Raw genomic sequence first — 144,179 nt, forward strand, 5'->3', positions numbered from 1 at the left:
ACAATATGTTATACAATACTTAAGTATATAAATTCACCCTTATTGACTACTGTTAATGGATGGGATGCATTTCAATCGCAGGCTCTCTGAATGAGTCCTCTAATGTTTAACCCTATAGACTTCTTTCAGGGGTACTTCTGCTATAAAAATGCATAAACACTGGTGTCAATCCAAACATACCGCACATTAAAACCTTTATATACATTCAATTGTATTGGCATTATACAGTATATTGGGTTTGAGGTCAACATTCCACAATTTTAGAGAATGCAAACAATAAAATAATCATCAAATAGAAATAACATTTGACTGGAATTCAGCATACTGGATATAAGACCAGTGGAAATCAGCTTAGACCAAAACCGCAGTTGGTTGTCCACATACTGTATTTCATGATTTGCAGCCACCAGCACTGGTGTTGCCTATCACTTTGACCATATATAATATGTTTTGCAGTGGCGTAAGTTAATACGATGCGCCCGGAGGCGGTATTGATAGTGGTGCCCCCTTCCTACACACAAACACGCACCTCGCGCCGTGCGCATCCCCCCCACCCCCCCCACCCCAAAAGAAAAGAAAAAAAACACCATATGCCATACTCACGGCCACACTTTTTGAGACTCCCGGCAGATCTCTCCCCGAACGCAGTCCACTGCGTCAGGGAGCTGGGCAATGACGATAAGCCCACCCAAGCAGGGAGACATCAGCAGCAGTTGTAGCCTTGTAGGAGGACGAGGCAGCCCCGCGCAACGCGGCTGCTGCAGTGATTACTCGCTCAGCCTCTCACTGACCGGCATTCTTACCTGCCGACGTGTGCCCCGCGTGATGGCACTGCTCGGCCACCGGCAAAAACGCCCCTCCCCCTGACACTTATCGCGGAGACCCTAAGTCCCCCAGCGGAAGGGCTCCCAGGACTCTGCAATGGTGCCTGCTTTCTGTGCCCCAGTGGTGTAATTTGGGCTCCGCAGCCCCGGCGGTGGAACAGGCACCACCGGGGCGCAGGTTCAGTGTTCTAATGTAGCCCAAGAGAAGAGGGCATGGTGGAAGGGGAAGCGCTTTCTGGCTGTCTGTGTGAGGACGCAGTGACAGGGTCACTGAGCGTCATCACACAGACAGCCAGAGAGCGCTGCCCTTCTGGCTTTCACACTGCTGTGTATCTCCGGGCTCCCTGTAGCCAGGCGGAGAATGTACCCGGTGGATGGGGATGGCAGCTAGCAGTACAGCTGAGACAGTTTTCTGCCTGCCTCGCCGCTCCTGGCCACAGTGATCAGATAAGCTGTCTGATCACTGTGGCCAGGACCAGCGCGGCTGGTGGAAAACGGAGCTGTCAGGACGCGGTAAGCACTAAGCAGGGAGGGGGGGTGGAGGAGAGAGATCGCCAAGCCCCAGCGCTCACCTCCGCCGGCCATTATACCCCCGCCAGCTACCGTGTGTGTGTCACACGTGTCAGCATCCAGCCTACCCCGCTCGATCCCCGGTGCCTGCTGGCATTTAGGAGGGGAGGGGGCGCCAAAAAAATTTTGGGCAGGGGGGAGCAAAGTTGCTAGTTACACCACTCCTGTGCCCCTCCTGATGGCTAACGCCCAGCGGCAAATGTCTCCATTGCCTCCGGGAGTTACGCCACTGTGTTTTGGTGATGGACTACAAACATGAGGCATCCCTGTCTCAAGGCACGCCAGAGTGCCTAAGCACATAGTTTAGGAACCACTGCAATATACATATCAAAGCTTAACACTGAGGCATTGGTGCTTAGAGTGCAGTCACATGACTGACAGTGGCATCACAATGCCTAGAATGCCAACACCTGGTGGGTAGATATACTCTTTCTTAATCATACCTCAAACCTTCTCTTCCTGAACCTAATGCTAACCATTCCTTCTTGCAGCCTAGCTGTATACCCCAACACTGCCTAGCCCTAACCCTCCCTTCTTGAAGCTTAACCCTAATTCTCCAAGTGCCTAACCCTAGACCCTTAAAGCCTAATTCTAGTCCTCCTGGGAATACTTACATTTGGGATTTTGACTGTCGGGATTCTGTTGTTGTTATTCTGACGTGTGTTTGAATTCCTCTACATATCTTCTGACTGCTGGCATTCCATCCATTGGGATGCCTACTACATCCTCCAGCATTTATCTAATGACAGTAAGATCAAAAAAAAAACTGATAATAGTATTGGCAGCAGAGTAATAAAATGCTAAATATTGAACAGGAAACTAAATTGAAATGTCATAAATTAGTTTACGGAATCATACTGAGAAACTATGCAAACTATTATTTGTGGAGCTTTAAAATAATGACATTTGTAAAGACAAACACCATCTATCTTTTAAAGTCAAAGGGAAATGAATAAAAGATAAGCAGCCATATATATTACAGAAGAGTGAAAATAAAAAGATTGGGATGTCATGCAGTTAAGTTTTAGACACTAGATCAAGGGTGGGCAACTATTTTGGCTGGGGGGGGGCGCTTAACAAAACCAGTAAATATTTGAGGGCCGCATATTTAAAATCTTGTATATACAATACAAATTACGAAAAAAAAAAAAAATATATATATATATATATATATATATATATACACTGTGTGGGTGTCCTTGTTGGTGTTGTTTCTTGAGAGAGGGGGAAGCCAGGAGAGAGCTGTGTAGCAGCCGTTTTGCTGCCTCAAAGATGTGCCTGCCAAAACCCTACTGCGCCCGCTCTGCACATCATTATTGTGGTGTGGGGTGGGACGCGGTGACACTTTGTTACTGCTGCCACCGCCGCCGCCAATGCCCGACTGCGCCTGCCGCGCACAGCATTTCTGTGAGCGTGGGAGGAGACGCGGTGACACTTTGTCACTGTTGCCACCGCCGTTAATGCCCGTCTGTGCCTGCCGTGCACAGCATTTCTGGGAGCGTGGGAGGGATGCGGTGATGCAGCCGAGCCAACCAATGACTGGGAGGCTTTCATCGCGTCCCCTCCAACGCTCCCAGTAATGCTGTGCATGGCAGGCATAGACAGGCATTAACGGCGGTGGCAGCAGTAAAAAAGTAATGCAAACCTTATGTCATGTCAATGACCAGCGGCTATAGTTGGGCCGCTTGTCATTGTAATATATGTCAGTGCAGTGGGCCAGACCTGTTGCCCACCTCTGCACTAGATAGAAAAAAGGTACTCCCAAGCCCTCCCTTTTCAAACAATGAACCAAGCTGCTCCTTTCCCCTATTATATATCCCCTGCTTTCAAAGGGGGATACATAATGGGGCAGAAATATTAAGCCTGGTTAAGAGATAAAGTGGAGATAAAATGGAGATAAAGTAAAAGGTGATAATGCACCAGCCAATCAGCTTTGTTTGAATAATGACAGTTAGGAGTTTATTGGGTTTTGCATCACTGCCTTCCACTTTATCTTCACCAGGCTTAATACATCTGCCCCACAGATGGGCGATGTGTGGGATGCCTCAAGTCAGAGGACCAATAGTGGGATCCCAAGAGTTTCTCCTTGACGCCCCAAATCATCTGTCCCCAAAGCCTATCCCTCCCCATTAGGGCCTAACCATAACTCTCCCTCCTCACAACCTAAACTTAACCCTCACCCTCATAGCCTAACTCTATTCCTCTTTTTAGTGCTAAACCCGCCCCAGTATACCTATGCTCGGGATGCTGGAAGTCAGGATTCTTGTGTTATCATTGAGAGCATTGGCATTCCAATGCCGTCAGTTTTAATTGTATAATAATTTAAATAATTTAACATAATTGTATAATATGTCATTAAGATACACTAGATTTGTGTGTGGAAGTTCAGATATGGAAATCCAATCCATGAAACTCCCAGCAAACTGTAATTGAGTTGGTGTTGTTTTCATAGGTTGTTAGTGATTGATGTCACTGAGAACAGACACTTTTCCCAGCTCTTCTATAATTGTGTGGCCTTAGCTTCACAACAAAGCAGTTGCTGCTCCAAACATTGAATAACTACCTATAGGATGTGATAAACAAACTGGGCACAAATCTTCACAAAATTTTGGTCAAATGTATTTTACATTATAATTATAGACACGCATGCCACCATGCCCTCCCTTTCCCTGTGGCTTTGTTTCTACTTTAATTCTTGTGCTTTCCTTTGGCAAAATCACAGTCAATTAGATTTTTTCAGATTTTAATTTTGTTAAAAATGTATTAAAAATCAGTAAAAACAGCTAAAAACATGTAATTTTGTGGGTGTCAGGTGACCTCCTGACAGTAGACCAACATCAGAATATCAACTGATAAAAGCCCAACAGTCAGGGTGCCGACTTACAGGGGATATTCTCACTTGTAGAAGTCCACAACCCCCATAGAGGGAGAATAGAATCTGTGGTGAGCACAGATTTTTTGCATTCGCCCCGCTGCCAGAGTAATAGCAGTCGGGATTCAGATGTCGGTCTAATGGAGTCAGAATCCCAACTGTCTGACCCCCATACTGCACCCATTTTTGGAACCCAAAAACTTGAAAATCTGATTTCACACCTGAATTCAGAATAAATGGAAGATTTGATCCAGTACTCGATTTAGGTAGGATCTTCTCAGGGGATTTTGGTTGTGGTCGGATCCACAAAATTCTAGTGTGTTTAGATTTCTGGAGAACCGCACATCTCTTATAATAATTCAAATTGAATTGGTTATCAGTGCTAGTATGGTGTGCATTAGATAACAGAACAAATAAACACATGCATGCAAAATTAAGCATTGGTGTTTCCAGCAAAAACACCTCAAAGGGGTAATTTCCTTTCAGTGACAATTGGCCAGACACTGTATAACCACATATTGGGCACATTTACTAACATTGGGGTTTATTCTGATTCACTCGGAAAGGCACAATTACTCTCTAATAGACAAAACCATATGCATTGCAGGTGGGGCTGATGTAACATGTGCAGAGTTAGATTTGAGTGTTTTATTGTTTCTGTGCAGGGTGAATACTGGCTGCTTTATTATTACACTGCAATTTAGATATCAGTTTGAAGTACAGCCCCCACCCAAATCTAACTCTCTCTGCACGTTACATCTGCCCCACCTGCAGTGCATATGGATTTGTCCATTAGTGAGTGATTGTGCCTTTCCGAGTGAATCAGAATAACACCCATTATTTTTACTAAAATAATGTGAAATGGGTTTTTTCATATTATTTCATTGCCATAATCCAGTGAGTGCCCTTATTGGATTGAAATGATCCTACAAATTACTATTATTGGGAAATATTGTGTCACCTTAGAGGAGCATGAAATAAAGCAACAAAGGATGGTTGTGAGTGCAGATTCCCTACAAATATATTTACCCCCCACTTGGAGAAGGATTGGAGCCAGCACACAGCAATAAGTGAAAAAGGTTTAGTGCAAAAGCATAGTTGCAGACAGTAACAGCTGTATACCTCACAGCTGTTTTAACTGCTCCCAGGCAGTTTTCATCAGAGGAAAACTCTGATGACAACTGCTAACAGTTGAAACAGCTGTCAGGTATACAGCTGTTACTGTCTGCAACTATGCTTTTGCACTAAACCTTTTTCACTTTTTTCACTTATTGCTGTGTGCTGGCTCCAGTCCTTCTCCAAGTGGGGTGTAAGTGCTTTTTATTTCATTTATCATGTGCCAGGCACCGGCTTGCTGGAATAGCCCAGATATAAATGCTGTGTGCTGGCTCCAGTCCTTCTCCAAGTGGGGTGTAAGTGCTTTTTATTTCATTTATCATGTGCCAGGCACCGGCTTGCTGGAATAGCCCAGGTATAAATTGTGAACCAATTTATAATTTATAAGGTAATTCCTGGACAGGTACTACGGTCCCAAAGAATCAGGCGGCACTTGGTCGTTACATCTTCAAATCATCAACTTTTTAAGACAGTGTAGGTCTTTTCATCAGGATGCGTGAATTAAAGTGCATACTGTAAGTGCTAGAAAGAAAGAAAACAGAGCTGTGTGCTCCCTTACCTATTTGTACCAGCGTGTTCAGGTGTCTGGGGAAGCGGGCGTGTGTGAGGTCTGCTTCCGGGAACCCGACTCCGCCCTGTAAATCTTGCCCGTTGTCAAGGTAACCTTGGACGCTCCCTCCTCCCGGCCTCCCCACTGTAGACAGATTAAATAAGACAAACCTTCCAACTAGTTGGATAAAAAGTGAAAATATTTGAAAAATGTATAACAAAAAGGTGACTATAAGCTGCTACAAATTACTAAACCAATGTGGTGTATACAGAAGCCCCATCCTTGGCCGGGGCTCGCCAGACCCTCCCCGCTGGAGAGCTCTGGCGGCAGGGACTTCACTGAACTGGAACGCGTGTGCATTTCACACGCACGCACGTCCCAGTCTCTCAGCGGGGAATCTGCGTGTCCCTGCCCGTCTCCGCTTCAGGGAGATGGGCAGGGTTATGGGGCGCTCGGGGTGGCGAGGGCAACTATGGCGGAGGAGGCGGCGGGGACTGGAGGAAGGCTCTGTTGCCCAGGGGGGCGCGTGAGCATCTCGTACGCGCGCCCACCGGCGGGGCTGGCGTGATGGCGGGGCTGACGTTAGAAACGCCAGCCCTGCAAAGATGAAGCCAGCCCCATCTGTATATCTAAAAACGATGGACAATTAGACAGCATGGGCAATCAAAATATAGAGTATACATATTGGTATATAGGAAAACTATATGTGGATCAGTTCCTCCAACCCCTTGTCAAACAGGGCCCTAGCTATTTGAGGGACACTAGTGATTTTCTTGACAAGGTCATGGATAGTGGTGACCTTCCTGCTGATATTTGGTTGTGTACAATGCACGTTCAGTCCTTATACACTTTAATTCCACATCAGCAATGAATGGATAGACTACGTGCGAGTCTAATCATGGCAGGACATATAGATCCACCAGTGGAATTTATTGTGAACCTGGTGCATCTAATACTGACAAAAAATTTCTTTATGTATGGGGAGGAGTTCTATGAACAAAAAATAGGACCGCCATGGGTTCTAATACAGCGCCATCTTACGCCAACCTATACATGGCGGCGTTTGAACATACATATATTTATCCCAGATATGGCCAGTACCTGCTTCGCTACTATAGATATATTGATAATATCTTTATCCTGTGGTCCTGCACTGAGTCTATGTTTTCTCAAATGATTACACAACTTAATGACCTTAACGAGCCGGTGAAATTCACTCATAACATCAACAAAGATGCAATAGAGTTTTTGGATGTTAAGCTCTACAAGGATGGATACAAACTGGGCTTCACTCTTTTTAAGAACGAGACTGATCGCAATACTTTCTTACATGCGCACAGCCAACATCCAGCATCCCTTAAAGAAAATTTACCAATATCACAATTCTTGAGGGTGCTACAAATCAATTCGTCTAGTGAGAATGCGACAGCACAACTAGAAGAAATGCGCATACGATTCTTGGAAAGAGGACACTCGCCAAGTAATGTTGACCGCTGCCTTAGAAAAGCAATTAAAAAGTTTTAGGGCACCACACAGTCACAGTCAGTGAAGACAAAACAAAACAGAATGGTCCATGTTACCACATATGACCAAATGTCTGGATCAACCTCGGCCATATATAAAAAACTGTGGCCAATAATAGGCTCTGACCCAGCATTAGCATTGGACCCAAGGGTACCTCCAATTAATGCATATAAAAGAGGCCCTAACATCCGTCAGATGCTGATGAGGCCGTCTGTGAACTCGTCCCTGAAAACTAACACCTGGCTGACTAGTGGAAAAGTAGGCTGTTTCAGATGCCCAACGTGCACCACCTGAAGGTCAATGAACACTGGGAACACTTTTCCACATCTGCATGGTGGACAAAAAATGCGGATTAACAAGAAATTAATGTGCACCATGGATTTCATTATCTATATCCTAATTTGTCCATGCGAATACTGTAAGCCGTTGTTAGGTGCTGCAGAACCCTTGTGGCACCATATAAATAAACAATAATAATAATATCTCTGCCATAATGTGCTTTCCCCCTGGTTAGAGAGTCCCATGTGGTCAGTGGGTGGCCAGTGGCGTAGGGCTGTGTGGGCGCCGGCAGGCAGTGATTGCAGACAACCCCTCACCCAAACAATACTGCAGTGTGCTGAGCCGTGGGGCCGTGTGAGATGATCTGTCCCCTGGCCAGTATACTTTATAGCTATTAGTGTTGCGGTGCTGCCCAATGCTTTCTCTGGAATTTTGCCCAGACTAGCAGCGCAGCAGCAGCATCACTCCCTACGTCTGCCTTCCCAGATATGCGCTCCCTGGCTCCGCTCATCCTCCTTCCTTTACTTCCTGTAGCCCATGTGATCAGACTCTGCGGGTCACTTCCGCCGGCAGTTGTTCAAAGCTGGGCACTGGGCAGGAAACAGTTGAGTTGGACGCAGACATAGGCGCCCTTACCTTTGCCTGACCCGGGCCAGCTCCCACCTCATAATGCAAGCAGAGAGCGCAGCGTGCGGATAGCAGTACAGCTTGGAAGAACCTCCGCTTCCAAAATATGCAAAGTAAGTTTAGTTAGAGAATAGTACATGCCATTGTCATAAATGATTTAAGGTGGATGGGGGAAGGGGAATTTGTGTGTAAGGCAGAATGGAGAGGTGGAGGGATTGATACTATCTCAGCCTAACTTATTACACTGTTGTATGTACACACACACACACACACACTACCTGCCAGTCCAACAGGTGTGTGGTATATGTGCTGTACCTCTGCTGGGGGGGGGGGGCAGGCATGGACATCAAGGGTGACATTCTATGGAATGAGAGTTGTGTTTTTTGGCGATTTTTACTCCAAAAAACGGCTAATTCGCATTTTTCGGTGAATTCGCATATTTAATGTGATTCGAAAAGGTCCCTAAATCGCATATTTTTTGCGATAAGTCATGCGTACTGAAAGTGCGGTAAAAATTTGCACTTTTATCGCATCCAGATATTTTCCAATAGAAAAGTATACAATTTGCTTATTTAATGGAATGGAATTTCGCTAATCTTACTTTTAAGGTGTCTAATAATCGCCATTTTTTCAGACCAGGTTCTGTTGGGCGATTTGGCCCAGAACTCAATTTGGTCAAGTCCACACATGGTTAATGTCATCACAGGTGTCCTTAATTTTACTCACAAACACTCCTACATATACCCCCACATCATTAAGGACACCTGTGAGGGTTTGAGACATGGAGATTGTGCAGAGTGGATTTGAGTTGCTCATTTTGGATTTGGCCCATTTGGAGGAGCTGGGCAGGAGGGAGGAAGCTGCGCACCAGAATCAGGTACCACCACAAATAGTGCATACCCCACGTATGTATCATGCTAGGCTGTACCTGGACTCCCTCTCGGATCAACAGGTTGTGGGGATGTTTAGGCTAAACCGCAATAACTTGTTGAACTTATATGAGCAGGTGAGAGATGATTTGGACCCTTTTGAGGGTGGCAACTATGCAGTGTCTGGGCTGCAGAAATTAATGTGTACCCTCTATTATTTGGCCACTCACAGTCCGTGACCTCATGGTCCTTGGGGGTATCACAAGCCACTTTCTCAAAGCATTTTACTCAAGTGTTACTTGCTTTTAAGAAGTTGTGGCGGACATACATCAGATTCCCCAGTTCAGAGTCAGAGTGGCAGGACCACAAGGTTGCTTTTATAGACTCTCAGCATTCCCTCATGTGCTAGGAGCTATAGACTGCACACACATTGGGATTAGGGCACCGCACGTGCGGGGCCATGTCTATGTCAATAGGCGTGGGTGGCACTCCCTTAACGTGCAGGTTGTATGTGATGCTCATCTGAAAATCCTAAGTGTGGTTGCAGGCTTCCCTGGGAACTGCCATGACGCCTATATTCTGAGACATTCCGGCCTCTGGAACCGATTTACCCAACAACAAATGCCAGAGGGCTGGCTACTTGGTAAGTACATTTTCACATATTACCCTCTCTATTCGTGTTTGTACCTGTTGAAATGTGTGTGCTTCAATTTTCACCAGCCTACTACTCTTGTCCAAGTAAATACTATTTGCCCACTGCACATACCTTACCATATAAGGCAATAACTTCCTTTCTTTGGTTTAGGTGACTCAGGATATAGGTGTCTTTCCTGGCTCATGACACCTTTGCGCACCCCCGATGGCCCTGCACAGCACCGGTATAATGAAGCCCATATAGCAACCAGCAATGTGGTGGAGCGTACGTTTGGAGTGTTGAAAAGTAGATTCCGGTGTTTGGACCGGTCATCTGGTTTGCTGCTTTACCACCCTGCAAAAGTAGTGATGATCGTCCAGGCTTGCTGTATGTTACACAACATAGCCCTATACCAACCAGCCTATGTGGAGGAGGATCATACAGCAGTCGTGCAGGAAGCCCAACCTACCACACCTCGGGTAGTAAGGGGTAAGCAGAGGGGGAATCTGGTGCGTACAGACATCATCAGGCACTACTTTTCTGGTAAGCACATGTGCCCTCTATTCCTACATGTACCTTTGCTCGAAGTGAACTCACCCACATTACATTTTTCACTAACATCTTTTTGCCCCCACATTTAGCCCAATAGACACAGTCCAAGGGTACAGTTGGTGGTGCAGACCTATCTCTTGCTGTAAAAAACCCTGTAAGTATATTCACAACATGTATGTGATTTTTGTGAAATCAACTATTGCTCCCCTGTTGTTGTGGAACTACATGGCCCAGCATGCCCTGACACACTGTAAGCATGACAGCTCAAAACATGACTGCCACAGCTTGCTGAAATATGTAGTTCCACAACCTCGGACGGGCCAGATTTGAGACAACAGCATCTTCCACCAATACCTTGCCCATATATCATTACATTATGGAACAGATCACACAACAAATGTTTGAAGAATAGAACACAAAGACAAAATGGTATGCGTTGTGACATTTTTACTACAGTATATTATGTCATACATAACCTGCATTTGTCAGTCGCAAACAATAGAAATTTGTATTATGTATATGTCACAAAAATGCAAGCATAGTACATGCATTATCAATTTATTTTATGTAAAATAATTACTCTTTCCCTCCATCAGGCCGTGCACTACCACCTCTTGACCCTGCGCACACGCCACCCCGGGACCTAATACTCCGACGGGGTGGGGAAGTTGGTGAGCCACTTACTGGTGTGCTAGATACACTACTAATTGTAGATGTAGTTGCACCTATGACACCTGACACCTCCATTTGATGGATTTGTGCCTGCATAGCGATCAACGCATTGGTCTGCGCAGTACACGATTGACTAATTGAATGAATACTTTGTGTAAGGCTGCCAATATGGATATTCTGCTCCCTTACAACAGAACTAAGGCCTTTATTCTGCTTGGTGCGGCCAGATCCGAATATGCGGCCAGGGCCGTGCGTGCGAAACCCCGCCTTCCATACGGATCGCCCACTCCGTCCGTACGCGGTAAGAAGCTGGCCGAACGGACCGCACGTGTATTTTTCACGGAATACGCCTCCTCCATCTCAGGGAACCTCCCCCATCATTCGATGGTCGCAGACCATCGAATGCTGGACCGAGTGTTCCACCAGCTCCCGCAACCTCAGACCACACGGACATTTTTCCGTGCAAAAGCAGTGATCTGGGCGGGCAGCTGACATCCGGCGATGTCATATGTCCGCCCCCTACACGTGCGTCACGACTGCATTACCATACGTACGCCCAGCGTTTGAATGGGAACGCCCATGAAACGCGGGGTGAATGCATATGGTAATGGGCCCAAATAGCCGTTCACGCCCATCTCCACCCCCTGTTCGTAGTGTCCACATTTCATGCGGGATTTGGCCGTACGCCCCGCTCGCACATGTGCAGAGACGCCTCTGCACATGCGCAGACACAAAACATCGGCGGCATGAACGCACGCGGATATTACCGCACCAAGCAGAATAAGGGCCTAAGTTCAGCAAGACGGGTGTCTATGCTATTTGCCATACGCACCTGAGTGCCTACACCAACCCGTACACTCCTAGACAATTTTCTCAACTGTAGAAAGGTGTCACGCATGTACCCCTTAATGTTGCCCATTTCCAGACTTTGGGAGGCCATAAATTCTAGTTGTTTGTCCTTGAAATGTACCAAGGAGGTAGCTACTTGGGCAGCAGAAGCAGCTGTAGGGGGGAGTATTTCTGGGTGGGGGTGGGTTTGGAGTCACCCCACTTGGTGGAAGATCACTCTGTGATGATGTGTTTATTTCGTCCTCAGCCGCAAACGTGTCCACTGGTTCCAGAATTATCTCTGTCATCCACCGGCATATCAGAGGATTCTGTGGATTGTTGTCCTAGTTGTACAGTACCTGTGGATACAGAGGAAGAGGTAAGTACAGATGCATATATTGTCCTTTCTGTCATCAGTACTGTTTTGGAAAGGGTCTGAGATGGTAGACGCCCATACCTAGGGGTACTATGTACTTACAAATGGACCCCGATCCTGCATGAAACATTGACAATAATCTTCATTGACATGGCTAGGCCACATTACATTCATGTCCGTTGCAATGTAGCAGCTGGAGATGACTGTAATGTGATTTATTATTTGATGTGACATGGGTGTGTGTACTGTATGTGTAATGGCCTGTGGTTTGAACATTTACCTGCTTCCACAGATGCGGCACCATGGGAGCTTCTTCTCTTGGATGCTTGATCACTTCGGGACGGACAATCTGTGAAAGGAAAGATTGGCAGACTTTATGTACCGAGCAATGGAGATGATTTTGTGCAAAATCATCAAATAAATTACAATAATGGACAAATTTACCTTTGGTTTAGGGCTATATTATTTACTATTCATATTTTTACATTGATGTTTTGCACCTGTAGTCAGGCAAAAAAATTAAAACACTGCTTGACACATTACAACTGTTGGTAAATCTGTGGTATGTAGGCGTGACTGCTAAACCACCAGTACACCAATGTTTTTGGGCCACATACATATGAAGCTGGTAGAAAAAATGTTACAGTGTGGAACAATAGATGTGCAGTTGTGGAACTACAAGGCCCAGCATTCTGATCATTTTTAAAGTAGGTGTAAACTATTGCCATTGACAGACCTTGCTGGGCTATGTAGTTCCACAGCACCACATTAATTAGTATAACAATACAAAATAACATTGCAGTTTAAATACATTGGCATTTATGTTTCATATTGCATGTGGTGACACTTACCAGCTCGGGGTGGGCTTGCCGGCCTATCGGTATCCGCAATGTGCATCCCAGGCAGGACCTCAGGGGGGATAATTCTTTGGAGCTTCACCTCATATGATGTGTAGGTTATTGTGGTGGGGCTTCCTCCGCCAGTCTTGGTGGCCTCCTCCATCTCCATGGCCATTTTCTTTTTCAGCTGCCGCTTGATGTCGTTAAACCGCTTTTTAACGTTTTTGTTTAGCCTCTTGCGGTGACTGACAGCGTTGACCGCCTGGGTGATGTCCTTCCACATACCACATTTACGATGTGAGGTGGTCTTGTGCTGGTTTTTCCAGAGTAAGCGGTCATACAGGGGTATGATGGCCCGGACAAGCGCCACATTCTCCTCATAGCTGAATCGGACCTTTCTCCCACTTTTGGTGCGGCCAGCTTCACCCTCCTCCTCATCCTCTAAATCTTCCACATGCATGTCAAAATCCTCCTCCATGCCAGTGTCTTCCTCCTCCTCCTCCTCACCTCCATCTTCCTCCATCTCGGACATGTGGCCCTCCTGCAGCTGCTGTGGGGTATGGGCAAGGTCCTGGCTACAGGATGGGGATCCCAGCAGATCCTCCACCTCCTCCTGCTGGGCCTGGTCCGCCAGGGCCTTGTCTGTGGCTGACCTTGCAGTGGCCATGGTGGCTGCCACACTGCTGCCACTCCCTGTAATGGAGGTCGACCTCACCAGTCCTCTGCTGCCTCTCCCACTGGCTCCTCTTGCCTGGCTGCTGCCACTGCTCCCTCTGCCACTGGCCCCTCTTCCTCTGGTCACACTGCCACTGCTCCCTCTGCCACTGGCCCCTCTGCCACTTCTCACTCTGCCACCAACACCTCTTCCTCTTCTCACACTGCCACTGCTCCTCTCCATGCTCCTTACTTCCTATCAAAGAGTGAAATGGCACCAATGCCCCTTTATATAGGGGGTGTGATGCAGAATGGAGGGGACCTAGGTGGCCCAATAGGTTAGGGGGTTATTTGTCATGTGGAGACAGTCTTGTAAATCGCACTCCGGTTGGTCTAAAATGCGCACATGACCGGCGGAAGAAATCGCACTTTTCAGTGACATAATTTCGCATCAATTTGCCGCAAATCGCACCACATCGCACTTTTTATCCTCTAATGCGCATCCCATTAAATATGCGAATTATGACAAAAAAAATGCGATTTCTGAAAGTGCGAAGAGCGGCGATGTGGAGTGCGAAAAATATATGCGCTTTTCTCTCAGCCCATAGAATGTCACCCTAAGTATAGTGTGAGGAGCATTGCAGTGTGTGCGTATAGTGTAAGTGGCATCATGGTGTGGGACATATAGTGTAATGAGCATTACATTGTTTTGCATGAAGTGTAATGGGCATTACGATGTGTGGTGTATAGTGTGAGGGGCATTATGGTCTGACATAGTGTGAGGGGCATTATGGTCTGACATAGTGTGAGGGGCATTATGGTCTGACATAGTTTGAGGGGCATTATAGTCTGACATAGTGTGAGGGGCATTATGGTGTTTGGCATAATGTGTACTGGGCATTGCGGTGTGCTGTGTAAGTGGCATTACGGGATGTGGCATATAGTGTAAGTGGCATTACGGTGTGTGGCGCAATGTGTAAGGGGCATTATGGGGGGGGGGCGCCCAAAACCATTTTGTCTTGGGGTAGAACAATTTATAGTTACGCCACTGTGGGTGGCCCTCTGGGATAACTAGCGAGGGGGATGCTGGATTCCTGTGGTTCTGGCAAGGCTCAGCTCACTAGCCCATCAGACATGCCCCTACCTTGGTGATTTCTAGTTCCTGTACCCATGGTAGTTATGCCAATGGCTCAGTCCTGGGTAATCCCAAATTGTATTATTTTGTGTAAGTAATTTTTAAGCCTTTTTTATGATGCTTTGGGGTTTTGTATTTTTAGGATGTAGGTAGTCAAGATTTTATGGAAGATTTGTCTGCACTCTGCGTACTGCATTTCAGATCATCTCACTATACTTTGCAGTCTTGCAGGCATCCTGTAAGTTTAACTGTACGTCTTTGCAGGGGCTGGTGGTCGGATCGCCAACCGACAGCCCCCACCACCCACCAGAAGGGGACGCGTGCGTGTCTCCTTACTACGGAGCTCCCCACCGCTTTGCCTCCGGTCCCCACCTCCCTGCTCCCCCCCCCCCCTCAACCCTGCCCGTCTCCCTGAAGCAGAGATGGGCAGGGTTCGTGTACCCCGCCACCTGGAAACTGGGATGCGCTTGCATGTGGGATGCTCGCGCGTCCCAGTCAGAGGGAGCGCCATCTCGCCAGCAGGTGCAATCTGGCGAGACCTGGCACTGGCTGAGAGGCGCTCCATATGTATGTGTACGTTTACATTTATTAGGTTTTCCTAACAAGGTATCCAGTATTAGAAATAGGTGAAAGAAGCATTTTCATTAGGTTCTATCATTTTCTTTACTTTGTATTGTTAAACCGTAATGCAGGTGTCCAAAGGCAAGCTCAGGGAGGACAGGAGGTAAATAAAATTATTAAATTACAGTATGTAAAAATATTGTCTGAACAGTTGGTGATGATTGCAGGGTAATTTTAATGTATGGTCTCAATGGGCAGCTGCCCAAGGGCCGCCAAATTATGGGGGCCTTCGAGCTGGGACAGATTGAGTTGTAGAAATCTTCCTCCTGAGCTTTTCAGGAGGCAGTAGAGAATGCTGCCTGGTCACTCTGATTGTGAAGCATTCTGTTCCTGCTTACAACCAACATTTAGACAGCGAATGCGCTTGCAGTATTCTGATTGGTGGATGGCTGGAGCTATCCACCAATCAAAGTGCTGACAGCCATTCACTATATGGAAGCAAGTGGAGAGATGGCACATGAATGGGTGTGGAGAGTTCACAAAGGCATTGCTTTGCCTACAATGCTGTTAAGACAGTCCTGGATGATTATATACTGTAGTAGTGTATCAGAAGCCATAGTGCTATACTCTTCTATCACAGCCAGTAAGCATTACCTATTAAAAGGTGCAATGGAACATTCTACCAGGATATAAATAATGTTAATCCTATTCAGCATTTCAACAATATCCATCTTCTAATTTATTATCAGTTTTATTGTTTTGATTTCAATTTCTTAAATACACAGGTATTTTATCAGGTATGTTGCAAATACAAATGGCTTCAGACAATACCACATTTTTAGAATTCAAACCCTATATTGCAGACCACTGATTGTACATCAATGGTCTCCATAAACAGATCATTTGATTAAGGGGTAAGAATAGCATTATTTAGGTTTCTATCGCAGGGAGACTAAGGCCCTTATTCTGGTTTACATGCTCCCCACACTTTTGCACGGGGGAGCGATGTTGTAGGTCTGCGCAGTCTCATGTGCAGACACTTGGTGCTAGCAGGCACAGCAAACTGCTAGTGCGCTTTCCCATTCGCACCTAGCAGTGCGGGAGGGGGGCGTGGGTGGTGGCAAGGGGTGAAGCCCATAGGAATGCCCAGCATTTCAGGGGCATTCCCATGAAAATGCTGGGCTTTCCCATGGCAAATAAAAAACACAAAATAAACAGTGCTACTGGACTGTAACACACATGCAAATTCAATCAATTAAGATATTGAAATGTATTTATTATTTATTACGTTTCTTACATAGCGCAGCAGATTCCGTTGCGCTTTACAAAGGAGACAGTGATACAACAAACAGGGTATTTACAGACAGTCAAAAGGTAGGAGGGCAGGGTCGGCGCCACCACTAGGCAAATCTAGGCATTTGCCTAGGGCGCCGGCCACTGGAGGCCCCCCCCCCCCCGTGCCGCGGGGGTACCTGTCCTGCGGCTGTGTATATAAAGCTTGCGGCGGTGGCAGCGGGGGGTCCCTGCAGTCAAGAAATAACGAGCGCTATCCGCCTGGCTACGCGGAAGCGCTTCTGTTGTGGAAACACTGGCCGCGCGCTGATTGGCTGAGATTCAGCCAATCAGCGTGCGCCGTGCGGCCAGTGTTTTCACAACAGAAGCGCTTCCGCGTAGCCAGGCGGATAGCGCTCGTTATTTCTTGACTGCAGGGACCCCCCGCTGCCGCCACCGCAAGCTTTATATTCACAGCCGCAGGACAGGTACACCCCCCCCCCCCCCGGCACCGGGGCGTCCCCACCCCGACTCGCCTGGGGCGCTCCGGTGCCTTGCACCGGCCCTGTAGGAGGGCCCTGTTCGCAATAAATCAATTACGCATCCATCCAGGCAGAGTAGATCAGACTAACAAAATATATATGTTCACAATGGGAGTAAGTATAAAGTTTAAACAAGATCGGGCCCATACCCGGGATTATGGGGTCTTTCTGAATTAAAAGAGTCTGGAAAAGGGATGATATATTTAGGTAGGAGTTATGAGTCCTAAACAAGATTGTTTAGGTTAAGATGCGGGCGGGAACTTAAAAGCGTACTGTGTTTAATAGGATGAGTTTTCATTATATGCTAAGGTAGCTAATTTGAATTTTGGACTCATGTAAGTGAGTCGGGGAGTCTTTGTCTTGTAATGTATATTATACGTTTTATGTGTATATTTGTAAAAATCTGAAGAAAATTTGATTGATGTACTGTGAAATATTGTTATTAATATAAATAAAGACTTAATTAAAAAAAAAGATTACACAAACTAACACTGAATTGCTGCTATACTAAGCCTAAAAACTAACCTTCTCTGTATGGATGGATGCTTAATTGATTTCAGCTTTGGTGCGTACACACGGGGGCGATTATAGCAAATATCGCTGGAAGTATGGTCGCTGAGCGACCATATTGCTAGTGATTGGAGAGTGCACCAGCGATAAATTGCTGGGTGCGCGCTCCCGATTTCAGCCCCTGAATGGTCGCTGGTCGGAGGAGCATGCTCCTCTGGTCGCAGATGAAAACGGGACACTGAGCAATATGATTGCGATCAGGGCCGGCGCCACCACTAGGCAAATCTAGGCATTTGCCTAGGGCGCCGGCCACTGGAGGGCGGCATTATGTGCCGCCCGGGTACCTGTCCTACGGCGCTGTCTATTTAAATCTGGCGGCGGAGGCAGCGGGGGTCCCTGCAGTCCATTAAAAATCACGAGCGCTATCCGCCGGGCTATGCGGAAGCGCTTCTAGTGTGAGAACTCTGGCAGCACGGCGCACGCTGATCTCAGCCAATCAGCGTGCTGCCAGTGTTTTCACACTAGAAGTGCTTCCGCATAGCCCGGCGGATAGCGCTCGTGATTTTTAATGGACTGCAGGGACCCCCGCTGCCTCCGCCGCCAGATTGAAATAGACAGCGCCGAACGACAGGTACCACCACCACCCACCACCACCACCCCCCCCCCCCCCCCGGCACCGGGGCGCCCCCACCCCGACTCGCCTGGGGCGCTCCGGTGCCTTGCACCGGCCCTGATTGCGATCATATTGCCCCGCATGTACGCACCTTAACAGCACACTGCTTGAAAGTAGTACAGTGTATGTGCTAAATCTGTGACTTTGCAGTTATAAATTCAAGTCTGAGACTGTTCCAATCTGAATGAATGAGCATTAACTTGCTGCTATACTGAACTTACTAATCAATCCATCCTGCTTGAATGGATGCTTAACTCATTACAGTCTCTTAACAGCTTATTGCTTGAAAATGAATCAGTGTGTGAGTTTAAATATCTAAATGCTGCTATACACTAACAATTTATGCTCTATCAAATCCAGCACAGTTTAAAAGGACTTTTTGCTTTTCATTATTAAAGTCCCAGGAAAAGAGTAATCTAAGAGGCTTTGGAGAAAAGTCCTTTATGCTATAGGCTAAATCAGGGCTGGGCAACACCGGCCCTCCAGATGTTGATGAACTACACATCCCAGCATGCCTTGCATCAGTTTCAGCATGGCCACATAGCAAAACCAATGCAAAGCATCCTGGGATGTGTAGTTCATAAACATCTGGAGGGACGGTGTTGCCCAGCCCTGGGCTAAATAGATTTGATGCACATTCATGCTAAAATCTGATAATTGATTTTTTTGAGTCTATGTCGCACTAATATGTGATTTTATTGTATTATTTGTCTTACCGGCTGGTGTCTATTCTTATACATATATATATTTTATAAATAAATAATTCATTTCTTAAGTGATTGAATTTGCATGTGTGTTACAGTCCATTAGCGCTGTTTATTTTGTTTTTTATTTGTCTTTTCTTATTAAGGGTTGAGTATCCCTTATAAACAGCAGCTTGGACTTTAACCAGGTTTCTTGCGCTCAGTTTATATATTATCTTTCCCATGGTAATTACCGATGATGCGGGTGCGGGGGGCAGGCAGCTGATGTGAGCTGCCCGCCCGCTTCCCGCACAGGGCCCTCTTAGATGTATTGATGTACTGCAGTACATCAATAATTCTTATAACTGTATTTAGATGGACCACAAAGTGGTATATAATAGCAACTGATTTATGCTAGACCAACCTTTATCCAACCATCAACTAGTTTGTTGGACTGAAAATCTGGTACTGTATAGGAGAAAATGACAAATAGCAATTTGCTCACAAACCCAGGAAAATGGACAAAAATATTCAGTCAAATTGTCTAAATCAAACAGATGTAACTACAGTACCTTGTTTGAGCGACAGTTTTTGTTCATTTTGCAGATTTTGGGAGCAAAATACTGATGAACAAATTACATTCGTTCCCATTTAGTAACAGATTTTTATTCTATCCAGCCAATTAGTTGGATGAAAGTTGGCCTAGTAAAAATTGTATATTAATTTGTAATCTAGCTCTATATTTTCTTTTTAAATACATATATAAAGATGAGACCTTAGACAATTCCAAGTAATACAGTATATATTGTGTGAATAAATGTTTTAAGGTAAGTACAGATCCAAACCCTAAGGCATGAAAAGAAAAATTTCAATTTTTTTTTAATACATGTGTGTTAAGTGTTAAATGAGTGTTAAGATTTCGATCCACATGTCTTGATGATCCATCCAGCATGGGATTGGCATGCAGTGTTATTGGTTCTTCCTTCTTCTTCCATAGGGAAGTCAACTCAATGCATTTCAAATTTAGATTGAGACACATATCCATGTTAAACAGTTAAGTAGTTTCCCATTAGTTCAGTTTATTTCCAAACCATCAGCACTTTACTGAAAGGGACGGACACGCCAGAGCCTGGATCACTGAAACATTAAAAAAAAGAGGGACAAGTGATGAGAAGTTATCACTTAAAGGAAATACACTTATCTAATACATTGTATGTGTGTTTAGTTTGAAATCAATCATCTATTTTGCACACGCAAATGTTTGTTTTTTTATATGTTGTTCCATTTTTGTGGCACTTTGTAGCCATGCACTATACATTATGGTTTGTTTGAAAGACATAACTGCTTATACAGTTGAGTATTTCCATACCCATTATAAGCTATGCCTTCAAGAAGCACTGCCTGTACTCCAGCTGCTTGATAAACACACTGGGGCCTAAGGATTGTTGATTGATTTCTACTGTGGCTGTGTAGTCACTGTGTATGAAACACTCTTAAGAGGACCATGCTGAAATGCTTGGTGGCTGTTCACACAGGGCCAGATGTATTACGCTTCAAAAGTGATAAAATGGAGCGTGATATACAACCAGCCAATCAGCTCTTAACTGTCATATCACATGTTTGAAAAATGGCAGACAGGAGCTGATCAGAATCAGAATCAGCTTTATTGGCCAGGTATACTTGCGTATACTAGGAATTTGTTTTTGTTTTGCTGTGCAGCAGCCAGGTGAGTAACAAGTAAACAGCATACAGTATAAACAATAAACAATATAAACAGATAGGGGAACATGTACAGTCATATATAAAGTTCTTCCGAGGGGACACCATGTTAGATTATGTGGAAAGGGTTATGGCACGACTAGACAGTGAGGAGTTCATGAATTCATGTGTCAGCAGGTGAACCGCTTGAGGAAAGCAACTTTTAAGGCTTCTGGTGGACCTGGTGGGAATAGCCCTGTAGCATCTGCCTGATGGCAGCAGGTTAAACAAGCTATGGCCAGGATGTAGTTGGTCCTTGACTATCTTCATTGCTCGTTTTTTTGCTCTGGACAGGTACAGGTACAGGTCGTGGACAGAGGGAAGATCTGTCCCGATTATCTTCTCCACAGGTCTGACTACCTTTTGGAGTCTGCATTTGTCTCTCTCACTGGCGGAGCCGAACCAGACCGGTATTGAGGAGCACAGTACAGACTCCACAATTGCGGAGTAGAAGAGGAGCAGAAGCTTCTGTGGGATGTTGAACTTCTGCAGTTGCCTAAGGAAGAATAGCCTCTGCTGCGCTTTTCCAACAATAGTATCAGTGTTGGGCCCCCATTTAAGGTCCCGGGAGATTGTGGTTCCCAGGAACTTGAAGAAGTCCACTAGCGACACCATACTGTCAGCAATTGTTAGCGGAGGAACACCAACAACCTTCTTCCTAAAGTCCACTACCATCTCAACGGTTTTGAGTGGGTTGAGCTCTAGATGGTTGCTGCTGCACCACCGGGCCAATCGGTCCACTTCTTGTCTGTAGGCCGATTCGTCCCCGTCCTTGATAAGACCAATGATGGTAGTGTCATCGGCAAATTTTATTATCTTTACTGATTGCGCCTCTGAGGTGCAGTCGTTGGTGTACAGGGAGAAGAGCAGGGGTGAGAGTACACAACCCTGGGGGGCTCCTATGCTGATGGACCGCACTTGGGAGGTGAATTCCCCCACTTTCACAACTTGCTTTCTATCATTCAGAAAGTCCACAATCCAAGAACACGTAGCTTCAGGGACTCCTAGGCGGAGTAGTTTGGGGTGCAGGATGTTGGGGATGATTGTGTTGAAAGCCGAGCTGAAGTCGACAAACAGGACCCTTGCATAGGTACTAGGCATATCCAGTTGCTGCAGAATGTAGTGAAGGCCCAGGTTGACTGCGTCCTCAACGCATTGATTAGATCGGTAGGCAAACTGGAGGGTAGTCATTCAGATTTGCAATAGTTGATTTCTTGGGGACTGGAACAATAGTGGAGCTTTTGAGGCAGGAGGGAACCTTGTGTAGCTCCAGTGATTTGTTGAAGATCCTGGTGAATATGGGGGCAAGTTGACCCGCGCATACTCTAAGGGCAGATGGTGTCACCCTGTCAGGACCTGGCGCTTTCCTTGGTTTGGCCCTCTTGAACATCTCCTCCACCTCTACTTGGGTGACCTGGAGTGACTGAAGTTGGCTGTCGACATTTGGGGCAGCACAGAGGGTATGGATTGGTTCACAGTGGACTACTTTTTCAAACCTGCAATAGAAGTTGTTCAGATCATCAGTTAGGTCTTGGTACATGGCGGTGGCTTTGGGTGTTTTCTTGTAGCTATTATAGATTACATTCCTTTCCACACAGATACAGGGTCATTAGTGGACAGGTCATTTGTCAGCTTGTCAGAGAAACACTTTTTTGCTAGCCTGATTTCTTTTGGTAGGGAGTTCCTGGCTTGGTTGTATTGTGGTCTGCTACCATAGCTGTAGGCCTCCTCTTTGGCTCGGCGGATTTGTATGAGCTGGGCGTTGAACCAGGGCTTGTTGTTGTTGAAGATGCGGTAGGTCTTGGTGGGTATACACATGTCCTCACAGTAGCTTATGTAGGATGTGACGGTGTCAGTCAGGTCATTCAGGTCCGTTGCAGAGGCTTCAAAGACCCCCCAGTCCGTGCAGTCGAGGCAGGACTGGAGTTTCAGCTTAGCCTCGTTAGTCCATTTCTTAACTGTCTTTATGACAGGCTTAGCTGCTCTCAACTTTCTAGGTAGGGAGTAGGTGGATGAGGCAGTGGTCAAATAGTCCGAGTGCAGCACGTGCAAGGGTACCACCTTCACCGGTGAAGCACGTGACTTGTTGTTTGAACTTGGGTAGCTCCTGGCTTAGATTAGTTCTGTTGAAGTCTCCAAGCACTATGAACAGAGAGTCTGGTTGTTTTTGCTCTATGTCAGATATGCTGGTGGCCAGGTGGTGCAGGGGTTCCTTTGCGCAGGCAAGGGGGGATGTACACTCCCACTAGGACAATCGAGGCAAATTCCAGGGGGGAATAGAAGGGTTTGCAGTTGATACATAGCATCTCCAGGTGAGGGCTGCATGATTTGCCTAGGATTGTGACATTGGTGCACCATCTATCATTGCTGTAGAAGCAGATGCCGCCACCCTTTGTTTTCCCTGAGAGAACCCTGGAGCGATCAGCTCTGTAGAGACCAAATCCTGGCAGGGACACCGGGGGGGGTCAGCAATGTGGCCATCCAGCCATGTCTCTGTGAAGCATAGGACAGATGATCCTGCAATGCTCAACCTTGTGCTTCCCATGAGGAGGGAACGCTCATCAAACTTGTTTGCCAGGGAGCGCATATTTGAGAGCAGGATTGTGGGGAGTGCAGACCGTTACCGTTACGCCCGCCGTTTCCACCTCACTAAGGCACCGGCACGACAGCCTCTCCTCCATGACCAGGGCAGGTACACACTGCGGCTTAATCCAGGTTGGCCTCTGCTGGCAATGCTGGGGAGCTGATGGGCTGCGGCTCGGTCTGGGACCACAGCCACAGTGCCCTTGGTGTTTACTTTTCTGCTACCTCTGGTTTTCCATGGTTGCCACTCCACTCTCCAACATCTGCCATACAACTTTGCTGCATCCTTTTTGCACAGGGCAGCGTGGACTGTGAGGGCTGCCGATCTGCCCATGTCCCACTCCATCAGGCTCATATGGGTGGTCTGCTAGAGGGGTGAGCTCCATTTCAGAAGGGCTTCTCTGCTGTGCTTGGTTACCACACTTGGCAGGGTCATCACACTCGAGGGGGTGATGAACGAGGACAAGGACAGGGGGAGACAAGGGGAGACATGTAGTTTGGTTGAGCTGGTTGTTTATCACTCTTGAAGCTTAGTACATCTGGCCCATTATGAGTTAGGCTATCATTAGTTTACTATGTTTGTGTGTGTGTGTGTGTGTTCTATGTGTTCGTATACTGTAGTTGCAGTGCTTTGCACACTCACGTTATGCAGTAGTTCACACTGAATATGAATGCTTTAAAAATCCTAAAAATAAAAAACATACCTCCCAACTGTTATGCTTTTCGTGGTAAAATTCAGTTTTTTGGGTAGTGTCCTGCTGTCCACCACATGGGCAGCAGTGTCCTATGGTGGGGTGTGGCAGTTGGCAAACTATCTGTCACTCGTGCATGAACACAGTGGCCTTTATTTACTGTAATTTAGATTTCAGTTTTAACACACCCCACGCAAATGTAAAGGCCCCCATACATTAGTCCGACTTGTCCTAGGGACAAGTCGGACCTGATTTCCCCTGCAGCTCCCCGGGAGAGGGAAGCACGATTAGGCACTTGATGTGCCAAGGTTTGCATATGATAAATCGCATGGATTTATCATATGCAGTCCTCGGGAAGCTGCAGGAGGAGGGAGCCGTGCGGGGGACGGCAGCGGGATGCCGGCTAATTGAGAGCCGAGCAGGGAGAGGCTACATAGGGACCCGGGCAGGAGGAAGCTGTGTTGCGGTGGGGTGACAGCGGGATGCGAGCAGGGAGAACTTGATGACATGACGCTGGCTGCCGGGCCGGGAGCCGGGAGGAACAGATAACTTGGGGAAAAAAAACGCCCATAGAGATGACTAGCAAGCCATTGATTGGCTGAGCCCTCTTTCAGCCAATCGCTGATTGGCTGAGAGAGGTCTCAGCCAATCAATGGCTTGCTAGTCATCTCTAGGGGCGTTTTTTTTTTTTTAAAGCTATCTGTTTCTCCCGGCTCCCGCCGCTGCCCGGCAGCCAGCGTCATGGCATCAAGTTCTCCCTGCTCGCCTTCCGCTGTCACCCCATTGCAACACAGCTTCCTCCAGCCCGGCGCCATATGCAGCCTCCCCATACTTGGCTCTCTATAGCCGCATCCCCCGCCCGCTGCTGTCCCCGCAAGGCTCCGGGGCTGGGCTGCACATAAGATTTGGCAAATCTTATGTGCAGCCCGTCCGACCTCCCGACCCCGATCCGATGCGCACGGGACCGCGCATCGGATCGGAGGGGATGCGCGGGCCGATTTCACCCGATTCATCCGAATCGGTTGAAATCGTTCCCATATCGCACAGTGTATGGGGGCCTTTACTCTCTCTGCACATGTTACATCTGCCTCACCTGCAGTGCACATGGTTTTGCCCATTTTGAGAACAAATTTGTACTGCAATCAGATCTGAATAAGGGCCAGTGTCTAATCAGACAGTGGAGCTGGCGATGTGCCAGCGGCTCACAGAGCATTGGGCATACACCCCACAATGACAAAAACAGGAGTCTTGGCTCCAGTGGTGCAAGTCGAAAAAATATCTTAGTGGTATTGTGCCACAGCGAAAAAATGGGTGTGGTTAGGGGCATGGTCAGGGGGAGTGGCTACATGATAAAACTTTAAAACACATTTCTATTTGGGCTTGTGCACATATATGCCCCCACAGTGCCAGATATCATTTACCCCAACAGTGCCACACATATATGCTCCCACAGTGCTAAGTATGCCCCCAGTGCCAGATATGCCCCCACAGTGCCACACATATGCACCCAGTGCCAGATATGCCCCCACAGTGCCACACATATGCCCCCACAGTGCCAATTATGCCCCCACAGTGCCATATATGCCCCACAGTGCCACACATATGCACCCACAGTGCTAGGTATGCCCACAGTGCCCCCACAGTGCTAAGTATGCCCCCAGCGCCAGATATGTCCCCACAGTGCCACACATATGCCCCCACAGTGCTAAGTATGCCCCCAGTGCCAGATATGCCCCCACAGTGCCACACATATGCCCCCACAGTGTTAAGTATGCCCCCACAGTGCCACACATATGCCCCCACAGTGCCACACATATGCCCCCACAGTGCCACACATATGCCCCCACAGTGCTAGGTATGCCCACAGTTCCGCACATAAATGCCCCCACAGTGCCAGAATAAGCCAGCAGCAGCACAACTCACCCTACATGTCTGCAGTGCTGGCTGTCTTCCGGTGTTCAGGTGTCCTCCCCCCCTCCAGTTCCCCACTGCCGCCGCTTGCTTCTGTGCAGTGTGCTTCATTTGGCGGGGAGGAGAGCACCTCTCCTTCCCTGGCTTCCCGGCGTCCCTGCGTCCATCTCTGTGACTGTCTGTCAGCCAATCACATCTCGCGGGCTGGCTCCTGATTGGCTGCCGGCCCGTGAGCTCTGATTGGCTGACAGGCAGCCCAGTCACAGTGAGTGAATCAGCCAAAGGGAATCAGCTGTGGCGGGGCGAGGGAGGTCAAGCCCCCCGCCACTTACATATTCACGCATGCCCAGTAATCAATTCGGGGACATTTGTTATGGCGATACAGGGTACCCGCACAATATGTTTGGTTCAAGATCACAGCATTCCCAGAAAGCCACATCCCCCTTTTACTGAGGCCACTACACTTTTTTGGTTAGCCCTGACTTCTTGATTTACAATGTTGAGAAGTATGAGATAATGTTTAATGCCATATATTGGTTCTTTGATAACTGGTAAAATCGCAAAGACACATCGGGGGAAATTTACTAATATGAATTCGTAAAAAATAGGTGTATTCGTAGGCATAAATACACCTATTTTTTACATATTTGTATTTTCGGGATTTACTATCCCAAAAATACAGCAATTCATATTCCTAATGATGGGACATTCGTATTTGTATTTACAAATACGAATGTCTACACCATCGATAGAATATGACAGGAATCACCATTCAAAAGAATGGTGGTTCCTGATTTACTAAGCAGCCGTATTGATAATACGGTTGCTAATTGGTGTAAAACAGGCACGAAAATACGACAGGAAAATACACCTTGATTGTCCTGTCGTATTTGGCTTTAGCCTGCATGGATCAGTCAGATCCGTGCACGCTTTAGTGTTAAAAAAATAGAAAAAGAAATAAAAAATTTTTAAAAACAGCGTGGGGTCCCCCCCACAGCTGTAACCAGCACCAGGCTGAAAGAGCCGGGGCCGGTAATTAAAAATCAGGGAACCCGACAAATAGGGGTTCCCCGATTTTTAACAACCAGCCCCAGGCTCCAGGTCCGGGGCTGGTTCCCAAAATACGGGGGACAAAATGACTAGAGGTCCCCCGTATTTTAAGAACCAGCCCCAGGCCAAACCAGCCAGCAGGGTAATGCCACAGCCAGGGGGAGACTTTTATACAAGTCCCCCCGACCAAAGCATTAACCCTCTGACCAGTCAGCCTGGCCAGGGGCCCTGGGGGAGTGGGGACCCCCCCCCCCAATAAAGGGGTCCCCCCCTCCAAGACTTACAAGACCAGGCTGAAGCCTGGTGCTGTCCTCGATGCCCCTGGGTGGTGGGCATCGAGCTGATTAAGTGTAAAAAATAGATGACTAAACTATTGTTTTAAACTGTGGAACTATGAGTCCCAGCAAGCCTCCCCTGCAAGCTGGGACTTGGAGAACCACAAGTCCCAGCCTGCGGGGCATTAAAGGGCCCGCTGGGGCTTGTAGTTCCACAGTAAAAAAAAATAGTTAAATAAATACACATTGACACAATGAAAAATAAAAGTTTAATACATACATTACACACATACTGATACTTACCTACCGTAGGTAGGTCCCAGGGTCTTGATCCGGTGCCTTGTCCTGGTTCCGGATCCATGTCGTCATTCTTCAGCATGTCGATCTTCATGTCGGCGTCCGGGTCCGAAGAAATCCATGGTGGACCTGTGGAAGGAAATCCAACTCACCCAGGTCCTCCATGGAAGTTCTTCAGGCTTGATCCGTAGTAGTTCAGGGCTTCTTCCATCTTCTTCAAGCTTCCGGCGACTCCGGCATCTCCCCGCTGCAGACTGAGAGGATAGCACCAGGCTTCAGCCTGGTCAGGTAAGTCCTGGAGGGGAAGGGGACCCCTTTATTGGGGGGGTCCCCACTCCCCCAGGGCCCCTGGCCAGGCTGACTGGTCAGAGGGTTAATGCTTTGGCCGGGGGGACTTGTATAAAAAGTCTCCCCCCGGCTGTGGCATTACCCTGCTCTCTGGTTTGGCCTGGGGCTGGTTCTTAAAATACGGGGGACCCCTAGTCATTTTGTCCCCCGTATTTTGGGAACCAGCCACGGACCTGGAGCCTGGGGCTGGTTGTTAAAAATCAGGGAACCCCTATTTGTCAGGTTCCCTGATTTTTAATTACCGGCCCCAGCTCTGGTGCTGGTTACGACTGTGGGGGGGACCCCACGCCGGGTTTTTTATTTATTTATTTTTTTATTTTTTCTATGACTGATCCGTGCAGACTGCCTCCACTAATTTGTATTAGCGGCCGTATATATGGCCAGCTAATCCGAATTACTACGACATCGGAGGGTTACAAAGCAGTCAAATATGACTGCTTTGTAAATCCTCCTCCAGAACACGAATGTGCATACGACTGAAACAGTCCTATGCAGTCGTAGGGAAAATACTAATACGAAAAACTAGGTTTTTCATATTAGTAAATTTCCCCCATCATTACCAATATGCATCAGGCATTACTAATATTAAGGCTCTGCGTTGATTGGCCATATTCTTAACATGTAGGGTTCTATTTATGAAGCAGTGATATTGCCTTTCTCTGGATTTTTTTCTTAGAGAAAAGGGGTTACATTTAAACATAGAACTTGATGGCAGATAAAAACACTTGGTTAGTCTGTCCTAACTCAATTTATACCAAAATATTTACACATTCAATATATTTTGGGATTGTGGGAGGAAACTGGACTACCTGAACAAAAACCCACGCAAGAGCCAGAAGAATATACAAACTTAACATAGCGCACTGCAGGTGGGGCAAATGTAACATGTGCAGAGAGAGTTAGATTTGGGTGGGGTGTGGTCTAACTGAAATCTAAATTGCAGTATAAAAATAAAGCATCCAGTATTTACCCTGCACAGAAACAAAATAACTCACACAAATCTAATGGTGTGTACACACGGTGAGATTTCCTTGCTATTCCAGTGCTATACAATCTTTGCTATCTCTGTACTTTTTACATACAATTCATACAATCTGCACTATATAGTCATTGCTGCCCTGTCTATCTGGGTTTCGATTTGTGCTGTCACGGGAGCGCTCATGCTGGATTGTACCGTGTGTACACAGCATAACTCTCTCTGCACATTACATTTTCCCCACCCACAGTGCACATGGGTTTCCCCATTTGAGAAAAATGTTGCATTTGCAATCAACTCTGAATCAGGCCCATAGTATGAATCAAACCATAAGCTCATTGCTGTGAATCATCATGTCAACCATTACACTGTCCATGCTTCCTTATCACTGCTTCCTATTTTAGAGGAATATCACTGAACATGGTATAATTTTATAGCAGTGTTACACCCGTAAAGGCCCCATACAGTAGTCCAACTTGTCCTACGTCAGACCTGACTGTCCCAGCAGCTTCCTGGGAGGGGTCACACATGATTAGGCACTTGATGTGTCATGCAGGGCCGGCGCTACCCACTCAGCAGCTCTTGCGAAGCAGTGAGACGCCATGCTGAAAAGGCGCTGTCTCCCTCCCTGCTCTGCTAAAGCTGCTCTCTGCACCGCGCACACACTGTACTCCTCCTGCGACCTTTTATTTTGTTTTTACACAGTCCATGGGAGACACATAGCTTATCACACTGGCTGTGTCCCTACACTGCTTTCACTGTGTAGGGCAGTGCCTGGGTAGGAGATACACAGTGGCCCCTGTAAATTCACCATGTGAATTCATGAAGTTGGCAGGTTTTTTTCACAATTTTTTTTCCTATAAATTCGGGCAGATCGCATTGCCCATTATAAGTATAGAAAATGCAACCAGGTTACTAGAAAAAGAAAAAGCAAAACTGCTTCAAAAGCCCTTTAATGCATTTAGATGATACTAAATTAGTGCTTAAAGGGTGTGAAACCACTTTTCACATTATTAATAAATCGGCCTTTAAGCTTTAAACAGTCTAACAGTAGAGAAAACAGGGGTTTACCATACAGTTCTTTGAGGCTTTAAGCTTGATTAAATTTAAAGCCAACACCAACAACAGCTTACAGAAAGGGTTCCCAACTTTTTTGAATCATGGCGCCCTAGAGATTTAGAATTTTCTTCACGGTACCCCTAATCCTAAAGTTTATTTTGGAAAAATGTAGAAAAAAATAACAAAAGTAAGTAAATTGTGCTTATATGTAATCCTTAGAGTCTGTTATGTAGTGAGGGACAAGAATTGCTTCTGTTTGTGCACATATGTCATTAATGGAATCCACAAGCATTGGTTTTGCCTATTACATTGGCCATAAATAATTTTAATTGGTCCTGGACCACCAAACATAGGCCCCCCTGCAAGTGTACTGAGGTACCCCAGGGTGCCACGGCACACATTTTTGGAACCATTGGCTTACAGGCTTCAACCAAACCAAAAGTAGCATCCTATGTAATAAAAGTCTTACGCTGAACCTTAAAAGAAAGCGTAAGCATCGCTGGCTTGTTTCTCAAATTATTCAGAGAATGACGTACATATAAAAATATATATGGGCTGGACACATTGAGAATATAATTAACAGGTTGGGAATGATAGCCCTTTAGACACTTTTGGACTGCTATATCCAGGATGATATATGACTAGAGGGAAGGTCTCTAATATTGTAGCTTATTCGGTATACCTAGGAGAATTGTGTTGGTCACTGCAGGTCCAATCTTTGAGCTTGTAAAAGATGACATGATAGAGAGTACTAGTCCCAATTTCAGTGAGTGGTTGATGTAAATTTGTAATCCTCAGGAGTCTTGGCAGTGTCAGGGTGTTGGGGTTCTGAAAAGCTCTACGCATTTCTCTGGGAAAGGTCTCCCAGCTTCCTCAGGAGAACGCTGAACCTTACCTCCTTTGGGGAGCTGAAGTGTTTTGCGTTCTGAACAGTGGTGCAGGCAGTGCCCAAAAGTCCACTCTGACTGACCAAGTTTTTTTGTATGTGGACCGAAGCACACAGTCACGGCATCAGTGACTGCTGCATGCTGTTTCTTAAGGCCCTCATACACTAGTCCAAGCTATTTCCCCTGAGCTTCCCCAGCAACTCCCTGATGTGGGAGCTTATTGGCTGATCTGGCAGGGCCAGATGTATCAAGCTTTTAAGTGATAAAATGGAGTGATAAACAACCAGCCAATCAGCTCCTACCTGTTATTTCTAGTGGCTCTTGCATTTCTCTCCGCTGAGGAACTTCAGGAACCAGCCCAGTCTCCTGCCTGCACAAGGAGAAGTGTAAGACAGTGGCAGCAGCTGCCTTCAGCCCCCTGCAGCCCCACTGCTGAACTGGTTCTGTTAGGGAACTTGACCTTGCTGCGCAGGAGCCTCCCCCGCCTGTCATTAGCGCTGCTGCCCGCGCAGCCCTGCGGGAGGAGGGAGGTAACTCTCGCAGCCTAGGATACGAGGGACACCCCTCACCAATATTCTTCTTCACTCCCCTCTGTGTCTGTATCTGTTCCCTGTACCTCTTTCCTCGCCATTTGACAGTACAGTATGTCTGGGTCACATGTATATATATGTATGTATGTATATGCATTTAAGTAGTTATTTGTAGGTATATATTTGTATGTATGTATATATGTGTGTAGGTATATATGTAAGTGTATGTAGGTTATATATATATCTCAGTTTATATGTGTGTAGGTATATATGCATGCTTATGTGTGTGTGTGTGTGTGTGTGTGTGTGTGTGTGTGTGTGTGTGTGTGTGTGTGTGTGTGTGTGTGTGTGTGTGTGTGTGTAGGCACAGTATTATGGATTCACCTGGATGACTGGTGTTGGGGTGCCAGCAGTCAGAATACTGACACTAGCATCCCAAAGACAGGAATTCCCCCCCCCCCCCTCCTTAGATATCAGCGTATGGGGCCCCAAGATTCTTATTGCCAGCTCTGATAACATGGCAGGTAGGAGCTGATTGGCTGGCTGTTTATCACTCTCCATTTTATCACTTTTTGAAACTTGATACATCTGGCTCTTAGTGAGAAAGAAACACTGTTGACTTGTATAACTTCAATAAAGATATAGCACACTGGTGTTATTGGCATATAACATTATTTATGAGTACAAAGTCTTTGTTATCACTGAATGTACTCTAAACCTATTCATTTTCTACTACTAGAACTCTTAATGTTATGAATTGTAAACAGTACAAAGAGCATTTTTGATGGCTCTCTCCTTGGAAGCCCTCTATGAGAAATGTTCAGCTCTAATTTAAAGTACATCTATCAATGCAGATTCGAAAAATGTAAAGCCTGATTAACGCTTAATCAGTGATTCCCAAACTGTGTGCCGTGGCACCCTGGGGTGCCTCGGGACTCTTGCAGGGGTGCCCTAAGTTGGAAGCCCTGGATCAATGCAAATTATTTATGATCATTGTAATAGGCAGAACTAATGATAGTACCTTCCAATGATAAACTATGTGGACAAACAAAAGTGAATACTGTCACTGCCGACATAATTAAACCCAAGTATGATATATAAACACCATTTACTTAATTTAATTCTTTTTTCTGAATTTCTCAATAAGAAACTTTTATCCTAGGGGTGCCGTGAAAACAATTCTTAGATTGGTGCTGTGATTCAAAAAAGTTTGGGAACCAGTGGCTTAATGAAAGGTACATTTAGTAACACACCATTTTCAAGAACATTTACGACCAAGTCACCTTCTTTGTTTTGTGCTTCCTTTTATTTTACCTTAGAAACTGGGAAAAGAGCCACCTGGAGTATTCATGGGAGCTCTCCACTATCTCCTGACGGTGGTTCATTGGCAGAGCTGGTACAGGTCAGCTCTGCTTCTGCATATAAGTGTACCACCGATACACCCTATAAGACAGCCCTTATTGACCGTGCAACATAAATAGATTATGCATCCATGTCTGTCAAAACAAAGCTTACAATACCATAGTACATGCATTGGTTAATTGTCAATAGGAAAAGTAGTGGGGAAGTTTTCGAGTTGCTAAAAGACAATAATGAAGCCCTCACATCAGCCACACATGTTGCAGAAGCTCTGTTTCTGATATGGGGCCTGATTCAGACCTTATCGCTAATCAGCAAATAAGCAATTTGGATGATTATCAATGACTGTGTGTGGTCGTCAGCCGCATGTGCTGACACAAATAGCGACATAGAATTCCTTACTGCTGTGTAGTCACAGTTTGATCACAGTAGTCGCAGTTTGATTGACAGGAAGCCAGCTTTTGGGGTGGAATCCTGCTATTTTCTGGGTGTGTTTGAAATAACGCAGGCGTGCCCAGGCGTTTTTGACCACTTCCATCCTGTCTCAGTCGCAGATTAGTGGAAGCCTCAGTCCTCTTTGATGTTTTGCGAATTGTGATATGAAAATAGCAATCCATTTGCAATTCCCTCGTAATTTAGCAAGGGACAGTTGCTCTTTCTGAATGGGCAGCAGCTTTCATCTCGCAGTCCGCCTCAACTTCTCCGATTAACGATCAGGTCTGAATTAGTCCCAACTGCAATCTTGATTTGTATTTTTGTGTTCATCAGACAGACACTATGGGGGTTATTCTGGTTTGATTGCTCCACTATGTGTCCGCATGGGGGGAGTGATGTTTAGCGTCTGTGCATGTGCATTTATGCGCATGTGCAGATGCTTGGTGTGAGCTGGCAGGGGCAAACTGCTTGTTCGTCGCCCCGGTCACACCTAGAAGTGTGGGTGAGGAGACTTGGGGCGGCAGCGACGGGCTGCGCCTAGGGTGGCCAATCCCGGGATCGGGATCGGCGGGATCCCGGGATTTGGCCCCCAAAACGCCGGGATTTCAATCCCGGGATTGGAATTTCCAATCCCGGGATTTCGGGATTAAACTGCGCATGCGCAGTTTAATGCCGGGTAGCGTCTGAGCACTCAGACGCTGCCCGGCTTCTCCCATACCCCGCAGTGCGCAGCGTGACGAGGTCACGCTGAGAGGTCACGCTGCGCAGGGCACAGCCGCACATCCGCCTCGGCCACCCGCCCAGCGCTCTCGGCTGGCCGCCCGCCCGCCCACCCAGCGCTCACGGCCGGCCACCCGCCCACCCAGCGCTCACGGCCGGTCACCCGCCCGCCCACCCAGCGCTCACGGCCGGTCACCCGCCCGCCCACCCAGCGCTTACGGGCCCCATAGTATGGTAAATATACATTAAACTGTATAATACTCTGCTTTAATCCAGTGTATTTCAATCATCTGTGGTGCCACTACCAGTCTAGACTGCTGCCACACCATTTAAACAAATACATTTGTTACCTCTATTCTCCATCTGGGGTTTCCAACTTTAATGTAGCAAAATGGATCGTGACTAGGGAAGCCAATCCCGGGAATCCCGGGATTGAGCATTTTTCAATCCCGAATCCCGGGATTGAAAAAATGCCACGGGATTGGCATCCCTAGCTGCGCCCATGGCAATGCCCAGTGTTTCATGGGCATTCCCACGAAAAAGCTGGGAGTTCCCATGTAAATGGGCCAGTGACGCGGGTGTGGGGGGCAGGCAACTGACAACAGCAGATGTCAGCTGCCCGCCTGCTTCCCGCACAGGGCTGCTGGTATATGTGAAACACCAGAGAAGTGTCTTACACCTGCAAGCGCTGTAGAAGTCATTCGATGGTCGGCGACTATCGAATGATTTCCTCCCCTCACGCAAGCCCCTTCACATGCGTGCGGGAAATTCAGCTTACGAGAGGGGAGGCGGCCATGCTGGCGGTGGGTGGTGTTTGGTGGACTCGTAAAGCTGCAAATTTCAACCAGAATAAGAATATGCATCAGTTTAGAATGCAAGAGAAGTGAATAATATATGGTGATGCACAGAACACCAATGTTTGTAGAAACACACCCATGTGGCTTCTCTCTCTCTCTCCTGTTTGGAAACTGGATAGTCTGCAATCCTGGTTGCAGAATAAAATCAGTACGACTTTGTTCTAGCACCTGACCACAGCTGACGTAAGCAGTTTAGAGAAAAAGGAAGCAGACATAGGTACACTTGTAATCTGTTTACAAAATTTCCATAGCAACCATGTCAACACAAAATATAATGGAAAGTAAACCAGCTTTCTGATTACGTAGTAGTTTTTCTGGAATGTTGTTTCTTCCTTTTATGGATTGCTAAATGCAAAACCATTGTATGCAGTAACTAAATAAAATAGGAATCACATAGCATTATTTTTTAAAGGTCAATTTAATTCTGCTTTAGTTTTAATTTCATCTGCACTTCCTGCTTTCCTGTATTTGGAATCTAGATGCTTGGGTAAAACTATTTTGGCTAGTTTTACAATGTAAGAAACAAATGACACATTTCACATTACAGCTTTGTAAGTACTGTAGCACAGTCATACTTGCCTACTTTTGAAAACTAGTTTCAGGGAGATTATAGTTGGTTATAGACTTTTGCAAAGCGTCCCATTGAGGGGGCGTGTCATGCTCCACCCAAAGGGCGTGTCTAGTTCCATATATGGAGAGATTGTGAAAAAAGATTGGGAACAAGGCACCTAGAAGCGTGGGTGTGTAATTTAAAATGACTTACCGTATATACTTGAGTATAAGTCAACCCAAATATAAGCCGAGGCACCTAATTTTACAACAAAAAAACTGGAAAAACGTATTGACCGTCCCTCACTCGAGTATAAGCCGAGGGGGGCTTTTTCAGCATAAAAAATGTTCTGAAAAACTAGGCTTATACTCGAGTATATATGGTATATCCAAATGTAGATGAGCCCCAAAGCAGTTATTAAGAGTTATTATATTTGGTAAAGTGCTGGGAAATGGTGCTGATGATTCAATGTAAATGTATCTGTCTCTCATTACTTTTTTCCACAAAAATGCAACAGTGTAATGTCGGCTAGGTGAAATGAGGGAGATTGCTAGACTAATGAGGGAGAGAGGGAGATTGCTGTTATTTTAGGGAGTCTCCTGCAGAATGCAGGAGGGTAGGTAACTATGAGCACAGTATTTGTAAAAATAAACCCACTCCAGCATCAGGCCCGCCTCCAATTATAGCACAAACCACAATTTACAAATAAATATCTGTATGAATAGCCATCATAAAGAAGTTTTTTTTACAGGAACACAGCATTGGGAGAGCAAAGAAGCCAGAATTTGACTGACAGGAAGCTAGCGTTTGGTGGGTTTGTCGGGAAAAACACAGGCATGTGCAGGCATGCATACAGTACATATATATTGTCCCAAAAATATTTTGCGCAGACTATAATGGGGAGACTAAAGCACCCAGCGAGAGTTTGCTAGCTTACGCTGCAGATAGGTTTTACCCAGGGATAGCTGTACCATTGGGCACTATTAAGAAGCCTCCTAGGGCACCGGGATCTGTGGGGGCACCAACGAGTCTGTCGATCACAAAACTAAGGATGTCTATGAAGAAAGCATCCTTGTTGTACTTATTGTAGGTAATGGCTGTGAAACTTCTAAGATGTAACCTCTATACTTTTACGTGCATCCAAAAGGATACCACTGTAGCATTTGTCCTACCATCAGTTCAACAATTCATTCATAAGAAGGCAGATAACTTGAAGAACAAGCTGGTCAGAAGCACTCTAGAATCAATAACCCAAATCCCATCAGAACAAAGGGTTTTTACCGGTGTGGTGCGTGTAATATGTGCAGAACGGTAAAAACAACACCTTCCAAATATACCAGCTTCACTGTCAAAAATAGAGTATCATATTTTGACTTCATTACCTGCCACACCCCAAGAATAATACTGTATATCTAATCAAATGTGTATGTGGTCTATTCGACGTAGGCAGGACATCAAGAGCAATAAAAACAAGAATGGCAGAACATGTCCGCAATATAACTAATGGTCTTGAAATGCACTCTTTAACTAATCATTTTAAGGTGAACCACCAATGTACAGCAACAAAAATTCATAATTTTATTAGCATTGAATGCATTAAAAATAACTGGAAACATAGAGACAAAGGGCCTTATTCTACTTCACTCTTAGAGGCAAATTCCTTCTCAAATGGACAAAACCATGTGCACTGCAGGGGGGGTTAGATATAACATGTGAAGAGAGTTAGATTTGGGTGGGGTTTTTCTTCAAAGTGAGATCTATATTGCAGTGTAAAAATAAGGCAGTCTGTATTTTCCCTGCACAGAAACAAAATAACTCACCCAAATTTAATTCTATATGCACCTGTTACATCTGCCCCCCTGCAGTGCACATGGTTTTGTTCATCTGAGAAGGAATTTGCCTCTAAGAGTAAACTAGAATAAGGCCCAAAGAAACCAGGCTACCAAAGAAAGAACTTGATCTATAAACTGGACACCTTTACGCAAAAGAGTTAAATAAAGACTTTGAATTTACAGTATATTTGTCAGGGCTTGGGTCTCTGGTGTTCCCGGCTGTGGCAGCAGTAGCCCAGTGGTGGATGATGGCAACTGGAACACGGGAGGCTTTAGGTAAGGACAGTTCATAAGAGGATCACTGGCACTGTGGGCACAGCTAGATGGGGGGAGTTGATGAGACTCTGGTCAGAGGCGCGGAGTCTAACACCACCAACGGTTTTCACCAGGGAGCCCCGCAAGGAGGTTTGGACTCCACTGCGTTTGGTGGCGAGGTCGCGGCCCTCTGACCTGAGTTCCTCACAGCTAACTGGCCAGTCACGGGAGACGGGCAGTGACTAATGGCAGTGAGCTTGGAACTTGGAGCTTTGGTCTGCACTGGCCTTGGAGGCCGGAGAGATGACAGTAGCTTGGGAGCCGAGGAGTAGCTTGCTGATGACCTGGGAGCCGACAGGAGCTTGTTGATGACCTGGGAGTCGACAGGGGTGTTGATGTCCTGGGAGCCGTCACGGCTGTTGACGACCTGGGAGTCAACAGGAGCTTGTTGATGACCTGGGAGCCGACACGGCTGTTGATGACCTGGGAGTCGACACAGGAGATACAGAAATTGCAGAGTTGACACCTGTGACGACTTGGGAGTCGCAGATGGTATGGCCCTTTAAGGGCAGTAGCAAACTCTGCTGAGGGATGCTGTAATGCTCTATCCTCTTGCCCTGGGAGCTGGAGATGGTAGACAGCGAGGAAAGTAACCTGGCAGGTGAGGAGAGCTAGGGAGCTTGAATATCAGCAGCAGATGACAGCAGCAGATTGCACAGGGTAACCACAGGGACTCTGGACAGGATCCTGGAGCCTTGGAATGCTGAGGACTGGATGCACACAGGGATCAGACAAGTTGTTCAAGGCAGGGAAAATGCAAGCCGCAGCAGCAATTAAGTCCAGGAAGTACCTGTGCACACCTTTGGTCACATGGGTCAGTGCACAGGTCAGAGCACAGGGAAATTATTGGACAACAGAGTCATGTGATTGCAGGTGTCATGGTGGCGCCCATGTGGGGTGGGCCCAGCCCGGGACAGGCGTGGGACGCTGGCAAGAGTTTATCTGCCACTCAGATCCTGCCATGGAGAGTACCCGGGCATGGCACAGGACAGGGGCCTGCACTGCAAGATACACCAGTGAGGGGGTAAAGAACGCGGATGCGTGCGCAGATGCGAACCCGCACCGTGGTTTCTGGCAATATTGTTTCTATGAATCCACTCAATAGGAACAATTATGTTCTTTATAGTTTCCAGCAGCTGTATATATAATAATTTTAGCATCCCATAATCCCTTTATTCCATTTAGGTACCTACTATTTTATTATAATAATTTATTGGTAAAACTTTTTGGCCTGAGGCCATCTACACATGAACCTTGAAATTTCATCTTGATAATCGAAAGAGTACTTTTTTCACGTCAAGAATGTTCAGAAATCCTCAAAATCTTGGAACGAATGGAGGATTCCAAAATCCAGAAGTGATTCAAGACTGTGAGTGTCAAACATAGGGAGCATCCTTATTTTTATTACATCCCTCTGGACACTCATCACTTACTGAGGGTATAATCCTATTTGCATTTTATTGTCACCAAGTTTGTTATTTACAAATCTGGTGAAGCGCATTACATGTTTCAAATATTTTTATACATTTCTTTTTTGTTTTTTTTATTAACCTTGTGCCAAGGGTATTTCAGCAAATGTTTATATACTTCTATATACATAGCTTTTCTCTAGTTTCTTTTGTTTTCACTTTCATGTTAATGATTATTTTACATTTACTGGAACAAGCAGTGAATCAGCATAATATGTGTCCTACCTGCTTCTCCAATTATGCCGAACACCAGTGGCCAAAGCACTTGTGACTGGGTCAGAGATTTTGACTGGGATCCAGTAAGCAGCCAGATGAATCATGTATGACAGCTCCCTACATGCTCAAAGCCAAACACATCGCAGCTGTCACCACTGGCAAGGGAGACCACTGGCAATGGTACTGGCAGTGGTAGGTCCAGGTTGTTTGATGTTCACTCAGACGAGAGGGCCCTACATCTGCATATCTTTCAGCTCTAGACCCCTCTGCTGGGGTTAGATGTATATCCATACATACAGATAGATGTATATCCACATGATTTTGTCTCAGAACAACCAAAGCTGGTGAGGCACTGCTCATGCCTCAGGGATCCTGAAGTGGTGGTGGTGAATGCTCCAATGGTTCAGTAGACTTTGCCCCTCAATAATTGCACATGGTTCTCCAATACCTGAAGTTGGAGGGCGGCACAGTGATTATAGTGACTCCAGATTGACTAGGACGGGCTTAGTACGCGGATCTTCTAGGCCTCTCCATCTCCATTACTGCATATTCCTCTACAGTCAGATCTTCTATCTCAGGGCCTGTTCTTCTACTTGGATCTAGCCCATCTCACTTTGATGGGATGAATACTGAGACATCTATTCTGAGAGCTAATGGTTGTCATGGTAGGTCATTTGTACATGCCATTCTCCCAGGATATATAACTGGATTTGGAGGACCTACTTTAGCTGATGTCTGAATCAAAGCATCAAAGCCAGATTGTTTGGCACTTGTGAGTCCTGTCTATATCAGGCAGGTAGGTCTAGATTTGGGCCTTCACCTTTCTTCATTAAAAGTACAAGTTTTAGCACTTTATTCTCATATTAAACCAGCAGCTTGCAATGTTGCCTAATATACAGATGTTTTTGCAGCATCCTCTATGTAAATAATTGTTTCTGATGGCTCAGTGGAACTTGTCTTTGGTCTGTAGGCTTTCAAGCCTGTTGGGCACAGTAAAAATGTGTTTGCTTATGTAGAAAACAGTATTCCTCCTTGCCATCACATCAGCCCACAGAGTGTCTGACATCACCTTTTCTTATTTTTCATTCAAACAGGGCTGGTTCTTTTTTATTAGGCAACCTCCCTAAAGTAGTTTCCATATTTCATGTCAACCAGGTTATCATGGTTCCTTCTTTCCAAGTACCAGATTCTTCACTGGAGGAGGCCTCCTTAGATGTTTTCTGGACCCTCTCGGTTTATATGGATAGGACATGAGTTCTTCATAACTGAAATTCATAATGTCTTATTGGAAGAACTTTGATTCATGGAATGCAAGCTCCTCCTCGCCGGAGTCCCACCACTGCGTTGCCACCTGAAAAATGGTGTCGCCCACAGCTTCAGGATGGAGGTACCTGTAAGTATTTCCAGCATCCTTCACAGCCGGGCACCCACTCACAGTACCATTACTTTAACAACAGTTTTGAATGTGTTTTCTAGTGTTGAAACATTAAATTGATCACTAGTAAATTTTTGTAACAAAATTAGTTTCTGAATTGGGGTTTAGTCCCCAGAATCTGCTCTAGTGGCCAGAACTGACATGAGTAGCAGTCATGGATCTGTATCAAATCCAAAAATGACAGTTCTGTTGACTCTCTTCCCGAAGCCATTCAGAGTTGGACAGGTTGGCAAAAGAATCAGTTTACAACATGTCCAGTTGGATCTTATCTGCAATAATATTCTGGAATAAGGGAAAGTCTCATCCAAGCATAAGGGGTTATGATAACTTTGGGCCAGGGCTGCCTCTACCTTAACTACTTGACTTTTAAACATAAGCAGTAGGCAAACCCGCTCATCTTTCTTTGTAATTCCATGATTGCATAGAATAGAATAGAATAGAATAGAATCAACTTTATTGGCCATGTGTGCTTGCGCACACTAGGAATTTTTTGTGGATTACAGTGCAGCATCAAGCAGGGATGAAATGGGGGGGGGGGGGGGACACATTACATGCATTCTATTGAGACATTATACACATTCCATTGAGACATTATACGCATTACATTGAGAGCATTTAGACATCACTTGCGGGGATCACATGCCCGCCGAGCTGCACAGCGCCTAGGCAGCCATCAGCGGCGCCACTGGTCGTTGCAGCAGCCAGGTAGGTAGCAATATAAGCGGGGACAGTACATTTATCACATAAGGGACATGTACCCGCTGAGCTGTACAGCGCCTAGGCAGCCATCAGCGGCGCCACTGGTCATTGCGGCAGCCAGGTAGGTAGCAATATAAGCAGGGACAGTACATTTATCACACCGGAAACATATACCCGCCGAGCTGCACAGCGCCTAGGCAGCCATCAGCGGCACCACTGGTCATTGTAGCAGCCAGGTAGGTAGCAATATAAGCAGGGACAGTACAGTTATCACACAGGGAACATGTACCCGCCAAACTGCACAGCGCCTAGGCAGCCATCGTGGCGCTACTGGTCACTGCAGCAGCCAGGTAGGTAGCATTATAAGCAGGGACAGTACAGTTAACAGGGACAGTACAGTTAAGCAGGGACAGTACAGTTAACACATGATACATATGCACAGTTCCTAGGCAGCCATTTGCGGCGCCATCTTGAATCTTCCTGTGGGAGAGCCGTGGGTGGTGGTGGTGGTGGTGATGGGGGGGAAGGGGGTAAAGTCAGTGAGGCCGGGGGAGAGTCAGTGGAAGTGGAGGTGGGGAGGGTGCGGAGCTGCCACAGAGTTACCCGGGGCTGGTGCGGTGGTTCTGATAATAGTTAGTGTGTGCTGTGTTATGTAGTAGTGCTACCTGTATTGTGTAGTGTTAGTGGTGTGGTTATGGTTTTCATATGTACTGTTAATATGAAATAAAGGTGCGTTTTGTACCTTGCTATTGCGTGCTTTCTGTGTGATCCGAGAACCGTGCTGCCCCAGGACGCATACACCGCTGTAAACGCTGCCTTTCTCAAGGCTGAAATTACATGAGGCAAAAGTGAATTGCACATTATGAGCCCGGGGTCCTCACAATAGCACTTTCACCTTAGGCAAACTTGGCAACACTTCTATTGGAAAGACAGAACTGGAGAATAATGTTAGCTCACTCCCCCCAGGGATAACACAGACTGTTGGTTTACTAGAACAGTCAACCGAAAACAGCAATGCTGTATATAACAAATAGGGGCTTGTATAAAGTAGAACAGAATTAGTTAAAAGTGGTCCTGTTGAGGTGGTGGTACTCATTTCCATCTGCCACCTAATTTAACCCCCCCCCCCCTTCCCCCTACCAATAGGCAGAGTCAGGGCTAGTGGTAGGGACTCTGAACCCCCCTGCAAACTATAATGCTTTTCTGTTAGAATTATTGCACTGGGCCAAGGTGGAGGGCAAACTAGTTTCACCTCCCAATTACTGGTGGTGAAACTCCGTCCCATCCTGTCGTCCCGTCCCCCCCCCCCCCCCCCACTGCCCTCACTTTAACCTCTGCTGACAAACTTATGCCAAATACAGTAAGAGTGTGTTAAAATAAATGCACAATGACACAGAACTGTGCCTCTTAGGAGGCATTTAACCCTGTTAAAAAATCTTTCTGGTGATGCTTCTTATTGGCTGACTGCATCCTTGATTTCAGTTACTAAACTGATTTTTTTGCTTTCAGATGGCAATAATATTTATTACACTGCATGATTTTTGAGTAGTAATTTTTGGAGTATGCACCTGCATTTTCTTTTATTTGTGTAGGTAGCACTACAAGTATCAATATGGTAGCACCTCTCATTATGTTTAAAGTTGGGGTATGCAGATGATATCCCCCCTCTCTTAAGAATATTTATTGCCGTTTCACTTTTGTGTAGAAGGTAAAGCATATTTGTTTTTAATTGATTATAATTTGTATTTCCATCTGTAGTTACTATATTTTACATGATAAATGTAACTTTTCATATATTAATAATAGGACCAAAAAAATGTATTCAGGAGCAAAATAGCAAGTAGTCTGTCTGGAGTCCCAGCAGGAAGCTGGTACATACTTGCCAATTTCTATTTTCTCCATACCTAGAAAAGCCCATTGCTTCTTCAAGGGCTCCAATATTAATAATGGGGATTGGGCATATCCAAGAGCAAGGCCAGTGGCGTCACTGTGTCACTATCCACGCTCAACTGTTGCCTTTTGTAACCAGGTGGAGAGCAAAGCAGAGCATAGTGAGCCACCATGCTCAAAGCATGGTGAGTGATGCAAGCCCGTTAGTGTTCATTTGGGCTGCCTTCTTCAGACCTCGCTCCTCCCCCTGTTGCACTGTGTCACAGGGGGAGATTCTCTAAGAATCTCCGCTTCCCTTCGCCGCCCATCGCATATTTAATTATCGCATATGCTGTAACATATGCGATAATTAAGGCAAAGGACAGCTCTTGCGTTAAGAGCTGTCCTTTGCGGTGAGAGTCGCCAGGTCCCAGCAGGTCCCGGCGGCTCTCCCCTCCCTCCCACACCCGGTGCTGCTGCTGCTGCGCCGGGCTCTCCTCCTCCCTGCACCCGGAAGAGGATCAGTGCAGGGAGGAGGTCACAGGTCCGGGCAGCACTGCGCTGTGCTGCCCGGACACAAGTGAGGGGGGAGGGGGCGATGCGGGGCGGCGGGGGGTCGGCGCGGGGCGGCGGAGGGTTGCGATAGAAGCCCATTGGCTTCTATGGGGCATCGCCAGATTTTTCTGGCGATGCCCCCCCGCCGCGGTAACCCGGCGGGGGATGCTTACAGCATCCCAAAATGCGGTAAAAACCCCGATAACGGGGTTTTTACCGCATTTTTAGCTTAGAGAATCTCCCCCACAGTCCGTTATCTCACTGGGAAATAGACCTAACCAAACCAAAACATGTATATGTGGCACACCAGCCTGGGATACCCCAAGAGCAGGGACGGGGCTCACAGGGTTGTAAGCAACCTCAGCCCCAGTGAAGCCCCGGGTTCAGAACCTAAGGGGTTAATACTTGTGGACGATGGAGGGCGTGACAACCAGTCCCCAGGCTGATTGACAGCCAAAGGGGGACAAATCAGAAGGGAGAAGAGGAAGTACAAACAAAGAAAAAGGTAGCGCTAAAACCAATGAGGATTTTGGAAAAGAAAATTACATTTATTGGTACACATACATGTTAAATTTCATTAAAAATTAGGGAATAAAAACAAAGCTCACTGCCCGCCAGGCCACTTGTAGCAATACGTTTTTCAGGGGGGAAAACAAAGAAGGGGATCCGCTCCTATTGATGCCGCCAGATGGTAAAGCAAGGGACCAGTTGGTATAACAGGGGATAACAAACTTCCCTTATCCAAGGAGTATTTAGATGAGGTATAGTTACCGGTACAGTCCTTTTGGTAGGTTCCTTTGGGAGATCTTTACATCCTTTTTGGATAGCGTGTTCGCTGTATCATCCCTTATTGCTGGAACATGAGGAAAAGACCAATTGTGGCACTGTAGATGTATTATCCGGTCCACTGGTGGAGGCGGCTGGTTGGATCCCAAGAGATAAAGTGCAAATGTGTGGAGTGGCAGTTGGGGGCAAGAGGGTGTGGCAGCTCCTGACGCGTTTCGCTGTCACTCAGGGACAGCTTTTTCAAAGGTAGAAGAGGAAGTACCTGAGAGATCAGAGGTCCCGGAAGTGGAGACCGAGGGGGGGATGAGCAGACAGCACGAAGTGAAGAGGGAAGCGTGGCGCACCGAGTGAAGAGAGGAGCAGAGCGCGGCGGGAGAAGACAGCGGCGAATCCAGGACAGAGCCTGAAGACCTGCCGAGGAACAGCTGACGCCGCAGCAGCCAGAGGAAGTTGCCGGGGAGTTGGAGAGCGCGGCGGGGAGAGAGCCCAGTACGGAGCCCAGCAGAGCAGGAGAGTGGAGCTGAGTGCGGCAACGCTGCAGTAGCAGCGCCCACACTAGCGGGCCCTCCTGCAGAAGAAGTGACCAGCGCCAGCCATCCAGACGCCCGGGGACCTGATCGCGATGGGCAGGAGCCTGCACCTTGTTGCCGACGCCAGGTGCCCCACGTGCTGGTTGCCCCAGGCCTGTCTCCCAGTGCCCACTCCCTGCCACCAACGCAGTACACCCTACACGGCTAAAACCCCCAGAGCGCTCCTATTCTCCCCAACTGGCCAGTGGACTGCCTCATTACATGCCACCCCCAGCACCTCACAAGGAAGCACCAGTGGGTGTGTAGCTCAACGCAGCGGAGCCCGGAGTACCGGACACCAAGGAGGCACCTGTACAGTGTGAGGTTGGCCCTTTTGTCACCTGCAGCACACTGGGGGTTCACATTGGTCCCATTTGGGGCAGGGGACTCACCCTTTCACTTCAGAGGGTCTCAGTTATAAAAGTCCTACAAGTTGTAAAGTTCTGCTGTTACATCGGCCTAACCTAGGGAACACTGCCATCTTGTGGCCAAAGTTCAGGTTGCAAGGGGTTATTGCACAATTTATTTAAAATATCCAGCATCCACCTTTCTGCCCAGGGACAGCATTCTGGACCGCATATCTAGGTGGGATTTCTCGCAGGATGGTATTGATAAGATATATTTAACCGTCCTATTGTATGTTCCTCCTCACTGTGTTTTGTATGTATGATATCTGTGTTGGGTTGTTAGCATATGTGAATAGGTGGCTAGGCCCACATATAGTTGCCTGTATTGCCGAGTGAGAACATTATCCTCCCATAGCTAGTTGACGGTCTGCGAGAGGTGTGTTCCCACTCACCAGTGATGCGAAGGACCGCAGTGTACATTAGAGGTAAATTGTTGGTGTTCATGTAACGTAAGACCCTGCTAGGCGGATGTACGGTCAGTATTGTAGTGCTAGGCTGATTAGGCCGGTTACTGCCTTGGAATATTATGACAATTGTTTGTTCACCCTTTTTCACCAAATAAAACATAAGAGGTTGTACCTGCTGAACGCCTTGCTTGAGTTCCTAGGGAGGTGTGTTCTCAACAGCCGACGCGGTGAAGAATCGGTGCGGAACCAAGAGTATCCAGCGACTCAAGGTAATCATCTACTCCCCACCGGCGGCGTGTAACATATATACTTGTTTTTTTTTTTCTGCCTGTAAACTTGGTATATATTCAGTTGTTATCTCCTGATATAAACCTGGTTTATTTTATACTGTGGCAGAGCTGGATATATGTACATAAGCAAATCCTTAACAATAATCAAACAGCCAATAAAAAAATATTTCCAAAGGTTGCAAAACTTGATAAGGGGTATTTACCTTTCTTAGATTTAACTACTGATTAAAACAGTCAAATGGTTTTATAAGTAGGGGACTTTCTTAAGTATTATACAAGTACACAAAGCAAGCAGAATGGATTCTCAAAAAAGCACCTAAAAGCTAAACCTTGTAGCTAAAAGATATAGGAAAATGCAGAGGTAGGGTTGAACAGGGTCATAAAATCTTGCTACTACGGTAGCTCAGACAAAAACAGTTGTTGAATGTATGAAAATAGTATGATCTGTAGACATCTGAGTAGAACAAGCACAATTATAATGTGTCACAAAATGGCATAGTTCAGTACTCCCCAGACGTGGTATTTCTCATCTGCACAGCGTCCTGGGGTGCATCCTATCATCTGTCAAGACTCTGTGCAGCCAGACATCCCACTTTGTACTCCAGTTTGTACTCCATGCTTTTACTCTCTAGACAAGCGGCCATAGCCAAACTCTGCCGCATTCATCACATCAGCATTTCCTGCCTGTTCAGAACATGGGCGCCACCATGACAGTTCCGGTCAGCTGATCATCAGAGAACCTATCAAAATTTAATTTGACTCCATTTCAAATCAGCTGCTACCCAGGGGTATAAATTCCATGAATCAACACTGCTAATGGCCAGTGCTCTGTTGTCTGTTCCTGCTACAGTGAACCCTCATTTTCTCATTTGAGTGTGCTAAGTCAAAGTGCAGTTTCCATCCCAAGTACTCCCTGGCTTCTTGTCTTTCCCTGAAGGAACAGCATCCCTATAGTTTTTTCTGGTAATCAAACCTTAGTGATCTGGAAAACCTTAACTGCAGTATCTCCGCAGTCTCCATTGCTTCGCTGGTTAGCGAACCCCAGTGAACCTGAACACCTGCACTGCAAAGTCACTGCAGCCTCCATTGTTTTGCTGGTATGCAAACCCCAGTGATCCTGAAATCCTGCACTGCTGTGTCCCCACAGTCTCCATTGCTTCACTGGTAACCAAACCCCAGTGACTTTGAAAATCTGCACTGCAGTCTCCTTTGCTTCGCTGGTAATCAAACTCCAGAGATCCTGAACACCTTTACTACAGTGTCCTCGCAGCCTCCAATGTTTCGCTGGTAACTAAACCCTAGTGATCCTGAATACCTGCAGTGTCCCTGCAGCTTCATTGCCCCGCTGGTACAAACCCCAGTGTTCATGAATACCTTCAGCTCCTTTGCCTCTGCAGTATCCCTGCAGTCCCTCATGGTCCTGGTCAGAGACTCAGTACCTCTAGCTGCAGTATCCCTGCAGTCCCTCATGCTCCTGGTCAGAGACTCAGTACCTCTAGCTGCAGTACCCCTGCAGTCTTCTATCATGTTGCATTTGTGGATGAGTAGACCTCTTATCAAACCTGACAGATTCTGTCCTACAATAACCTGCTGTGACCCCGCAGTCTCACCTGGTATGGATTCACCGTATAACCAGATCATGACATAATGCTCATTAAGAGTACCATGGAGTAGAGGGGCAAAAGCATTATTTATTTATAATCCAAATATTTAATAAGTTGTTGGAAGCAGGGGCACCATGCATTTTAGAGAAGATTTCCTGAGGGGTGAGTGTGGTGACCCCCAATTTGTATCATAGCGGTTAGCCAAGTCCATGATCCTAGTACACTACTTGTGCTTGAATGCCATCAGAGTGTTTGGATAAGTTCAGTGCCAATGAATTCAAATAAAATGTAATTTAAATAGAATACAAAATGTATGCACACACATGCACACACTTACTTTTGCTCAGTTGGAAGATGCAGCAGCAGATCACCGATTGGGGTTGGGCTGGTAATTATTATTGGGCATTGCTCCTCATGGTCTAATGCCACAATCTGAGGGTCGATGGAAGGAAGGCGGGGGAAAAATGAGTCAATGATTATAATCTATCTCATACTGGAATTGCGCCATCCCTATAGACTTGTAAATCAGCATTACACTGAAAGGGGGCGTAGCACTGTAGAAAAAAAAAGTGCATTCGGAGGAGTTTCTCTGTACTTAAAAAACATACCCGGCATGCATCAATGTTTTATTACACAAAACAGTGGTGTAATATACGGTGACAGAGACAGCATCTCTCCACATTAGATTAATGAGGAGGATTCAGATCAGTTATTGGAGCAGTAGCAAGTTTGTAATCAGCAGGGCCGTCTTAACGCATGGGCTTGATGGGCACATTCCCAAGGGCCCCATAGTCCTTGGGGCCCAATGCCCAAGCTTCCGACCCCTGGCCATCCGCTCTATCAGCGTAACTGTCGGCTCGTGCCTATGCAATGTCATTGGAGGAAGCGCCACCTGGGTGACCAGTTCTTAATTAGTGCCGCAGCCACACTGGCAATGTCAGCAGATGGTGCCGTCCCATGTGAGATCCAGCGGTCCACATGATCCAGCCTCCCCCTCCCCGGACATCACTATCTAGTGACCAGACCAGCCCCGGCACGAATGCTGCTGCAATGTGTGGGAAACCCAGGCCCCAGCTGCAGACTGCAGCGGCTTATGGCCCCTATGTCACTACCAGTCACTGGCAGTGTCTGCAAATGGTGCCGTCCCATGCCCTCTCGCCCCACCAGCAGTCCACCTGATCCAGCCTCACCCCTGCCCTCTCTGATGCACCGGGGCTCGATGTCACTATCTACTGACCAGACCAGCCCTGGTGTGAATGCTACCAGCGATGCTCACTGCTCACCCTCTTCCCTTCCGTCTAATCCCCCCTCTCTCTCTCTCCTTTTTCTAGTTGCTAGTTACACCTCTGCAAGTCATGTAGTGGCGAGGCATTTTCAGGAAGCAAAACACAGCCTTACATCATTGAGATACCGCATAATCGACCATGTTAAAACGGGGGGGGGGGGGGGGACAGGTCATTACGCTCACTCCAATTGGAGAGTCGATTGATCTTACGATTGGGGACATTGGTCCTTATGGGACTTGCTGTAATGAGCATTCGGGATTGTCTTGATTCTTGTAATGCCTTGCGGTGGGCGTCGCATTCCATCCAACACCTTGCCAACCCAGAGAGGTGGGCAGGTCCTCTATGTCTCCCGGCTGAGCAGGACTCCAGTGACGTCATCGTTATATATATAAATATATATAATATATATATATATTAGGCAGGGGCCCCACCGCACTGCTTTGCCCGGGGGCCCGTAATGCTGTTAAGATGGCCCTGGTAATCAGCATCACCTGTGATTTTATGATATAAGTGTTTTCAGTGCGGAGGCATACTTTCCAACTTCTTGGGAACCGGAGGAGGGACGCCGGAAATTTTTTGGGGGCGTGGTCAAATTTGGGGGCGTGGCCTATACTCACCCGCGAGGCCCCCATTTTGCAGCTATGTGGGCATGACCCAGAGACTCTGTGCGCATGCTCCCAGCCCCCTGGCTGCGGTAATAGATGCTGTGCGCATGCGCACAGCGTTTATTCCCCCGCTGCTCACCAGCTGACAGTGGGGACTCCTAACCTCCCCCCCTAGCCGCGGGACACTGCCGGCCACGGGAGGGACGTGGGAATGTCCCCGAAAACCGGGACATTCCCACGGTTTTCGGGACTGTTGGGAGGTATGCAGAGGGTAAATGCTCTTGATGGCAGATTAGCTGCCTAAGCAATAGGCCGGGGTGTGGGGCTACACTAGGGACAACTGGAGCATTTTGATAGAGTCTGTATATTACAGTACCTGTATGCTGCTTGCTGTAACTACACTTGCCTGTGGAATTGATCTGGCATGCTGTGACCTGCTATACAAAATAAAGACCAAAGACTTCATTTGAATCTAGTGTATGTGACAATTGCCACCTGAACAGGGACACATATACACAGCAGAGAACTGTGGGTAAGCTACTTGTGTTTAAACAGGCAAGTGTTTTGTTTTTTTTTTCTTTCCTCTTCTCTGGTTATGCATTGTGCAGCTGGCCTGGAAGCCATGAAAAGGTTTTCACTTGTGGTGTGCTTAGTGAGTTGGTTAGCCTAATCAACCCAGCTGTACAGTACTTGCAGTAAAAAATAAAGGGCCACCGCATTATTGACAGATTGTTTGCAGTTTGTGTTTAGTGGCCAGTAAAGCAGGTGGATGCTGGCTTGGTCTGTTTTTGTCTGGCACAGTACATTAAACCTCCTAAGTTTACCCTTAAATGGGAATTACAGGGTAACATGGAGGAGCTACTAAAAATGTTTACTGAACTGGCAGCTGGGCAGCATCCTCACGTACAGATGATGTTTGAGGGGCAGCAGAAGATCTGACTGAGCAACAGCAAACCCAGATACAGGCCAAGAAGTCCAAATGCAGAGCCAGCAAACTCAGATTCAAATGTTGTATGAGAAGCTAAAAGAGATGATGACAGGTGAGCATGAGTGGGAAAGGCTACTAAAGCTCACTTCAGCGGATGACATTAAGGTGTTCCTTTGCATGTTTGAGCGCACAGCCACACGCTTGGGATGGCTGGTGAAGGAATGGTCTGGTAGGCTGGCTCCCTGTTTAACAGGTGAGGCACAGAGAGCCTACGTAGATATGTCTGTGGCTGAGGCCTGCTCCTACCCTGGCCTTAAATATACAATACTTAGCTGGATTGGAGTGACAGGGCCCAGGAATTTCATGACTGGTGGCTGGAGGGCTCTGAACCTCCCAGGATTCAGCTGGCCAAACTAGCCTGACTGGCAAGGGCCTGGTTGCAGCTGGATAAAAACTCTGCAGTGAGGATTGTGGAGATAGTCGCTCTGGACCAGGCTATGCGGGTGTTAGAATGCTCGGTGCAGCAATGGGCCCTTCAGACTGACCCCCAGACAAATATATAATCAAAATAGTCTCACTGCTTTTTAACACACTTTGTCCATTTGTTGACAAGCATACATATTCCCTCATTAAAAAATGTTTTAGGGTGAGCTGCGAACCATGAATGTATCGCTTTCTTCTCAAGATGTGAATCTTCGTCCTCTTAGGTCTTCTTTTAAGCAACCAAACAGGTGATAGCCTGAAGGGGCAAGATCAGGACTATAGGAAAGATGCTTTATCACATCAAAATGAATATTTTGGAGAGTGTCAACAGTATGAACTGAGTTGTGTGGATGTGCATGGTCATGCAATAACACAACACCATTGGATAGCAGTCTTCTGTGTTTTGTTTGAATTGTATGCTTCAACTCTTCAGTGAGAAGCTGACTGTAATGAGCACTGTTGCTAGTTGAACCTTTTTTTTTAGATAATGTTCAAATACTAAACCATGAGAATCCCAGAAAACTGTAAGCATCAATATTCTAGCTAATGGTTGACTTTTGAACTTTTTCTTGTTTGGTGACTGACAATGTTTACTCTCATAGTGATAAATGAATGTATTGTTACCAGTAATGATTCTTTTTGAGATACCTTAATCTCTCTTAGAGTAACGGTCCAAATTTTGTTTGTAAATGTTCAAATGTTTCAGCTTGTGCTCTTCCGTGATTCCTTTCGGTACCCATCTTGCACAAACTTTTCAAAACTCAAGTCTGTCATGGATTATTGCATAACCAGAGCCATGGCTGATTTGCAACATAATCTACTGTCAATTGTCTACACAACCAAATCAGGAGTGAATGTGGACAGGTGTCCGGCTCCTTCTTCATAGCCTACACTTATATGACCTTCTGTGAATTTCTTTATGCATTCTTACACACTTCTTTATGGAAAAACACTTTCTCCATACTGTGCACAAAGACTTCAATAAATATATGCACCATCCACACCCTTAGACCACAAGATAACAAGTGGGTCAGCCATTTTTTGTTTCTTGCACTGCAGTCACAAATGAACTAACGTAACATGTTCAAGCCTGCACAACAGCGACCAACAGAAATTTAAATATAAATGGAGTGCAAATAATGTTTGGCTCATCCAAGTATTGAAATTAATCAATACAATAAAAAAATCTGTCACGTGACAATGCTTCTCAACGTTACATAAACAATTAAGTTCAGCTTTTCTGTAGTGACCCGTAAAAAAAATTGGGTTAAAAACACAAAAAGATATCAACATATTTCATGACTTTAGCTTGGACTCCTCAGAAGATACATTAGTAAACAGCCCTTTACTAACAGCATGGACTGTAACAACAGTCCTTCAACCCACAAACTTGAGATAACTGTTACTATCACGATTCTTTATGCTTTTCACACTTATGGTTTTTATATTTTGCTTTAGTATTTTTCCTTATCCATACAGGTAGTGGTAGATGCTCAATTAGTTCAGTAGCATTTCCCAGGTGCATGAGGGAGGGGTTAAATACTGGGTAAGTAAAACAAGACATTTTTTCCCCCTATTTTTCCTTATCTTAAACTTCCATTTACACAAATTGGATCTTGATTTTGGATTCTGGATGCCCCGGGCATAACTGGATGCAATTTTTTACATTCTTCAACATGCCTCCTAGGTGGCTTTTCAATATTTGACCTCCTCTGCCATTGAACGCTGATAGGCCTGGATGTAATGGGAGCCAATTTTAGTGGCTAGGAAAAAGATACACAAAGTTATAATGTGTTTTTCCCAGGCTAATTAAATGGTATGCGTCTTTTACTATCCGAATGCAAATTGGATCAACTTCTCACGGTATTTAGATCAAGAAGCATCCAACTTTTCAGACTAACTGTAATATGTCTTTTAGTGTGAGAGAACGTCACCCACTGGCACACAAAACTAACCTGATTAAAGCATCACAAACCCTAAATAAACCCCAGCCTGCCATTTTGGCCTTTGAAAAGTAGAAGGCGCTTTTGTGAGGAGTCGCTGTTGGTTTGTTTGTAGAGGTGTACCATAGAGTTGGAGCAAGCATGGCATCCACGAGAGAGGACTGAGAGTGGAGGAGAAGAAGTCTGAAAGGTCCATTAACCTCGCAACCTGTCAACCTAACCCATGTCGACATAACACATTTGTCGACCTAAACCCATGTCGATTTTGTCCCATTTCGACCTAGACACCTGTCGAACTTTACCCATGTTGACCTAGAACCCTGGCGACCTAGTTCCCTGTCGACCCAACAGTGTCGACCTACTGACTGTCGACCTAAGTCGGGTTGACAACACGATCCACACCTGTGTTCAAGATAGGTCGCCATCCATTGGTGCGTTCCTGAAGAAATCCAATGAGGGGAACCTGTGGAGGGAAATTATACTTACAAGGCTCCTCCGGCATATATTGGTCCTCTGGGTTCCATGTAGCATCCACGGGTCTTTGCAAAACAAAAACAAAAAACGCTAAACCCAATACCCACAAACTACAGAAAAGCTGCAGTATGATTTTGTTTACATCGTGCGGCTCCTTCTCTCAAAAAGGCCGCTATTGGCCACCTAGCGGCTCCTGATTGGCCACTAGGTGCAGTATGGATGGTGTAATGGTAAGCATTACGGCCTCACAGCACTGAGGTCATGGGTTCAATTCCCACCTTGGCCCAAACTGTGCAGAGTTTTGTATATTCTCCCTGTACTTGCGTCGGTTTATTTAGGGTATTCTGGTTTCCTCCCACAATCCAAAAATATACTGGTAAGTTAATTGGCTCCCAACAAAATTAACCCTAGAATGTCTGTGTGTGTGCGTGTACATGTTATAGGTAATATAGATTGTAAGATCCACTGAGGCAGGGACTGATGTGAATGTTCAACTATACTCTGTAAAGCGCTGCGGGATATGTATGCGCTATATAAGAAACTGTTAATTATTAAATAATAGTTTTATATATACAAATTACAATGTATCTGGTAACCAGTCTAGGGGTTTTGTTTTTTTACTACAATAAACCTTCAAAAGAATACCAGTAACAATAGTGACACCTGCAGGTCATTTACAGAAAAAGAATAAGAAAAAACACTAAAGAACATCATAACAATGATCCCTTTTTACTAAAGGGATATTCTCAAATACATAGGCTACATATTGTTCTTCTTTAACCTATGGCAGTATGTGTTTTACATACTGTAACAAAAAATGTACTCTCTTCCACGATTCTCGCCAAATTATGTTACAATATTTAATGTTATTATAAACAATTATTTATTAAATTTTTATACGCGGCTCTGTTAAACATGCAGTAAATATCAAAATTAAATAATGCAAGGTAGTAAATGTAATAGCCTCCGAGATATGGAGGTGCAGGACCTCTGAGCAAGTCTGTCCGTGTTACCTAAAGCAGCAATCACATGACTTGGTTGCATTTAGCCCATTGAGTTGTAAGTTGAGCTCCATTTTATTGTTTTTCTAAAAAATTACATAACCCATGCAGTCCCGGGTGTGGATCATGAAGTCGACAGTGTTTAAGCTGACAGTCAATAGGTTGACCACTATTGGTCGACAGTCAAAAGGTCGACACCTCAAAATGGTCGACATGCAGCAGGTCGACGTGGTCAAAAGGATGTCACAAGCAATAGGTCAACAGAAAAGGTGGACATAATTCTTCATGTTTTTTGGTCTCTATGTCAGCACATGTCAACATGTACAATATACGAGTGTACAGCTGCGCTCGCCATGATTTGGGCATGATGCCTCCCTGCGCTCGGCACACTTTTTATTCTCCCTCTATGACAACTGGGATGGTAAAGTAAGAACAAGTCCGTTTTATCAAAACCTTTTTCCATGTCAAACACTTACACGTCAAACTTTTGCTTGTGATGACCTTTTTGACCATGTTGACCTAATGCATGTTGACCTTTTTTATGTGTCGACCTATTGCGTTTCAACTAAAAGCGGTCGACCTATTGACTGTTGACGAATGACCGCATGCCTGCAGACCCAATAGTGCACGTTTTCCAGCTTTCCATTCAGAGTTACAGATAAAAATTTGTAATATAAGCCTATATCTTCTCAAACTAACATACGTGTGCTCTTGATTGGAGATTGTTTACCTCTATATTACACACAGGACTCATATGTTATGTACCTGTTGCTTAACCCTTTGAGTGCCAACATTTCTGTGAGCGATGTGCAAAACATCAGCTAAAAATGCCAGCGTCGCTCACAGCGACTGTTCTTTTTTTTTTGAGCAACGTTTCACAAAACTTTAATGAATTGACTCATTTGCCGGCAATAACTAAAATAATTTGTATTCCTTGTCTTCGGCCCTAGCATTTTTTGCGGATATTTTGCACCTCTCTCACAGCAATGTTGGCACTCAAACTGTTAACAAACCCTTATGAGCTGAACTTATATTTTATAATAATGAATTTGTAGCTGTGTTACATTTGCTAAGAAAGTGTAATGATTTTCATCAGCACTTGAGCTGATATTTGGATAAATCAAATATATTCCACAGAATATGCTTAAAATCCAGACAAAAAAAAAATTGTGGACTTAAATGCTGATTAGAGCGTCAAGTCTCCCATGAGAGGCCACAGAATATTGCCATTATGGGGCATAATAATTGTGAGTCACACGGGCCCTTATTCTGGTCGGTGCGGCCGGATCCGATTATGCGGCCAGGACCGTGCGTGCGAAACCCCGCCTTCCATACGGATCGCCAACTCCGTCCGTACGCGGTAAGAAGCTGGCCGAACGGACCGCACGTGTATTTTTCATGGAATACGCCTCCTCCATCTCAGGGAACCTCCCCCATCATTCGATGGTCGCAGACCATCGAATGCAGGACCGAGTGCTCCACCAGCTCCCGCAACCTCAGACCACAAGGACATTTTTCCGTGCAAAAGCAGGGATCTGGGCGGGCAACTGACATCCGGCGATGTCATATGTCCGCCCCCTACACGTGCGTCACGGCCGCATTACCATACGTACGCTCAGCGTTTGCATGGGAACGCCCATGAAACGTGGGGCGTATGCATATGGTAATGAGCCCAAATAGCCCTTCACGCCCCTCTCCACCCCCTGTTTGGAGTGTACACATTTCATGCGGGATTTTGCCGTACGCCCCGCTCGCACATGCGCAGAGACCCCTTTGCACATGCGCAGACACAAAACATCGGCGGCCCGAACGCACGCGGATATATCCGCACCAACCAGAATAAGGGCCACAGTCCTGGAGTGACTTCAGCTGTTAGAATAAAAGATACAATTAATATTGTTCTTTAAAGTGGAAGTAAAGTTGCTCTCAGCCAATCCACGGACTGTTTTTATTGCAGCATCCGCTGAGAGCATTTGTCCTTTAGCTAACAAGCTTTGCCATTCTGTAGGGAACTAAGGGGGTCATTCTGATCCACTTGGTCCCCGTTGTATTCGCACCTGGGACTGATGTACATGCACATATTAACTAATGCACATGTACAGGGCTGCTCTGCGGTTGCCTTTGGTGACTTGCTCAGACGCTGAGGTGTTTGCACAGGTGGGAGTGATGGAGGCAAGCAGGGGATGTTCACATGGGGATGCCCAAAATTTCCTGGGCATAACCACAATAACGCTGGATGACCCCAGGAAAATGCTGGGTGTCCCCATGTTGTCTGGGCCTGACACCCAGACCCTTTTTAACTGCAGCTTTAGCAACACACCTCCTCCCTAGGCGCCCCCCTGGGACACCTAGTGCCCCAAAAACTCCCCTCTTCTGTCCCCATGCGAGTGCAGGCGGGCAGCTGCATGCCAAGGGTGGGTGGCCGACGTCACAGTACATCAGCCGCCCTCCCCATTCTCTGACCTGGACGGAGCAAATATAGGTCAGTCGACTGACTTGTGACCATCAAATGATTTTGCCGCTGTACACTCCCCAGCAAAACATCCATTGCAATGCGGCAGAGATGTTCAGACGGCTGAGAGGTGCCTGGCATTTGCTGCAATGGTAGACAGCGTTAAATGGCTCGCTAAGTAGTGATTTTTGATGTGTAATGAGTCAACCAGAATCAGGCCCTATGTGGTAAATATCAATTTGGGTAATACTCTGTACTTCCTGCACAGCATACCAGTAAGAATCAGATCAGTTTGGACTTTACCAAGACTCTGGACAAGGGGCCAAGAACAACCAAGGGGTAGGTAAGTATGAGGTGTGAATGTGTTTAGTAAAGGGGTAAAGCATTTCATGTGTCTACTGTAATTATATCCAGACATGCTGCCACTTGTGGTTCTCCAAGTGCTTGCATGCTGGGGCAGGTTTACTGGGACCTTTAGTTACACTTTTATATACAATATTTATTCTATCCTTTACAATATTAACCCCTTCCTGACGCAGCCAGTTTTTGCCTTCCTGACAGAGCCATTTTTTTCAAATCTGACATGTATCACTTAAGTGGGTATAACTTTTTTTTGCTTCTACTTATCCCAGTGATTTTGAGATTGTTTTCCCGTGACACATTGTACTTTAAATTAGTGGTGAAATTTGGTCGATACAGTTTTTTTTGGGGGGAAAAATACCAAAGTGTCATGAAAAAATGGAACATTTTGCTATTTGCAAAATGTTCCATTTTCTGCTTGTGAGACAAATAATCATATCACTCAAAATAGTTAATAACTAACAAAGACCATATCTATTCTTTATTTTTAAATCATTATTTAAACCGCCTTTATTTTTTTGGACGCTAGGGGGCAGCAGAGTCTAAATTTTACACTCAATGCATTTCAACGCTACTTTTGGCTATTCACTTTTTAACAGCCAATAGCAGCGATCGCCCAAGACGGGAGGCATCGCTGCCCCCCCTGGGCAATGAGGGAGGATGTCTGCTGTCAGGGACAGCAGACATTTTCCCTCTGCCACCTCGTCTCGAGACGGGGTGACAGTTTGAAGTCATGACGTATATATACGTCATGTGTCGGGAAGTACTTCCCGGCCATGACGTATATATACGTCAAATGTCGGGAAGGGGTTAACCTAAGGGTTCTCTTGGGATGAAGAACCCCTTAATGGCATAGTCCCCACTTCCTGAGGAATTTCAGGGATGGGCTAATCAGTTCGGGGTGGTTTATAAAATTGCATCTATTCCTTTATAGATGCAATTGATTTCTATCAATAGTTCACATATACAAAACATTTATATTTCTCTATGTATGCAATTGTTAATTACTTCCTTCATATGTTATTGATATATGTTTAATAGTAGGCGCATTGTGACTCCATCTTTGTAATAAAATTTAATTTCACCAATACATGCATCACTAGTTTAAATTTAGATGCACACAGTGCATCAGTGCACAAGACCCCCAACAATTTTTGATTTAACTCATATAGTGGGTACCGGGTAATACCCAGGGGCGGATCCAGGATAAAATGACAGGGGGGCACCATGATAAAAAAGGGTTTGGGTGGGGGAGGGGCGGTGTTAGTGGTGCCAGTGTACATGCTAAGAGAGCGGCAGGAGAGTGTGGGAATGGAATTAAAAATAGGCCCTGGCATTTAAAGTACGCAGCCCCACCATGGCGACAAAAGTGAAGGATGTAGTTGTGCGCGCGCCAAAGTAGCGCTCCGGAAAAGGGTGTGTGGCCACTCAACAGGGGGCGTGTCAACACCATATACAACTTCTACACATTATGCAACAAAATACTAGACCCCATTATACTTGCCCCTTACACATGGTGCCAAATGGAATGAACCAAAATTGACATAATGCCACATGGATTGAGCCAAAATTCAAATAATGCCACATGGATTGAGCCAAAATTTACATAATAACACACACGGATTGAGCCAAAATTCACATAATGCCAAATGGATTGTGTCAAAATTCACATAATGCCACACGGATTGAGCTAAATGCATAAAATGCCACACGGATTGAGCCACAATTCACATAATGCCACACGGATTGGGAAAAAATTCACATAATGCCACACGGATTGAGCCAAAATTCCCATAATGCCACGTGGATTGAGCCAAAATTCACATAATGCCACACGAATTGAGACAAAATTCACATAATGCCACATGGATTGAGCCAGAATTCACATAATGCCACACAGATTAAGCCAAAATTCACAATACACTTCATAAACAGGGACATTGTCCACCAAAGGCTTGCATTAAACATTTACACCATAATGTCCATTACACGTTAAATTACACGCCATTATGTCCATTATGTGTTATGCCAAACACCATAATGCCTATTAAAAATTATGCTACATAAGTGCTGCTTCTCTACATGCTCATTGCCAAGGGTTCCATGCTTGTTGCCATGTGGGATTACATGCTCATTGCCAAGGGGGAATACATGCTCGTGGTAAATGGAGGACAGCAGAAGTGATAGCCACTGACAGTGGCAGAGCCTGGCTGTATTCAGAGCACTGCAGGTCCCAGCTATTTGAAATAATACCCCTTTCACACCAGAAAATGCATTCCCAGGTTGGCCCCTTTTACACCAGCCTAGTCCCTGCATTTTCTGGTGTGAGGGGGAGAGAAAACCACCCCTCCCCCCTTTAACCAGTTATCTCATTTAACCAGCTATATCTTCGGAACCAACTGACCCATTTACATGAGACAAGTATTATATTGAAGAACTTTTGAGTGGGCTTTGAATGATTTTGGTCCAGTGAAACTGGAACGTTTGGTTCCAGAGTAATCTGCCCTCAAAGAAAAGGAACAGCCATGAAATTACATTTTAAAAATAAAAAAATCGGTTTATACGCAATATCTCTGGAACCGATTGACCGATTTGGATTAGCCTGGTATCATATTGAAGGCCCAGCGATTTGGAATTGAATGAAATCAACCACAAGCTTCTGTGATGCCAGGGTGGGAACTGGCAACCATCGGAACTGGGTGGGGGTTGGAATTGACGGGTCCCATATTATCCTATGGGGAAAAAACGTTACAGGTTTGCCAGGCGATATCTCCGGTTCCCGGGGGGCTAGAGACACGGGGCTGGGCTCGTTGGAAAGCCCTGGTCCTCAGCTACAAAATAAATGACAGGGGGGCACGTGCCCGGGTGCCCCCCCCCCCCCTGAATCCGCCACTGGTAATACCCACAGGTCTTGTTGCAGTTCGAACCATACAGCTTAACCCCTGAAGTGCAGTGCTAACTCTCCAAGCCAACTTACTGTATCTCTAATCAGTGGATTATATTGTAAGGTAGAATCAAACTGAAATCACATGAAATTACTCATGGCTGAAACCAATGAGTATCATCATCATTTCAAAATAGACACTAAAGAGCGCTCCTTACTAAATATGTGATTTTAAGTTTAAAATGTTCAGGTGTTGTCCATCAATTTCATTTAAAAGTCAAACACCATCCTTAGTAAATGTACCACTAGGAGTGCAAGTCAGCAGATGGCACCACAAGAGACTGAGATACTGTATGTGCTGTTTTCTTTAAAAGGCTATATAGTTTTATATAAATTCACAATGTATCTACTACATTATCAATGTGTTCATCCTGCATCTATACTGTACACTGTAAAGTCAGATTATTTTACAATATATAAAGGTATTCAACCTAGCCCATATTTTTCAGCTAGCCGAAAAATTCAGACATGTCTATTTATTGCGGCCATATTTGGACCACTTATAAAAACTCATCTTTGTTTTAACATCAGCAAAGTTTAAATACCCGTCAAAGTATTCTCTTTACATTTTGGTAAGATAACACAGGAGAATTTTAACATCTTAAAACTCTTACACAGTATCAAATTTTTAAAGCATTGATCATTTTCTGCAGTTGAAAAGTGTAACAGTAATAATAGGGAAGCATTTACCTGTAGAAGTTGTGTTGCCTTTTGAACACTCCACCTTGTTCACAGTAATTTGGAGGCTCCAATGCCAAACATACTTGAAATTCCACTTTTCCAGGCAATTGCCCTAATTTACATACTGCTCCAACCCCAATTTTACCAGAGGGTAAAATAACTTTTACTCTGTTACCAATTTTCAGATCGGATGGTGAGTGAGGAGCAAATACACGGAAACATTTCTGTGTTGTCCAGCCAGTGGTTCTGCAATACAAGTAACGTGTGATATGTCTGTATCTATACTGGCAGGAAATAGAGGCAATTTGTAGACCCTTGTAAACACTGGCTTTAAGGGCCTTATTCTACTTCACTCTTTCTGACAAAATCCTTCTTAGATGGACAAAACCATATGCACTGCAGGGGGGGCAGATGTAAAATGTGCAGAGAGAATTAGATTTGGGTGAGTTATTTTGTTTCTGTGCAGGGTAAATACTGGCTGCATTATGTTTACACTGCAATACACATCTCACTTTGAAGTAAAACCCCACCCAAATCTAATTCTCTCTGCACATGTTACATCTGGCCCACCTGCAGTGCACATGGTTTTGTCCATCTAAGAAGGATTTTGTCAGAAAGAGTGAACTAGAATAACCCCCTAAATTATCTAAGTTGTCCCCCCTCCAGTGTGTATTCCAAATGAGTTTTTAGTACAGCCGGGAACCTTGGGGTTTATTATAGTTCATTCTTTCTGACAATATCCTTCTTAGATGGACAAAACCATGTGCACTGCAGGGGGGCAGATGTAACATGTGCAGAGAGAATTAGATTTGGGTGAGTTAATTTGTTTCTGTGCAGGGAAAATACTGACTGCATGATTTTACACTTCAATATAAATCTCACTTTGAAGAAAAACCCCACCCAAATCTAATTCTCTCTGCACAAGTAACATCTGCTACACCCGCAGTGCACATGGTTTTGTCCATCTAAGAAGGATTTTGTCAAAAAGAATGGACTAGAATAACCCCCCTTGTCAGCGATCAGCGTAGGAGGTTTCTTCCACAAAATATTCGAGAAGATGATGTTCATTAAAATGAATTATAAATTCCTCCGGGAGGACCAGCAAGTGTCTCCAGAATGTACAGAGGGACTAGTGTGTGGCCTCCTCTGTACGTCCCCCTCACCCAGTCACCGCAGCACTGCACTAGTGCACAGTTCATTAAAGTCTAAGCAATAGAGGGCTTACACTCTACTGCGGATGCGCAGAACTACGAAAACTTGGTGCCTAAGCCATTTTTTGGAGCGATTCCGGCAGAGCTGCTGCCTTCATCACGGGACTCTGGAGGGGAAAGTATTAAAAAGTGGGTGCAGTGTGCGCCGTGTGGACCCCACTGGGATTCAGGGACCCTTGTGCACTGCGACTATTACATCCATTATAAATATGCCACTGCTTGGGAGTTAGGGGGCATACACACGGGGCGATTTTCTGAGCGATCTGTAATTATGCACGGATCACTCCATGTGTCTGGCCATAGGCATCGCCATCACCGCTCAGATCTTGAGCCCATGCAGTCAATATCTAGTTAGATCTCACTGCATGTGCATCAAGAAACTGGTTAGCACAGATCGGTCAGCACACATTGCTATTTTTTCTGTGCGATCTAGCAAGGGAAAGTTGTCCCATTTGTACAGAGCTTAGAGCTTTACATTCCTGCTTTTCATAGTTGAAAAATAATTAATTATAATCACACTTTCACATACTTGAAATTATGTTTTACATACCTGCCAGTATAGAAGACTGGAGAACTTGCAATAGCTAAATTGTGATTGAGAGGTCTTTCTAGACTGTTATATCCATCTTTTAATGTCAGGTTGCTGTAGTCACATGTAGAGGTTTTTACCTTTTCCCCTGAGTGAAATATAAAAGTAAAATATCACTTATACTGTACCTGTATGAGAGATTGAACACTAAGAGAAAAGGCCATAAAAGTACAGTGTTCAGAGACAAGGAATCCAGATAATGATTGAAGTTGATCAATCATTTATGGATTAATTAATTGTTGTGAATTTAATTTATTCTAAATTAATCAATCTCTTTTGCAGTCATTAAGAGAAAAGGCCAAAAAAGTAGAGCGTTAATATCCAAGGATTCCTGACAAGGGTTGAAAACAGACACATTTTATAATTAAAGTGTTTAATAACAACATCCGTGTTTTATTTTTCAAAACAATGCAGTAACAGTGACACACACTTATCATTGTTTTTTTGCCTGAACAACAACATATACAATTTATTTAATTTTTTTACACTTCAGTAAGTAATGGTGGCACCTATCGAAAGTATGTTTTATTTGATTTATTATTCCAGTTATGTATGTAGCGCACACCTATTGAACAGCGCTTCGCAGATAATATTTGACATTTACATCAGTCCCTGCCCTAGTGGAGCTTGCATTCTATATTACCTACCACATGCACTCTCACACACATTCATTCTAGGGTTCATTTTATTGGGAGCCAAATAACCAACCAGTATATTTTCGGATTGTGGGAGGAAACTGGGATACCTAGAGAAAACCCATGCAAGCACACAGAGAATATACAAACTCCACACAGTTAGGGCCATGGTGGGATTCTAACCCATGACCTAAGTGCTGTGAGGCTGTAATGCTAACATTTAAACACTGTCGGTGCTTAGAATGATGACTTTCTGAAACTGATACAGTCACAGTGCAACAGCTCTTCACTGATGCCACTAACACAGAAGCCCACTGCCCTTGTTACAGTTTTTACTGCATTTTCATATGCACTAAAGCCCCTCTGCCTATAGGCTTCTCTCCACAGCAATTTCAAAGGGATCTGTCATGGGTCCCTCCCAGCATGCTCCATGGCCAGCGCAGTCACTCCAGGGATGGCACTGCATCGCAAAGGACAGCTCTTATCGCAAGAGCTGTCCTTTGCATTACTAATTGCATATGTTAGTTCATATGCGTTTAGTATAGATGTGGTAGCCGGCGAAGTGTGGTGGTGAGAAGAAAATCCGATCCTTAGTGAGCACAGTGAAGTGGCTGCGATATACATACCTCTCAACTGTTCTGATTACTGCGGGACAGTCCTGCTAATTAGAGACTGCCCCGCTGTCCCTCCCACAAGTTTTAGTGTCCTGCAGGTGGGGTGGCAGTTGGGAGAGCCAGAGATCTCCACTGATTTGCTTCTGCAGAGCAGCTGGTGATCCCTAAAGAGAGGGAGCCGGGGGCTGCCCAGCTGTTCGGGGAGCGACCCCAAAGTGACAAAATGTGAGGTCAAGGCAAAAGGCCCCATCCCCTCTGACTCAGGCCCCACCCATTTACCAGGTAGCCCTGAACCTTTTCGGAACGGCTGCACCTTCGGTGTGGCAAGTCCCGCTTGTATGAAATTATATGAAATTTTATGTAACCCAGAATCAGGCCTTAGAGTATGTCACCAATTTTGGTTTCAGTTTTGCTTCCCTTTTTGCATAAAAATTTCTGCTGACATGAGACTTGGGGCTTTACATCAGATGGGTATGGGTCATAGGGTCGACGGTACTTACTGTACGTAGGTCGACAGTCATTAGGTTGACCACTATAGTGGACAGTCAATAGGTCGACACATGACTTACAGTGATCGACCCAATGACTGGCGATCTAATGCTTGTAGACCTAGTGACCGCATCCCAGCCATATGTGGGTGCAATGTAGCTGCTGAGTCTTTGTACACAACAGATCTGAGAAGATATGCAAATGTCTCAGATGCTTCTGTATACAGATAATGGCTTCTCAGATCTGCTGTTTGCAGACATAGATGCAGCATTGGATACACGTTGATCATAACATCTGACCACTGAGCAACCATAGGGCCGCTCAGAATGTCCTTCGCAACTACTCCAGGGACAGTGATATTGTGTCCAAAGACAGAGCATTGGCTACAATACACGCTCTAACAGTTGCAACACACCTGTATCGGCATTGGGTCCACTTCTCAATCAGGCCCTTAGTGGTCTATCAAACAAACAGTAACAGTGGCAAAAATGTATTAATGCTGTTATTTAACATTATTAAAGGTGATTTTTCATTAAAGGTGATATCCAATTACCCATGATTGGTGATCGCAAGCACTGTCTTTTTGGGAGTCTTGTTTCCCCCAAAGATGCCCCATTTTCAGCAAAAACAATGATACCTAGGAGGAAAACACACAGATTTCACTGAACCTGTGTATTTAGAGTTTTAGCTTCCGATTTATTTTCTGGGCTAATTGGATACCCCATAAAACTTTGCTCAGTTTCCTGGTAGGGATGGCCTTTTTTTTCAAGATTATAGCAGCTATAATATTCAACTTACCTAACCTTCTGTGCAACTTGTCTGTAACATCTATGTCTGGTTCCACAATGCCATGAGTAGCATCAACATATGGCCTTACCAGGTGCTCTGGTTTTTCACACGCTTCCAAGGTAAAACATTTTTCTTGCTGTGAAATCATACAAAGTATTTATTCTTCTACAGAAAACATAGGCATTTAAAAGTAGACGCGCGTGCGTGTTAGACACACGTGCATCAAAGTCAGATGGAGCGCCTCTGCGCCGGCGATCGCCAGCGGAGACATGCTGGTGATCCCCGGCCAAGGAAGAGAGGTGCTCCATCTGTATGTTGGGGATTTAGTGTATGTAGGGGATTTAGTGGGTATATGCATTTATTGTAATTATAACTTCATCTTAGATGTACTTTTTAATATGATAGGTATGCCTGCAATATAAAATTTAATGAATTTGAGATCTGTGCTCATGCATTCTAATGATAGACAACGCCTTGTACAGTATCATCCTAAAACAGCAGTTGAATGAAAATGCAGTAATTTGCTGATTTCCTAGGCCTTCATTGGCAGACAGATGAACAGCAGTTATTTTCATTTTTTTAACTGTATAAAATTGAATGTGAGCTGTCTTGTATTTTGTGTTTTCTCCCACTGTTTTACATGGATGTTGCAGAAAAATCGGACTGTTGCTACTCTCCTCATACTGGGCTGTATGATATATGGCATTATATGTAATGGGCATTAGGGTGTGTGGCATAATATATACTGTGCATTTTGGTATGTTGCATTATAGGTACAAGGCATTACAGTGTGTGGCGTAATATGTACTGGGCATTGCGGTACGTGGCATAATATGCATCAGCCATTAAGGTGTGTGGCATAATATGTACCAGGCATTAAGGTGTGTGGCATATGTACCAGGCATTATCGTGTGTGGCATAATGTGTACCATGCATTACGGTGTGTGGCATTATGTGTAACGGGATTTATGGTGTGTGGCATGTGTAAGAGGCATAAGGGTATTTGGCATGATGTGTAAAAGGCATTACGGTGTGGCATGATGTGAAATGGGCCACACCCCTTCTCCAAATGACAGGCCCCATTTCACAAGGCCACACCTCCTTAAATCTGCTCTGCTGTCAGGGATTAATTTTCTGTCCAGAGTGGAAGGAAAATTATGTTCTCTTCCTATTTAAGCAGAAGGTTAAGTGTTGTGTTCCTCAGAGGAAGAGCAAGTGGCTGGCCATTAAGATAAGTAAGGGTAGGAAAAGGGAGAGTAATGGTGTGTCATCCTAGGAACAGTCATGGGGAAGATGTAGTAAGCCTTAGGGCAGTGATAGGCAACCTGCGGACCTCCAGCTGTTGTGAAACTACATATCCCAGCATGCATTGCTACAGTTTTAGCATTCCTTAATAGCAATACTCTGGCAAGGAATGATGGGATGTGTAGTGTCACAACAGCTGGAGGTCTGCAGGTTGCCTATGCCTGCCTTAGGGTGTGATAAATTAGAGAGAGAGATAAAGTACAATGCAACCAGCTCCTATCTACCATGTTACAGGCTGTGTTTTAAAAAAAATGGTTATGTATAGAATATGTAGATATTGTTCTAAAATATTTCTGCCAGTAAGTATTATACTGTCAGGTGTATAATTCTAGATCGGTTAAAAATAGAATTAAAAACGAAACATATACAGTAATAGTACATTCTACTATCAAGCTTCCACGTGTAATCCTGTTGAAGTCACCTGCTCTTTCAGTGCTTGCTGATCCAGTAGGAGCTCTTGGTATCTTGTTCTCCACATTTCTTTCTCCCCAAAAAGGTCAGACTGAAGCATCTCTACTTTCTCCTCATACCTGTATTGCCTGCTAAGGGAGAAAGTGCTGATATCCTTTATCCGTTTCAATTCTTCCCTCAGCTCTTCTCCATCTAATAGTGTAAATGGTAAAAATGAAACACATATTTAGAGAATAATTTTTTTTAATAACCCTACTCCTCACCTCTATGTGGGAATTCTAAGTGTTTTCTCACTAGAAGGCACCCGATAGAGCAATTCATGTGTCGCTCCATTAAGGTGCACACAGTCGCCAGCACTGTTATTATTACTGTTATGTTGTTCCATCATTTGACGGGTTGGTAACTAGTTAAGGTATATTTTAAAAGATTCCACCCTAAATTATTATCTGGTCCTTTACTTCCCATCACTATAATGTAAGACCTTATTGTCTAAAGCAATTAATGTTTCCCAAAAGCCAGTTGTATACTACTACTACTACTACTACTACTACTACTACTACTACTACTACAATTTTGATACATCATTTCCCACAAGACATAGACAATTGTACATTTAAATATTTAATTATAGTGTTAGGTATTTTTCATCACTTACTACAATTTTCTTGGTTTCATATCAATAAGATACTTAATGGGGAGTCTCTATTTTAAATACATGGTAGACTTTAAGCTAAATGTACGCTTTATGCTACTGCATAGTAGCTTCAAAAAAAAGTCTACATGCCCAGAATATAATGAACATATCTCCAAGGTTTCGTTTCCACCCGTAAGAACATATTGCTCGTTCCAAGGTACACACCTGAATTCAGGTTTTCATGCTTGATAGATGCTATCTGCATCTTTCCTTCTGTAGATGCATCTTTTCCAAGTGATATAACTGGCACGATCTAATATCCAATATATAGACATAGTTAAAAAATATGTAAATGTGAAACACAGTACATAGAAAAACCTTTAGTAGGCATATTTTGAATAGAACATTTTAGTGAATTGAATGTCTGAACTTTGTTTCACCCAGGGGAGTGTCTGACCCAACAATCTTAGCATGACTCGAGAGTCGATGTGTTCCTTTCACAGTATGAAGATGTATTAAACATTGCAGAGAGATAAAGCGGAGAAAGATTGAGTATCAACCAATCACCTTTTGTCATTTTTCAAACGCAACCTCTAACATGGCAGTAAGATCTGATTGGCTGGTACTTCTGTTGACTTTATCACTCTCCAATGCTTAATACTGTACGTGTCCGAATATGTCCATTAGGATGACTACTATAAACAGGATTTCAGAATGTATATGAAGTTCATATGGAATTAAAGTCTGTTTTTATATCATTGTGACTGCAAGGGTAAACAGAATGTATCTGTATCAACATTTTGTGAAATATTGACAAATTTATTTTGGATTAGACAGTTTAAACTGCAGATGGGTGGTCAACTTTAGGTATAACCAGGTAGGTGTTAGATAGTTATAAATGAGACAACAGAGCAGCATACAGGCTAAGAAACACATTGCAGGTGTTAATGTTAAACTCATCATATTACAATTTGAAGTCTATTCTCAGTTATTAGGTTCATGCTAAAAATAAGTATCCCCCTAATCAGGGGAGGCTCCAGGGGGGAGGCTGCCGTGCAAAATATTGACACCAGCATCCTGATGGTGGTAATGGCAACAGGGGAAGGTAAATATACTTACAGTCCCCCCGCAACCTAACCCTAACCCTCACCTTGCGTTAAGCCAGTCTACGTGGGCCGGGCCGGATTAACAATGGGCCTGATGGAGCTGTAGCTCTAGGCCCACTCTCCAAATAAGCCCATTTTGTAGCTGAGGGCCGGAGCTTTCCAACGAGACCAGCCCCGCATCGCTAGCCCACCGGGAAGCTGAGATACCGCCAGGCAAACCTAGAACGTTTTCCCCTCCGGCATCACAGAAGCTCGATATGGTCCATATGGGTTCATTGGTTCTAGAGATATTGTGGGTAAACCAATTTTTTTTCATTTCTGAAATGTACTTTCATGGCTGTTCATGTTGTTTGAGGACAGATTTATCTGGAACCAAACTGCCCAGTTTCATGGGACCAAAATAATTTGAAGCCCACATGTAAATGGGTCATTTGGTTCTGAGGATATAGCTGGTTGTTTAAAGTTGGGGTTCTCTCCCCTCCCCTCACACCAGAAAATGAAGGGACTAGGCTGATGTAAAAGGGGCCAGCCCGGGAATTTCCCTGCATGAACCTGGGACCATATTCCTGGGTAAATTCCTGCATTTTCTGGTGTGAAAGGGGTATTATTTCAAATAGCCGGGACCTGCAGTGCTCTGAATACAGCCGGGCAGCCCCCTGCTCTTTGCCTGGCTGTCATTGGCTGTCATTTCTGCCTGGTGGCAGCTGTCCCCCAGTTACCACAAGCATGTATTCCCCCCTTGGCAATGAGCATGTAATCCCAAAAGGCAATGAGCACGGAACCCCTGGCAATGAGCATGTAGGTAAGCTGCACTTGTGTAGCATAATTTTTAATAGACATTATGGTGTTTGGCATAATACGTAATGGACATTATGGTGTGTGGCTTAACATGTAATAGGCATTATAGTGTAAATTTTTAATGTGCACCTTTGACGCGCAATGCCCCTGTTTATGAAGCATATTGTGCATTATTGCTCAATCTGTTTCGAATAGTGTGTATTTTGGCTCAATTCATGTGGCAAAATGTGAAGTTTGCCTTAATCTGTGTGGCATAACGTAAATTTTGACTCAATCCATGTGACATAGTGTGAATTTTGGCTCAGTCGGTGTGAATTTTGGCTCATTCCATGTGGCATAATGTGTAAGAGGCAAGTACAGTATAATTTGTATAAGGGGTATATGGTATAGTAAACTTAGATGACCACATAAAAGGTGCTGAAATGTTGTCTACAAAGTTTCGGCTTTCAGTATTATTTTTATGGCTGGAGTGCCGCCTCACCCCGCAAGTATCTTAGGACATCAGCATCCTGCGGGTGCACCATTGGAGGGCACCCGCCAATATATTTCCCTGCATTTTTCCTATGCCAGCCCCCTGCCTTTTCCAGGCATATATAATTAGTTGAAAGTATTTACACAAATAGAGACACACATATGAGCAGGCCACCGGTCACGCCTCCCACATTATTAGGTGCTGGCCACAACCCCTATTATTGCGCATAATAGGCTGTTAATCATTTTCAGCTCCAGGCCCATTTAGACCTTAATCTGGCACTGTACGTGGGTGATGGCAGGACTCCAAAGCAGAAGGGCATAGTCTAACTGTGGTATTCACTAGGAACCCTGTCTAGACAGCAGGTCGCAGCTCCCTGCATGGAGTACCTAACATAGAGCTTGAATGCAGTAAACAGTGAATGGAGTTGAACCGGATTACACGGATTAAACTTGGAGATAGGTTCCAAGGATGCCGGAAGGATAATTTGGGCAGAATCCGGGGATGCCGAAATATACTTTAGTCAGAATCCAGGGATGCCGGAATATATTACACAGAATCCGGGGATGTTGGAATACCTTGGGAGGAATCTGAGGATGCCATAATATACTCTGGAAGGAATCTGGGGATGTCGGAATATACTTTAGACAAAATATGGGGATAGGCTAACGATATCACTGGGTGACTCGAGTGACAGACCAAAGCAGGAAGCATCAAAATGGACACAGTGGACAAAGAGGTACAGTAGCTGCAGGAGTTTGCTTACAGCACAGGATGAAATTTGCTGGAGTACGGTATGCGACTAAATGGCAACAGGTGTATACTGGAAGAAGAACGGCACACTGCTACTGGTGGTGTATAGAAGCTGCTGCCAGTAGCGACTGAATAGCAAGAAAAGCACAAGTCAGAACCTGCGTGGTACCAAACGGAAGCAGTTGTCCCAGTGAGTAGGAAATCTGAGGCAGGTATCTTAATCCACTGGGAGGGCTGCCATTAGTCAGCCACTGATTAGCAGTGGTTAGAAATAGCCCTTGTCGCTGAGTGTCAAGATGGCGGCACCTGAACCCGTGACCCAGCTGGAGTGATTCCTGGACCAGAACAGGAATGAGCCACAATTACCAACAATTTCTCACTGGACCACACCTGCCTCATGCCGATCAGAAAGAAAGGCTGACATGCCCGGACAGGTGAGTAGCCAATTCATAGGTGAAATCCATGCTGGACTGTGACACTTATGTGACACTCGTATATCTAGTATTGCTCAGCTAAGAAAGAATGTCAGGCAAAAGAAGGCTAAACTACAGCGCAAGTCATTTCTGTGGAGGATAAATATATTATTAGCTAACTATTAGCTACCTTGTTCTCCCCACTATGCACAAGATATTAGTTGATGCAGGTGGTCTCTAAGCTAAGAATTAATTACTCATCAGATGCATTAGCTGCATTTTTGAATAATACTCCTGTTCTTATCTGAATTAAATATAGACAATCTAGAGTGCTCTCTAAGCCTGGAGGAGGTAGAAGATGTCATTTAGGGCCCGATTCACACCTGCTCTCTAGGCTGTGTGTTTTTGCAGGCTAGAGAGCAGGTTAACACCACCCCTCTGAAGGAATCCCTGTGCAGGGATGCAAAGGGAAATGTACATATACACAGTGCATGTGGCCGTGCAGAGGTTACTTGCCCTCCAAGCATTTTTCCTACTATGCCTGGCACTCACAGCCGCCACATAACCCAGAAGTGTCTAGGCGGCTGCACGTATGGACGTGAATTCAGGGTGGGTGCCGATGTCATATGCACATCCCAAACAGGCAGGGCTCGCTCACCATTTGTGTTTGTTATAGCCAGCAAAGGCTACCCTGTACACGGTGTGTACGTAAGGGGACCGCACGCACATTGTACCGTGCGTATGCAAGGTATATCAATGTTCAGATGGGCTGCAAATTTGCAGCCCTCCGAACTGGTCTGTTTCGGGCCCTTAGTTTTTTCCCACAGGAAGGGCCCTAGGGGTGCATAAGCTTCCTCTTGAACGATATAAAACGCATTTGTTGTTTTTTTGTTACAAAAATGATACCGTTAATGTCAGTTTAATCTTTTATGTCAGCAGCAGTGGTAGTGTTAATTTCAATGGAACGTACCCTTCCAGATTCCTACCATCCCATCTCCTTAGATTGGAAGTCAATGGAAGTGCAATTATTGACTAAAAGTCTTGCCATTAACTTGAATAAAGTTATTCTCAAATTATTTACTCCAGACCAAACTGGATTTATGTCAGGCAAGTTTAGCACTAAAAACATTGGGGCAGATGTACTAAGCCTTAACAAGAGATAAATGCAAGGGTGATAAAGAGAGATAAATGTCCAGCCAACCACCTGCTAACTGCCATGTTACAGTCAGTAAGGAGCTGATTGGCTGGATGTTTATCTCTCTTTATGCCCCCTGGAATCTCTTTATGCCCCCTGCCCCCTTGCATTTATCTCTTGCTAAGGCTTAATACATCTGCCCCAATATGCTTTATTATTCTCTTTTATAACTGATGAGAGATTCGTTGTGCTACAGTTGTGTCCCATGATGTTCATAAGTCCGGATCTCCAGGCATTGCCCTGACGAAGAGTAGTAGACAGCTTGAAATGTGTTGACCAAGTTGAGTGACTTACTGACTGTTCTAAGTGTTTGGACAATAGTCTAAAAGGAAAATCACCTTCAAAGGAACTCTTTACCATTTTGGGGTATATAATCAAAACACTAGGTTTTTAACATCTCCTTAGCTTCAGTAATGCCTGATAATTTATGATGCTACATATGTTTATTGATTTTTAAAGAATCTCGTTATTAAAGTTAAAATGGTATACATGTGGTAAAATGTTTTTATATAACTGGGAATTTTCCTACAGAGGCTGTTTGAAAAACAAAGATACTTTTATATGCTTCATTACATCTTTTTCAGTGTGAGTAGGATACATCTAAGTACTATACCTTGACGTGTTTAAAGATACTGCTATTACATATATCCACCTTATTCATTCTAAGTCTGGGTATGTTCTGTCTGATCTCCAATCAGGTTTGGTGCTATAAAAGTTACCTTTATATTTGTGCTCTTTTAATACATATTGTGTGTAGTGTATGTTTCTAATCTGCTTTCACAATAAACAAGTAAGGGTTACCTCTATCCAAACATTCCTCTTGACTAGTGGTAAACATTTAGGATGTACACAATATTGCTCTATTTTTACGTTCTATACATTGATGGATATCTTTCATTCTATGGTGTCATCTATGTGAGACGTAGAAAGATGGTGCTTCATATCCTTGAATCTGCTTCAACTCCTTAAACATGCTTATCAGCTGGTAACAAGTCATGGAAACATTGATTCCCCAATCAGATAAGGGGAGTATTTAAGTTCCATACCATGCCATGAACCTGCACTAATTTGGATCATGTGATGCGCTTCTAGCCAATCGGAGACAGGTCTATGCCCAGCTGACTTCTGGAACAATTCACAAATAACCACTAGTTACATATATAAGGAGACATAGAAATCACCTGTGCAACATTGCTTTCAGCCTGAGCTGCATGATGTACCTGTGCTCCTGTAATCTTCTTTACGATGGAACTTTGCAAAAGTCTAAGTCCAATCCAGTTCAGTCAAAAGTCCAAATCCGGTCCAGTCCGGTTAAGCCTAAAGGTGCCCATACACTAGTAAGATGTATCTTGAGATCTGCCTGGTTGGAACAAAAACATGGTTATGGATGAGTGACAGTTTGTCAGTTTTCCAGCATTTCCAAGCAAATGGTCAACTGTCATTAGCTCTCATCCATAACCATGTTTTTGTTCCAACCAGCCAGATCTGAAGATAAATCTGCATGTGTATAGCCACCTTAAGTTTAAGTCCAGTTGAGACCAGTCCAGTGAAGTGCAATTCCGGTTCAGTCCAGTCTGGTAAATCCTAACTCCAAGTCTGGTCTAGTCCAGTCCAGTGAAGTCCAAGTTAGTCCATTCTAGTAAATCCAAGTCCGATCCAGATCAGTCTGGTAAAGCCTTAGTCCAAGTCCTGTCCTGTCCAGTCCAGTCTAGTTAAATTCTATTGTATCCTATCCGGCCAGTCTGGTTAAGTTTTATTGTCGCTAGGGAAAGAAGGGGTTTTGGACTTGCACTGACTCTCAAATCGCTACCATGATAAAACCAACTTGTATGCAAATAAACATGTGAATACTAAACATGTAGTAGTTGGTGGTGCTCCCCTGAGTTATGGATAACCATATATTGTAGAAGAAAAAAGATAACTCTCTTTTTGGGGGCACTAACTTTTATTAGAATTCTAGATATAATTTCATATTGTTTGGGGGATAATACAACACACCCTACAGTGAGAATTTTTTGGGGAGTAAATGGGCTACTGGGGAAGAAGTTGTGGCAGTGGAAAGGGGAAAGTAGATGTGTTTTTTTGTATTTCTTTTTAATGCAGGTGGAATTAATTTAGTATGTGTCTTTCATAACAGTGTAATAGTTAAAGTCAACACATTTATATAAATATAAATATAAATATGGTGAATGTTTCAGCTTATTGTAGTCAGATTGTCCATTCGTGGGGTTCCTTGGAATTCCCTGAACAATTGATCTATTTTGCTGAATTTTTTGAGTTTTTTTGAAACTTCGTGATAGTGCAATACTATTGCTCACTGGGATATTGTCCCATTTAGCAAAAAAACTTGTATTTGTGAAAAAATATATTTAATAACATGTGATAATTAAAATGGCGATAATGTTCTTATGTGGTGGTGACGGCCACTGAGAAAGGAACCTCATTCAATTGGCGCCCATGCGCTTCGTTATGCAGTGTGCGTGTTTAACTGTGTTTTTCAATGATTAGGAAAAATAGGTGTGCACCCCTAGGGTCCCAACTGTCCCGTGTTCGCCCGTGTGCCAATAAGGCAGTGAACGGGTTAAGCACTGCACAGATTAAGGGGCCACTAATTGGGGGCAACTGAAGAAAGGAAAACTGGGATCTGCTTTTGGGGTTCAGCTCCTGGATCACCCCTGATGGTATACCAGCGCAGGGGGTCACTCTCTGGCTGGCCGCAATGAGAGTCCCTTAGCAAGAGTATTGAGACGATGGAAATAGCTTAGATAAGAAGTTGCAGGTTTTAACAGCTCTATGTGAATTGCATCAAAGGTATAAATAATTATACTTTAATATATGTCGTTGTGCCTATGATAGTTATCACACTATGATGGTTGTTAAACACCCGTGATGGCACAAATGATGGGAATATCCCTTGCAATACTGGCTGATGGAAAAAGACAACCCGCTAAAATTACTGTTACTAAGAGCATAAAAATTCTCACTGTAGGGTGTGTTGTATTATCCCCCAAACAATATGAAATTATATCTAGAATTCTAATAAAAGTTAGTGCCCCCAAAAAGAGAGTTATCTTTTTTCTTCTACAATATAAGTTTTATTGTCTCAAGTCCATCCAGTATGGTTAAGTCCCACTGTATTCAATCCGGATAGTCTGGTTAAGTCCTGCATCCAGTCCACGTAGTACTGTTACTTTCTGTTTTATATCAGGTGACCCAGGCAGAGGGCTGCAACCTGCATGCCGGGGACAGTTAAACCAAAGCCCCTCTGTCCTGGGCCATCGTCAACTGCCTGGTATAGACAGTTAGACTTCAATTTATGAAGGTTTTACATCAAACCAACCTCATTCATTATTCCTGCTAAAACACTGGGACCTAGTCCACAAACCAGCCATGTGACAAAATATTATGTTATTATGAGTGCAAGTGGCTATTATGTATGCCCTTTTATATTGTTATTGCAAACATTTTGGTTGTGGATGTATCCTAGGATAGAATCCTCTAATTTTTTGTTTTTGTTCTTCAGGAGTTTTTCCTTTTCCTTATTGACTTTTCTATTGTTGTTGGCAAAATAAAGTTGAGCTAATTCATATACAGTATGCCACATTATTGTTTTATTTGGACTGTGAAACTGATCCATATAGAGAAAGGAAATGCTATTTTTTTTATACCTCTTCCCTATTCGCATGCCAGATTATTCATTTAATAAGGGATACAAATTAATGACACAGGTTCAGTGGATGGTAAAAACCAGGTGAAATGGAGATAAATTTAGTAGGGTGCGGGAAGCCAGAGGTACAGGCGTTAGTCCTCGAATGGCTGAATTTATAAAACGGCAATAATTTCCATTGCAAAACCTGTTTTTTCTTTGTAATTGAATATCGCCATAAAAATTTGGCAATTCTTGGAAAACTATGCCACAACCTGCTTGCTGGAAATTGTACACCACCTGTAAAAAAATAACTGATTTCTTGCATTAATATTCCAAAATCTCTGCAAGTCTGTTAATTTTAAAACACAGGACACAACCAAGCTTATTCCCAGGAGACATCTTATCTGTCATCTTGTAAGGAATAGCAACTTCAAAAGGGAACTCACACTGGGTATTTCACACCTACACAATAGAAATGGCTTCTAACACCTTTCCACAAGCTTGCTGTGTTCTGCAACTGAAAATAAACTTTTCTTTTTCATTTTACAACAACTGGACATAGCACTAACTCCAGGTTTATTCTATCACTTCGCCCACCACGATCGACAGTTGCTATTAATCCAGCACAGGCTTCCATACTTAAGTCCCTTGGCATTTTCTGAAAAACTTTTAGGGGCAGTCATGGGAAGCGAGGTCAAAAATATCTTACCCCCTTTTATCATCAAAGTCCTGTGCGCTCAGGCTCACCCATTTCAAATAGGAGACAAATAGAAGTGGTACCCAACAAATGGCCCTGTGCCTGGAAGAACAGATCTGTAAATTCTTGCTCTGTGACTGACATTCCTAGAACACCTGCAACAACTACAGGCCCTCCTGTATGCCCAATCAGGTACATCCTTTGTAATGCCATATCCATAATAAATAAGACTGCTACAATTGCGGACCTTATCAAATCTTCAGACCTTGCCTATATTACAGAGACTTGGCTAGACGAAAATGCGGCACCTATCTTCGAAACTGCAGTTGCAACAAATTACTCCATAATTCACAACCCAAGACTGAACCGCAGAGGAGGTGGAGTGTCCATCTGCTTTAAAAACACATTTAAACTTAGGGTCCACCCAATGGAAATTACTCACTCATTTAAGTGCGTTGCTGCCTGGAGTTCTACAGAATTAGGTTTTAGAGTGCTTCTCATCCCCCCTGGAGATGGAAAGATATTTATGCAAGAATTTGCAGATCTTGTCGCTAGACTAGTTCTGAAGCACCAAAGATGGCTGATCCTTGGTGATTTAAACGCATGGGTTGATGATGAGCTATTATGTCTTGGTCAAGACCTCCTGTGTACAATGAATGCCCTGGGCCTCACACAGGTCATTACTTCTGCTACACATAAAAGTGGCCACACTCTTGATCTTGTCTTACAGATTGGATTAGAAGTCTCTGACCTAAAAATAAACCCAGTCACATGGTTTGACCACCACTCAATTTGGTTGTCAGTTGCAACCCCTCAAAATAAAACCTTACCCATGGAGTTGACCAGATATCGCCCAAGAAGGGGTATGACTCTTGCAGCAAACCTGAATCTCTTTGCAGTAATGGGGGCCTATGAAGATCCTTGTTTCCTAGTCTGTAACTATAACAGGGTTGTGACAGCTGTAATGGATATTATAGCCCCTGTGCGTCTATGACCCCATACACCACAACATCAAGCCCCTTGGTTTGACAACAGTGTTAGTGAACTCAAGAAAAGGGGTTGTAGACTTGAAAGCTAAGGATGAAGTCGAACATGGTAGAGGATAAGTTAAACTAATGAAGAATGAAACTACTGGAGAATATCAATCAGAGTTCCTATCAAATGAGATAAGAGCAGCAAACAATAGGCCTGCTCAGCTTTTCAGTACAGTGAAGAAGCTTTGCAAACCAGCATACCTGCAGCCTGATGAAGCCCTCTCCCAGTCAAGTTGCAATGAGTTTTCTAAATTCTTTGCACATAAAGTATCTTCCATCCGGGCTGGAATCCCCACAGTGTCATCAAAGGAGTTCCAAACTTTCAAGCCTGCAGATGTAAGCCACCTGACATGACACCCATTCTGTACTCCCTTCATTGGCTGCCTATAAGATGGCGAATAATTTTCAAGATTGGCTTACTGACTTTTAAAGCTCTACATCACCAGGGCCCAAGGTACCTGCAGCAGCTTCTGATCCCTTATTGTCCCACTCGATTACTGCGATCGGTTGATGTAGGACTACTAACAGTACCCAGAATTTCCCTGAATTCATCTGGGGGTTGAGCTTTCAGCGCTGTGTCTCCAACTCTATAGAACTCACTTCTCCGCTCAGTTCGAGAAGCTTCCACTCTGAAAACATTCAAAAATAGACTCAAGACTTTCCTGTTTACCCAAGCATTTCACTAATGTCCCTTGTTAAGTTTGTTTTGTATTTTGAGCTGTAAAAGGCTAATGTAAGCACTTTGAGTCCTATTAGGAGAAAAGTGCTATATAAATAACATTATTATTATTAACATTATTATTATTATTATTAATAATATGAGTTGGGACTTAAGGTTTTTTAGGGATCTCAAATATCTATATAGGGAATCCATCCTTGGGCTTGACTGTTTGGAGTTTGTTAAGGTTATGGCAGAGGACCCCACAATGTGTGCCTACCTGCTATAGTGTTACCCCCCAAACCTATTTAGCCTGCTGCTGGTTATTGCAAAACACGGGGAACCTCATGCCCTATTTTCCCATATTGTCCAGTATCATACAAGGTTCATTGGTCCAGGGCTGATGTACAGTGTATGCTGCTTACCTATTTCAATCAGTGAGTTGATATATTTATAAATAAACATGGATTAAATAACTGTCATTCTAATAGATGCATGTAAAGTGTTCGTGTGAGTTCCTCAATAAAAATGTAAGAAATACAAAGTGTTCTGTGGATGGCATTTAGAGACTTATTTTATACAATTCAGAAGTCGCAACCTGGCTTCCATCATTTAAGTTCAAGATAAAAATTTTGTTTCAGGCACAACAAATTAGCACAAATGTTTACCTTAATTTGCCAACATTTCCGACAGTCAGAGAGATCAGCACTTTTCTACACTCTTGGTCGAATTTACATTCCACCTATTCAATCTCAATGGCAGTTTTTTGACTGTCAGAGAAATCGGCACTGTCAAAAAACACGGGAATGGCCGAGAAACTCGACAATCCATGTGTTTTTGTTGAAAATGCGTCCGTTTCGACTATTTTTCGCCAATGCGATTCAACTTTACACAAAAGTGAATGTGCTTTGGCAAAAAAACCGCCATAAAAAAGGCCAAAAAAAGGGCGCACTGAATAGGTACGTACTCATACACTGAACAGTATATGACAAGTTTCTGAGTGCTGATTATAACAGTGGCAATGCGGTGGGGTCAGTGGCTGGTGAGGCACCCGGACAGACTTCCGCACCTGCAGCAAATCAGTGAGCCGAGCTCCTTCATCGGCAGGGGTGTCCGAATTTTTTTGACCTGCCCTTTCCCCCATTACGATGTTCCTGAGCACCGGCACCTCTGCCGCTGCTCTCACACTCTCTCCCTATGCAGTACTGACAGTGACAGTCAGATGCAGTCACTGTTCTTGCTGCATCTACTGCCTGTGCCCAATCACATTGGCTTCAGTTATAGGGATGTGCTTTAATATTGGCTGAAAGCACGCCCTTGTCACTGAGGGGCAGATTTATTAAGATCGGTGAAGTGATAATGTGGATGGTAATTTATCACCGGCCAGTCAGCTCCTAACTGTAAAGTTATAGACTTGGTTTGAAAAATGACAGGTAGAAGCTGATTGGCCAGTGCTAAAAACCAGACATTTTACCACTTCATTGAGCATAATAAATCTACCCCTGGGGCACTTGTAAAGGTGCCATTTATGCTAGTTCTTTTAATGGGCGCTTACGCAAACTTTTTTAATAGGCATTTACAGCCCTCCGTTATGGGCAGTGGGAGGCATGGCTTTCGGTGCTTCCAAAATCAATTCAAACATTATTTATTTTTTTTTAAATGATTAGATTAATATAAAGATACTTATGACACAGAATATGTGTCATAAGTATCTGCTTTGTATTATTTTAATCATTAATGACAAGGGAGGCACTGCCTCTCCTGACTGCACGTCCCTGGATTATAAGTATGTATATAACACACATACTGTACATATATATAGGCACACAACAGCGAGATATTACTGTTACCTCTTCAAAAATCTGCAGTAACATACGGCTGGTGATTTTGTACCAAAAGAATGGATTCTAGAAAACAAGTGAAAGAAAAAGAAAAATTAAGATAAAGGTAAAGCATAGGAATGTATGTATGCATATTGTGATATAAGAGAGTCAATAAGTTACAATGGGGCAGATGTATTAAGCCTGGTGAAGAGATAAACTGGATATAACACACCAGCCAATCAACTCCCAACTGTTATATTTCAAACATAGCTGATTGGCTGGTGTGTTATCTCCTTCCACTTCATCTCCAGTTTATCTCTTCGCCAGGCTTAATACATCTGCCCTAATGTGTGAAAAAGAAGCAAACTAATTATGATGGTGACGCACACATTGGTCTCTGCAAGATACAATGGGCAGATGTATTAAGCCTTAACAAGAGATAAATGCAAGGGTGATGAAGAGAGATAAACGTCCAGCCAATCACCTCCTTACTGACTTTTTTCAAACACAGCCTGAAACATGGCAGTTAGGATGTAATTGGCTGAACGTTTATCTCTTAATAGATCTGCCCCAATATAATTATTTGACAGTTTATTCAATGTATGAACAAGAGAAGTAATTAAACAAATAATCCTACTATCTGTCAATCTAACCGGTAGGCTGGGGGTAAACTATTTTTATTCTTTTCAAACATTATTTAGGTTTTTTTAAACTCATCTTGGAAATTACTATAAAAAAAGCTATGTACTACATCATTGTAAGCAATATGTATGACAGTGACCATTCATAAAGCCAATTTTGTGTTTATCGTCTAGTGAATAAGCTTTATTAGCAAAGGAAACAGGCAAATGAGCAAAACCAGGGCAGATGTGAAGTGCAGAGCGAGTTAGATTTGCTCCAGACACAAAATTACTTGCATTTTTGCTTTATTGAATCTGGACCTATATCAGTCACCATGCATGCTCCCATAAGTTGCTAGCAACGTCCTCTGTCATCTGTACATGCAGCCTGGTATGAGGATATTGTCAATGACAGCATACTCCTAGATGTGGCCACTGACAATATATTTTGTAAAATCATTCAGCGTCTATGGTGTGTATATGTTTGAGTTCAAGGGAGTTCAAGGGAAATCATAAGCGTAATCTTATTGTTTTCATGTTGTCTAGTGTGTACCCAGCTTAGGAGTTTCTTGAATGCCCAACAAAGTCTTAGGGGCCCATTTATCAAACTATATTTGCGGCTAAATCCCCAGAAACGCACGTTTTCGGGGTTTAGCCGCAAATATTAACTATCTCCTAAATGTATCAAAGGGGGACCGCAGCAGGGATCTCCGATCCCTGCTGCGATCCTCCCTGCAGTGCCGCAAGCCGCATCCCCCATAGGTTTCTATGGGGGATGCGAAGCTGCCCGATGTATTAACATCGGGCAGCCCGGCATCGCAGCCCTGGGCTATCGCCATTCTGGGATGGCGATAGCCCATTGTAGCCTATGGCTACACTTCGCACTGCCCGAGCAGGGCAGTACAGTCAGAGAGGTCGGCGGGGGTCAGCGCATAACGCGCATGTGCTGACCTCCCGGCTTCCAGGTTAGGGCTTCGCAGGGACGGGCTCCTATCGGAGCCCTGTCCCTGCGCCGTTAAAAATGATACAGTGCCCCGATATGATCGCATTTTACAATGCGATCCTGGGCGGTAATATTCCGCCCAGATCGCATTGTAAAATGCGATCTTGATAAATGCACCCCTAAGTATTGTTTTCACTGTGAACAAACACAGGCAGAGCAAATAAATACAGACAAAAGCACAGAGACTAGGAATGGCATGGCTCATGAAAGAGATTATTATGTAATGGTGCAATATACCCTACACACTAGCCATCTTCCTGCTGACTACATTTTTACTGGAAAATAGCAGTGTTGCTCTCCCTACACTGGACTCTCAGTTTGCAGGGGCAGGAGCAAGCTGTGGCAGAAATATGAAAGGGAACAGCTGAGAGCCAGTACCCTGGTGCACCACTAGCGGTTTATGTCCAGTTTATGTCGCCTGGTGGCTTCTGAGGGAAGTAACCTCTCCTCCCTGAGAAGGGCTGCACATCCCGCACACCCAGCTTTAGGGAAAGAGGAGCCATTAGGGGACAATGCTGGTGCAGCTACGCTGCTAGCTTAGTGTCACACCAGGTGTCTGAGTCTCAGTGGCGAAGACCTCTGGTGGGGATTTGGACAGATATAGGAATCAGGAAGGTTTCAAGAGACCCTTGCACATTCACTTTGCGCGACAGTACACCCAGAGGCAAGAAAGAAGGCAAGGTAAAATACAACCAGATTTATTGATGTAATGGAAGACAGGAAAGTTGTGTATGGCGGGCAGTAAGGTATGCTGAATACCATAGCACAATGGAGGACAGATGATATGAGATGCAGTTCCAGGCACTGATGAAGTCCTTGATGGGGAGTACACCCCGCACAGTGTGAACAACACTTTACTGGGGCTTGCCTGTAGATAAAATGTGGAACGATGGCTGGAACATTGAATGCGGAAGGAAGGATGGCTGGAACATCGAATGCACAGGAATGATGACTGGAACATCAAATACTCAGGAACGATGGCTGGAACATTGAATGCACAGAAATGATGACTGGAACATTAAATAATCAGGAACGATGGCTGGAACATCAAATGCATAAGAATGATGACTGGAACAATAAATGGTCAGGAACAATGGCTGAAACATCGAATGCACAGGAATGATGACTGGAACATCGAATGCTCAGGAGCTAGGCTGAGAACTGCTGAGGTGAGTCCTAGACTGGACACCGGATCACAGGAGCTGGAATACCTAAGTGGTCACAAGAGCTGGAATACCTGGAGTGAATCACACAACAACAGAGAGAGAGACAACTGCACCAACAGGAGACAATTGACAAATGAAGCACTAGCAATGGTCTGTGGACTCCCAGCATACTTATACCCACTGGAAGGCCAGGATTGGCCGGGTATGTATGAGAGGGAGCTTAGACTGCACATGATTGGTTCAGACTGACATGTGACTGAAAGGAGCTTGACGGCCCTCATGTCAGGCTAAGGCGGGAAAGCTTGTTTGTATCCACCATGCTTGTGGCCAGGAGCAATGGCGGCGGACTGGAGGATTGCTGGACACTGTCACTCAGTGTGAGAGGAGCGAGACGCTGCTCGGCCACAGACTCAGTAGTGCTGAGGAAACCCGGAAGATGACTGCCGAACACGCGCATAGCACTCAGGATGCAGGCTGTGTCTGGAACTGAAACGCAAGCTCAGTCTGACCCTTAGCCGGTAAGAGCACTTGCTTTAACACTCGGATCGTGACAGAACCCCCCTTCCTTCGCCCCAGGACACCTCTTGGGCTTGTGTGGAAACTTGGCATGGAATGCTCGGATGAGTCTTGGAGCATGGACATCTACCACATTGGTCCAGGATCGCTCTTCTGGGCCACAGCGCTTCCAATCGATTAGGTATTGCAGACGACCATATCGGATGTGAGAGTCGAGAATCTTAGAGATTTCGGTACTTGTTTCCTAGCACGGCGCCACCGATTTCTATTGTATGTAATTGGGTCGATGCGACCAAATCGACCCGATTTTTAATTGTACAGCCACCCTGATGGCTGATTACAATGTTAAATGCCCCCCCACAACCGGTTTTTAATTGTATACCCAACCTGATGGGTAATTACTATGTCAAATGCCACACCACGATCAACTCCAACCCGAAGCATGGCGAGCGCAGCGAGCCTGCAAGGGGCGGCGGTACGCGTCCTCCGACCTTTTCATACCACCACTATCCACGTCGGTGTGGAGTTGATTTTATATAGTGTGGCGAGCGCAGCGAGCCACCGATCCCGAAGCGTGGCGAGCCCTGCGAGGGGATGCGGAATACATGTGAAGTATTACGCGTCTGCTCGCCTCACTGCGCTTGCCACACTATATAAAAACAACTCCACACCGACGTGGATAGTGGTGGTATGAAAAGGTCGGAGGACGCGTACCACCGCCCCTCGCGGGCACGCTGCGCTCGCCACGCTTCGCTCGCCTCGCTTTGGGTTGACGTTTATCGTGGCGTTGCGTTAACAAAGGGGAGGGGGCATTTGACATAATAATGAACCATCATGTGGGTATACAATAAAAAATCGGGTATGGGGGGGCATTTAACATTGGGTACAATGTAAAATCGGGTCGGTAGTGTCGCATCGCATGCCATTGTAATGCGATGCCACCAATTTTAAAATTGTATGGAAGGTCCTTAAAACCCGAAAATCGGGTCTGTCGGGTCCCATCGCATACCTTAAGTTATGGTATGCGATGGGACCGTGCTAGGAAACAAGTACAGAGATTTCATATTCTGTTCCATGTTGAGTACGCACTTCAGGTGCCTTGGGGAGCTTGTAATGAAAGTGATTTAAAACCAGAGGTTTTAACAACGAAACATGGAATGTAGCTGTCACTTTCAAATATGAAGGCAATCTTAACTTGTAGGCCACAGGATTGATGATTCGCTCAATCATTGAAGGCACTCTCAATCTCAGATTCTTTGTCGACGACCACACACGATATCCTGGCACTGAGGAAACTGGTTGCAGACTGAATTCAGGAACTTGGGGATGATACCCACAGTTGGCAAAGAATGGAGTGACTGTTGAAGATGAATGATATTGGTTGTTATGGCAGAACTCTGCCCAAGGAAGATGTTGAGCCCAGTCATCCTGTGAAGAAGAAACATAATAATAAAATTTCATATTAGGAACTTCCTTTCCTAGGATTCTTACTGGTCTTCATTTTCAGAAGCAAAACTTTGGTTATCAGATTGGGTAGACCACTCTGTATCACTGGAACCCAGACTTTCCCCAGCGCAGGAGGCAGAATGGCAACTCTCACCTGACCTAACAGATTGGAGATTCAGCTTGGCTTTGGAGGACGGGAATTCGGTGTTAGAACACTTGATTCCAGAAGAACTTAACCGGCTGAAAGCGGAGAGATCTCTGAACTTACCGATGAAACCGTATCATGTCCAGAAACTGCTGAGTGTTCAGATACTCCAACTAAAGGCTGGACTGTGCTAAATGCACTTAGTCGCTGACAAGCAAGGGTTCATCTATTTGCTTGTGACACTGAATTCCCCACTTTGGAACTTTTTTTTTTTTTAAATTGAGTCTTTATTTTATTTTTTCTTCAAAAGACATACAGAGACATTCCAATACAATAGTAAAAAGAAAATACACAAACAAAAGGAAAAAAGAAAAACACATCATCGTATCCAAATACCAAAGACTCGAAAATCCTATAACTGATTCTTACATAGGTAAAAAGAAAATAAGCAGAAAAAAAAAAAAAAAGGAAACCGGTCAAGGTAAAAATTTGAGCAATTACATTTCCAGTGCAAGCGAGGAGTAAAATGTTATAGCACAAATCGTAAGTACTGGAGGAAGAAACAGTGGGGAAAAAAAAAAAAAAAAAATTCTTTTTTTTTTTTCTTTCCCTAATATTCTTTATAGCTAATTAATCAATTTTACAATTACTCTTACAATGCAAATCAAGTAAATTAAAGTGCTTAGTACATAGTGCAATTTGTGGATCCTTATCGGTTAGAAAGTGAAACGAAAATCCATACACAATAAACAGTATCATATCATTTCATTTCATAATAACATATGTGTAGTGCATCCAAAATGTTTAATTCTAATATATATATGAAACAGCTGAATCTAAAGTGCATAGTGCGTCATAATTTGGTGCCACAAAACCATAAAAACAATAATAACTATTAAAAAAAACCTTGTGACTGTGTATCATTACATTACTCCAGTTTATAGAACCTCGAGTTGCGCCATGTCCCCCATACTCTGTAAAACTTAGAATGGGACCCTCTACTGGCATAAGTAAATCTTTCATACGAGCATATAGTGTTCACTCAACACTTGAAGGGATTGCACTTCCCATCCAATGCCTGGCAATAATAACCTTGGCAATAGCAGAACCATTCCTAACCAATTGCAACCAAGGCTCATTCTGAATGCCATGTTCCCACACCCCCAGTATCATACCAGAGGGGGTAAGTATGTTCTGAGGAACCCCCGTTTCCACCAAAATATTAATAATATCGCCCCAAAAGGCTTGCAATTCCCGACAATCCCACAATAAATGCCAGAGGGTTCCCTGTTCTCTCTGGCACTTCGGGCAGAGGTCACTACCCGAAAGGCCCATTCTTTTCCTGCTCACCGGGGTTATATATATATACGGTGCAGAATATTGAACTGGACCTGCTGTATACGAATTGAGGTGGTCGCTTTACTGGGGGCCGCCAAGATTTCACTCCACGAAAAGGCGTCCAACCGGGGAATGTCCTCTGCCCATCGTGCCTTCAGATGTAATAGCTCCTCCCCTTGGGCATAAGATTGTATAAATTTATAAAACCTAGACAATCGATGGTGGGGACCCAAACGTAACATGAAGTCTTTACACGGAGATGGCCTGACAGTCCCCCCACTTCTTTGCAACTGAGTTAGTGCACTACCTAGTTGGATATATCTGAAAGCCATCTGGTCAGGAAGATCATTTGAACATTGGAGTTCATTAAAGGATCGAATACGGCCTTCTTGTATGAATTGACCCACCGTCCGTAATCCGTACCTACCCCAAACCGTTCCTAATTGATGAGATATCTTATTTATTGCTGGTATCGCAAGGATAGATAAGTCCGGGTCAATATCCCTGTACTGCGTAAATCTCTGTACCTGATCCCAGATTAATAAAGCTTGAGTAACAATTGGGGGAAAGTCTCGTCGCCTAACCCTAGATAAAAGAACCTGAAGGGGGGTAAGACCCAAGTTGAGAGCGCCCACTAAAAATTGTGTCTCCAAAGGGGTTTCCTTTTCTTGAATCCAAGAACATATGTGAGTAAGTTGCGCTGCCCAATAGTAAAACCTAATGTTAGGCAAGGCTAACCCCCCCTCCCTTCTTGCTCTGTAGAGGGTTTTTAATCTGACCCTAGGACGTTTGTTTATCCAAATAAATGAGGAAAGGATACCTTCCAATTCCTGGAAAAATTCCAATTTGATATACGCGGGGGATTGCAGAATAACGTATAATAACTTAGGGAGGATGGACATTTTAATTAAGTTAACCCTACCAATTTGGGATATGGGGAGTCCAGTCCATCTACGACATTTATCCCGAGTATCTTTCAGGGCCGGGCGTACGTTATCCCCATAAAAATCTTGTGGAGTTTTAGAGACCATTATACCCAAATAACGAAACTTATCGGTAGTTTTTAGCGGTAGTTCCTGAGACATAGTTAAGACTGGTTCCCCCAGGTAGATCAGATTAGACTTTTCCCAATTCATTTTGATCCCGGAGAATTCCCCGAAAATCCTGATCTCCCCCAAGACCTCTGGCAAGTTGGTTTCGGGGTGATCCACCCCGACCAACAAGTCATCCGCATAGAGGGAGACCATACTTTGACCATTGGATATTGTAGGGCATAGTTTAGATCTCAGAGCACAAGCCAGGGGTTCCACCGCCACGGCAAATAGCAAGGGGGATAACGGGCACCCCTGCCTTGTGCCCCTTGATAAGGGGAAGGAGGGGGAGGTGTATCCATTTATTGTTATCCTTGCCTCTGGATGTTGGTATAACAATTTAATCCAGTTGATGAATGTATCCCCAAAACCGAAGGCCTTAAGAGCCACCCATAGGTAATCCCACTCAATTACGTTGAATGCTTTGCTGGCATCAAATGATGCCAGCGCAGCAGAACCTCCCCTATACCTATTTAGCTGGATGTAGGAATGGACCCTTCTCAAATTAATAGCTGTTGATTTTCCCGGGCGAAATCCGGTCTGGTCAGGATGGATGATATAATCGAGCACTTTCCCTAACCTGTTAGCTAGGATCTTAGCATAGATCTTTGCATCCGCAGAGATTATTGAAATAGGGCGGTAAGAGTCAACCCGGTGGGGGTCTTTACCCCCTTTGGGGATCACTACAATGGAGGCCACCGCCATCGATTGCGGAAAGGTCCATTCCTCAACCATATCACCAAGTAAGGACAGTAAGGCTGGGGCCAAGTTTTTCACGTATTTACGATAGAATTCTCCTGGCAGGCCATCGAGCCCTGGCGCCTTATTATTTGGGAGGGATTCAATAGCTGCTATCACCTCCTCTAGCCCTATAGGGGCATCCAACCCTTCTCTGACTTCGTCCGACAACTGGGGAAGATTTAGGGATGCAAGATAGTTAAACAAGGCATCTCCTCCTTTAGGGGTCTGAGATTGATATAGATTCTTAAAATATGACAAAAAAATATTAACAATGCCTAATGTATCCGTAACATTTTCCCCAGTGTCGGATCTAATAGCAGAGATGAGGTTGGACGGTTGTTCTTGTTTGGACAGTATCGCCAACCATTTACCAGCTCGATCCACCTGGCCGTATCTTCTATGATCCCCCAAATTTATTCTACAGCTGGCAGCCTCCTCTAAATGTTCTCTCAGATCGCTCTGAGCCTGCCTCCACGCTTCCTTATCCACATTTGACCCTGTACTACAATATCTATCTTCGAGCAAGCCAGCGCCATACTCCAGCTCTAGTAATCTGGCCCGATAATTACGTTTAATAAAAGCAATGCGTTTAATTAGAATCCCTCTAACAAAGGCCTTAAAGGTATCCCATACCAGTGTCCCACTAGTTGAACCCCGATTCTGGGATAAAAATTCCTCAAATACCCCCCCCCAGCTCCTCCTGCTCCCCTATTTGTTTTAACCAGAAAGGCTGCAATTTCCAGTACCTGTATCCTTCTGCCGTGTTTAGGACTAGCTGAAGCAATACGGGAGCGTGGTCGGAAATACCCCTTGATTTATATTCCACTGTTTGAACCCTGTTTAAGAGGGCTTGTGAAACCAACACCAAATCAATTCTGGAAAAAACCTTGTGGGTTTCAGAAAAACAGGAGAATTGTCTACGACCGGGGTATTTAATCCACCAGGGATCCCACCAACCAATATCTTTAATGAAGTCCCTAAACTTATGCCCTTCATTATATGGGACGGAGTTGGGCTTGAATCTGTCCAGATGAGAATCCAGGACTTTATTAAAATCCCCCATGCACACCACGTGAGATTCAGGAAAACTAGCTGAAAAATCCACAGCTTCCTTAAGAATAGAATATGAAAAGGGGGGAGGAATATAAATACCCAATATACAGAGCCGATATTGTTCATATTGCCCTTGTAAGAAGATATAGCGACCATCTGGGTCGATTTTACAAACATTCAAAATAAAGGCCACCGATTTCTTAATCAATATAGAAACACCTCTGGACATATTCGTGTATGGGGCATGATAGAGAGAACCGACCCAGGGTCGTCTAAGTGAGGCGAGTTTCCCCCCAGTTAAATGAGTTTCCTGCAGACATATTATGTCCACTTGTTGGTCTTTACAATACTTTAGAACGACTGCACGTTTAGTTCTGTCATTCATGCCCCTTACATTCCAGCTCAAAAATCGCAAAACCATTAAAGTATTAAACTGCTATGGCATTCAAAGATGGTAAACAGAAGTCTGCACTGTAACAATATTACAACAATTGACCGGTATACTACAACAAACCATATACATATGAAGACTCTGAAAAGATATATGGATACGACATACAAAAAAATACATAGATAAGAAAACAGAAACCCACCCCCCCCCCAGCCCCCACCCTGTACGCCATCCCCTAGGCCTACCTTACCCCTATACCCCAGAGTCCCTACCCCTTCTTTTGGGGCTATTATCTTCAAGATCACCTTGTAGGATCCCCCCTCCCTCCCACCCGACCCCCAAGGCGCAATTAAACCATATAATCTTTTAACCGGATACCCTCACAACTTTAAGAGAAGACGCCATCCACTACAACAACCTGTTAAACTTGTTTTTTCCCAGGGGCAAAATGATTAAGCCAGTTAGCCGCCTCGGCTGGGGTGGCGAAAAAATTGGTAACCCCATCTGACACTACCCGTAGTCTACTGGGGTACAGCATAGAATACTGTACACCCAGATCACGGAGTCTGGTCTTAATATCTTTAAATTTCATCCTGTCCCGCTGAACTTCAACCGGGAAGTCTGGAAAGGTAACGATTTTGCCCCCATTGTGGCTCAACTCAGGCTTCGCCCTAGCCAGGCGAATGATGGTGTCTCTATCCCTGAAATGGAGGAGTTTAGCAATTAGCATTCGTGGAGGGGCACCAGGGACTGGGAGTCGACCCGGAATCCGATGGGCTCTCTCGATGGCAAACTGGGCTGTAAACACTTCTCTTCCAAATGTACTAACGAGCCACTCCTCCAAGAATCTTTCAGGTTCTTTACCCTCGATGCGTTCCGCAAAACCCAAAAATCGGACGTTGTTACGTCTCTGTCTCCCCTCCATATCGGTGAGTTTGTGCCGCAGCTCCGACACCTGGGTAGAAAGGGCTTTGAATTGATTAACAAGGGGTGAAACCAGATCATCAATTTGGGAAATTCGTGTCTCAACCTCCGTAACCCGCTCTCTAATTTTCTCTGCATCTTGCCTAAGAAGGGAGATATCCGATTGTACTTTTCCCAATTGGGTAGACAGACGGGACTCACAGTTGTTAATCGCATCTAACACTTGCTGTAAAGTGATTTCGATCGCAGGGGGGGGGGGGCACCCCCTTTATCGGGAGATGTCGTTGGGGTAGAGGTTTGCGAGGGAGGTCCAGATTGATTAGGTCTGCGGGCATATTTTTCCAGACGTGCCGCAGCTGAATTCTGGCCAGTTTTCCCCATTATATCTTATGGCTCAATTAGATTCAGAGGAGCTCACAAGAGGGAGGGAGAAAAGACAAAAAAAAAAACCCCCAAGAAGTTGCAGCTGGGATTACTCCCGTAGAAGCTCCTGGCACCCACCAGATGGTGGATAAATTCAAAAATGCCCCAAAGCAGTCCCGTTAACAATAAAGTGCTCCTAGAGGCTACTTCAGCAACTTAGGATCTGGCCATTGGTACAGCAAGTCAATATGGCTCCTGGTTCGATGCTGGACTATGTATCGCTAGTCACCAGACAGCAATTCCTGTACATTCACCGTACTACCAGAGTTATGAGGGGGATCGACCTGCCCCAGGACACACTGCACAATATATTGGACAGATTTCATGCGTTTAGGACTGAGCTGAACAAGCCACCTTTCACCCCCGAGGTAGAATATGTAAGCCAACACAGTACTTGCGTGGATTATATGGGGAACTCCCCGCCGCTGTCCGTCTGGCTGCACAACTGGATGCTGTACCGGGAGGGCCTCAGCTACTGGGGACACCAGAGTCCGAGGATTTTACTTCGGCGAGCTTCACAACTGCAATGTACCAACTTGTACCGCTATGCTGTGGTCAGCTGGATGCTAGGCAGGAAAGTGGAACTCAGAGCTCATTCCTGGTCGTTCTCGTACGAGGCCACACGCCAGGAGCCGAAAACCTTCAGCGAGACCCGTGCTGCCGCCTCACTTCCGCGTCTCGACCTCCCAGAGTGCTCCGCTCCTTCTCGCGGTGTCTCGTGACGTTACTCGGGGCACAACCCGGACAGATAGCAGCCGACAGAACTACGCTATAATAGCGGATGCCGCTTCATTCAGTCTGTTAGTATCGCGGCATGTTAGGTGAATCCGGGGGGGGGGTATCATCCCCCAAGCATAACCGCCTTGACGGGGAGGGAGGTAGGGAGAGGGGATGGAAGACTACACGCGCTCACTCAGCCGTGACCCGCCCCTTCCCCCCCACTTTGGAACTTGATCCTGGATACTCCTTTTGGGGAAAACTTGCTGGAAGTCCTTTTAGGGTTTTCTGAATCCAGTACCCCTTTTGGAGGACTTTTGGTGAAGATTCCCTTAGAAGTTTGTAACTCCAGTAACCCACTTGAGGTTAACAAAATAGATGCCTCTGATGCCACTTCTTAATCTGAACCATAGCGCTCTCCTTGTCCAGAAGGCGAGACCTAGGAGACGAAGAATTTATTTGTGGAATAGACCTTTTTAGGGGTTTGCGAATAGAACAACCTTCAATAAGATGTTCTGGACTTCCGCAATAGAGGCAAAGACAGTGCTTTCTGCGAAACTCACAGGGTGCCGGACAACTCACCCCCACCCCGGATGACTGACACTCATTACCCCGATGTTGGAATCCCGATTGCTCCCTCATGGGGGCCCATGACCCCCATACAGGGAGAATAAAATAGGTGGCGAGCACAGCAAGCCACTGTGCCCGCATCATGGCGAGCGCAACGAGCCCGCAAGGGGCTTCGTTGCGCAGTTGGGATTCTGACAAATCGGGCTTATCCATGCTGGCATCTGACAGGAGCCTGCAGTGGTGTCCTTGCCATGCGGCGCTGTTTATAAAGCTGGCGGTGGCGGGGGGTCCCTGCAGTGAATAAGAAATAACTAGCGCTATGCGGCAGCGCGGGAAGCGCTTCCGTTTTGAAAACACTGGCCGCACGCTGATTGGCTGAATCTCAGCCAATCAGCGTGCGGCCAGTGTTTTAAAAACGGAAACACAGCATGCGGCCAGTGTTTTCAAACCCGGCAGCGCTTCCCGCGCCGCCGCATAGCCCGGCGGATAGCGCTAGTTATTTCTTATTCACTGCAGGGACCCCCCACCGCCGCCAGCTTTATATACAGCGCCGCAGGTACCCGCGCGGCAAGGACACCACTGCATGCTCCTGTCGGAAGCCGGCATGGACCACCCTGCCCGCTCCCCAGACGGCGCAGCAGGTACCCCCTTTGCACGGGGGCGAGGGGCGAACTGCTGCCCTCCTGAGTAAGATGGACAGCGTTAGGAAGGGGTTCAGTGGGTAACGCCCACTGCTGGACCAGTTCAGCCGTTACAAAGTTCTCAGTCGCTCCGGAATCTAGAAGTACAGAGACCGTCTTGAAATGCTGGCCAACTTGTTGGTACACTGGTAGAATACAATCGGACGAAGATGAATAGGTTTTAATCACTCCTAATGGAGTTTTTCCTTACGCTTAGGGCAAACAAATATCATGTGGGAAGGAGCCACACAGTAAAGGCATAACTGTGTATGGCAGAGTCGACACTTATGCCCTTTCTGTTGGACACTACTTAGTTCAGTTCCAGATATTAGCTTCTGAACTTTCCTGGAGTGACGAGGCCCTGTATGCAGCATTCTGACATGGACTGTCTGACCAACTCAAAGATGAACTTGCTACCCGTGATCTACCGTCTAAATTTCATCTCATCTCTTTATGTATCAAAGTGGACTTACTTTTCAGAGAAAAAGGGTTGACATGAGTTTTCATTTTTTGTTTTAAGGTGGTTTTTCATACTTAACGTGTGCATAGAGTGAGAATATAAAATACAGGTTGAGTATCCCGTATCCGAATATCCGTTATCCGAATTATTCTGAAAACTATACATTCCAGAAAGTGAACAAAAAATTTTTTTTTGCTAAAGACTTACTGGGGACATCTGTAACAGCACTACTGAGGGAATGATATGTAACTGCCATTATATGTGTGCAAGACAATAATTGCTTGGCATTTAAATTCAGTGCCTGAGATAGTACACAAACTTTGTTTCATGTTTTGAAACCTTGTTTTATGCACAAATAAAATATATTTGTGTTTTTTTCATGTGTTTGATGTATATGTACAACATAAATGCAAGATACCTCAAGATACATCCTTGAAATATTAAAATATTCCGAAATACGGAATAATCCGCTATCCAAACTTCTCCTGGTCCCGAGCATTTTGGATAAGGGATACTCAACCTGTATCTGAAGCATGGCAAGTGAAGCAAGCAATGCGAGGAGACATGGTACATTTACATGGTGTTTATGTCTATTTATGTGGACAAGGACACAAAAAACTCATATCTACCTTTTTCCATGTCGACCTACTGCTTGTGTCAACCTTTGGGCCATGTCAACTGAGTGCATGTCAACCTTTTTCATGTAGTGTCCTTTTGACTCTCCACCAATAGTGGTCAACCTATTAACTGTCAACCCTATGACCCACACCCGTGGTGGAATGCGGTCAATAGGTTGACAGTAATTAGGTTACCAGTCAATAGTTGAAAGTGGGAGAGATGTCTTGAAAAGTGATTAAAAAATGGAGTGAGAAAAAAACAATTAGCTTTAAACTGTTATTTTCAAACACAGCCTGTGGCATGATTAACATTTTCATATACTTTTTTAAAATATATGGTGATTCAAATTACACAAGCTAATAATAATAATAATGATAATTACCCATGCCAAGCTGCACAGACTGATGATCTTGCAGAGAGCCACCTTTATTATGCATAGGAGGTGAATTATGCCCATCTTATAAAGTGGTCAGTTTATCATAACAGCATCAGCCAGTCAACACGAACCTTTCATCTTGATGCTGTATGTCATGACATAAAAATTTCTATTAAAAGGTGTCCATGACAATCAGAGCAACATTGTAGACATTTAATAAATAAATACAAAATAAATTAGCATGACGAAATTACAGGAAACCAGAAGAAACGTCAACTACTCCATATCTACAGTATTACTTGGATAGATCACTATAATCATTAGAAATGTGCATACAGTACAACATGTAAATACATGTCCTTAATGATAGCAAATGACATACATAACAACATCCCACACTAGTGTAACTTAAATACAGACTATTGTTACTAAGCATGGGCTACATAGGTCAGATATACATACCTACATACATACATACATACATACATACCTGTGTATTATTATTTGCACACTGGCCTTTACTTGGCTGTTTTGTACTGTATGTCTGGCTAATACTTCCCAAGCTGCCACCAGCAAATCCTTTGAAACCTTTAATTATGAGGAAATGTGTTTTCCCAAGTCTTGTATATAAGCTGATTAAAGAGGCAGCACCAAGCAGTGCAGGGTTGTGTTAATATGCTTTAACCCCTTGAGTGATGAGTTTATTTTTGCCATGTCAAACCTCCCAGGGTGGGTTTTTTAAATGATGGGTGGATCATTTAAATTAATCTTATAATAATTTATTAAGGAATACAATAACACCAAAAAATAACGGTTTTTCATACATCTCCTTTGGTTGTTAAATTTCCCATTTTGACCACTGGAAATGGTGTTCGGGTATTTCTGAAGAAATATTATGGAGTGACAGGTCAGAACTCTCTAAGTCGGACAGTTCGTCACAAAATTGATCACTACTGCTGCTGCTATCAGCTTCAAATTTACTTTCAGGAAGGCTAACATTATCTTCTGATTGATCTTCCATAAAAGCAAGGACTTCATCGGCAAAAAATGTATTTGTTTTTGTGTTAGCCATTATTCAGCAGCACACTGCAGCATAAAACCTGTAGAATCTGAGGTAAATCTGAGTAATTTGCCAAAACCGCCACTGGATGGTGCTCAAAACACATAAATGCGGTCAGAGCACTAATTATAGGACAGAAAGGAGAGCTGCACACACCATGGAGATCTCCCGGGTTAGCCCATATTGACAGTGTTGCTGAGCCCGGAGATTCTCTGGGCAAACCACTTAAGTGGTTAATAAGCCATTTTTACTTTCTTTACAGCAGCCATTTGAGAAACATGTACCATAAATTCTACAGAAGATCTTGATGTACTTTAATATTAAGTCACTTTTAAACAAAAAAAGCCACGTGTTGCCTCTCCGGGCTTCTTCTGGAGAGGTGAAAATCAAAGTAGGCAATTGTGATGTATATGTATATGATACTGTATGTGATAACCACATACTGTATGCAGAGTCGGCCCTAAGCATAGGCAAACTAGGCAATTGCCTGGGGCGTTTGGAATGCCTATGGGCACCAGCAGCTTATGTTATGCAGCATGCCTATATTGTGTGAGTGAGGTTGTATCTGCATATGAAATAGTGTATTCATGGAAATCACTGTAACATAGCTTTCCGTATGCAGGTACAGCCACAGTTGCACAAAGAATATAGGCATGCTGCATGTCATTTTAATCAGCAGAAGCTCATTGTGTGTCTTGGTGACATAGCACTTCAAATAAGACAAATTTTCAGCCAAAAAAGGCACCCAACGTTAGCAGAACTGGCCAGGAGCTGCATGGCCTATTGAGGCAAATGTATGAGGAAACATCTGTATCGAAGCAGAGGCAGAGGTCACAGTGTTAGCGGCTGTGCGAGTGCTGCCTGCGGGTGGGTTGGTTGTGCAATAGTGTTCGGCATATGTGTAAGGGGCATTATGTGTGTCATGTATAAATGCATTAATAATGTGCGACATATGTGTAACAGGCATTATGTGTGACATGTGTATAAGGGCATTAATAATGTGCAATATATGTGTAATGGGCATTATGTGTGTCATGTGTATAAGGGAATTAATAATGTGCAACATATGTGTAATGGGCATTATGTGTGTCATGTGTATAAGGGTATTAATAATGTGCAACATATGTGTAAGGGGCATTATGTGTATGAAGGGCATTAATAAAGGTTGGCATAATGTGTAAGGGGCATTATGTTTATAAGGACATTAATAATGTGTGTCATGTGTAGGGGGCATTACTGTGTGGTATTATCAGGGGTGCCGAGAGAAAGGGGATGGGGTACAAATTACCCAGGCCAAAGTCTGATGGAAGGGCCCAGTGGGGGCCCTGGGCCCCCTCCCCTTAAGTGACAGCAGCAGCTGCAGTTCTTCTCCTCTGCCCAGCACACACTGCTTTGTGCTGGATTGCAGTGTGGCCACGGAGGTGCTTAAAATACAATATTTTCTCAGGATTTGTTTCTAAGAGTATAATGTAGTAGTAGTAGTACGTTTATTTATAAGGCGCCGCAAAGTGTCCGCAGCGCCGTACATAGCAAACAAAAAAAACAAATTACAAGGTAACGTAAAGGGTGTGTTGAAAGATACAGTATAAATAGGGGTATAGCTGGTGGAACTAAAATCAGCATAAGTTCAGAAGTAGGTGTCAAAATTGTCAAGGAGACTGAAGATGAAGTAGAGGAAGGGAAGAACAGGACAGGAGCACAGGTGAGGTAATGAGGTAGGGTGAGTACGTGAGGAAGGAGGGCCCTGCTCATAAGAGTTAACATACTAAAAATAGGTGGGTGGACGAACGAAATACAATAGGATAAGTAGGAACGGAGGGGAACGGAGGCAGGATAGGAGGATCAAAAGAGGTTAGGAGGAGGGATAGGCTAGTCGAAAAAAGTGGGTTTTGAGGGAGCGCTTGAAGGAGGTAAGGAAATCAGATAGCCTGATGGGTGGCGGGAGGTTGTTCCAGTGCAGGGGGGCAGCGCGAGAGAAATCTTGGACACGGGAGTGGGAGGAGGTGATTAGGTGAGAGGTCAGTCGGCGGTCAGCGATGGAGCGAAGAGGACGGGAGGGAGTGTGGATAGAGATCAGTGAAGAGAGGTAGGGAGCTGTGGAGGAGGAGAGAGCCTTGTAGGTGGTGGTGAGGAACCCCTTACCGACGCAGCATGTTTTTGCCTTCCTGACAGAGCCCTTTTTTTCAAATCTGACATGTATCACTTAAGTGTGGATAACTTTTTTTTGCTTTTACTTATCCCAGTGATTTTGAGATTGTTTTCTCGTGACACATTGTACTTTAAATTAGTAGTTAATTTTGGTCGATACAGTTTTTTTTTTTTTGTGAAAAATACCAAAATGTCGTAAAAAAATTGAACATTTTGCTATTTGCAAAATGTAAAATTTTCTGCTTGTGAGACAAATAATCATACCACTCAAAATAGTTAATAACTAACATAGACCATATCTAAACTTTATTATTACATCATTATTTCAACTTTCTTTTATTTTTTTTGGACGCTAGGGGGCAGCAGAGTCTAAATTTTACACATCACACAGTAAACGCTGCTTTTGGCTGTTCACGTTTGAACAGCCAATCGCAGCGATCGCCCATGGCGGGGGGCATCGCTGCCCCCCCTGGGCAATGAGGGAAGATGTCTGCTGTCAGGGACAGCAGACATCATCCCTCTGTCACCGCGTCTCTAGACGCGGTGACACTTTGAAGTCATGACGTACATTTACGTCATGTGTCGGGAAGTACATCCCGACCATGACGTAAATGTACGTCAAATGTCGGGAAGGGGTTAAAGAGAACTCGGAAAGGAATGGGGAGCCAGTGAAGAGATAGACAGAGGGGGGAGGCGGAGGTAGAGCGGCGGGAGAGGAAGATGAGCCTAGCAGCAGCGTTAAGAATGGATTGGAGAGGTGCGAGGCGGGTGAGAGGTAGCCCAGAGAGAAGGATGTTGCAGTAGTCAAGGCGGGAGATGACAAGAGAGTGAATGAGAATTTTGGTCGCGTCAGTGGAGAGGAATGGTCTGATGCGTGAGATGTTGCGTAGGTTAAAGCGGCAAGACTGTGAGAGAGCACGAATGTGGGGGGTGAAAGAGAGGGAGGAGTCAATGATGACACCGAGGCAGCGCGTTTGGTCGGTGGACGTGATCTCGGTTTCACCAATGCTGATGGAGATAGTGGGAGAAGAGGGGATGTTCGGGGGATGGAAGATTAGAAGTTCAGTTTTAGCCATGTTTAGTTTCAGGAAGCGTTGGGTCATCCAGGCTGAGATGGCCGTGAGGCATTCGGAGACCTTGGACAGGAGTGATGAGGATAAGTCGGGGGAGGAGAGATAGATTAGGGTATCATCAGCATAAAGGTGGTAATGAAAACCATAGGAGCTGATGAGGGTGCCCAGAGAGGTGGTGTAGAGGGAGAAGAGGGCCAAGGACTGACCCTTGGGGAACACCGACTGGCTGTGGGGTAGTAGGAGAGGAGGAGCTCGGAGTGGAGACGGAGAAGGAGCGATCGGAGAGGTATGAGGTGAACCAGGAGAAGACCGTGCCAGTGATGCCAAAGGAGCGGAGGGTGTTGAGCAGGAGAGGGTGGTCAACAGTGTCAAAGGCAGCCGACAGATCAAGCTGGATGAGGATAGAGAAGAGGCCTTTGGATTTAGCCGATAGTAGATCGTTAGTGACTTTGGTCAGGGCAGTTTCAGTGGAATGTAAAGGGCGGAACCCGGATTGGAGGGGGTCTAGAATGGAGTTAGCAGTAAGGTGGCTTAGGAGACGATTATAGGTCAGACGTTCTAGGAGTTTGGAGGCAAAAGGGAGGAGGGAGATGGGCCTGTAGTTGGATGGAGAGTTGGGGTCCAGATTTGTTTTTTTGAGAATTGGGGAGACAAGAGCGTGTTTGAAGGAGGAAGGGAAGATCCCAGAGGATAGGGAAAGATTAAAGAGGTGAGCCAGGTGAGAGCAGACTGACGGACTGAGACGACGGATAATATTGGAGGGGATAGGATCGAGCGGGCAGGTGGAGGGAGAAGCGGATTGAAGGATAGAGTGGACTTCAGCAGCAGTGGTGGGGTAAAATGAGGACAGGGGTTGGAAGGAGGGGAGTGGAGATGTAGGAGGGGAGGAGGGAGAGGGTGAGGTCATGGCAGCAGTGATGGCAGTCCTGAGAGAGGAGATTTTGGTTGAAAAGTAGGTAGCAAAATCAGCGGCTACGATGGTGGATGGAAGAGCTGGAGGTGGGGGGGAGAGCAAGGAGTTGAAGGTGGCGAAGAGCCTGCGGGGATTGGATGATTGGGAAAGGATGAGGGACTTAAAGTAGGATTCCTTGGCCAGAGCAAGGGCAGAGCTGAAGGAGAATAATGTGAGGAGTAATGTATATAAGGTAAAGTGGTACTACTGTGTGATGTAATGTGAATAAGGGACACCATTGCATGATATAATGTGAATAATGTTGCACTACTGTGTGGCATAATCTGAATTGGGGGTACTATTTTGTGGCCATGCCCCTTCCCAGCAAGAACACACCCCTGTTTGGGCTGCGCACCGAATGTGTGCACTGTTTCTATTTAAAATATTGCGGGCAGGAGCACCAAGATGATGACTGCTATGATGAGGGTTGATGGTGCTGGGAAAGGGGAGCAGAGTCAGAGGCGGAACTAGTGGCGGTGCTAGGGGGCACCAGACAAAATATTGCCTAGGGCAGTGGTTCCCAAACTTTTTCAGATCAAGGCACCCTTTGGGTCTCCATGATTTCTTCAAGGCACCCTTAAGCTGAAATAATTAGCAAACTGTCCCTTTTTAAAGTAGTTGGGTCAAAATAACGCTAATAGTAATTAGATCAGCTAAAAAATACATCTGCACCTGCTTCCATTAAAAAAAAAACAGCCCAGGCTTTCTATAAATATCAGGTTTTTTTCCAGTAAAATAATTCAATCTAAAATGGAGTTTCCTGTGCACACTATGCATCCTTGAACCAAGACCCCCACCACTCCCTGCTTACCAGCCTGATCCTCGCCTCCGTTTAGCATCCTATAAGTCTTTTATATTATAGCACCCCCCCCCCCCACCCCAAACACACTCACAGGTTTCTCTATGCAGCACCTCGCATATACTCATTTAGCGATTGCCATTGCTAGGACCTCAATAAGCCGCCTGGTCCCTGCTGTATATCGCTACTGCACAGTGATCGCACCCAGTGAAGAAATATATGGGTTCCAGGGATCCCTCACTTTATAAAGTTGGGGTCTTAATCCGCTGTTTCTGGGTCCCAGGCCAGCACATATTATGACTTTGAGGCCCCCGCCCTCCATTTCTGTGACTACAATGGCTACTTCAGGGGGGGGCAGAAGAAAGAGTGATTGGAGTGAGGAACAAAGAGGGGAGAAAAAAAATGAGGGGTGGTCAGATAAAAAGAAGGCTACATTGTAAATTAGGGAAAGAGAGAGGTGTGAGAAAGTCAGGGTGTCAGATAGAGAAAGGGGGAGAAGCAAGAGAGAGGGAAGGGTGTGAGCAGGAGTAAGAGTATGTCAGGGAGGGAGAGTGAGTGTCAGGGAGAGAAAGGGGTGAGAGATTGAGTAAGAGGAGAGAGAGGGGGGATGGAGGAAAGAGAGAGATACAAGGGGAAGCATAGGGATAGAGGTGGATGGGAGAAGAGAGAGGAGAAAGATTATTGGCAGAAGAAATATAAAGAGAGAGAGGATAGAGAAGAGGCAGAGGGGAGAGAGAAAAGGAGAGAGGGGAGCAAGGGGAGAGATGGTTACAGAGACTGGCTGAGGAGGAAAGAGAGAGAGTGAGTGAAAGAGAAAAAGAGGAGAGAGAAAATGGAACACGGAGAGGGTGAAAAGAAGAGATGGGGTGAGGGGGGGGAAGAGAGGGGAGTTGGTGAGGGATGGGGTGAGATGACGAGGGGTGAGAGGGGTTGAGGTGATGGTGAGTGAGAGGAGGTGATGGGGGTGAGGTGTCGTGGTAGCGAGAGGAGATGGGGTGATGGGGCGAGAGGAGGTAATGGGGCAAAAGAGGCAGGCCTCGTTCTCACCACCATTTACCAGCGTCGGCAGTCACTGGGTCTCCTGCTCCCATGGCTGCAGTTAGGGGTCTAATTGGGTGCTGGCAGCCACTGGGTCTCTTGCTCCCACCACCTCTGAAGGGGGCACCCGGGTACAGGACGGCTACTGCTGCTCTCCCGCGCTGCTTCCTGCTTGCACTGATCATATCTCCCCCCGAGCGCCAGCTGCCTCCGTTCACATGTGCCCGCCGATCCAGCAATCTAAATACATCTCGTCCGCACTCCACACCCAGCCCCGGCGCAAGCTGATGACTCCCTTTTGGAGCGGCTCACACCACGGATGAAAAGGTAAAAAATACATGCGGCTGCAGGCAGGCTGCCTCGTTTGGGACATTGGCCGCTGCACCCCTGTGACAGCGCTGCGGCACACTAGGGAGCCGCGGCGCACAGTTTGGGAACCACTGGCCTAGGGCATCATTTAGGCTAGGGCCGGCTCTGCACATATGTATGATAGTAGTGCTCTCTTACCGGTGTTGACACTTGGATGGTGCTGCTTTTTCTATGTCATAGAGGATTGGAGGCAAGCAACCAAGTATGGCTCAAAAGGGTTAACACTTTATTTGCACAGTATTGAACAACTTGTACCTTCAAGAACAATCAGTAATGCACCATGACAGTTAAATCAGGGTTGCCGACTCTTCCAGAATGTCCGAGAGACTCTCGGAATCTTGAACATCTCACGGACTCCCGGAAGAGGGCCCCTTTCATCCGGAGCTGCCCCTTCTCTTCCACAATTTGGACTGTGCATGCGCGATGACGGCGCAGCATCATCACGCATGTGCCCGCGATGTGTACTGCGCATGTGCGATGATGCAGTGCCATCATTGCACATGCGCAGTAGACATCGCGCGGAAGCGCAACGGTAGCTGCACTAGAATGGGGTGCTTTCCGGGAGTGAAGAAGCTGCCAGACTGCGGAGAGAAGTGAAATGTGTGTAAGTATTCCCTGGCTCTCTTCACTGGCACTTTTTTCTCTGCTACGTTCCATGTCAACAGCCCATGCCTACCTCACCCCTCTCCTCACTCGCACCCTCCTCTCCCTCCTTGTCTATCCTCCTCCTCCCCATCCGAGTATTACTTCATAATGTGTGAAGTTTGGGGTCTAAAATTTTGAGAACTTGTCAGATACACTGATTTGAACCCTCACAGACCTGATGGGTTGCAGGAGCCTGGCTTCTGCCTGTAGGTGCCAATCACTTATTGCTGTCGAAATTGGGTTTATTTAAATCTATATTTGATGGTTGATGGCAAGAAAAGGTCAATGGCCACTTATGACTGTACTTGAGAGTGATTAGATGAATGATGCTTTATAAATGGGCTTTTTTATAACTGTTCCTTCATTTCCTAAATATCATCTGTCTATAGTTTAGTAGAGGTTGTTGGTACCTGCTATAAGTCCAGGCTTACATAAATTACATATACAATAGGGAATAGCATTGTTGCTATATGCTTTATAAAAATAATCCAAGGTTACAGCAAGACTTGCCCCTTGGCATCACAAGACCCGCCCCCCAGGCTTTTACTTTTCTCCCTGAAATGATTTTTCAAAAGTAGACAACCCTGAGTTAAATAGTTCCCCACCTGTGTGGCTAACTATGACTACAGGGAGTCACTACTTTATCTTACTCTAACTGACAAATTTAAACAACTAATCAGTATAAATCACTTTCTCTTCTATATCCTATGAAACTGCCTAGGCTTCACATGGCATATAAACTTCAGCATCACATTTGCACAAATCAAAATAACACATATAATTATTATTGCATAGATAAAGATAAACAGAGAAATGTCATTGCATGCATAAAGATAAACAGAGAATTACTATTGCGCAATAATACATGTTTTATAGTGCACTTGAGATACCCGACTGACCCAGGAATGAGCAATATAGTCACCGTTATTGTCCTTATAGAATCCTTGGAGAGGAAAGTTTAATCACCCCTTAAAAGTCTAGAGTCTATCACAGAGATCCCAAAGGGTCAGTTCCTGGTTTGGACTATAAACTTGTACTGAATATTTGTAATCCACAGGGATCCAACCTTAAGAGGTTAAACACAAACCAATGAAGTAGGATATTGGTTGACTCAGCTGCCTCTTATATAAGCTGTAACAACATGGGCCAATGATACTTTCATCCCCTGCCACTGAGCAATTCTGGAGTTATTCAATACAGTCTATTAACATGCAAGTCTTTCTTGGTGTGGCTGGTTAGATTTGGGAGAGGGTCACTTAAAGAGGAATTCTGTTTGCCCAGCTTCTTTTTTTTTTTTTATCTTTAAATCTTTATTATAGTACAAAAAACATGAATTTTACATACATACGTTTTTCCTTACATTTCATTACATTCATAAACATCGCATATGTACAGACATAGTACTTACATTACATTACATCTACACTTATACCTACATGTATCTTGCAAGGGTGCCCTATCTTACGTTCTTATTAAGGTGCCTCGTGCCATATTTTACCTTTTTTATATCTTGCTACTCTATCCTCGTCCCTTCACTTATCCGTCGCTTTTCTTGCCTTCTTTTCCCCTTCCATATTCCCGCATTGTTCCCCTATTGGACCCTTCATCTAATATCTATAATAGCCGATGATGTCTTCTTTTCTGTCATTATGTATCATTGCGGAATTTCTAACTATACGGTGTGACATTAGGGGGAAGGAGAAGGGAGAAAAAAAAAAAAAAAAAAACGGGATGCTAAGTTCGTGTTATATATTATGATTAACTGCCTTTCCCTTCTCTTTTTCCCTCCTCCCCCTCCTCTTCTCTCATTTATCGTGTTTCCTTACTCTATCTAAACGTGGACGTATATAAAGCTTTTTCTTGGTGTGTCAATTATCACTTTCAGTTATGTGCTGTGTTTCCCTTCTATTCTATATAATGCTCTTATGTGTTATCATTACTTCCGCTTAATATCTTAAGCTTATATTTGTGTGTCTAATTCTTACTGTGACATGCTTTTTTCATAAAGTGGTGACTGTATCCAGTGATTCCAAATTAGGTAAAACTTATTTAGTGTGTTACGGGTGTGTGCTAACTTTTTCTCTTGTTGTATTGTGAAATTCACACGACTTTTCCATATTGCTATATCCGGCGCTACATTTGACATCCACCTACCACCTACTATCACTTTTGCAATTGACATTAGGTTAATAATATATGCTTTTTCGTTCTTATTCGCGTTTCCGGGCACTATTCCCAATAGGCAGCATTTTTGGGTCAGGTTTTCAATTGCTATCCCTGTCCTGGTTATATTATATTTAACCTTGTCCCAAAACTGGGAGATTATGTAACATTCCCATATTAAATGGATGAAAGTACCTGGGGAGTTTCTGCATTTAGGACAGGCCGATGAACTTCTCCCTGCAAATTTCTCTAGTCTTATTGCCGTCATATATGATCTATGGAGGATAAAAAGCTGCGTCTGCTGAATTCGTAGCGAATTCGTTGCTTTTGCAACTACCGTCTTTGCCACAGACCATTCTGCTTCATTCATCTCTCCTATCTCTATTTCCCATTTTTCTTTTAATGCTGTTAAGCTATCCTTATTTTTGTTTTCCATTAGGATACCATAGACTCGTGATATTAATTTTTTATTATTAGGGGCTATAATCATCTTTTTCATTTCTGACTCACCAAACCGTGGATTACTATTTTTTTGATATGTTTCCACAACACTTCTTAGTTGAATGTATCTAAAGAGATATGTGTTAGGTATGTTATACTCCTCTTTTAGTTGTGGGAATGATTTTATTCCATTTAGATCGTACATCTGGGAGATATATTTTATTGACAATGGATGCCAGACTTCTGCTAATTGCAGTGCCTTGGCTTCCTTAGATGTTATAATATCAATTACTCTATATATGTTTGCCCAGCTTCTTAACGTATCAATTAAAACAACTCACATGAGATCGATGGTTTTACTTCCCCTCTATCCTTAATCAGCGATCCAGGGCTGGGAAAGTTCAAAAGTGCAGACAGCAGTATAACCTGTTGTTCCAATAGCTCCCCACTGGCACTGACATGCTGCTGCCTGCCGCTGCCCACTTGCCGAGCACCGGAGGCGAGTCAGTCGCAGCGCGGGTGCGGATATGGCAGTGACGACAAATTCCCCCACTAATTCAATTAACTGTACACAGAGACGGCTATTGGCTACTGTGTACAGGATGGGCGCGGATGGGCGTTCTAGGGTGGCCAGGGATGCGTTGGAGCCAAGGGAAGCAGCAGTGTCTGCTGGTCTCTCTTCCTCTCACCTGCTTCAGCTTCTCCGTTATGCCACAAACATTTTGGCAGGGGGTAGCAAAATTTATAGTTACGCCACTGTATAAGGGATACTCAACCTGTATAATACTTCCTACAAATGAGGATGATTTATTTGACACAGAGTACACTTATTATAATATATTTATTAAAACCCTTTAAAATACATTAAATAGTTGTATAATGATTTCAAGTTGTATTCAGACTTTCAAGGTCTGGTATAAGCACAGTTATTAACTGTTGGCTCAACTTTGTATAACATTATCCAATGCATTTCATCACACAGGACTTCTTCAGGGGAGTTTTGGAAATAAAATGACTCTCCAGCCTGCTGGATGTTTTAGACACAAACTTGTCACAGTAAACTTTAATAGCTCAATCTGCTGAAATTATTTTACAAAACACAATAATATGTGCTGGAGTATTTCATTATGACATACAATAGTCATAGTGTACTTATAATGCAATAAAACCATCTCCAGTGGATAGATTTATTTAGCAGAGAATTATTGTTTGTCTTCTTTCTTCCAAACATCCAACTGACCATCTGTCCAAATTGACTGTCCACTTATAGCCCCATACACACTAGACAACTAGGGGTGGTGCTATCGGTTACCGATATTGTTCAGTGTCGTATCCCGCTGAGCATGTAGGATGTTGGCTACGTGTATAAATATGATGTATCATTAAGATGACAGGGGCAGTGAGGCAGACTGGGGTGGTGACACTTACACACAGACAGTTGCTGAAACTGGCACACTTGCGCACACAATGGCACACTAACAGACACACAGACTCTGACACAGATGCAGACACACTGACATATAGATGTTGACACACAGATACTGACAGACACTGACACACATACACAGATGCTGACACACTGAGATGCAGATAAATGCTAACACTGACAAAAAGATGTTGATTCATGTATATTCTGGGGTGGTGAGCGCTGCTGCTGCTGCAGCCAGAAAGGGGGGTTGTATAATGCTGCGAATGAAAAAGGGAGACAGCTGATGCCAGTGGTAATGGGAGAACAATGGCTGATGCAGGTGATGACAGAGAGGGGTGCTGCTGATCATGTTTGGAGAGTAGGGGTACCAGTCACCATGGGCCTTTTCCAGGTGAGCAGGGATGATTGCGGGGGATGGATGGTGCAGGGCTGCCATGATTGTGGGTGAGGGTGCCGCTATTAGGGGTAGGGGTGTATACGCTAGATCAGGGGTTCCCAAACTTTTTATATCAAGGCACACCTGTGTATTAAAATGTATTTTATGGCACCTCTAGGCCAAAACATCTCATTGAGAAAATCAGAAAAATATATTAAGTTAAATAAATTATGTTTATCTCATCCTTAGGGTCAGTTGTGCGGTAATGGACAGGATTCACTTCCATTTGTCCACAATTTGCCTATCACAATGGTTATAAATACTGTATATACTCGAGTATAAGCCGAGTTTTTCAGCCCTTTTTTTTGGGCTGAAAATCCCTACTCGGCTTATACTCGAGTGTGGGTCTGGGGCAGTAGTGTGTTACCTGTTAGCACCCCAGCGCTGCACGGGTGTAGTATATTACTCCGACAGTCGGGATTCCGACAGTCATTACTCAGACGTTGGAATCCCGACTGTGTGGGGAGTGCAATGAAGCCCCTTGCGGGCTCGCTGCGCTCGCCACGCTGCGGGAACGGTGGCGAGCTACGCTCGCCACCTATTTTATTCTCCCTCTATGGGGGTCGTGGACCCCCACGAGGGAGCAGTCAGGATTCCGACGTCGGAGGAATGACTATCGGAATTCCAACTATTGGGGAGCCATCCGGCACCCCGCTGCACAGCAGCATCCTCTGTGCCCAGCGGGAGGCTCAGCGTATATGAAATCTAAGACCAGACACTGCCCAGTGTGTGATGACCGCCGCTTCCCTGGCTGCCGGAAGCTCATTGCCGGAAGAGTTAATATCCCCTGTAGTTGGTCGTCTGGCTGTCTCCATGTTACTGAGCCGCACTAGGTAACAGACAGCCGTGGGACCCGGTGCCAGGGGAGGGAGGTCCTGAGCCTCCCATTGGGTCTTGCGGCTGTCTGTTACCTAGCGAGGCTCAGGTCACTAGACTGGTGTCTCCCCTCCCCTGGCTCCCATTGGATCTTGTGCGGCTCAGGTCACTAGGCTGCCGCCTCCCCTCCCCTGGCTCCCATTGGATCTCTTGCGGCTGTCTGTAATATCTAGCCTGCCCGGAGAGTGACAGGCAGCCAGCATGTCCGAGGAGGGGCAGGCAAAACGCTGGGGAAGCCAGCTCTGCAGGGGAGGAGGAGGGACAATATTAGCTGGGAGGAGGGGGGACAATATTCGCTTTTAGTAGGTGGCACACCACAGCAGCAGCTCAGTGTAAGGGGAAGAGACACGTGCCTGCTAACATACAGCAGCAGAGTACATCAGAGATATTTTTTCACATAAAAAAGGTTTGTCTGGTTATGAGCACATTAATTAAATAAATCATGTAACATGCAGGGGATGCATAGAGCAGCCTGTGTTAGGGCTCTTAATATACATGCTGCGTGTACACACTGTTACTGCAAGTGTTGCGTTAGCATTTCCCATACATATGCGTTTTCACAGTTTTTTTGTGGTAAAATTAGGTGCCTCGGCTTATATTCGGGTCGACTTATACTCGAGAATATACGGTAGTTTGATTTGGTCATTAAACAACAATTCAGGGCACCCCTGTAAGTTACCCACGACACACAGTTTGGGAACCTAGATGTACTAAACCTACAGTTAATATTGGTGCAAACGAATACCTTTTGAGCTGGATTTGCTCAGAATTCTAAATGTGGATTACATTTACTGTGAACATAAGATAAAAGCCAAACAAATGCACAATGGATCTAGATAAGGGTGGTTGTTAGTGAACGCGTATCATCACAAAGCATAATTAAAATAGCTTATAGATAAAAACAGCTCTATTTATTTGTTTAGCAATATACGTTTGAGATATGTTAAGAAATAATGACATATATCCATATCAGCATGTGTCAAGGTAACTTACCTTTAAGATTTCCTCTCCAGTCCTATTATTACCTCTATATTTATAATCTTACCAGGAAGAAAGTATGAATTTGTACAGACAATGTCTCCATTATTCCCAGTCTACACTGTTTACAAGGCCGGTCACTGTTGCTAGGATGACCCTGCCAGCTAATCCCTACACTGTTAACACAAGAACACAACTACTATTTCACAGCATGAATATAAAGAAGTTACAAGGAAAACAGCCCTCAATAACTCATTATATGAAACAAAACATTCAATAGGAAGCATTAAAAACAAGAAATCATGTAAAATCACTTTTTGTACTAAATGCAAATATTTCAGAAAACTCTAAACACAAAGATGAGAACTCTGGAAGTAACAATAAATATAATTATTTTAACATACATTTATTACACAATCTGTCAATGTTTTATTTAGGAGTCATCTGGTCATACAGATCATTGATTAATAATATAACTGCAGATAAACCTTTTGTTTCACAGTGGCCACACACACACACACACACACACACACACACACACACACACATACAGGTACACAAAAACAAACAAAAACAGTAATAACAAAATGCTAAAAAAAAACCTCAAGGCTCGTACATATGGTTAGAACTTACATTCGATATGCCATTCAATCTGGCCTTTGATTTCTACAATATAATCTTGCTCGGCAAGACTTTTTTCTTTTCAATTTCCACTATACGTGAACGTGCATTGGGATCGAATCTGCATTCGATGTACATTCGATTTTGCTTCTATAAGCAAAATCGAATAGAAAAATTGTGTATATCTCACAGTGTGTACCCTCTATCAGATTGCATTTGTTAAACTATGAACTCATAGTGTTTTTTTTTTAATTTGACAATCTAATTTATCGCTATAATAGAAATTTTTTAATTATACAAATTGTTTCCTCCAAATAAACAGCAATAGTTACATTCTGTTAATACAATATGACACACTGATTCTGGAAACAACCTTCCCAGCTATTTCATTTCTTTTATAGGGGGACATTTAGTAAGGTGGGAGTTCTATTTCACATGTGATGTTGCTATGGGCAACCAATCAGAATCTACTTTTTGTTTATTTAGCACCTTCTGGATGGCAATAGTTAGTATATGATTGGTTGTAAATAGTAACGTCCCAAGAAATCAAAATCTGCTTTGCGTATACTAGGCATTTGTTTTCGGTTTGCTGTGCTGCAGCCAGGTGGGTAACAAGTAAACTGCATACAGTATAAACAATATAACCAGGTGGGGGAACATGTACAGTCATACAGAAAGTTATTCTGAGGGGACACCGTGTTAGATTATGTGCAGAGGGCTATGGCGTGACTAGACAGTGAGGTGTTCACGAGTTCACATGTGAACTGGTTGAGGGAAGAAACTTTTTAGGCTTCTGGTGGACCTGGTAGGAATGGCCCTGTAGCGTCTGCCTTATGGCAGCAGGTTAAACAAGAAATGGCCAGAATGTAGTTGGTCCTTGACTGTCTTTGTTGCTCACTTTTTTGCAATGGATAGGTACAGGTCCTGGACAGAGGGAAGTTCTGTCCCGATTATCTTCTCCGCAGTTCTGACTACCGTTTGGAGTCTGCATTTGTCTCTCATTGGCGGAGCCGTACCAGACCAGTATCGAAAAGCACAGTACAGATTCCACAATCGCAGATTAGAAGAGGAGCAGAAGCTTCTGTGGGACGCTGAACTTCCTCAGTTGGGGACCGATTGAAGCAGAATACCCCCCTATGTGTATGCCCATTAAATTAACCCCATAGACTTGCGGACCTTACAATCTGACCGTTCTCCTTTATAAAAACCAAAGGAAACAGTGCATAGTTTTAAAATATTAGTTAATACTGGCAAAAGAGACCGGGACATTTTCCAGTGTGCAAATTTGTGTTTGCAAGCATGTATGTTTAATGGTCCGAATGGATGGATGTGCGTATAAACCGGAAGGCACAGTTTTCCCATAAGTCAAACTTATTTTAAACCTAGGGCCTACTGGATCTCATTGATAACATAAAGACATCGGACCAGATGCACTAAGCTAAGCTTCAAAGGTGATAAGTGATAAAAAAACAACCAATCAGTTCAGGTTTTTCAAAAAGTCTGTGACTTGGAAGTCAGAAGCTGATTGGCTGGCTGTTTATCACTCCGTGTTATCACTTTTGAAGCTTAGTGCATCTGGCCCATAAAGAGTTATGTCTTGAAGCAGAGAGTGGATATGTGTGTTCTGCACTGCCTGCTATAATGGGCACACTTTGGCCCTTATTCAGATCTGATCGCAGTACAAATTTGTTCTCAAAATGGGCAAAACCATGTGCACTGCAGGTGGGGCAGATGTAACATGTGCAGAGAGAGTTAAATTTGGGTGGGGTTTGTTGAAAAAGAAATCTAAATTGCGGTGTAAAAATAATACAGCCAGTATTTACCCTGCACAGAAACAAAATAACTCACACAAATCTGACTCTCTCTATACATGTTACATCTGCCGCACCTGCAGTGCACATGGTTTTGCCCATTTTGAGAACAAATTTGTACTGCTATCAGATCTGAATAAGGGCCTTTGTGTGTTCAGTATGCATGGGCCACTGGGCTCAGGGGGGCCCAAACACTGCACTATCTGCACCCATTTAATTGTATTCACCACTCTGTCAGCCTGGCGCTGGCTACAGAGCTCCAAATTTGCCAAAAAATGGCTGCCGTGATTTGCGCAATAGTGATGTCCTCGGAAATGTGGTGTAGGCTCGTTGGTCCCGGAGACATGCGCATTAGACTTCCTCTTCTCTTAAAGGGCCTCTGACTACATGCTTTATCTATAAACTATTTTTTTACTAATATTACTAACCATTGCCTTATCTCTCTGATAAGGGAATATTCCTCCCATATACTGTACCCTTCATAGGAAGTATCTAAAAACAATACTACCACCGCTCAGGTTTGATTCCTTCCTAACTGGTACAGCATGACAGCATGTGTATGTGTGTCTGTGAAGATGGGAATTAAGGTGAATGCTGTTGGGGAAAATGGGCCTATTTATTACAAATGAAGGCTATTTACTGCATGGCTGCCAACTGTCCCAGGGTACTTTTTTGGAGCACAGAGAGAATATATCGGCAACCTTGATGCTGTCCACTTCCTCAATCAGGTATTATCATACCTCCCAACATGACCCTCTCCAGGAGGGACACATTGCTCTGCTCCTGCACTTTCTTCTTAACCCCTTCATGACAGAGCCAGTTTTTGCCTTCCTGACAGAGCCCTTTTTTTCAAATCTGGCATGTATCACTTAAGTGGGGATAACTTTTTTTTGCTTTTACTTATCCCAGTGATTTTGAGATTGTTTTCTCGTGACACATTGTACTTCAAGTTAGTGGTAAATTTTCGTCGATACAGTCTGTGTTTTTTTGTGAAAAATACCAAAATGTCGTAAAAAAATGGAAAATTTTGCGATTTGCAAAATGTTAAATTTTCTGCTTGTGAGACAAATAATCTTACCACTCAAAATAGTGAATAACTAACATAGACCATATGTCTACTTTATGTTGCCATCATTATTTCAACCTCATTTTCATTTTTTTGGACACTAGGAGGCTTCAAATATGAATAGCAAATTCTCAAATTTTCAAGAAAATTTCAAACTCTGATTTTTTTAGGGACCAGGTCAGTTATGATGTGACTTTGAGTGACTTGTATGTGAGACACCCCCATAAATGATGCCATTTCAAAAACTGCACCCCTCACAGTATTCAAAACAGCATTTTGGAAGTTTGTTAACCCTTTAGGTGTTTCACAGGAATTAAAAGAAAGTGTAGGTGAAATTTCAAAATTTCATTTTTTTTGCAGATTTGCAATTTTAATACATTTTTCTAAGGAACACAGTAGATTTTACTAGAGAAATGTGACTAAAAATTGATTCCCCCAATTCTTTGGTTTTCATAAATATCCTATATGTGGCCCTAGTGTGCACGGTGACCAAACCACAGGCTTCATAATAGAAGGAGCACCTACTTGATTTTGGAGCCTCCTTTTTATGAGATTATTTTTTAGGCACCATGTAGGTTTCTAGGCACCATAAGATGCTAAAAGTTAGGTACCCCCCCACAAGTGACCCCATTTTGCAAACTACACCCTTCAGGGAATTCATCTAGGGGTATAGTGTACATTTCAAACCCCCAGGGGTTTCACCAATTGTGGTACAACTGGGCAGTGAAAATGAAAAAAATTAATTTTTCATTTTCACAGCTCAGTTGTATCAAAATTGGTGAAACCCCGGGGGGTTTGAAATGTACACTATACCCCTTGATGAATTCTCTGAAGGGTGTAGTTTGCAAAATGGGGTCACTTGTGGGGGGGTTCCACTGTATGGGTGTTTCGGGGGTCATTCAACCAGAATCTGTGCTGCAAAATCCAAAAATCACTCCTTCCCTTCTGAGTCCTGCCATGCACCCAACTGGTATTTTTTGGTCACACATGAGGCATTGCCGTACTCGGGAGAAATTGGGGCACAGATTTTGGGGTGCTTTGTCTCCTTCATTCCTTGTGAAAATGAAAAATTTTGAGCCAGATCTGCATTTTTCTGTAAAAAAATGTAATTTTTTACAGAAAAATGCAGTTCTGGCTCAAAATTTTTTATTTTCACAAGGAATGAAGGAGACAAAGCACCCCAAAATCTGTGCCCCAATTTCTCCCAAGTACGGCAATGCCTCACGTGTGACCAAAAAATACCAGTTGGGTGCATGGCAGAACTCAGAAGGGAAGGAGTGATTTTTGGTGGTGGAATGAATGGTGGGTGCTATGTCGCATTAGCAAGACCCCCGAAGCACCAATACAGTGGAACCCCCCCACAAGTGACCCCATTTTAGTCACCAGCTTTGGGAGGGGGGCTGGCGCTGCGGCTGGCGGGGGGGTGGGAGGGGTGCTGGCGCTGCGGCAGCCGGGTGGGTGGGAGGGAGGGGGGCTGCCGGGTGGGAGGGGGCTGGCGATCGGTGGTAATCGGTGCGGTATACACACACACACACACATATATATATATATATATATGTGTGTATATATATATATATATATATATATATACACACACATATATATATATATATATATATATATATATATGTGTGTGTATATATATATATATATATATATATATATATATATATAAATATATTTTTCAGTGCCTATATTTATTTTTTCACTTTTTCTGCAGCTTGATGCTGCTGCTGCTGCTGCTGCGGGGGGGAGGGGGGAGGAGGGCAGCGCTGCGTGCGCTCCAGACGCTCCGGGGGAGCTGCTGCTGCTGCCGGGTGAGTGCCCGGCGGGTTCGAGGGGGGGCTGCACATCGGTGGTGATCGGTGCTGTACTTGACAGCACCGATCACCAGTGAATCCCTGTGTTACCGAGCGGCTTAGCCGCCGGTAACACAGGAAACGCTGTGAATGGCTGTTCAGATTTGAACAGCCAATCACAGCGATCGCCGACCGGGGGGGGGCACCCCTGCCCCCCCTGGGCGGCGAGGGGGGATGTCTGCTGTCAGGGACAGCAGACATCACCTAACTGTCACTGCGTCTCTAGACGCAGTGACAGTTAGAAGTCATGACGTATATATACGTCATGTGTCGGGAAGTACTTCCCGACCATGACGTATATATACGTCAAATGTCGTGAAGGGGTTAATATATGATTGCCATCACCTGTGTTGAAGCACCTTTCTTATCAATTAACCTGTTCAACACAGCTGGAGGTAATCATACATTAAGAGGAAAGTGCAGGAACAGAGCATTCTGTCCCTCCTGGAGAGGGTCATGTTGGGAGGTATGGGTATTATGAACATAAGCTACGACTTCTGCGGTTATACCCCAAAATCCATCAGTTTCAGATCGTCCCGATTTTCACAGAACAGTCCCATTTTTTGGAACAGTTGCCTCAGCAGCAGCTGGCAGAGGGGGGGGGGGGGGGAGTAGGGATTCCCCACACTTGCAGCCACATTAGCGTACATTTGGGAATCGAGCCCAGGGTGTTGCCCTGACAAAGTTCCAATTTAGGCAAAAATGTCATCCTGGTCAAGCTACATTACCATGCCAAATCTGGTTATTATAGAGATAAATGATTTGTTACATATTTATTTGATACTGGAGTTAGTTGCTGGAGGGGGCAAACTACTAAACAGATGGGTCAATTTTTTGATGTCTCAAGTGCTCATGAGCAATTATCACAAGCTTTCCTGTATGCAGCCTGGAACCTGGCTGCAGTTGAAATTAATAGCTGCAGGTGTCTGATTTGTCAATTCTACTGTCCCGCCCATAGGCGTGCTGTGTTACAGATAGCATAGAATATGACAGGGATGATTCGCTTTGCACTCAACTCTGCTGCAACACATGGGGGTGAAGCGGTATCAGAGCACATTACCATTTTACCAGGTCATACATCATTCCTATGCTATTTACATGGTCACAATAACTTATTTACCTATACGGTACTTATATGTTAGTTGGGCGCCCAATTAGCATACGGATGGTAATGTAGGGGTAATGTAGGGAAATCTCATCGCATGGGCCATTTTAAGGGCATGCGATGCGATTTTTTCATGTCATTTTTTTTTTTACTATTTAACGCCACAATATCGCATCGCATCTCCCGCAAAATCGCATGAGATCGCATGCGATTTTACATTGGGTGTACAATAATATGACTGTATATCCTAAAAATAGCTTTTACGCATCCCCCCACGCTTCCTCCGACCTTTTTATACCCCCAGTATCCATGTCGGCGTGGTGTTGATTGTATATAGTGTGGCGGGCGCAGCGAGCCACAGAGCCCGAAAAGTGGCAAGCACAGCGAGGATAGCCCACTAAGCAAATTGCTTAGTGAGCGCCCAACTAACATATAAGTACCACATATACAAAATGAAAATTAAGGTGCGCTGCTAACTGCGGCTGGTTTAAGGATTGCCAGTCCTTTTCGGTTTCTTTCAAAATAAAATTATTTATTTAAACAATATAAAATATCATATCAAATATAATATGGTAATTCTCATGGAATAAAAATGAATAAAAGTAAATTGAAAGCCTTATGACACACTATTGGTACTCCTAAATCCAGGATATACTAAATGACAAATAGGACTTCTCATTTATGCAGCAGATTATATTACCAGGTGGCCGATATCCAGAAATAAAGCATTTGGATGCAAATGAGTTCTGGTCACATGTCCAGTAAACCTGGGCGTGAGATGGATGAATGCTGGTGGTCCAGTCCGTTTTATAGATGGTGTTGGATAATGACCACATAGAGAATAAAGTCCCATGTCCAATATGCTGTTAAATGGGTAATCCCCAGGAGTACTGTATAAAGGTGTCAAGGGTATGACTCGCCATCTTTGAAAACCCATGCAGTTCCTCTTCCCTGCCTGGGGTGTCGCTGTCTGCTGTGGTGTTTCTAGCACAGGTCTGGTTTGCAGATCAGTGCAGATATACAGATCACACTGTGCTAGAAGCACTACAGCAGACAGTGACACTCCAGGCAGGGAAGAGGAAATGCATGGGTTTTCAAAGATAGCGGGTGCTAGAATAAACACTAATAATGTCCTACAGGAGCACTATAGGGTGTGTGCTACACTTATTGGGGTCCTAATGCTCAGGTATCGACATTGACAATCTTTTGTTTGTGATGATCTTTTACCACGGTTACCCTAGTTCACGGCAACCTTTTTCTAATGTTTAAAGTTTGTCGATGTTGACGTGTTGACATGTTGATATTGCTTGTGAGCTAATCCACACCCTGGTGCCGCTTGCAATATAGCGGTAAAGATGCACATTATTTTACACCAGCTTGGTTACTAATATAAATTACTCATGAAGAATACTGAGATTTGGAACAAAACATACCAACACATTACTGTATATTGTATAACATTTGTATGGGTCCTGGGGTAATATGGGGAAGCAGACACAAAGGGAGGCATATGAATGGAGCTCAGTATTAGTATTACTGATTTGAATTGCTTGTTTGTGCCCAGTTATTGAACCTCTGTAAAACATTTAACTAGAAACCTGCCTTTGTGATGGAACATGGTTGGGCCTTAGTTGAATTGTGAGAAATCTGGGTCTATCTGCATCATTCTGATAATGGTACCCTGAAAGGAAGTGTACTATCCTGATGCCTGCCAATGGGGAAATGTTGTCGTAATTGAGACAATGCTGAATAGTGGATCTCTGCCATAGTGAGAAAGGAAAAACAAAGTACCCTGGTGCCAATTGCAACTAAAACATTGGGATAATGAGCTTCTATCCCATTGCTAAAGCAGTGACTAGCACTAGGTTTTACAAGCTGTGTTGGTAACACTATTAGGAGGCAAAAATCCTGGTAGTCGGAATACCAATGCCAGAATCCCGGTCAGAAGCATGCAGGCAAGATGGGGGTTTGGGCACTAGTGGGGAACTTAGAGCTAGGTTGCAGGAAGAGTGGGTAAGGCTTCAGGGCAGGGGAGTTAGGTTTAGGCACTAGCAAAGAGGGAGGAAGGGTTAAGAAATGTAATCGTAATTCATCTGGATTCCGGGGCATTGGTATTCCATGGCAACATAAGGTCCCCCTGTCCATCACAATGCTAAAATCCCTGGTGAGAGGAGAGAACATGTGCAAAACCATACAATCCCCTCCTGCAGCCAAAGAGGGTTGGGATCATTTGGTCTACAGCATGATGGTCGACAGTCATTAGGTCGACATCATTAGGTTGACATGGGTCTTGGTCAACATGGAAAAAGGTCGACATGGTTATAGGTCAAAAGGTCATTAGTTCGACACTGTCTAGGTCAACACTCAAAAGGTCGACATGGGGTTCTTCACTGTTTTTTTACCTGAATGTCAACACAGTTGACATGGATACAGTTTACGGTGCACCACATACCCTCGCATCGCTCGCGACGAGTCGGCACGGTGCCTCACTATGCTCAGCACACTATTTTAATCTCCCGCCACGCCCTAGTGGATGGTAGGGCATGAAATACTGTCTGTCACATGTTGGCTCACAAAACAGTGAAAAACCCCATGTCGCCCTTTTGACCTAGTCATTCTCGAACTAACGACCTGTCGACCTAGACCCATGTCAACCTTTTCCCATGTCGACCATCATGCTGTAGACCAAATGACCGCTTCCCACCAAAGAGAATAGTCCTAACTAGAAAGAGGGGCAGGGGAGGGGTTCTTTCTAGCAGTCCTGTTGTAATGGGTGCTAGGTTTATTGGTAAAATGTTTTACAAACAACTGTAAATTTCACAATCAATCTTTTTTTAGGTACTCTTTACCTAGAAGGGCGCCCACGATTTTGATCGTGGGCATAGTTAGTAAAAAAAATCGCGTCGGTCGCATCGCATGCGACCAAAAAATCGCATACAATGCGACCGACGCGATGCCCACGATTTCCCATAGGGAACAATGTTAAATGTCCCAATTGACCCGATTTTCCTGTTCAATGTTTCAATTGACCGGATTTTCCATAGGAAACAATGTTAAATGGCCCACAGAGGCCAAATAGGCACCCTGAAGTGTGAAATGGCCCCCACAATTGTTAACGCCACCCCACGATCAACGTGAACCCGAAGCGTGGCGAGCGCAGCGAGCCCGCGTGGGGCGGCGGTACGCGTCCTACGACCTTTTCATACCCCCACTATCCACGTTGGCGTGGAGTTGAGAATAGAAAGTGTGGCGAGCGCAGCGAGCCACCGAGCCCTAAGCGTGGCGAGCGCACGCGGACAGCTGTGAAGCCCGCGAGGGGACGCGTATACCTGTGAAGGTGTCCGCGTCCGCTCGCCACACTTTCTATTCTCAATTCCACGCCGACGTGGATAGTGGGGGTATGAAAAGATTGTAGGACGCGTACCGCTGCGCTCGCCACGCTTTGGGTTGACGTTGATCGTGGGGTGGCGTTAACAATTGTGGGGGCCATTTCACACTTCAGGGTGCCTATTTGGCCTCTGTGGGCCATTTAACATTGTTTCCTATGGAAAAATCGGGTCAATTGAGACATTGAACAGGAAAATCGGGTCAATTGGGACATTTAACATTGTTCCCTATGGGAAATTGCGGGCATCGCGTCGGTCGCATCGCATGCGATTTTTTAGTGCATGCGATGCCCGCGATGGGCGCCCTTCTAGGTAAAGAGTACCTTTTTTTATGCTGGCATGCAGCAATACATAACCACCTGGACAGCTCATCCAAAATAGTGCTAGAAATTATTCTAGGTTTTTTGACCCAGGAGTCCTAATATACATGCCATCTGCCAGTGCATGTGCAAGAAGCTGGTAATAGCCTTCTAATCCCTCTCCTGTGACTTCTTGAATAAAGAAACCCCTGCTTACAGCACATGACAGACCAATATAATTGTATAATTCCTAATTAGTACATAGAATTAATATTCAAGCACTAAATCCACAGTGTTTTTGACTCAAAACTGGTTTGTTCTAAGAGGATGTATATTATGTTGCAAAACAAATTAACTCAGGATAAAAAAAAAAAAGAAGTGTTAACTGTTACACATGAAATTCACACATAGTGGCCCTTATTCTGGTTTAGTCGCAAAGGCAAAGTCCTTCTCAAATGGACAAAACCATGTGCACTGCAGGGGGTGCAGATGTAACGTGCAGAGAGATTTAGATTTTGGCGAGTTATTTTGTTTCTGTGCAGGGAATATAGATCTCACTTTGAAGTAAACCCCCCCCAAATTAAATTTTCTCTGCGCAAGTTACATCTGCCCCGAATGTAGTGCACATGGTTTTGTCCATTTGAGAATGAATTTTTGCAAGTCAACCAGAATAAGGGCCATTGTTTTACACATAATTTTTATTGCAAACCAGTAGGCTCTTAATATTGAATTTCACCCTTTGTAGGCAAAAAGTTGATGGCGGCTAGCAAGACCAATACATCGATCAAGCTTATGCGAACCATACATCTTCAACATCGATTCCCTGTTCTGTCGGCAAACCATTGGTGATCTCCAACAATCTTTAGGTGGGAACTGGAGCGTGGCGGAAAATACAACATAAGCAGTTTCTCTGATTTACCAAACCCAGCAGAACCATAATTTGCCCTGATGAAATCAATAATATAAATAAATAAAAAATAATTTAAATTTATCATCCAGATATATGTCTATCGTCCGTGAGTCTTGAAAACACTGCCATCTGCTGGCAGAGATTGAAACTACATCTTTCTCCCACATGCACAAACACAGAAGGTAGCAGACTAGCTTTCGAACCTTTTGCTTCGAGCAGGCTTCCTAGTCTGATATAAACAAAAAATTGCTAATTTAAAGTGGAACTTGCAACTCAATCTTAGCTGGCAAGTCTTCTGAACCGTCAGTGTGCTTGTAACCACTCCACGTCCAAGTACCAGGAGTTTCTGACTCTTACCTCAGGCTCCAAATTAGGTAATTTGAATCTTTAAAACAAAAGGAGCAGAAGGGTAAAAGCTTACTTATACCCCTTTCAGACATACGTGAATATGCCATTCTATTCTCCACAGGAACACACACCAACCCAGGACTAGCGTAAGTCTGAAAGGGTCTTCCCGAGATTTTACTCCCAGATTCTAAGCCAGGGGTGTCCAAACTTTTTGCGACGAGGGCCAGATTTGGTGAGATGAAAATGTGGGGGGCCAACCATTCAGCCAGACATTCTTTGAATCATTAATCACATCAGAATGGTCCCGCACTCTGCCCCCATTCACTGTATGTCCCCCAGCCTGCCCCTCCACTGTATGTCCCCCATTCACTGTATGTTCCCCAGCCTGCCCCTCCTTCACTGTATGTCCCCCATTCACTGTATGTCCCCCAGCCTGCCCCTCCTTCACTGTATGTCCCCCAGCCTGCCCCTCCTTCACTGTATGTCCCCCATTCACTGTATGTCCACCCTCCTTCACTGTATGTTCCCCACTCTGCACCCATTCACTCTGTCCCACAGCCTGCCCCCTTCTCTTAATGTCCATCAGTGCCTCCATTCATTGTATGTCCCCAAGCCTGACCCTCCTTCACTGTATGACCCCCATTCACTATGTACCCCACTCTGCCCCCATTCACTGTATGTCCCCCAGTCTGTCCCTGCTCCCCCTTCTCTGAATGGCCATCACTGCCTCCATTCACTGTATGTCCCCCAGCCTGACCCTCCTTCACTGTATGTCCCCCACTCTGACCCCTCCCTTCTCTGTATGTTTCCTAGCGCCTTGTGTGAGCCAGAGGAAGGAGAGGAAAAGCATGCACTGCAAGGAAAGGAGATGCTTGGGCTACCGCCCTCCTCCACTCTGCATGTTACGGGAGCAAGCTTCCCCCTTGCTGCCCCCCTCCCCAAACACTGCTGTCACTGTGATTGTGGAGTAGGGTATACGATTGGAGCAGCAGGGGTAGGACGCCACACACATCTGACTGTGGCGGCCAGCACCTCCTCACTACAGCAGACAGCAAGGTAAAGGCGCGCTTGCCGGGGCCCCACCTTTAGTGTCCTGTGCTGTGCTTCCCACATCTGATGCTCTGCCCGCATCCAGCTGGAGGCTGCGGGCCACTTGAAATGACAGCACGAGCCGCAATTGGCCCCCGGGCCTGACATTGGGCATGCCTGTCCTAAGCTATTGACCCGAGTCACTGAAATCCCAGGATCGAACCCGTGAGTGAAATCCCGGGTAGTATGTCTGAAAGGCTTAATATTCTTGCATTTCAGCATTGATGCAAATTGTGAAAGCAGGGCCTCATGATCCCTTTGACTTTTGGGGTTTTAAGCTGGAGGTTTAAGGCCTTTTCTCAACTATTACTACCTTCTATTTAGTGATCTTAAGCCTTACATTTATTTAATGAGTTATCTTCTTGTGTAATATATAATCTAATGTTTTCACTTTACTAATACAAAATATAACAAAAGAGCACAAAAAAAAAATAAAGAAATTCCCAATAAACCTATCCAATACTTTCAGTGCAAATGTTAAAAAAAAAAAAAAAAAAAATACATATATATATATATATACAGTCGGGCAAAAAAGTATTTAGTCAGCCACCAATTGTGCAAGTTCTCCCACTTAAAAAGATGAGAGAGGCCTGTAATTTTCATCATAGGTATACCTCAACTATGAGAGACAAAATGAGGAAAAAAAATCCAGAAAATGACATTGTCTGATTTTTAAAGAATTTATTTGCAAATTATGGTGGAAAATAAGTATTTGGTCAATAACAAAAGTTCATCTCAGTACTTTGTTATATACCCTTTGTTGGCAATGACAGAGGTCAAACGTTTTCTGTAAGTCTTCACAAGGTTTTCACAAACTGTTGCTGGTATTTTGGCCCATTCCTCCATGCAGATCTCCTCTAGAGCAGTGATGTTTTGGGGCTGTCGCTGGGCAACACGGACTTTCAACTCCCTCCAAAGATTTTCTATGGGGTTGAGATCTGGAGACTGGCTTGGCCACTCCAGGACCTTGAAATGCTTCTTACGAAGCCACTCCTTTGTTACCCGGGCAGTGTGTTTGGGATCGTTGTCATGCTGAAAGACCCAGCCACGTTTCATCTTCAATGCCCTTGCTGATGGAAGGAGGTTTTCACTCAAAATCTGACGATACATGGCCCCATTCATTCTTTCCTTTACACGGAGCAGTCGTCCTGTTCCCTTTGCAGAAAAACAGCCCCAAAGCATGATGTTTCCACCCCCATGCTTTACAGTAGGTATGGTGTTCTTTGGATGCAACTCAGCATTCTTTCTCCTCCAAACACGACGAGTAGAGTTGTTACCAAAAAGTTCTATTTTGGTTTCATCTGACCATATGACATTCTCCCAATCCTCTTCTGGATCATCCAAATGCTCTCTAGCAAACTTCAGACGGGCCTGCACATGTACTGCCTTTAGCAGGGGGACACGTCTGGCACTGCAGGATTTGAGTCCCTGGCGGCGTAGTGTGTTACTGATGGTAGCCTTTGTTACTTTGGTCCCAGCTCTCAGCAGGTCATTCACTAGGTCCCCCCGTGTGGTTCTGGGATTTTTGATCACCGTTCTTGTGATCATTTTGACCCCACGGGGTGAGATCTTGCGGGGAGCCCCAGATCGAGGGAGACTATCAGTGGTCTTGTATGCCTTCCATTTCCTAATAATTGCTCCCACAGTTGATTTCTTCACACCAAGCTGCTTACCTATTGCAGATTCAGTCTTCCCAGCCTGGTGCAGGTCTACAATTTTGTTTCTGGTGTCCTTTGACAGCTCTTTGCTCTTGGCCATAGTGGAGTTTGGAGTGTGACTGTTTGAAGTGTTGGACAGGTGTCTTTTATATAGATAAAGAGTTCAAACAGGTGTCATTAATACAGGTAACGAGTGGAGGACAGAGGAGCCTCTTACAGAAGAAGTTACAGGTCTGTGAGAGCAAGAAATCTTGCTTGTTTGTTTTTGACCAAATACTTATTTTCCACCATAATTTGCAAATAAATTCTTTAAAAATCAGACAATGTCATTTTCTGGATTTTTTTTCCTCATTTTGTCTCTCATAGTTGAGGTATACCTATGATGAAAATTACAGGCCTCTCTCATCTTTTTAAGTGGGAGAACTTGCACAATTGGTGGCTGACTAAATACTTTTTTGCCCGACTATATATATATATATATATATATATATATATATATATATATATATATATATATATATATATATATATATATATATATATAAAAAACATAAAAAAAATGCAATATTATCTCTGTGTAACATTAGGTTACCCAACACAAACATTGAGGTCTGTAATTGAACCTTACTGTGCGATTAATATGTTGGGCAGGAAGTAATGCTGCAAGAGTTCGGCAGCCGTGCGAGGCGGCTTTGCCTTGCAAATGATTGACCAGTAAGAGATCGTCTGGTATCTTGCACGACCACTCAAAAGTGTATTTTAACTTTTTAATAAAATCCCTGGATATGCTACGGGATACAGTCGGATGGTCGACAGTCATTAGGTTGACACCACTAGGTCGACAGGGGTCTAGGTTGACACGGCACAAGGTCGACATGGGGTTTTTCAGTTTTTTTGAGCCATGTGTCGACAGGGGGTATTTCATGCCTTACCATCCACTAGGGCATGGTGGGAGATTAAAATAATGTGCCCGAAGCATGGCAAGCGCAGCGAGCCATGTGAGTGGATGCGGTGCACTTAAAACTGTGTCCATGTCAACATGCGAGTAAAAAAGTGAAAAATCCCATGTCGACATTTTGACTGTCGACCTAATGACTGTCGACCATCTTTAGGTCGACCATACAATCCATACCCTATTCTACACTATGAGACATTTCTTTTATATGAACACAGCAGAAAGCCTATAATGTTTAAATTCCAGTATGGATTCACTAATAACTCTTTCATATCGCAAATGCTGGGTCAAACTTGGGATTTGGAAACGGGTCCGTCCTGGGAGCAACCTGGCATTTGCTAACTGCAGCTCACAGTGACCCAGCTTATAGCCAGGTCACTGAAGTCGTCCGGCGGCCAGGGTGGAGCGGCGGCATGTCAGGCGGGGGAGGAGGCAGCAGCACTAAGGTAAAGTTGCTGCCTCCTCCATAGCATTGAACAGGACCAGAGTCACTTGACCTGGCTTACCAATTCTCACTGCCCAGCAACCTGGTTTTTTCAAAAGGTCCTTTCACACGCATAATTGACCCGGGTTATTTGTGCGGTGTAAAAGGGGTATTATTCATCTATAGGCACTGAACCACAGTTACTACATTCTCACACATAGATAGGCACCGCATCTAAAAAGAAAAACTTCAGAAGGAGTTAGTAAATAGTGTGCTGTTTATTTTGCAGATCCACAGTGAGATTGAAGTATTTGAGCTTATGCTGACTGCAATAAAACAGTGACAAGATATTGTTGGTTCACATTTTTGCTTACCAGGTGTCAAGGGAACCCACAAAACCTGACAACCCAGGTCTACAAAGTACATGTAAAATAAATCTCTGAACGGTAAACAAAAAAAACACCCACAGCATTACAGATAAAGGATTAGCTCTAATAGACAACCTCCTCTTCAAGTTAAAATATTACATTTTAAAAAGAAATAAAAAACATCCCCAATTTATAGCAAGCATTGTTCCTTCCACAGTAGAAGTTCAAAAGCTAGCAAAAAAAAAAAAAGTTGTTGCGTTAAAAATAGGATGGCAAATAACGAATCACTGCAATATTGCACCTTCCTTTACATAATCTGCCAATGTCAGTATTACAAAATGTAAGTAATTTAGATGAAAAATAGGTGATGACAGAGGAAGAATCTGGAATAAATCCAGATATTTTTTTTTACATCTTAAAAAAGGTTGCTGCTACAAAAGGTCAACTTACGACAGGTAGTAAAATTAAAGGAGTAGGTTTTCATTCCGATTACAACCGCCTCAAAGACTTATACCACAACTACACAACTATTTACCAGGTAGCATATATTGCAGTGTAAGTAGTTTACTGCGGCATTGTATTTTATAATAAAATGACATTTTGATGTTGTCCATGTATTTTATGAAATTGGTGGCATAAACATCACCAATGTGCTCATGGGCTGAAAGCAGTTTAAAAAAAAAAAAAAAAAAAGGAAAAGAAAAAAGAAAAGAACACACAGCACATAGTTTATGAAACTTTGAAGAGGCAGCTGATGGTCGCCAAAACAGCTGAGGACTTGCTAGTTGAATGCCTTGGTTCAAATGAACAAATAAAAAAAAAAATCTATATATAACCGTAAAAAGATATATACACATATTCACAATAATAATAAAAAAAAAATCTTTACTGCATGTACTATAAGAATGAACCAACCAAGCACAATTGTAATATAGCATCATTAAACACACAGTGTAAATATGTAAAGTACCAGTCTCACTTTGGAGAATCACATTAGAAAATCCTCAACAGCCAAAAAATTATATCTTGAAATTTCCATTTAGAACAGGAAATGAAAAAGCAAAGAAAATGTAGAAATTAAATACCACATGGAAAGGAGGGGTCTTTGATATATTTGATGTACAAATGGGACTGACCAGACAGTTTAACATCCAGTAAAGGGTCACAGCCTGCTTTGGCAAACTAAGCCTCCATTTCTGAACGCATTGCTAGGCAAACTGTAATTGAAGGGCTAACAGCAGGTGTACATTTGTGCTTAACTGCTGATTTCTATACCAGTCTGCAGAGAACAAATTTTAAATCCCAATACAAGCTATGCTCCTCTACGGAATTAATCACTCCTGTCTTAAAGTAGTAGGAGCATCTTACTTCGATCCATTTAATATAATGTAGACAGGTTTTAGGTCATTGGCTTGGATAAAAATGTTGAATCTCTTGGAAGAAATTAATGATTTACTGGAAGTCTTGGTTGTTGATGGAGATGGAACCACATTAATAATCCTAAAGAAAAAAAATAAAAAATAAATTAAGAATGCGTGAACATACATTAAATCACTATTTCTGAGCAGGATTTGAACAGTTCCTATGGTGTTATTTTTAAGCCAATACATTGGACCATACGTTTTGCATTTCCCTTACAGCTTATCCTCTCTGCAGTCACTGGGTATACACTGGGAGGCTAAGAGATTCTTACATTACATTTCCCCAATGACTGGCCCTGCTAATAGGGATCACCACAGCAACTACTGGGCAGGGAACAAGGAAGCAGAGGAGGCAGGAGGTCGCTCCGAGATTGGTGGCTTCTGAGTATTTGATTAGTCGCATCAGATGCGACCCATGTCTTGGAAAGCTGGTGAGAAGATATATATATATATATTTTCAAATGAGTCATCTGTCATGCCATTAGCATGTACAACAATTTTAAAGCCACAGCAAAAATAGATAAATATAAAAATGCCTATTACCTATTCAAATATTTTGGCGCTTGTGTGAATAGGTGCATACACACCAGCCGATATATCGATGCAACATTGGCCAGTGTGTACGAGCAATACAGATCTGTTAACGGCTGCACCGGGAGCCACTGGTGATTGGCAGCTCAGTGGACAGGTGCATGCAAATATGCCCACCCATTTGTGATGTCAGTCCAAACGGATTGGGCAACATGTATGGAGAACACGCTGCCTGATCAGTCTTTAGATATATCTGCAGATTGATTGTACTTGTGTAGTTTCACGGCGCCACCGCGTGCACAGTGAAACTTTGAAACTTGGCAGTCTGCCAGACTCTGTGTTTACTGTGCGCGTGCCGCTCTAGCTGTTCTCAGCGCAGCGCGTGGCTGCTTTCCTTATGTAAGCTACGTTATCAGCATAGCGCTGGGCAGCAGCAGTGCACCCAGCGCTGACAGGTCACTGTGATACTTGTGGTTCCACAGTGAAATAGGCAGTCCTGCGCACCGCTGACAACCCGGCAATTTAGACGTCTAAATCCAGACTCCCTGCAAACCACTAAGAGGGGGCATCTAAATTTAGACGGTAAAGCGTCTAAATTTAGTAGGGTCTAGGGGTACACTATTAAACCTGTTCACAATGACACTAGTCGACGTAACAGCTGTCGACCTTGTTAATTCCACGCCAACCCGAAGCACGGCGAGCGCGAGCCCGCGAGGGGCGGCGGTACGCGTCCTACGACCTTTTCATACCCCCACTATCCACGTCGGTGTGGAGTTGACTTTATAAAGTGTGGCGAGCGCAGCGAGCCACCGAGCCCGAAGCGTGGTGAGCGCAGCGAGCCCCGCGAGGGGACACCGATACCTGTGAAGGTATCCGCGTCCGCTCGCCATGCTTCGGGCTCGGGTGCACGCTGCGCTCGCCACACTTTATAAAATCAACTCCACGCCGACGTGGATAGTGGGGGTATGAAAAGGTCGTAGGACGCCTACCGCCGCCGCTCGCCACGCTTTGGGTTGGCGTGGATAGTGGAATTAACAAGGTCGACAGCTGTTACGTCGACTAGTGTCATTGTGAACAGGTTTAATAGTGTACCCCTAGACCCTACTAAATTTAGACGCTTTACCGTCTAAATTTAGATGCCCCCATCTTAGCGGTTTGCAGGGAGTCTGGATTTAGACGTCTAAATCTAGACGTCTAAATTGCCGGGGTGTCCAGTTCAGGGAGTCTGGATTTAGACGCTGTAGCGTCTAAATTGCCGGGTTGTCAGCGGTGCGCAGGAGTCTGGATTTAGACGCTTTAGCGTCTAAATTGCCGGGTTGTCAGCGGTGCGCAGGACTGCCTATTTCACTGTGGAACTACAAGTACCACAGTGACCTGTCAGCGCTGGGTGCACTGCTGCTGCCCAGCGCTGGGTGCACTGCTGCTGCCCAGCGCTATGCTGATATCGTAGCTTACATAAGGAAAGCAACCATGCGCTGCGCTGAGAACAGCTAGAGCGGCACACGCACAGTAAACAGAGTCTGGCAGACTGCCAAGTTTCACTGTGCGCGCGGTGGCGCCGTGAAACTACAAAAGTACCAGACAGATCTACTAGATTGTACCCAGACCTAGAATGCATCAATTTACCTCTGACATAAGGGGCCTTATTCTAGTTCATTCTTTCTGACAAATCCTTCTTAGATGGACAAAACCATGTGCACTGCAGGTGGGGCAGATGTTACTTGTGCAGAGAGAATTAGAGTTGGGTGGGGTTTTACTTCAAAGTGAGATCTATATTGCAGTGTAAAAATAAAGCAGCCAGTATTTACCCTGCACAGAAACAAAATAACTCACCCAAATCTAATTCTCTCTGCACATTTTACATCTGCCCCCCTGCAGTGCACATGGTTTTGTCCATCTAAGATTTTGTCCGAAAGAGTGAACTAGAATAAGGCCCTAAAGCACAATGTATCTGAAGCTGTGACAACACCAAGCAATAAAAAATAAAAATAAAAGGACAGACATTTTTTGGGCCCTTTGTAATAAAGATGTAATGCTGGGTACACACTGGGTGATAGATGGTTAACGATATACAGTGTAAATCGCTCAGTGTGTACACCCAATGTCGTTAAAGATGCGGGCTCCCTGTCCTCCCTCAAATATTCACTGAAAAGTGTATGACAAACTGAAGAAGAGATAAAGAACCCACTCGGTAATACTAAAAATCATAGATAGACAATTGACCCCCATGGTAACCCACAGACCTCTAAACTCGATTTTGATATGAAATGTATGTTTGTATGAACTTCTAATAATCTTTTTTTATCTATTTTTCTACTAAAGTTGAAATGGAATGTGTGATGAAAATCAAATAAAGAATAAATTTAAAAAAAAAAAAAAAGATGCGGGCTCCCGCCTCTAGTCAACGACTGCATATCACACTTAATTACCGGGTTCATGCTGGTTTGGTCCAGTAATTGGTGCGATCTAGAAGGGGTTACCGGGTACAGAAAACCGCCATTACAAACCGGTAAAAAAGGGTTCTTCTTTGCTGTGCAGTTTAATCGGGTCCAGCGACCCATTTCCTGTTCACACTAATGGAGGAGGCAGTGCTTGGAGCAGCGCCAGCTCTAAAGGCTGCATCCTCTACCGCATGATGTCAGCATGATGCCCTCGCCCTTGACACCATACATCTACTTCTGTATGAGCATCTCCCAGAGAATAAATATTCCAAGGTAGGTATGACTCATGCTCTGTCCCATATTAAAACTTTATCACCTCAATGAAGACAAATCTTCTGCAAAGATATTCCAATTGATTCAAATTTGTACATGAGCGCATTGCATAGCACATGTTACATAACTGGAGGAAATTTAATATAGTTTGTGTAATGAAATTGAGAAAACAAGGAGGCATGACCACCTTAACTCAACCCAAAAAAAAAAAAAATGCATTATACTTACTGATCTAGGCTTTTTGTTCAGTTTGAGATCAATCCTTAAGAAGGGGAGAGGAGGGAAAAAAAACAAACAGTTAAGAACAAAAATAGAAATAACTTAAAATCCAGAGTACTGACAAGAATCCCTCATCAAAAAGGTTGCAATATCATATACCGATTCAGTTGTTTATGCATGACATTCTCCGTGTCCACTATATAAAAAAAAAAAAGGGACAGCCACAAAAACAAATTCATTCAAGATGCTCAGTGTAATCTCCCACTTGTAGGTCTTGTTCAACCTTACTAAAGGAGACCCTATGATATCACTAAGCCAGGAGGCGCTCAGACATCACTCTGGGCTGAATTGGCAAATACTGAAATGGAAAATAAACTAGAGGTCTTCAATTATTTACCTATTTATTAAATACTTATGGTTTAAAAATTAAGCTACACTTACAGAGCGAAGGAAGTTATTTTTGTGAGCACATCCCATATTACATTCTCCTGGCATTGAACATCTAAGCAGCCTTTATGATGCAATTAAAGCATTTAATGTAGGCAAATCTACACCAGCTTTCTACTTCTGCATAATTAATCTCATTTAAAAAGGAGACCACAACTTTAAATGAAAAGGTAATTTGAACAAGGAGTTATTGGTTTGATTATTATTGCCACTCCAGAGAAAATACTCAACCCTTTATAATAAACTTTTTTTTACAACTTGATCATGTAGTTGAAATAAGAACTGTGTTAACTTTTCAATGGCGTGCCACTAAAACAACAAGGACAATATGGGTCCTTCGCTGTAACATGTTCAAGTGCATATACAGTAACAAGATTTTTTTTAAACACCATGAACTACTGCAACAATTAAAAATGCTCTTTACAAGGGTTAATACTGGAACAAAAGTCCAAATTCACTGAAGTGTTTTGTAGTACTAGCAAAACTAGGGGACCAATTCAATAAAATACTTGTTTCAATTTCTGTGCAAATTTACGTTAATTACATGTAGTACATGAAACACTGCATATTTGCAATAAACAATATTTAGGTACTTGTGTATTTTGGCGGCGCCCCCGATGTCCATCGTACGATGAACGGATCGCATCGCATGCCATGTACCCGATGGCATGCGATGCGATTTTGACCCCCTATACGATAAAAAATCATATAAGCACCCTAATGGGTGCTTACAATGTTAAATGCACCCCCACGCCACCCCCCCCACTATAAACGTGAACCCGAAGCGTGGCGAGCGCAGCGAGCCAGCGAGGGGCGGCGGTACGCGTCCTACGACTTTTTCATACCCCCACTATCCACGTCGGCCTGGAGTTGAGAACAGAATAGTGTGGCGAGCGCAGCGAGCCACCGAGCCCGAAGCGTGGCGAGCCCCGCGGATACCTTCACAGGTAAACGCGTCCCTTCGCAGGTATCCGCTGCGCTCGCCACGCTTCGGGCTCGGTGGCTCGCTGCGCTCGCCAAACTATTCTATTCTCATTTCCACGCCGACGTGGATAGTGGGGGTATGAAAAGGTCGTAGGACGCGTACCGCCGCCCCTCGCCACGCTTCGGGTTCACGTTTATAGTGGGGGGGGGGGGGGTGGCGTGGGGGTGCATTTAACATTGTAAGCACCCATTAGGGTGCTTAACATTGTATAAGCACCCATTAGGGTGCTTATACAATGTTTAATCGCATCGTATGGCATTGTATGCCATGTACAATGGCATACAATTTGAAAATTGTATGCCATCGTGCACTATCGTACGATATCGCGTTGCATCGCATACCATCGTATGCGTTATGGTATGCGATGCGATGGGCGCCGCCAAAATACACAAGTACCAATATTTATTTCAGAAACATCCCAACTGGACTGCACTCATTTGAATTGAAAAAAAAATAAAATAATGTGGCACACAGGGAGATTTGAGCAAGATATGTGTTCTGAGCAATTTAGCGTGGGAGATTTCCCACAGTCTAGATCTCCCATAAATATGGAGAGATTTTTATAAGAGATGTGTGCAGAGCGATTTTGTGAAGCAAATACTAAAATCTCTTGCTATGTGATCGGACTAGATATATAATGCATGCTTGAATGATCTAGACCAGCAATAGCAGGTGCAGGGCCACGTATTGCCATGGGGCATACACCCTGAGCAAGTTGTACTATTAACTTTTAGGAAATTAAACAGAAATCGCCCCGTATGCATGGCCCATAAAAGATTGACAGATTATCTGAAATGGTCAAACAGATAATTGGTCTCTGTCCAATTGCAAATACTGCCTCCATCAGATATGAGCACCAATAATTGCATTAGTCGTGCACGCAGAAAGATTTCTCACTGTCGCTGGATCTATAACTGATGCTCGGTCATGCCGCAAACTTATTAGTGCACACTCGGCTGATTGGTCCAATAATTGCTCAGTATACAGTATGGCCACAGATTAATTTCCTGGCTTCCACTAACTTGGAGGCTCTGTAAAAATACTCACAGGACATAGGGAAAGCAAGGTCATAAAACTAGAATCTGCTAAACTATGTGAATATGGAGGAGATCAACAAAAAAGGCCAAAGAACCTCAGATAATTTCAGTGAGGATGAAGGTCTAACATTTTGTCCTGGTAAATTCAGGATAGGTATTTTTGTGATCAAATTTTTTTTTTTCTAAAAAATGACACTTGACTGTACAATAGAATATCAGTCAATACAATTTTACCAATCCATTTCACAAACTTAATTCTGCAAGGAAATTCAGCACATAACAAATTTGCATTATCTGAATATAAGCATTTGTACAGACCAAAGAAACACACTTACTCGAAGTCATAATCATACATGCCAGATGGACTGGGGGAAGCATTAAAGAGAAAAGAAAGCAATAGGAATTAATGCAACAATTAGTATAACTGGGTGATTAGCAGAAAACAGTATGCTAATCTGGAAAATGCATTTAAGTAGAAGGAAGCAAAATGCAATTTTACTGTGGGGGAAAAAAATACCTTTACTAATTTTTATCAAACATAATTGAAAAAAAAAAACCACCACTCAAATGACAGCATACCGTATAGAAATAAATCAAACTACAGGTGCAAATATCCATTTAGCTTTTTATGAAATGTACATATATGTACAGAATGCGTAAACAGTGTCCTTGCTTAATCAGACAAGATTATTGCAGCAAAAAAAAAGAGATTTAAACTTATTAAATTATAAATGAATAAATAAAAAAATTTATATATATATATATATATATATATATATATATATATATATATATATATATATATATATATATATATATATATATATATATATATATATAGGCAATTGTTTTAATAAATAGGTTAGGTAATTGAGGGCTGCATGCGTTAACATAAGTCTTTTGGGTGATTTCAGGCTATTTTTTTTTTTTTTTAAACAATTATAATGACATGTAATTATTGTACTAATTAAGAAAATTGGACAGTGAATTTATTACTTAAAAAGAAAAAAAGTTACACCTATGTTTTCATTCACAAAAATTGTATTTAAGTTTACAGGTGAAATTCATCAAATGGGTGTTATTATACGAATACTATACTATTTCATGTCTAGTATATTTTCAATTTGCCTTAATGGCTCAGTCCTAAGGGACCACCAACACAGGTGTACTAATTACTCACTGACATTTTATATAATCCATAAATGGAGCGGATTATTTCACTTGTGATTCTGTGAGGACACCTCACACTGTTGGGGTTCCTTGATTACAGAGTTTAGAAACCACTGACAAACGATCAGACTGTACAGGAGTAATAGTGTGTACACACGGTACTTTTTGCCTTCTGATGTTAACATCGGTTTTAACCCTTGCGATCCCGATCCGATTCGAGTTCACGTATCGCAAGGCAGAAACTCTTGTCTGCCATGACTATATAGTGCAGATCTGCACTATATAGTCAGACTTGTATGCAAATCGGATGTGCCTTGCGATCTGATTCCGATCCGATCGGATCGTGGATAGTATCTTAAGGCACATCTGACCGTGTGTACACACCTTAAGCAGCAGCAGTCTAGCAAGTCTCTCTTATGTCCCATTTTACACACCCTGAATAGGGCAATACTTTAACCAAAATAGGTGGAGCTTTGCAGAGTAGGGCAGGCTTATTTTGACCCAAAGTTCTGGCAGGGACTTGATTATGCTGCTCCAGTGTCCCAGAGCACCCTCTGTACTCTCAGAATGGTAGAGTGGGCCTTCATGTGTGACCTTCATAAAGCAATACCCTTACAAAAGATCAAAGGATCAAAAAAGGGTTAAGCGTTTATTTCTTTTCTTTAAAAAGGGGCAGATTAAGTGGTTCTTATTTGATGTCAAATTCTAGGTTTCTATAAAAGCAAAATGTGCATTGGTAAAACACCTGCTGTGTATTGTTATGGTAACAGTAGTATTCACTGTATGGGTTAGTTAGTGGAGCTAGATAGGAGGGTTAACAGTGAGCCATAGAATAGATATGACTCACCCTATCTATAATGCAAGAGTAGGGATCCTCAAGTCTAAACAATTATGTATCTACGGACAATTATATTCTTTCCGCTAAATTATGATATCAGTTTTTTATATACAGGTTGAGTATCCCGTATCCAAAATGCTCGGGACCAGGAGAATTTTGGATAACGGATTATTCCGTATTTCGGAATATTTTAATATTTCAATGATGTATTTTGAAGTATCTTGCATTTATGCTGTATAAACACATAATATACACACAAATATATTTTATTACCACATAAAATACACACAAACATATTTTAATTGTTCAAAAAACAAGGTTTCAAAACGTGAAACAAAATGTGTGTACTATCTCAGCACTGAATTTGAATGCCAAGCAATCATTGTCTTGCACATATATAGTGCCAGTTACATATCATGTCCCCAGTGATGCTGTTACATATGTCCCCAGTGAGTTTTTAGGAAAAAAAAAATTTTTTTCACTTTCTGGAATGTCCGTATTTCGGAATAATTCGGATAACGGATATTCGGATACGGGATACTCGACCTGTAGTGGGAAGTGCAGTTGCACTTTACAATTGGAAATAAGGATATAGAAAAATATAGATATATACACACACACACACAAAAAAAAAAAAAAAAGTTAACCACAGGAAATGCAGGTAATTGATCCATTAGATCAGCGGTTCTCAAACTGAGTCCTGACCCCAAATTGGGCCCCAACCACCTCAGCATGGGGTCGCCACTCTATGTTGCTGGCCACAAGGCTAATGTTTCTGTGGAGGGGGACTGGGTATAACTCATTAAGTAAACACCCACTGCTTCCCTCTTCCATCCCCCATTACCCACTGCTTCCCTGTCACAACAGCAGTCACTTCACTTCACTGACCGCACATGTGGTGGCCATTCAGTAGTAACTTGCTGGGGTCCTTTAATAATTTTTATGGTACTTATGTTAGTTGGGTGCCCACTATAGTTAGTACGCTCATACCCCCACTATCCATGTCCGTGTGGAGTTCACTTTATATAGTGTGGCGACCACAGAGAGCCCCACGAGGGGAAGCGGGAAAGTAAGCAAATAGGTTAGTGGGCGACCAACTGACGTACAAGTACCATTTTTATAATCTGATGGGGTCCCAGAGCAAAATAGTTTGAGCACCCCTGCATTAGATTATATTTCTGTGACTCGGTTTGTAAGGTTAGCATACAGCGCTTTTTTTTGTTTCTGCTTAATTCCAGTGGATAAAAGTGCTACAGCTTTGATAAGTGCTATATAGTAAATATACCACTTCCAGAAAAGGTTTCATTACCTGTAATTTGAGGACCAAGCATACATGAAACTATTAAAACCCCAAAGCAAACAAATCCCCCCCACCCCCTCCCTTTATACACTGCCACCAGCATGCTTTTCCTTTAAAGAACTGCGGAGGCAATACCAGCAATGCATTTCTATATACCACTATTGCACAAAAGCAGCAATTAATATTTGTACCCCTTTTTGTTTTTTTCAGAATAAGATTCCAAACAAGAGGTCTCATACAAGACCTCCAACAGTTTAGGACATTTCACAAGAGAGGGAGTGATAAAACAGAATTTACTAGATCTTAGGTTCTGTTATTGTGAATGTCGCAAGATTATTTCATATGGAACTAAGATATTTATTTATTAACAGTTTCTTATATAGCGCAGCATATTCCGTTGCGCTTTACAAAGGAGACAGTGATACAACAAACAGAGTATTTACAGAATATTGAAAGAAGAAAGTCAAATAACGGTTAGTGGTTAACAATACAAACATATGGCTTGGTTCAAGTATGATTTTTCACACATGTATGACATCAGAACACAACTTTGAGCAACTACAGAGAGTTCAGTTCTATGCGTCCATTGCATTTGAATGGATGCAACTGGGCTCGCACATATGTACAAGTGCGGAAATGGCCGTATAGCGATTTCCCAACTTCTATAATCAGGTCTGATTCAGGTACATAGGCAAAGAGCTGCATATATTTACTAGTTTATAATGTGGACAGCTTACTTACATGCAACTAAGTAACAGGCCTTTTTAACAGTATTGGTTTTTTTTTTTTCCTACAGTGTAATGCAATAAACCCATATAATATTATTAATAATAATAATAATAATAATAATAATAATAATAATAATACTACAAAATCTACTATCATTTAAAGACACTCTAGGGTATCACAGATTACCTGAGCACTACTAAAATCCTTCTTCTAGTTGTATTGAAGGTATAACTACAAATGACTGGCGGTGGGGCTGCTGGCGTTCAAAATTCAGGCACCAGAAAGCCGATGAAGGGAATCCAAAAAGGGTCAGATTAGTATACTTAACTTCTCCCCTAACCATCCCTTCCCCATAGGCCAACCCTAACCTTCGCCACCCCCTCCCCCATATTCTATCCCTAAACCTCCCCACTAGTAACTAAACCCTGTACACTGCATAAACAGGACCCCCGTCAGCTAACCTTCACCTCCCCATAACCCTAAGTCCCCCCATAGTGGCTAACCCTAACCTGCATACCTGCTTTCGGCATCCCAGCAGCCATAATTCTGGTTCTGGCATCCTAATTGATGTTGGGATTTCGGTGCCCTTCTCCTGTCAGTAGTCAGGATGCTGGCATCTGTATTGTGAACACCAGCCTCCCCACCGCTAGGTTGCTGAACACATCCTATTTTGATGGTAGGTACTGCTCACTAATGGAATCAGAATTTCTACTCTAGCCTTTAGCAAACATTAAATTGTAGAGTGAATAACTTTCTCACTGCACAACTGACTTGCGCATGTAGAAAGAATACTTTTATAGCTTTGGTTTTTTAAGTCCTTGAGATGGAACTTTCATCTAGTATACTAAAAAATAAAGCTTTGGCCAACCTGTGCCGGTTTTTATTCTTGCGCTTCTTGTGACTGCTGTGGTGCCCGCCAGAATTTGCAGATGATGCAGCTTTCTGTGGCTTGACACCAGATAGGGAACCATCTAGATCTTCTGTATCATCCTGGCTAGGTTCATTCTCTTGATTTTGAAAGTCTGGAGAGTTGTCACTCTCTGTCCCGCTGCCCGGTTCTCCTAATAAAAGCACATAAATTACATATGGATTGACAAGCTGATAGAGAAAAATAAATTCTAATGTGGCCCACCAAACCTGCTAAATATAAACTCACGTTTATCAATTATTTGATCTTGTACTCCAGCCAACGCACTGACTGCCTAAAAAGCAGAAAAATAATGAGGTCAGGACTAAACTAACAACACATTATAAACTTAGCATTATCAAAGAGATAGATAGATAGATAGATAGATAGATAGATAGATAGATAGATATACATACATACATACATACACACATTTTGTAAATTTTCCCCCATTATGTGCAAAGCAATGCATCATCTATAACCACTATGAAACTTCTGGCATATGTAACAGTGGAGATTAAAATATATTTAAAACAAAAAAGACAAAAAGCCATGCTTACAAAAAAATAGAAATAAAAAACAAAATCTAGCGAAAAATGGACTTACTGTATAATGACCATTAACACTAAAACGGGCCATACACTAGGGCGACTGAGGAGTTTCCATTCCCCTTGAGCTGCCAGGATTGCATGCGATATATACTGCATGCGATCACAGCCAAGCCTGTCTGGCTCAGAAGCAATCCAACAGATTGCTTCTGCAGCAGGTGAGACTCTCAGGCTCCGGTGTCATGTGCACACAAATCGAACCTGCTGTCACATGCAATTTAGAAGCTTTTCATGCAACTGATCTCTACATTTACATGAAAATAGACCAAATTTAAATATGTTCCAGCTTAAGGGGGATATTCAATCCCGGGTCACGACTGTCAGGCTGGCCTGATAGCCATGACCCTGTCCCGTTCTTGGCTGGCTCGACAGCGATTCTGCAGGCGGGATTCAATATCCCGCCTGCCGAGCACCAAAAAGTGGGCGTGGCCACGAGAAAATGCTGGAAATCATCAAGCTGTGGCCGGGAGCTCAACAATTCCCAGCCCTTCTCGACAGAACGGGCCCGACTGCTTGTAAAGGCGGACCGTTCTGCCGAGATCCCCGTTTAATGCTGTCAGGGAAGACAGCATAGAATAGGGCCCCGCCGCTATTTCCCCCGTCGGGAATAGCGACGGGAGATTGAAACCCGGAGAAATATGTATACAATAGGGAGATAATTTGGGAATGGGACCCAAGTCTAAACTCGAAATGCATTTATGCTTCGTCTACACTTTATATGCACAGCAAAAGGTTGTTCAACACAATATTTTGACCAATTTGTTCATGAAACAAAGTTTTTGTACATGCAGGGCAATTCAATTGTCACGCCCAAAAGCACTGGGTTTAGTCACGAGGAAGAGCTGAACCCGTTTAACTTAAATGAATCAGCGCAGAGGGAAAAAGTACGGTTTGGGTTTTCAAATGCTGGACTTACCACACATTACTGCTTGCCACCTCAGCAGAAATGTGGACAATTGAGTAGCTCCATGGGGCACCCATTAATGATCACCAAAAAGACAATTTCATCACTCCATCGGATGTCACTATCTCAGTTGTGCTGATAAAGGTTTACATTTCTGAATATTTTGGGTACAGTAGTTTGGATAGGAGAGACTCAACCTGTAACACAATATTCTACAAATGTATTAATAGAAAATGAACAATAAAATAAAACTTGCTCCTGAGGAAGCTGGAGGTACATGATCCGGGGAAACGCGTTGAGCTGTTTATTCCATACCCGCTGACACCATCCAGTCCACTTTTGTGACCTGCCAATCTCCCACCGACGTCCCTCCAAATATCTGGATCCATCTCTTGTGGGATAGCTGCATTATTCCTAATATTCCAGCAAAGGGGAAGCTCGTCCAAATGGGAAGCCTGAGCCCTTGAAATTATAGGGCAACCAAGGACTGCTGAGTCACCTGATTCTGGATATCAATATCAACCAGAAAGAGTCGGATGGTAATATGAATTCAATGTCAGCCTTTAAATAATGGAAATTTTCATGAAATAATACAGCCAAATATCCCTGTGATATAACTTAATTGTACACATTGACTTTATGTCCAACGATTCATCTTATTATTAATTAATATTTTATTGTTCATTTTTTATCAATACATTTGTATATTATTTTTGAGAACCGTCTTGTCTAATCATTGGCACAGCCAGCGCTGGCACATTCTCATATTATTCATCATTGTTATTTATTTTACCCTGTGCCAGCAGCTATTGATTAGCTCACCCCACAATATATATTTTTCTCCTATAACACAATATGCAGACTAAACCAAAAAAGTATTGGCGTTTTCTGGTGGAAATGTTGAAACAGCAATATAGCAACGGAGCATTACAGCTCAGACATTTCGATGTTTGGCATCGAACATAATAAAACTCCTTAAAAATAGACATACTTAGGTACACACTCACAGCTGCAGAAGTGACTGATGATTTGCTGAAAAGTCGCTCCGCTTCTTTGAACTTTCTATTTCTTCGGTCATTCTTACTGTTTGAGTTCCTGAAATACACAAATACAGAATAAAAAAAAAAAAAATATATGTAAAAATAATATACCACACAAACCCCAATTAAATGGAAACTTCAGCATGCTAAGCCCCCCTCCCGTGTTTTTTTATTTTTTTAATCCTCATATTTTAAAATAAAGAGGGAGCTGGATGCTTAACCATCCAATATGTATGCTTGTTTTACCTATAATGTTCAGTCCGAACCTAACCTTTTACCAACCAACTAGAATAGTTACAAAACACACCAAACCCTGATGAGTACAGAAGAGAACAATTTTCCACAAAACAAATGCTGAGCAGCAGAATAAATGGCAGGTTTTTAGTCTTCCAGCAATGATAACTTCAGCCTTCCCCACAATTCAATTGCAGATAGCAACATGGGCACCTTTCATGCACTTGAGATGGCATACAGCACATCAACAAGGGACGACTAAAGCTGCCCATACACGCTGCTTTGTGAGCGTGCTTTCCGTGCTGTACTAGCACGGATCACATTGCATGTGCATCCGTTGTGCATGCAATGCGATGCAATGTGATGAAACCGAAGTACAAAATGTATGTACAAGCACATACTTTTTGTACTATGCGATGAGGTGCCGCGGGAGCGTGCACCTCAAAGCACACATCGGGTCAGCACTCATAGCAGCGTTTATGGGCTGCTTAAGAGTGTGAATTTGACACCTAGGCCAGAAGCTTTGCAGATACAGTACAATATGGAAGAGGAGCACAGAAGAACCAAGTGAATACGTCTAATTTGTTAGAGCCACAATATTAACTTACTCCCTAGATCATATCAAACATATGAAGTTCGCATCTATGCTAGGGTGACCAACTCATCCCTTTAATCCGGGACACATATTAATTACACAGGTTCTGTGGCTGGCTTTCACCTGGTTTTAAACTGCCACACCTCAAGACTCCATTTCACCTAGTTTTAAACTACCACCGAACCTGTGTAATTAATATGTGTCCCGGATTAAAGGGATGAGTTGGTCACCCTAATCTATGCTAACATCATTATAATGTTTCTATTTTAGCGATCACCAAAAAAAAAAAACAACATTTGTCTTTATGACTATGTAAAAGAGCACCTTGCTATGGTTGGAGGACACTGCAGTCCTCATTGTGTTACACAGAATTTAGCTGTGGAATGAGGAAATGTGGAAACAAATAACCTTGAGTTTGAACTTAAGATCCTGATCAGTTTTCCACCTTGTGGGAGCCTCGGGTCTAAATGTTATACCATAAGCTCCACAAATGGGTTATTTTCTCATTTCATTTATCAGTTTTTGTATACATTCGCAGTAGTACATTACTGATATTTATAATTATTGAATGGCTCATATCACATTTAACTAGTTATTTAAAAATCTTTTTTAATTACCAATTGGCCTTTCCTAAATAACTGACAAAAGCTTACTTTTGGTTTGTTAAATAACGGTCCCATCCTCTTATAATATTTCCATACATCTGTGTATCTTCCAGGTAACTTCCTTCAAATGCATAGATCTGACGTTCCAGGTTTGCAAGCGTTTCCTAGAGAAAAAAAAAAAAAAAGGAAAAAAATACAGAAAATCCATGACCTTTAAATTATTTAAAACCTTTGGCGATGTTGATGGTAACAATTTTATGTATAGGTCAAGTATCCGTTATTTGGGTATCCAAAAACCAAAATATTCAGAACACCGTAGAAAAACCCAAATATATATATGTACATAATTTTATTGTTATTTTTATTACTTTTTGTTTTAAGATATTAATTAAATTGTTAAATGCCAAGGTTGATAATGTATGTGGGTTGTATTGTACATTTTGAGTACCTTACATGTACCATACCACTTCATCCCTGCATTTCCTAAAAAACGGCGATGCTCGACATTCTGGCTCATGGTCGATTTTGACTATCCAATTTGCTAACTGCACTTTAGATTTAGACTATCTTGCAATATGTCCCTAGGCAAAATACATTCTACAGACAAGATAGTCAATATAGATCATGACTAAATGAGGGCACACCCCAGGATCCAATCTGTATTGCATGCAACTGAACACTGTGGGATTCGGGAAGCGGTCATCTATTAGAATGAACTTAGGTCTACAGTCAATAGGTCGACCCCACTAGGTCGACTGGCAGGAAGGTCGAACTGACTTAAGGTCGACATGACTTAAGGTCGAATTTGCATAAAGGTCGACATGAGGAAGGTCGACTGGTCATAAGGTCGACATGGGCTTTTTCACTGTTTTTTGAGCCGACATGTGCCAATAGGCGGTATTTCATGCCCTACCATCCAATAGGGCGTGGAGGAGGTTATTAAAGCTGTAGCGAGCGAAGCGAGCCACCGTGCCCGAAGCATTGCGAGCGAAGCGAGCTATGCGAGGGTCCGATTCTCATTGCCGACATTCGGATAAAAAAACAGTGAAAAATCCATGTCGACCTTATGACCAGTCGACCTTCCTCATGTCGACCTTTATGCAAATTCGACCTAAAGTCATGTCGACCTTGGCCCATGTCGACCTTAAATCAGGTCGACCTTCCTGCCAGTCGACCTAGTGGGGTCGACCTAATGACTGTAGACCTAAGTTCATTCTGATAGATGTACCGATTCCGTGGGATTCAGACTAACTTTCTATTCGATTTTTCACTATATTTATTTACAGTTTCTTATATAGCGCAGCAGATTCCGTTGCTCTTTACAAAAGGTAGACAGTGATAAAACAAACTGGGTAACGACAGACATACTTGGAGGTAGGAGGGCCCTGCTGCAAGTTTACAATCTATAGGGATATAGGAGGGAAACACAAGGTCAGGCATCAGTAATAGCATAGCAGTCCCACCAAGTTACAAGTCCAGAAGGGAAGCTATATAGTACATAAGTGCCTCAGAGGGTTATGTGTGTAGAAATTCAACATGATAGGCTTGCCTGAAGAACTGAGTTTTCAGGGAACACTTGAAAGTTTGGAGGCTAGTGGAGAGTCTTATTGTGCATGGAATGGCATTCCATAGGATGGGAGCAGCCCAATGAAAGTTCTGTAATAGTGAATGGGAGCTAGTGATCCATGCAGAAGAGAGATGCAGATCATGTGCAGAGCGAAGTGGTCGAGATGGGAGATATTTTGCGATAAGTAAAGAGATATAAGCTGGTGCAGTATGGTTAATATAGTCTTATATGGGAATAGAAGTGTTTTATATTGAATACGGTAAGATACAGGCAACCAATCAAGGGACTGGCAGAGCGGATCAGACGATGAGTGTCTTGCAAGGAAGATCAGCCTAGCAGCAGCATTTAGAATGGATTGCAGTGGCGAGAGTCTGTTCTTGGGAAGACCAGTTAGGAGACTATTGCAATAATCAATGCGGGATATAATGAGTGCATGGATAAGAGATTTTGTAGGGTCTTGTGTGAGATAGCGTCATATTTTGGTTATGTTTTTTAGATGCATGTAACATGACTTGGAGACAGATTGAATGTGGCTAAGAAAGGACAGTTCAGAGTTGAGGATGACCCCTAAGCAACGAGCTTGTGGGGTAGGGTATATTGATGAGTTGTCAACAGCGATGGAAATGTCAGGATGGTAACTGTTCTTAGTTGGCTGGAATATAAGTAATTCCGTTTTGGAAATATTAAGTTTGAGTTGGCAAGAAGACATCCAAGATGAGATGGCAGAGAGGCATTCAGAGACTCGGCCCAAAACCACTGGTGACAACTCTGGGGTTGAGTATCATCCGCATATAAGGGATACTGAAATCCGGAAGAGCTGATTAGTTTGCCAAGAGAGGAAGTATAGATTGAGAAAAGCAGAGGACCTAAGACTGAGCCTTGCGGAACTCCGACTGACAGAGGTAGTGAAGAGGAAATAGAGTCAGTCAGAGAAGCAATCCCTGAAAGAGGGATCAAATAGGTAAGATGTGAATCGGGAAAGGGCTGTATCATTAAGACCTAGGGAGTATAGTGTTTGTAAGAGAAGAGTGTGATCCACAGTATAACTATAGTTAAAATAGATTGTCAGAATCGCAGCTTAAATCTAACCTTACCCAAACTTGCAGTTCCTTGGGGATTGCAAGGCCAAGGAAAGCACTTTGCAGACATAAAATGACAAGGCTATGGTTGACATAAGCATTTTTTGATTGTTTAAACTTTTTCATACACTTGGCCCAAAGCATAAACGAGCCATGCAAGGGGATGCAATATACTAATTGGGAATCCATGTGCTCAGGTGTCAACACTGCCAGCAAAAATAAAGTGTTGAGATCCCATGTCAACTTTTTTATGTGTTGAACTTGTGCATGTTGACCTTTTGATGTCAACCCAATATACTACAACAACCTTTCTTCTCTACAGTGTGTTAAC

General features: G+C 44.0%; 2 protein-coding genes across 5 annotated transcripts in view; both read right to left on the reverse strand.

Annotated features, from left to right (window-relative positions):
* Positions 1-19,026: 19,026 nt before the first annotated feature.
* LOC146060392 (uncharacterized) lies at positions 19,027-109,169 on the reverse strand. 3 transcript variants are annotated; one of them, XM_083173553.1, is made up of 9 exons: positions 109,087-109,162; positions 94,619-94,757; positions 80,362-80,418; positions 67,962-68,049; positions 67,113-67,294; positions 65,396-65,522; positions 62,821-62,947; positions 61,069-61,305; positions 19,027-20,299 (listed from the first exon to the last, which is right to left on the reverse strand). In XM_083173553.1, the coding sequence occupies exons 2-9, from the start codon at positions 94,691-94,693 to the stop codon at positions 20,242-20,244; spliced, it is 951 nt and encodes a 316-aa protein (XP_083029679.1). In that variant the 5' UTR covers positions 94,694-94,757; positions 109,087-109,162; the 3' UTR covers positions 19,027-20,241. The 3 variants fall into 3 exon arrangements, with proteins under 3 accessions (XP_083029679.1, XP_083029680.1, XP_083029678.1); XM_083173554.1 differs by lacking the exon at positions 109,087-109,162 and adding an exon at positions 95,103-95,250; XM_083173552.1 differs by having other exon boundaries at positions 19,028-20,299; positions 109,035-109,169.
* Positions 109,170-124,809: 15,640 nt separating this feature from the next.
* The window catches only part of MEAF6 (MYST/Esa1 associated factor 6), a 22,587-nt gene continuing 3,217 nt past the window's right edge, over positions 124,810-144,179 (reverse strand). The window contains exons 2-8 of one of the 2 annotated variants that reach the window (XM_083173556.1): positions 141,251-141,366; positions 139,736-139,823; positions 137,466-137,511; positions 137,178-137,370; positions 132,608-132,637; positions 129,813-129,846; positions 124,810-126,418 (exon numbers count right to left, since the gene is read on the reverse strand). In XM_083173556.1, coding sequence (XP_083029682.1) covers positions 126,410-126,418; positions 129,813-129,846; positions 132,608-132,637; positions 137,178-137,370; positions 137,466-137,511; positions 139,736-139,823; positions 141,251-141,366 — 516 coding nt within the window. In that variant the 3' untranslated portion in view covers positions 124,810-126,409. The remainder of the gene's footprint in view (positions 126,419-129,812; positions 129,847-132,607; positions 132,638-137,177; positions 137,371-137,465; positions 137,512-139,735; positions 139,824-141,250; positions 141,367-144,179) is intronic. The other variant, XM_083173555.1, reaches the window with a different exon arrangement.

Source organism: Crinia signifera, chromosome 2 (assembly GCF_055691185.1).
Source record: "Crinia signifera chromosome 2, ASM5569118v1, whole genome shotgun sequence".
Classification (NCBI taxonomy): domain Eukaryota; kingdom Metazoa; phylum Chordata; class Amphibia; order Anura; family Myobatrachidae; genus Crinia; species Crinia signifera.

Excerpts from the sequence above, each read along its gene's own strand:
- LOC146060392 (XM_083173553.1), bottom strand. The coding sequence starts at position 94,693 with ATGGGCATAATTCACCTCCTATGCATAATAAAGGTGGCTCTCTGCAAG. Across the intron at positions 67,295-67,961 it reads GCATGAAAACCTGAATTCAG|ATGGAGAAGAGCTGAGGGAA; the intron begins GTGTGTACCTTG and ends TTACACTATTAG. Across the intron at positions 62,948-65,395 it reads CAAGTTGCACAGAAGGTTAG|GGGAAAAGGTAAAAACCTCT; the intron begins GTAAGTTGAATA and ends TATTTCACTCAG.